Source organism: Aquarana catesbeiana, linkage group LG02 (genome assembly GCF_042186555.1).
Source record: "Aquarana catesbeiana isolate 2022-GZ linkage group LG02, ASM4218655v1, whole genome shotgun sequence".
NCBI lineage: Eukaryota > Metazoa > Chordata > Amphibia > Anura > Ranidae > Aquarana > Aquarana catesbeiana.
The window spans coordinates 337,978,203-338,108,989 of NC_133325.1; the positions used below are offsets into that span (position 1 = coordinate 337,978,203).

Genomic DNA, 130,787 nt, shown 5'->3' on the forward strand with positions numbered 1-130,787 from the left:
TATACAGATAATTAAATATTATTGTATTCCGGGTGAGAACAGGCAACTACAAGGACACAACATTGCTTATGGAAGAAATATAAATGAAAACACTAACAGAACACAGTGTACACCTAGAATTGTTCACATGATCAGTCGAAATGTATTTTAATCCATTCCACTCAGTAGTGAGTGTCAAAAGTGTTCAATTTCTGGTATACAATACATCGCTGGTATCTGCATTGTCAGAGGATTGCAATGGTGATTTGACCACTTTAATACTGGGCACTTCAATACCAGGCACTTTCACCCCTTTCCTGCCCAGGCCAATTTTCAACTTTCAGCGCTGTCGCATTTTGAATGACTATTGCGTGGTCATGTTACACAGTCCCAATATGAAATTTGTATTTTTTTTTCACATAAATAGAGCTTTCTTTTGGTGGTATTTAATCACCACTGGGTTTTTAATGTGTTGCTCAATAAATTAAAATACACCGAAAAGTTTGAAAAAAAAAAGTTGTTTCTGTTATAAAGAAATAAACTCTCTTCATAAATTTAGGCTAAAATGTATATTGCTACATTTCTTTGGTGAAAATAACCCAAATCAGTGTATATTTTTTAGTCTGTAGGAAAGTTATAGAGTACATAAACTATGGTATATGCAATATATTTGAAAATCAATCAGTCCTGATGTGCTGATGGCCTATCTCATGTCTTGAGGCCCAAAAATGCCAGCAGATTACAAATACCCCCCAAATGATCCAGTTTTTGGAAAGTAGTAAGGTAAGTGCAAGGTATTTAGTAAGAGGCATGGCACATTTTTTGAAGTTGTAATTTTTTTGTCACAATTTCTGGGAAAATTAAGAAATAAAAAAGAAAAAAGTTTTGCAGTGCAGCGTGATCATATAACTGGTGTGGCAGTGATCGAGAACAATAACTGGTGACAGTATGTAAAAAAAAAAGCAACCATTTTTTCTGAATGAAATCTATTCATTCAATGTTTACTATTGTGATTGGCACCAGATTGGCCGTGTCTGTACCATGTGATCACTGTGACCAATCACAGAGATCAACATAATAGTACACAATGAATGGCATGAATAGAAGTCATCCTATATGCACAATTGTCATGTGATTTGCTGTGATTGGTCACAGTGATCACATGGTGCCAGCAGCAGGCCGGTACACTGATCTGTCATCCGCTGTGTCCGTTGGACACAGCGGGTGACAGATTGTGCCGCATTGCTGCCCATGGATGACGATGTATGACATCCACCCACAATGATGATTGTCCCACCCGGCCGTCATTTTACTATAGGTAGGGCGGGAAGGTGTTAAATATGAAACGAAAGATCTGACTGGTTATTGTGAGCAACACAAATACACATGTACATGTGTCCCTAGATAGCACCATGTTTAGTCATTAAAGTAATTGTAAAGGAAACCTTTTTATTTAAAAAAGATAACAAACATGCCATACTTACCTGCTCTGTGAAGTGGTTTTGTACAGAGCAGCCCCGTTCCTCCTCTTCTCCGGGCCCTTCCCCCTTGCCTAGTGCCCCCATAGCAAGCCAGTTGCTGTGGGGGCACTCGTGCGTGCTTGCTCCTGGCTCGGCTCTCTGCGTCCATAAGACACAGATAACGTGGCTCAGCTCCACCCTTCCTCACTGGCAGTGATTGAAAGCAGCGGGAGCCAATGGCTGCATTTCATCCAATCAGGAGGGAAAGACCCGGGAGAGTCTCGGGTCTCATGTACTTCGCTGGGTCAAGATCAGGCTTAGGAAAGTATTAGGGGGGGCTAAGGGGGGAGCTGTACACTGAATGTTTTTTACCTTCATGCATGAAGGTAAAAAACTTTCAGCCTTTACATCAGCTAGGAGGAGAACCCCATACTCATTCACATAGGGTGGGGGACCTGGGATCTGGGGGCCCCCTTGTTAAAGGGGGTTTCCAGATTCCGATATGCCCCGTGCCCGCAGACCCCCACAACCACCACCCAAGGTTTTCAGTAAGAGGCCCTTGTCCCCATCTACATACAACCCTGCCATGTTGAGGACATGTGGCCTGGTATGGTTCAGGAGCGAGGGGGCTGCTCGCTCGTCCCCCCCTTTCCTGTCAGGCTTTTGGGGGGAACCCCACGCCTTTTTTTTAATTTATTTTTTTATTCTGGAGTGGAGGTTCCCCTTAACCACGTCAGCCCCAGAAGAATTTACCCCTTTCCTGACTAGAGCACTTTTTGCGATTCGGCACTGCGTTGCTTTAACTGACAATTGCGGAGTCCTGCAGGACTTGACGTCCTTTTTTTCCCACAAATAGAGCTTTCTGTTGGGGGTATTTGATTGCTTTTGTGGTTTTTATTTTTTGCGCTATAAACAAAAAAAGAGCGACAATTTTGAAAGAAAAGCATTTTTTTTTACTTTTTGCTATAATAAATATCCCCCCAAAATATATATAAAAAAATAATTTTTTTCCTCAGTTTAGGCCGATATGTATTCTTCTACATATTTTTGGTAAAAAATCGCAATAAGCATATATTGATTGGTTTGCGCAAATATTATAGCGTCTACAAAATAGGGGATAGATTTATAGCATTTTTATTATTTTTTTTTACTAGTAATGGCAGCGATCTGTGAATTTTATCGTGACTGCGACATTATGGCGAACACATCGGACAATTTTGACACATTTTGGGACCATTGGCATTAATACAGTGATCAATGCTATAAAATTGCATTGGTTACTATAAAAATGTCACTGGCAGTGAAGGGGTTAACACTAGGGACGCTCGAGGGTTTAACTGTGTTCCCTGGGAGGTGATTCTAACTGAAGGGGGAGGGGACTGACTGGAGGAAGTGACGGATCGTGGTTCCTAGCTAATACGAACAACGATCTGTCACTCCTGTCAGAACAGAACAGGGAAGTGTGTGTTTACACACACTCGTCCCTGTCTTGTCTCTCCTGCTCACGATCGCTCGTGGCCGGCGGTCATCGCGACCATCGGCCACAAGCACCGGCACCCCCGCTGTGCAGCAGGCACGCGCGTGCCTGCTATCCTGACCCCGCGAACGTATAGCTACAATGGCTCGCGCAGGGAAGCCAACCTGCCGCAGTATAATTGCGGCAGGTGGTCAGGAAGCGGTTAAAATCTATACCAGACCAAAGGGTCTGGTATTATCTTGGGGTGGGAGGCCCCACAACATTTTTTTTTTTTAAATTTTGGTGTGGGGTTTCCCCTTTGAGATCCTCAGAGGACAAGTCGCATGCCACAAGTCAGGTCAGTTAAGATGATGATCTGACTTGGATGCGACTTACATTCCAATGAATAGGCTGAAATTGTGCCCAAGTCCTACCAAAGTAGCACAGGAACCTTTTTCAAAGTCAGACCGTCTTGTGTCGAAACAGTTAAGACATCTCTCATAGGGAACCATTGAATTATACATGTCATGCAACATGTACTCCCAAAGTCGGAGACATTATGGGGTTGATTTAGGCTTGGTTCACAATGGTACGGGCCGTGTGGCCACATTTGCTGGAGCACTCATTCATTTTGATGGGCCGCTGTGACCGCGTTTCCCCAATGCAGCTTTTTAAAAACATGGCCGCAGGGAAACCGCATGGTCTTTTTGACCATGCGATTTCCTTGCAGTTTCCGAACCCGCAAACACGCTGTGGGTTGACATCCGTGGGGGTGCCATTTAGAATGAATGGCCATGTCCCGCGTCTCATAAGAGCAGCGAGATTTGGCCGCGGGTATGGGAACAGGTGCGATTTCTGCAGCTGCACCCAGCCCGCACACTGCGGGCAAGCGTGAACAGAGCCTAAAGCCTCATACACACTATTAGATTTTCTGCAGATTTTGGTCTTCAGATTTACCAAAACCATGTAGTGCAAGGGCCTGCCTGATTTCATACAAATTGAAACTCTTAAGGTCTGACCTCATATTATATGGTTTTGGTAAATCTGAAGACAAAAATCTGCAGAAAATATAATAGTGTGTATGGGGTCTTACTTACTACAGACACAGAGGGGTTGACTATGGTCAGGACTATGTAATGTAAAACATAATATTTAGAGTGCAGGGGTCAGGAGTAAGTAACATGCAAAACAACATATTCTAAAACTGGAGAGAGCAAAATCGGGTGCAGCTCTGCATAAAAACCAATCAACTGCCAGGTTTTATTGTCAAAACTTAAATGAATTAGCTGAAGTTAGAAGCTGATTGGCTACCATGCTCAGCTGCACCAGATTTTGCACTCTCCAGTTTTAGTAAATCAACCCCTCTGTGTCTGTAATATTCTGGGGTGAAGAGAAAATGTGACTGGAAAATAGAGAAGGTTCTTGTCACTATTACTAAATCTACTTGTGCAGCTAGGGCTGGAATATCTGAGGTCCATCTTGTGTTCTCTATGCCTGATGGCAGTTTAGAGGGACTATGTTATGAAAGGCCTGTGGCAGAGCGGAAGCATTAAGTCTGTCTCTGTGTGTAAGAGGGAACTATGGAGATCAACCTATGTACTGTGGAGGATGTTTGGGGGAACTGAGCTCACTTTTGGAGCCATTTAAAGAATGTTGAGAAGTTGCAATAAATGAGCCATGAAACTTGGGTTCTGGGTCTTTGACCCCTCACATGACTCTAACTTCCTGGAAACCCCCTGCAGGTTCTGTAGGAGAGCCAGTTGGTAGAGAAGGTTATAAGTGGCTGTATTATTTTCAGCCTTAGAACTGTATTCTTCACAAATAACCGTGTGGAAGACCATACACTCTTGACACAAGTCTCCTCTTGATATACTGCCCCCAATCTTATAGGGTGGGGGGGGGACTATACGTTTCTATACTTTACAGCCAAGGAAGCTGCCATCTTGCTTGATCTGCAGTTGTCATGATGCTGCATGTGTGATCAGGTATATCCCCAGCCATTTCATGGCTTTACAGCTCAGTTGATAGCACAAGCATCTGTGATGGTTATCATTCACTGCATGTCTTGATTGTAAGAGTTTTGAGAAACAGATCAAATTGGTGGGCTTAGTTCTGCTTTACTAACAAAAACATATAATCCAATTTCAACAAGATTTGTTTCTGGCATTTTTGTCAGTTATGGTTTATACAGTATTTAAACAGAAGAAAAATATGTTTACCTTCTATGTGCAGTCTACCTAAAAAAAGAGAACTAGCTCAGTTTACCATAAATTGTATGTATTTTACTCATTTTCATTGAAAGAGATGTTTAAATAGTCACATCAAAAGAAGGATGCTTAATATGAATAAGCAATACTGCACAAAGCTTTGCATTGTGCTTTCAACTGTAGCTGAGCTGCAGGGATTTGGAATGCAACAGATTGGGCTTTGCAATATGACAATGTGCTCTGCAGATTACAATTTAAATCATTATGAGTACACACAGCTAGGTAGCATGATGAGATTTATTGCTGAAAAGCTAGTTGGTGTGTACATACCTAAGAATTACAGCATATACTACAAATAATATTCAGTTCACATATGAAAACCCAACACTAAAAAAGAAAATCTGTGCCTCAAACAGATTGGCATCCACTATGCACATTAGTATGTATACTATTATATCATTATTACTTTGGGTTGCATTACAGGATGACTAGATTTCTTGGATGGATATGTTATTTCGGGAGAGGTTGAATGCAGAAGTGGACAAGGAAGGTCAACAACAACACAATTTTTATTATTTTGAATGGGCAGAACAACAACAGCAAGCCAACAATCTGGTCACCAGCACTTGGCTTTAACTTTATGGCACTTTAAGCGGAGCTCCAGGCTCCTTCAGAAAAAAATAAAAGTCAGCAGCTACAAATACTGTAGCTGCTGACTTTTAATATTTGGACACTTAGAATGCTAATTTGTAGTCCTGTGAGCCTCCAGGTAATTGACCAAATCTGGTCTCCAAAATAGTATATCTTTGCAAATGATCAGCTGCTAACGTTACGCATGTCTCATAACCATGCAAAATAGTTAAACCAAATTGAACACACGCTGCGCTTATCAAAATAAAAAATAAGAAATTTCCACTAAAATATTAATAGAGTGATATTGTGCTTAACATATACAAAATCTATTAATAACTATTAATACTATACTATACTTTAATCTTCAATAAATTTCAATTAATTAATAAATAGGTAAAAGTGCTCCAATAAGCCTGTGTATTACAAATATTCCACAAAGCTTGTGCAATTTTCAAACATTAATAGATAATTCAACACAAACATCCATGCGATTTAGTGTTGCATCCAAGCATATCAGTACTGCATCTATGCAATATGGTGTTAGTGCAATGTTCGAACAATAAAAAGTTAAAAGATACAAAAAAACGCATCCCTGCGATTTGGTGCTACATCCATGTGATTCTATTCAATTCAGTGCTGTGTTGCTGTGCAATGATTAAATTAACAGTCCGATTTAGTGTTGCATGCATGCATTTCAGTGCTGCATCTATGCAATATGGTGTTAGTGCAATGTTCAAACAATAAAAAGTTAAAAAATACAAAAAACCGCATCCATGCGATTTGGTGTTGCATCCATGTGATTCTATGCAATTCAGTGCTGTGTTCCTGTGCAATGATCAAATTAACAGTCCACAGATCTTCCACAATCCATTCATGTGTTATGGTGAACACAAACTAAAGTGCTGTGCGCTCATACAAGTGCTCCCCCCAGGTGATAGCCCCTCACCTTAGGGCGTGCAACCTTGCAATTAAGCTTGGTCAGAATGCGCCTTAGAACCTCTCTGGGTTCGATGTTATATGCAGGGTCCTGGATAGATTTGCACTGGTGCCTCTGTTCCTCACAGCAGTCCCGTTTGTACAGTAACAAGGCGCTTAAGGGCGCCACACTAAAACAGCAGAGACGAACGGGCAACAGCGGCCGGTATGGGGTGGCGTGCTAATCTGTCCCAACAGGTTGTATGTATAACGTTCCATCCTGTCCCCTTCCCCTAAGCGTGTTCGATACAAGGGGTATTTCGTATCTTCATCAGGGGGTGATTTCAACCTGTTGGGACAGATTAGCATTCCACCTTATACCGGCCACTGTTGCCCGTTCGTCTCTGCTGTTTTAGTGTGGCGCTCTTAAGCGCCTTGTTACTGTACAAACGGGACTGCTGTGAGGAACAGAGGCACCAGTGCAAATCTATCCAGGACCCTGCATATAACATCGAACCCAGAGAGGTTCTAAGGCGCATTCTGACCAAGCTTAATTGCAAGGTCGCACGCCCTAAGGTGAGGGGCTATCACCTGGGGGGAGCACTTGTATGAGCGCACAGCACTTTAGTTTGTGTTCACCATAACACATGAATGGATTGTGGAAGATCTGTGGACTGTTAATTTGATCATTGCACAGGAACACAGCACTGAATTGCATAGAATCACATGGATGCAACACCAAATCGCATGGATGCGGTTTTTTGTAATATTTGGACACTTACCTGTCCTGGAATCCAGCAGTGTCTTCACCCTAGCTGATTTTTCAATCGGCTCTCAGGTGCTGCCTTGCAGCTTCACAGCTGGCTTCCTACTGCACATTTGCGAAGCAAACTGCGCTTTGTGAATGGCCCAGTGGCGGAGAAGGAGAGGGGCCGACCAGTCCCCTGGAAGTGGGAGCGGGTACCTGTCATAAACACCCCCCTCCCCCCGAAAGGTGCCAAATGTGGCAGCGGAGGGGGGGAGGAAGCAAACAAGCGGAGGTTCCCCTTTTGGGTGGAGCTCAACTTTAATCAGAATCAACATGAAAATGTTATAAAATTTCAAATGGCTCTTTGAAACTTTTTTAACTGCTCCTGTGATGAGGTCACAGAATGTAAAATTACATCACTATAAAGAAATAAATGATTAAATTAAATTATTGTACTTAACCACTTGCTGCCCGTCATATGACGACGGGACGGTGCAGCTGTTGTTCTGGGCCGCCGTCATATGACGGCGCAGCCTTCCAGGCAGCCCCGAGGGCTCGCGCACCGCCGGCAGCGTGCTCGCGCGCCCGCCACATCGCTCAGGTCCGCGCGTTCCCGGCAGCCGCGATGTCCGCCGGGCACCCGTGATTGCCCGGTAACCGAGCAGGACCGTGGATCTGTGTGTGTAAACACACAGATCCACGTCCTGTCAGATGGGAGGAGACCGATGGTGTGTTCCTTGTACAGAGGAACACCGATCGGTCTCCTCCCCTTGTGAGTCCCCTCCCCCTACAGTTAGAATCACTCCCTAGCAACATATTTAACCCTACAGCGCCCCCTCCTGGTTAACCCCTTCATTGCCAGTCACATTTATACAGTAATCAATGCATTTTTATAGCACGGATCGCTGTATAAATGTGAATGGTCCCAAAATGTGTCAAAATTGTCCGATGTGTCTGCCGCAATATCGCAGTCACGATAAAAATCGCAGATCACCGCCATTACTAGTAAAAAAAAAGAATAATAAAATGCTATAGATCTGTCCCCTTATTTTGTAGACGCTATAACTTTTGCGCAAACCAATAAATATATGCTTATTGTGATATTTTTTACCAAAAATATGTAGAAGAATACGTATTGGCCTAAATTGAGGAAAAAATTTGTTTAAAAAAAAAAAATTGGATATTTATTATAGCAAAAAGTAAAAAATATTGTGTTTTTTTCAAACTTGTCACTTTTGTTTTGTTTATAGCACAAGAAATAAAAACCGCAGGGGTGATCAAATACCACAAAAAGAAAGCTCTATTAGTGGGAAAAAAATGATAAAAATTTCATTTGGGTACAGTGTTGCATGACCGCGCAATTGTTATTCAAAGTGCGACAGCGCTGAAAGCTGAAAATTGGCTTGGGCAGGAAGGGGGTGAAAATGCCCTGTATGGAAGTGGTTAAAGAGGAACTGCATTCTGCTCACATAATTTGTAAGAAAAAAAAATTGCCATTCTGAAGCTTCCCACCAACCCCTTTGCATATTATTTTATATATACTGTGATTCTGTACTTGCCAAATATGCTGCAGAAATCTCTCTCCACTGAGTCTGGCTGCAGAGTGAGAGAGAACGCTGTGCATGATATTATACGCCTAGGCTTTTTACCAGACAAGAAATAGGAAGTGGGCTATATAAGGTATTTACTGGCAGAAAAACTTTTTTAAACTATCCAAAGTTAAAACAACAGGGGCAGAAGATTAAATAGTCAAAAAGTTGAAAAAATGACTGAAGGTCCGCTTTAAAGTGATTGTAAGGCTACTTTTTTACTGAGGCAGTTTTCAGGTCGTTTTAGCGCTAAAAATAGTGCCTGTAAAGCACCTGAAAACTACTTCTCATGCCTCCCCAGTGTGAAAGCACAAGTGCTTTCACACTGGGGCGGTGCGCTTACGGGAAGGAAAAAAAAGTCGTGCAAGCAGCATCTTTGGGGCGGTGTAGGAGCGCTGTATACTCTGTATGCTCCTACACCACCCCTGCCCATTGGAATGAATGGGAAACCTGAAAAGTGCTTCCAAAGTGCCACAACACGGGAGGTTTTAACCCTTTCTTCGGCCGCTAGCAGGGGTTAAAAGCGCCCCAATAGCGGTCGAAAAGCGACGCTAAAATGACAGTAAAGCACTGCTAAAACTAACAGCGCCTTACCACCAACGCGGCCGCGGCTGCAGTGTGAAAGCAGCCTAAAGGTAATTAAAAAAAAAAAAAAAACATGTCTATACTTACCTTCTCTGTACAATTCCATTGCACAGAGCGGCCACAAACCTCCTCTTTTCAGGTACCTCGCCAGGGCTCCTGGCCCCTCCCCTCTGTCCAGTGCCCCCGTGGGAAGCTGCTGTATGCCCCTATGTGTCCATTGACACAGACAGCGGGACTTGGCCCCACCCCCGCCCCCCTTGTCACTGGCTTTAATTGACAGCACTGGGAGCCAATGGCTCCCAGTGCCCCAGCAAAGTCAGTGAGACCCGGGAGTGAGGGGAGAGAAGAGCTGCAGACGAGAACAGTGCTGTATCCAATGAGGGATCAGGTAAGTAAAAGGGGGGGGTAAGGGGCAATGCTGACACCTAGACATGTTTTACCTTAATGCAAAGGAATGCATTAAAGTAATTGTAAGGCTTAATTTTTTTTTTTTTAAATAACAAACATGTCATACTTACCTCAATAGTGCAGTTCGTTTTGCACAGATTGGCCCCCGATCCTCGACTTCTGGGGGCGTTGGTAGCTCCTCCCCACATCGTATAACCCCCTAGGAGAAGCACTCCTGCGAGCGAACTCCCGAGTTCAGCATTTGTGTCCATAGACACAGAATGCTGGACTCGGCCCCGCCCCTACTCCCGCGTCATTTGATTAACAGCAGCGGGAGCCAATGGCTGCGCTGCTATCAATCTATCCAATCAAGAGCCGAGACAATGGGCAGAGGGGAAGAGCGCGTCTCCGGTGTGGGAATTACAGGACTCAGGTGAGTGACAGAAGTTTTTTCACCTTAATGCATAGGATGCATTAAGGTGAAAAAACATGAGGGTTTACAACCCCTTTAAGACAAACAGAGATACCCCCTTAATAGGACTTTAAAGGACCACCAACTCTAAGGTATAAAAAAATATCTTTAATTGAATATAAATCTAGACAATATGGTCTTGGATAAAAAGACGTATAACGTCTACACACTACTTAAATATATCGAACGAAAAACAAGACACCAATACAATGAATTAAATACAAATTGACATATGTACTCTCCGAAGGGTGGTATACCCTGATACCCGACGCGTTTCCAGTGTTTTTGACACCTTCATCAGGGTTTGAGAGTTGAGTATATTTACATATGTTTTAATCCTAAAAATACAAAGAGACATATCAGAAAAGACATCAATCTAAAACGTGAATTGTATTTGTATGCTTAAACAAAAAGAATATATATATATAACAGCAGAAAAAAAAATAATAAATGAGAGTTCTTGACCCCACACACCAATTGGAATAGTTCCATGTTCAAAGAACAAGAGAGGCAATTAATCCGAAGGAAGTGTCAGATGGACGCCAGACCGGGATGATAGAAGGCTTGAAATGCAATGCGTTTCCAAAATCTGTATAGCAGAAAATGTGCTTGGCAGCGATAAGGCTCCACCAACAGACTGGCAAAAATAGAAAAAGGTACACGCATGGTAAGCACGGACACGGATGGGAAGGGTCCCCCCATTATCCCTACACCCGTATGTATATATCCCAACGGGAAAGCTAAGAAGTAGCAGTGACCCAGACAGGAAAAGCAGTAGGCGCCTACCCACAAGGGAGGGGGGAAGGAAAAAGGGGGAACCACGGTCATGCCCAACCCTCAGCAATAGTGTTCAGAGCAGATAAAATCCCTGGATGAATGTGTTCAACCAGGGGGTGCAAGCGCAAAAAATATATATTCCAACTACTATATTTACCAGTAAATGCTTATGAGGGGTACTTGAGACAGAGTATCGCTAGAGCTTTAAATGTAGGCTGCATAGCGGGCGGATAATATCCAAAAGTCCCTGGGTCAATGTGTCCTGTGATATAACAATATAATAAATTAATACTCAGACAGAATTAGGGGGGCTACATATTGCCCATGTAAATACACTGATGTCCAAAAAATAAAGAACTTGCCTGTGGATATAGGGGTCCTGTGTATAGCGTCCCTCCTCCAGGTCAGTGCCTGCATTCACCCTGATTTCCCCATACATTTATATGATGGCGCCGAAGGCCGGAGCATGCGCCACGGGGTATATCCTAGTGCGCCTGTGCAGAGTGAAAAAACCCATGTAAACATGCGCACGTGCAAGCACTCCCACCGACGTTAGTGTCAGTGGAGCTTAGCGCCTGTGCGATACTAGGAGCCAGCTGAGATGGGGTGGAACTCGGGAGGGCAGCAATGGCCCGTCTCCTCCCACACTGCACTTACCGCTTGTCACCCAGATGCTGACATAGAAGTCAGCATACTGAATAGTCACACTGAAAAAAAACAACCATTATTGTGAATGGGCGGAAGCACAGGAAAACAAAATACCAAAAAACTAACCCGGTGGTCTGGCGCCATCTTGTGGATGTAGAACAATAAAGCAATCAGTTGCATCTCTCATGGAATAACTCCAAATATATATGCACCCATTGAGATATATACCTACTGGAACCATAAGGCATTTTGGAATTGATTTCTACCTTGCTGACTCTAAGTTCCTGAACAGATGTTCAGACAGTGTGCAATGAGTCAGCAGCGACATTTAAAATCCGGTTTTTAGGCATAAATCACAGGGTGCACTTATAGTGTATGATGAATCAATGTTAACAAAATTGAGTAGAACAAGACCTCCCAAATGAAAACATGAATGTAGTTCAGAGCCTACATCATTATGGGATGTGTGAAAAGGGTAACAGTAATGGATGAATGCACACTGGGGTACTGTATAAAACATGCCCAGACAGGGAAGCAGAAAAAAGATCAAAAAAGAGAGCAGAGAGAAGGGGACATCCTGTACTTGTACTTAGGAGTACCCTTCCACATACAATTCAACCTAAGCCTTCCCATGTGCCAGATATGAAGCCTTCTAGAAAAGGTTGATAACTGATGCAGTTATGTGCTTGTAATACCACTATCCACCTGGTCTCTTTTTGCAAAAAAATTTGTCCCAGTGACCCCCCCACCCCATTTTTGGGGTGTACTAGGTCCAGTACCAAGAATTTAATTTTAATTGCCCTTATGTATGTCTCGGGCGTGTCTGCCCAATGATAGGTCAGGGTTACAAGTGCGCATGCTGTGTATATGCCTGCTCATCGTTTTATGCAGTTCCAGTTTCGTTTTCCCTACATAGAAACAGCCGCATGGGCATGTCAACAAATAGACTACCCCAAATGTGCAGCAGTTTGCAAAGTGGGAAGGTTTGTATCTCAGTCCATTGGGTAATATGACATTTTTGTCAATATTCATAAATTGACACTTGGAGCATCCCCCCGCAAGTAAAGGTGCCCCAATGTTTGCGAGGGTCCCCCCTGAATTCACCAGTGTATTCATTGGTCACTAATTTGTCCCCTAAGGATCTAGTATGTTTAAACGTAATTAGAGGGTCCTTCGATATGAATTGATTCAATATCAGGTCGATCAGAAGGATGTGCCAGTGTTTTTGTAGAATTTTTCTGAGGGCTTTATGTTGCTTACTTAAGGTGGTAATAATCCTTGTTTGTGTCTGTTGTTGGCTGGTATTAGAAACTTTCTTGGGGTTGTCAAAAAGTAGGCTATATGTAGTTTTCTCTTTTGCCCTTCTATAAGCTTTCTTGAGGCCCGTGGGGGAGTATCCCCGTTGGAGCAATCTCGTTTGTAATTTTTTAGCTTCGATGAGAAACATGTTCCCATCAGAGCAATTTCTATGGATGCGGAGGTACTGTGTGTAGGGAATGGACATGATAAGTGGTGCCGGATGGAAACTGGTTGCATGCAAGGTAGTATTTCCGGCTGTTTCTTTGCGATATAGCGTGCCGGACAGATGACCGTCTGGGTTTTTAAAAATGGTGACATCCAGAAATGTAATTTTCTGGACGTCACATACCATGGTGAATTTAAGGTTGAATTTGTTTATACCCATGACTGTCACACAGCCATTGAGGTCATCAAATGACCCATTCCATACAAGAAAGATGTCATCTATAAATCTCTACCAGACTAATATCTGGTTTGCAAAAGGGGCATCTGGGGACAGGAAGAAGTTCTCCCATTCCCCCAGATACAGGTTGGCGTAAGATGGGGCACAACATGTCCCCATAACCACCCCCTGTATCTGGAGGAAATGGGAGCCATTAAACGCAAATGCGTTGTGCAGCAGGATGAGATCCAACGCACACAAAATAAATTGGTGCAGTGGCTTATCTTTATGTGACGGAGAGATAAAACGTCCTACAACTTCAACTCCCTTTTTATGTGGGATGGAGCCTCCACGTCCACTGTAACCAGGATCGAATCTGGTGGAACACAGAGGTCTTCCAGGTTTTGTAGCAACTGGGACGTATCCCTAATGTAGGAGGGTAGGTTGGTGACCAAAGGGCGTAGTTGTTTGTCGATGTATTTGCTCAAGTTTTTGATGATGCTACCCCTCTCGGATTATAGTTTGTCTGAGGATGAGATTACCATACCAAGTAAGGGCCTTACCTTTTGTCCATCTTCTAATATGGATACTTTTGAAACAATAAAAGACCTGCACTTTTTTGCACGCAAACTAATCTTAAAGAGTTTATATGCTAAACCCATACAGGACAACGAACCGTTGAAAAAAGAAAGGAAAGCACTTGATGACCTGGTCTCCCTGTTGGAGGATCAGGAACAAAAAGACTTAATTGATAGTATAGACATAGAATCACTATTAGCCATGCACACCACACCACCGCAGGGGGCATTCAGGGGAAGTCTTCGCTTAAGAAAAAATCCAACAAATTTGCATCTTTGAATTTAAATTCAAATTTAAAAGTCTTTATAGCAATGACAACAAAGGAGATTAAAAATTTAAAGAAGAATCAATCACCAGACAACTTAACCGATAATGAAAGAAAGGCACTGGAATTATTGAGTAGTCATCACCAATTAACAATAAAACCCTCTGACAAAGGGGGGAACATTGTGATCATGAACAACTCTCAATACCTGTCAATGTGCAATAGAGTACTATGTAATAAAGAATGGTATCAACCGATATCAAAAGTAACAATAGAGAAATTTGACAGGGAATTTTACATCTGTGGATCAGGCTTACCTTCACAACACCATTACCCAGAAAACATGAGAGTATATACGCACAAGCCATTCAAAAATTCCAACATTTTACAGCCTCCCGAAAGTTCATAAGGACCTGAACAACTCCCGGGGTAGACCTATTGTCTCCGGGAGGGGTAGCATCACCGAAAACCTGAGCAAATACATTGACGAACAACTACGCCCTTTGTTCATCAACCTACCCTCCTACGTTATGGATACTTCCCACTTGCTACAAAACCTGGAAGACCTATGTGTTCCACTAGATTCGATCCTGGTTACAGTGGACGTGAAGGCACTCTATTGCTCCATCCCACATAAAAAGGGAGTTGAAGTTGTAGGACGTCTTATCTCTCAGTCACATAAAGATGATAAGCCACTGCACCAATTATTTTGTTATTTTTATTTTGCGTTGGATTTCATCCTGCTGCACAACGCATTTGCGTTTAATGGCTCCCATTTCCTCCAGATACGGGGGGGTGATGGGGACATGTTGTGCCCCATCTTACGCCAACCTGTATCTGGGGGAATGGGAGAACGTCTTCCTGTCCCCAGATGCCCCTTTTTGCAGACCAGATATTAGTCTGGTACAGATTTATAGATGACACCTTTCTTGTATGGAATGGGTCATTGGATGACCTCAATGGCTGTGTGACAGTCATGGGTATAAACGACTTCAACCTTAAATTCACCATGGTATGTGACGTCCAGAAAATTATATTTCTGAATGTCACCATTTTTAAAACCCAGACGGTCATCTGTCCAGCACGCTATATCGCAAAGAAACAGCTGGAAAAACCATCTTGCATACAACCAGTTTCCATCCGGCACACTTATCAAGTCCATTCCCTACACACACAGTACCTCCGCATCCGTACAAATTGCTCTGATGAGAACATGTTTCTCATCGAAGCAAAAAAATTACAAACAATATTTCTCCAATGGGGATACTCCCCCACGGGCCTCAAGAAAGCTTATAGAAGGGTAAAAGAGAAAACTAGATATAGCCTACATTTTGACAACCCCAAGAAAGTTTCTAATACCACCCAACAACAGATGCAAACAAGGATTATTACCACCTTCAGTAAGCAACATAAAGCCCTCAGAAAAATTCTACAATTTATGAATATTGGCAAAAATGTCATATTACCCAATGGACTGAGATACAAACCTTCCCACTTTGCAAACTGCTGCACATTTGGGGTAGTCTATTTGTTGACATGCCCATGCGGCTGTTTCTATGTAGGGAAAATGAAACTGGAACTGCATAAAAGGATGAGCAGGCGTATACACAGCATGCGCACTTGTAACCCTGACCTACCATTGGGCAGACACACCCGAGACATACATAAGGGCAATTTCCCAAAAATCTAATTCTTGGTACTGGACCTAGTACACCCCAATAACAGGGATGTTACAGGGACCAAATTTTGTTGCAAAAAGAGACCAGGTGAATAGTGGCATTACAAGCCACCTCACCACCTAGCCTCAATGACTGCATTAGTTATCGGCCTTTTCTAGAAGGCTTCACATCTGGCACATGGGAACACTTAGGTTGAATTGTATGTTGAAGGTTACTCCTAAGTACAAGTATAGGATGTCACCTTCTCTCTACTCTCTTTTTTGCTCTTTTTTTTGCTTCCCTGTTTATGTTATACAGTACCCCAGGGTGCATTCACCCATCACTGTTAGCCTTTTCAAACATCCCATAATGATTTGGGCTCTGAACTACATTCATTTTTTCATTTGAGGGGTCTTGTTCTACTCGATTTTGTTAACATTGATTCATCATACACTATAGGTGCACCCTGTGATTTATGCCTAAAAACCGGATTGTAAATGTCGCTGCTGACTTATTGCACACTGTCTGAACATCTGTTCAGGAACTTAGAGTCAGCAAGGTAGAGATTAATTCCAAAATGCCTTATGGTTCCAGTAGGTATATATCTCAATGGGTGCATATATATTTGGAGTGATTCCATGAGAGATGCAACTGATTGCTTTATTGTTCTAGATCCACAAGATGGTGCCAGACCACCGGGTTAGTTTTTTGGTATTTTGTTTTCCTTTGTTTTCCTGTGCTTCCGCCCATTCATATTAGTGGTTGTTTTTTTCAGTGTGACTATTCAGTATGCTGACTGCTATGTCAGCATTTGGGCGATGAGCGGTAAGTCCAGTGTGGGAGGAGATGGGCCATTGCTGCCCTCCCGAGTTCCACCCCATCTCAGCTAGCTCCTAGTGTCACGCAGACACTGTGCTCCACTGACACTAACGTTGGTGGGAGTGCTTGCGCGTGCGCATGTTTACATGGGTTTTTTCACTCTGCACAGGCGCACTAGGATATACTCCATGGCGCATGCGCCAGCGTTCAGTGCCATCATATAAATGTATGGGGAAATCAGGGTGAATGCAGGCACTGATACGAAGGAGGGACGCTATACACAGGACCCTTATATACACAGGCAAGTTCTTTATTTTTTGGACATCAGTGTATTTACATGGGCGATATGTAGCCCCCCTAATTCTGTCTGAGTACTCATTTATTATATTGTTATATCACAGGACATATTGACCAGGGGACTTTTGGATATTATCCGCCTGCTATGCAGCCTAAATTTAAAGCTCTAGCGATACTTTGTCCCAAGTACCCCTCATAAGCATTTACTGGTAAATATAGTAGTTGGAATATATATTTTTTGCGCTTGCACCCCCTGATTGAACACATTCATCCAGGGATTTTATCTGCTCTGAACACTATTGCTGGGGGTTGGGCATGACCGTGGCTCCCCCTTTTTCCTTTCCATCCCCTCTTGTGGGTAGGCGCCTACTGCTTTTCCTGTCGGAGTCACCGCTACTTCTTAGCTTTCCCTTTGGGATATATACACACTGGTGTAGGGATAATGGGGGGACCCTTCCCGTCCGTGTCAGTGCTTACCATGCGTGTACCTTTTTCTATTTTTGCCAGTCTATTGGTGGAGCCTTATCACTGCCAAGCACATTTTCTGATATACAGACTTTGGAAACGCATTGCATTTGAAGCCTTCTACCATCCCGGTCTGGCGTCCATCTGACACTGGAAACGCGTTGGGTATCAGGATACACCACCCTTTGGAGAGTACATATGTCAATTTGTATTTCTATAATTAATATTTTATTAAGTTTTTATCACATTCTAATCTTAAATACATTACAAAGCCTTTCATCCTGCTTACATAATATATAAACACACATTCTGTTGGTTATTTCCTCCCCCCCCCCCAAAAAAAAAAAAAAAATAATAATATTGGATGCATACATACATAATTAAATATACATACGCTTTTCCCTTAATCCTCCCCTCTCCCCCCCCCCCCCATCCTCTCATCACCTCCACCCAAAACATTCACCCCCTTGAGTTATCTACATTCCAAATCAATGTGTTCACGTATTTCACTTTTACCAGATCGCCTAGTGTTCTACAAGTGGAAAAAAAAAAAAAAAAATCACCCCACATCAAATTTTCCAGTGTCAACCAAAATTACACTCCCCACTACCATTGCTCATAGCCTTTAAAGCCCACTCCATCTTTAGTTACCCCTGTGATTCTGTTTTCATTCCTTTTCCTTGTGTTCACACTATTTCAACATCCCAAATTTTCCTTTTCTTTCCCCCATTCCCAATGTGTCGATTCCCTCCTTCCCTCCCAAACTCCCCCCCCCACCTCAACCAATAATCCGACCCCACTCAAAATTATATTCCTCCCTACCTTCCCATTCAAATTCTTACTCCCCCCTTGTGGCCACAAATTACAACTGTTACAAGTGTTCACCCCCATCCTTTTATGTGAATATCATACTCAAACTCGGGCTTAGCCCTAAAAAAAAAAAAAAAAAAAAAAAAAAAAGGACAAGAAGGAGAGAGTACCAAGAAAGCGGGGCAAAGAGAAAAAAAAAAAAACAAACAACCCCAACTCAAACCCCTCCCCTCCCCCTACTCTTCTCCAGTCTCCGATATATGGGCAAGTCCATGCCTTGCCTCAATCTCCCTTCCCCATTCTCATCCCGGGCATCCCCCACTAATATCTTTGTTCCCTTTTCTCACTTTTTAATCAGAGCGACCCTGTTCTCTCCAGTTACTTTCTTCCGGTTTATACTATCTCAGCTGATTGTTGTTTCCAAATTTTCCATATCTCCTCAAATTCCTCTTATCTATCCTGAATCCTATACACCCACTCTTCCGCCTCCATTATTTTATCTACTTCTTTTTTCCATTCTAATATTGTTGGGCATCTAATATTTTTCCAGTACCTTGGCACCAGTGCCTTTGCCGCATTCAACAAATGGGGGGTGATACTCTTTTTGTATATTTTGTTCGGCGATGGCATCCCATGGAACAGGAAGTGCAATACTGAAAATTCTATATGTTTTACCGTCATCTTCTTGATCCAAGGGGCCACCGCCTCCCAAAATTTTTTAATTTTCGGGCACGTCCACCATATGTGGAGATATGTGCCTCTCTCCTCGCATCCCCTCCAACAGCGTGCTTCTCCCATTGGGAGCATTTGTGCTATGCGAGCAGGGGTACGGTACCATCTGGCCAAGAATTTATATGCCATCTCCTGAGTATGTGAGCTTATTGAGGCGCTATGAGTTGTTTTAAACAGTCTCTGTAAAGTTGAGAACCTCCCTCCTATTTCTCTCTCCCACTCCTTAATAAAATAGGGAATTGTAGTACTATTGATGTTAAGTATTAATGTATACATCCTAGACAATAGATGTTTAGCTTCTGGAATTTTCAAGTTCCAGGATTCAAAAACTGTGAGAGTATTCAGAGGTCTAATCAGAGACTTCCTTTTATTATAAAAATCTGTAATTTGGAAATATCTCCACATAGACATCGGAACATCCCCCCAATCCTCTACCAGGTCCTTAAAGGGGATCAATTTGCCCGATGGCACTATCCTCGCACAGGTTACCCCTCCTTCTCTTCCCCACCCTTCTAAGTTTTTCTTATCCTCCCCTGGTTGAAACCAAGGGAATCCCTCAAGTGGAGCCAGTGGGGAAATCATAGGTGCAATTTTACCTTGGGCGTTTACCCTATCCCATACTGATAATGTTGTTTTGGTTATAGGCGCAGTCCATTCCGACAGTCCCCTATTCGCAGTTGGAATCCAGGGTGCCCCTTCTAGATCTCTACCAGCTATTGTTTTTTCCAGATTCACCCATATCTTATTTGCAGAATCATGGCACCAGTTCAAAATTCGCACTAGCGCCATAGCTTTATAATACAAATTTAAGTCTGGTAATCCTAACCCTCCCTCCTCTTAATGTCTCCTAAGTATATCATATGATATTCTTGGATGTTTATCCCCCCATACAAATTTCGTAAGGGCCCTTCTTATCTGCCTAAAAAAAGCTTGTGGAAGTGTTATAGGGATGGTGTATAGTATATAAATAATTCTCGGTAGGACATTCATTTTTATTGCATTCACTCTTCCAAACCAAGTCATCAAGTGACCTTTCCAACTTTTCAGATCTCTCTGTATATTTACTAACAGTGTGCCATAGTTGAGCTCATATAACTTCTTTAAGTTCGCTGTTATATTTATCCCAAAATATCTCAGAGAGTCCGTGTTCCAAATAAAAGGAAAGCCATCTTGTATGGCCTTCCTAATCTTGGGAGGGACATGGCTTGGCATCAGAATTGATTTTTCAGGGTTTATCTTAAAATTAGATAGGGCTCCAAACCTCTCTATTTCCCCCATCAATTCCTTTAAAGATTCCTGTGGTTTAGATAAATAAAATAAAATGTCGTCCGCATAGGCCGATACCTTATGCTCAACTGCCCCGATACGGATCCCATTAATCCCTCCATTCCTCCTTATTTTGCATAAGAAGGGTTCAAGGATCAAGGCAAATAACAGGGGTGATAATGGACACCCCTGTCTAGTCCCATTCCAGATCTCAAAACTCTCCGATAACCCTCCATTTACCTTGACCCTTGCTCTGGGATTATTATATAATGCAAGGACCCATCCCATCATACGTTCTCCCAGGCCCACCTCCCTCAGAACCTCCGACAAGAAGACCCAATCAACCCTATCAAATGCTTTTTCAGCATCCATAGAAATCAGTACCCTTGGGATTCGCTCTGGTCCATTTTGAGCCCAGTGCAATATCTGTAAGGCACGAATTGTATTATCTCTGGTTTCCCGTCCTTTTATAAATCCCATTTGATCTAGTTGTATTATTTTTGCTATATGATCTTGCATCCTAAGAGCCAGGATTTTGGATAGGATCTTCATGTCCGAGTTCAGGAGGGAGATGGGCCTATAATTAGCGCACACCCGAGGGTCCTTCCCCTCCTTCGGGAGGACCGTCACATGTGCCATCAATGCCTCTGATGACAATGGGCTAGAAGTTTTTATAGAGTTGAGGTAGTCGCAGAAGGGCTGGGCCAGCTCCGGGAGAAACTTTTTATAATATATGTTCATAAAACCGTCAGGGCCCGGGCTTTTCCCCAATGATAGTCCTCCCACCACTTTTCCCAACTCCTCCACTGTAATTGGTTGTTCCATTTCCTCCAGTGCTGCAGTTGGAATTACTGGTAGTTCTGATGTCCTTAGGTATTCCCTGATCTCCTGCCTCACTCCTCCCCCCTCTTGTCCTCTTTTGTCCCCCTCTATATTATATGGGGATCTGTAATACCTTTGGAATTCTGCTGCTATTTTATGGGAATCAATAACCTGTTTGTTACCTACTATTAATTTATGAACATGCCTTGATTCCTGTTGTTTTTTTAACTGTCTCGCTAGCAGTTTTCCCCCCTTACTACCTTGTTCATAAAAACGATGCGCAAAGTATCTTTGCTTGTTTTTAACTTTTAGATCTAAACACTTAGTTAACTTAAGCCTCAGCTCCACCAGCTTATTGTCATCCTCCGAGTCCCGACTGTTTTTATATTTTATCTCATTTCTATTTATCTCCTCTAAGATATCCGTGATTTCCTTTTGTTTTTCTTTCTTAAGGCGAGACCCCTGCGCAATCATCTCCCCCCTAATAACCACTTTATGTGCTTCCCACACTACCTGAATGGACACCTCATCTGTTCTATTGATCTCAAAATACGATATCAGTCCCCCCTTCAGGGTTTCAAAGGCCCTTTTATCATCCAAAATAGATTCATTTAGTCGCCAGTTCCTTTCTTTTTTGCCTACACCACCCATTCGTAAGCTCAAAGCAACTGGCGCATGATCTGATATCGTAATTGAGCCAATTACCGAAGATTTCACAAGATGTAAATCAAATTGATCAACCAATATTAGATCAATCCGTGAATAGGTATTATGTATTCTTGAATAGTAACTATAATCCCTTTCACGGCTATGCAAAATCCTCCAGCTATCTGCCAAATGTAGCGCTCTAAGACTCTTTTTTAAGTGTCTCTGAGCTCTAAAAGATAGTACTGTCTTACCGGATGAGGTGTCCAATTCAGGGTCTAGAGTAAGATTAAAATCCCCTCCCAATATCAGTATACCTTCCCTCAACTTTTCCAGTTTTTTCATTGTTTTTGATATAAACTCTACTGTACCGTTATTAGGGGCATAAATTGATGCAAACGTGTAGCATTGATTCTGTATTCTTCCTTTTACACACAAAAAACGCCCTTCCAGATCCCTCTCCACTTCTACAAGTAGGAAAGGAGTCATTCTATTAATTGCTATTGTAACACCTCTAGCTCCGTGAATAGGTGAGGTCGAGTGAAACCATTGATTAAATGGAAAGCATGGCAATCTGGGGGTCGACCCTGCTGTGAAGTGCGTCTCCTGGAGGAATATAACATCTGCTTTCTGGCTGCGCAGTTCACACCAGAGGTGCCCCCTCTTACTCGGTGCTCCTAGGCCCCTTACATTATACGATACTATCTTCAATTCTGCCATTTAATCTATCCATATACACCCCCCTGTACCTGTTTCCATGATGCTCCAGGAGGTTCCCTTTCTTCTTCGTATATATCCCCACTCTGAAAGTAAGAAAATGTATGATGCCCGGGTTGGATGAAACAAAATGCGGAAACTGAAAAAGAGCGGGAGAGGGAGAAAAAAAAAAAAAAAGGGGGACAAACCCCCCAACCCCCCCCCCCCCAACAGACACACATACACACATTATATTTCCTATCATCTCCCCTATTTGGTGGATCAATCTCCCTATAGGTATACCTCCCATCCCTGAGATTATCCTCCCTTCTGCCAAACTGCAGAAAAATTAGTCCCCCTTTTGGGACTTTCCTATCGGGGCAAAGATGTCTCACGGTATGGATTAAGGGAATCCGGTTTCTCCCTGGGCCCCAAGAACAGGAGGAGCCGTTTACACCATAGATAATATTAATTCTAAAGACAAGAGACAGACATATAACTGGGACTCTGCTTGCAAGTCGGAAAGGTTATCCCAGCCCAGGGGTCCAGAGACAAGATGGAGAAAGGGGGGGAGGGGGGGGAGAGAAAGACCAGACAGGGGAAACCCCCCAATCCCCCCGTCCATCCCCCCCTCCTCCCCTGCCCACCCAGCCACCCAACACCCCTCCTTTATTTATAGTCCTATAATCATATCTGTCTGTCTCTATTATTTTTCCTTCCTCTGCTTCTACTTGGGACTTGGTTCCACTGTTCTGGCCATGGCAAAGGAGCTCTGGAGCTATTCAATCTCCAATCTGGGAAATCGATCAGCGGTAATCCCAAAACGTCTGTGAATTTTTTTTAATCGTCCTTAGTTCTCAGAACTGCAGATTTTCCCTCTTGGGAAGCCTTTACACAAAAGGGGAATCCCCATCTATATTTCACTTCCGCTGCTCGCATAGCTTCTAATAGAGGTCTAACTGTGCGGCGTTGCATTAATGTCCAATATGATAAATCCGCATACAGAGAGATCTGGTGCCCTTCATATACTATCCTTGGGTTTTTGCGTGCTGCATTCATAATTGCCTCTTTCAAAGTAAATTTATGCAGTTTACATATAATATCTCGGGGTCTGTCCATACTCTGATTAGTGAGAGACGTTGTACGGTGAACTCTGTCTATTTCGATAACCTCTGGGGATTGTGCCCCCAGTATTTGATGGAACAACTCTGTCACCAATTGTGCTAGATCTGCAGCCCCATTTCTCTCGTTTAAGCCTCTTATATGGATATTCTGCCTGCGTGTTCTATTTTCTTGATCATCTAATAGTGAGTTTAGTTTTTCCTCATATTCCTTTACTACTTCTTGAGTGTCCACCACCGCTTGCTTAAGATCATCCTGGGTCATCTCAATTTCCTCCACTCTGCGTCCCAAAGCTATTGTATCCTCCCTGACCTCTTCAACCATTTGTTTGCAGGACGATTCCACCATAGAGATAAGTAGTTGTATGTCATTTTTAGTGGGGAGAGATCTCAAGTGCTCTCTAAATTCCTTGTCCAGGTTTATCCTCACTATTTCAGGCTGGTATGTTTCTTGCTCTGTATTGGGGGATTGAGTCATGGGGGTTGTAGGGGTCCATTGCTGTTTCTGTGCTACTATGCTACTATTAGCAGCTTCCGTTTCTCCTCCATGCAGCTCATTCTAACCTCCACCCTCCCCAGCCTTCTCCCCCAACACAGTTCTGGGTTCCAATCCCCCATTTCCCCTTGTATCTTGTCCCCCCCGTCCTCCTTCCAACTCTTGGCCATCTCTGTGGTTTTCATTATAACTCAGTCCCACCACTTCATGGTTGCCTTGCTCATAGCATACCCCACTTTCAACCCCCTCAGCTCCCCCCTCAGCCAGGTCTCCCATCCTCCTTAGGCTCCGCTGAACCTTCAATGGCATCTCCTCACCTTGTTTCTGGCTGTTTCGGGCGTCTGACACCACAGACCTCGCCCCTCCATGTCCTGACCCCCTCTGTTCAGCCTTACTTTGTTCCATGCTCTGCGGTGACAGGTAGGCTTTCATACTGCCAGACTGTGCCTTCCCCTTTCCACAGGGAGGTAATGCATTGCGTCTTCGAGCCGACATCTCTTGGCTGAGCGGGGAAGTATCGTGGAGGGGAGGGGTATGCTCTTCAATGCCGATGCTCTCCACTTCCCGTCCCTCCGTGCCGGCGTCTCTGACTGCTCTCTCCCGGCTCTTCTCTCCTTTAAAGGTAGCTAACAAAGGGGATAGAGAAGCTACCACCAGGACATCTCTGTTTCCGCTGTCCCTGTGCCGGCGTCTCCGGTGGCTCTTCCCCCGGCTGCAAGGGTAAAACTATGGGCAGAGAGGACGGAGCTATCGTTAGAGCTCACCGCTCCTCGTGTCTCTCAGAGCCCGGGAATTTCCGCACGCTCACGCAGCGCGCCCTCTCTCCATACCACGCCCCTTCGTCAATTTGTATTTTATTCATTGTATTGGTGTTTTGTTTTTCGTTCGATATATTTATGTAGTGTGTAGACATTATGCCCCATACACACTATCAGATTTTCTGCTGATTTTTTCCTTCAGGTTTACCAAAACCATGTAGTGCAAGGGCCTGCTTGATTGCATACAAATTGAAACTCCTAAGCTTTGACCTCATATTATATGGTTTTGGTAAATCTGAAGGAAAAACTCAGCAGAAAAACTGATAGTGTGTATGGGGCTTTATACGTCTTTTTATCCAAGACCATATTGTCCAGATTTATATTCAATTAAAGATATTTTTTTATACCTTAGAGTTGGTGGTCCTTTAAAGTCCCATTCAGGGGGTATTTCTTTTTGTCTTATTGCACCAGGGATGGGACCACCATACTCTATATCTGACATGGTGGAGGTCTCCCTTCTTTCTACAACCCCTTTAAGGTAAAAAATGTTTAGGGTTACAACCACTTTAAAATCCAGTATTATTTATTCTAATTCTCTTGAAATTTAATTTTAAGATATTGGATAAATAAGTATAGTCACTGCATGAAAAAGTTAGACCTATATAATTTGCAAGGTACTCTATTGTCTATTTAGATTCATATTTATGACAGCATCGCCATATCTGTGTTTAACATAGAGCAATTGGCGTGGGGTCCCCCCCAAAATCCATACTAGACCCTTATCCGAGCATGCAGTCTGGTGGACCATACCAGGCCCCATGCCCTCAACATGGGGAGGGTTTTTTGGGGTCCCCTCCAAAGCACCTTGTCCCCATGTTGATGAGGACAAGGACCTCTTCCCAACAACCCTGGCCATTGGTTGTGGGGGTCTGTGGGTGGGGGGCTTATCAGAATCTGGAAGCCCCCTTTAACAAGGGGGCCCCCAGATTCCGGTCCCCTCCCTATGTGAATAGGTATTGGGTACATTGTACCCCTACCCATTCACCAAAAAAAGTGTCAAAAATAAAAACCACAATAGACAGTTTCTGACAATTCCTTTATTAAAAAAGAAAAAAAAAGTGTTCCGCACTGTCAATCCATCTTCAATCACGCCGCCCGATGGACCCAAAAAATAGTAAAAAGAAATGAAAAAACTCTGTCACCTTGGGAGGCCTCCTGGCGACTGTTGTCTCTTGGCTGTGACAGCTGTTATATAGGCAAGGGCATGACCACCCGCTGACGTAAGTGGATGACCCCGCCCCCTCTGATGTCACATGACATCAGAAGGGGCAGGGTCACTCGGCTTCTCACCGGGTGGCCCTGCCCTTGCCTATATAACAGCTGTCACAGCCAAGAGACAGCAGTCGCCAGGAGGCCTCTCATCATTCTATTTTTGGGTCCATCGGGTGGCGTGATTAAAGATGGATGGACATCGCGGGACACTTTTTTTTATATATATACAGTATCTCACAAAAGTGAGTACACCCCTCACATTTTTGTAAATATTTTATTATATCTTTTCATGTGACAACACTGAAGAAATGACACTTTGCTACAGTGTAAAGTAGTGAGTGCACAGCTTGTATAACAGTGTAAATTTGCTGTCCCCTCAAAATAACTCAACACACATTCAAACAGCTGGCAACAAACGTGAGTACACCCGTAACTGAAAATGTCCAAATTGGGCCCAAAGTGTCAATATTTTGTGTGGCCACCATTATTTTCCATGTCTAATGCCCCGTACACACGGTCGGATTTTCAGACGGAAAATGTGTGATAGGACCTTGTTGTCGGAAATTCCGACCGTGTGTAGGCTCCATCACACATTTTCCATCGGATTTTCTGACCCACAAAGCTTGAGAGCAGGATATAAAATTTTCCGACAACAAAATCCATTGTCGGAAATTCCGATCGTGTGTACACATATCCGACGGACAAAGTGCCACGCATGCTCAGAATAAATAAAGGGATGAAAGCTATTGGCCACTGCCCCGTTTATAGTTCCGACGTACGTGTTTTACGTCACCGCGTTTAGAGTGATCGGATTTTCCGACAACTTTGTGTGACCGTGTGTATGCAAGACAAGTTTGAGCCAACATCCGTCGGAAAAAATCCTAGGATTTTGTTGTCGGAATGTCCGAACAAAGTCCGACCGTGTGTACGGGGCATAACGGTTACTCCATGCCCAAGGGGACTCCATGCCCAAGGGTTACTCTTGGGCATGGAGTTGAGCAGAGCTTCACAGGTTGCCACTGGAGTCCTCTTCCACTCCTCCATGACGACATCACAGAGCTGATGGATGTTAGAGACCTTGAGCTCCTCCACCTTCCGTTTGAGGATGCCCCACAGATGCTCAATAGGGTTTAGGTCTGGAGACATGCTTGGCCAGTCTATCACCTTTACCCTCAGCTTCTTTAGCAAGGCAATGGTTGTCTTGGAGGTGTGTTTGGGGTTGTTATCATGTTGGAATACTGCCCTGAGGCCCAGTCTCCGAAGGGAGGGGATCATGCTCTGCTTCAGTATGTCACAGTACATGTTGGCATTCATGGTTCCCTTAATGAACTGTAGCTCCCCAGTGTCGGCAGCACTCATGCAGCCCCAGACCATGACACTCCCACCACCATGCTTGACTGTAGGCAAGACACACTTGTCTTTGTACTCCTCACCTGGTTGCCACCACACATGCTTGACACCATCTGAACCAAATAAGTTTGTCTTGGTCTCATAAGACCACAGGACATGGTTCCAGTAATCCATGTCCTTAGTCTGCTTGTCTTTAGCAAACTGTTTGCGGGCTTTCTTGTGCATCATCTTTAGAAGAGGCTTCCTTCTGGGACGACAGCAATGCAGACAAATTTGATGCAACGTGCGGCGTATGGTCTGAGCACTGACAGGCTGACTCCCCACCCCTTCAACCTCTGCAGCAATGCTGGCAGCACTCATACGTCTATTTCCCAAAGACAACCTCTGGATATGACGCAGAGCACGTGCACTCAACTTCTTTGGTCAACCATGACGAGGCCTGTTCTGAGAGGAACCTGTCCTGTTAAACCGCTGTTTGGTCTTGGCCACCGTGCTGCAGCTCAGTTTCAGGGTCTTGGCAATCTTCTTAGAGCCTAGGCCATCTTTATGTAGAGCAACAATTCTTTTTTTTTCAGATCCTCAGAGAGTTCTTTGCCATGTTTAACTTCCAGTGACCTGTATGAGAGAGTGAGAGCGATAACACCAAATTTAACACACCTGCTCCCCATTCACACTGAGACCTTGTAACACTAATGTGTCACATGACACCGGGGAGGGAAAATGGCTAATTGGGCCCATTTTGGACATTTTCACTTAGGGGTGTAGTCACTTTTATTGCCAGCGGTTTAGACATTAATGGCTGTGTGTTGAATTATTTTGAGGGGACAGCAAATATACACTGTTATACAAGCTGTACACTCTACTTTACATTGTAGCAAAGTGTAATTTCTTCAGTGTTGTCACATGAAAAGATAGAATAAAATATTTACAAAAATGTGAGAGGTGTACTAATTTTTCTGAGATACTATATATATATATATATATATATATATATATATTTTACACAGTATATATATATATATATATATATATATATATATATATATATATATATATATATATATATATATATATATATATATATATATCCTACACTGACTGCACTGTATATATACTAAACTGCCTGCACACCACTAACTAACCTGCCTAATCTAGCTCAAGTTCTCCTCTCCACATTATCACACTATATACGGCTGCCGTGTAAGCAGCCTAATATAGTGTTGGGCGTGGACTTAGCTCCGAGTCATGATTGCCTTTGGCCAATCATGGCTCTCACAGCAGATCGCACTGTGATCGGCCAAAGCATGCAGGTCAGGTGCATGCTTTGGCCAATCAGCAGCCCCCAATGCACTGTGATTTCACAGTGCATTATGGGGCGCTCCGCGGCGCTCGAATTTGCTGCGAACGTCCCATATATTCGTTTGTTCTGCAAAAAAACCAACACCTGATGTTCGAGTCGAACTTACGCTTGACTCGAACATCGGAACCATTCCAAGTGAGAGTATATAGGCAATAAACAGGAAATTGTGACAATATGCAAGCAACAATAGAGTAATCATATATATGTGTAGCATTCAGTTTGTTATGTTTTGAATTATGTAAATTGATTGTTTCTCTGTATATTTTTCTTTTTTATGTTTAGAGCAGTTATTTTTACCTTCTTTTTTCAGCTCCTGAAGAAGTGGATTATAATCCAAGAAACACGTTGAACTATGTAATCGTTTGTTGGCGTGTTTATTGGGAACATCAATTATAGATGTTATTTTTCCACCAAACAATCTTTATACAAAGTGATTTGTGATAATGAACAAAATTTGACAAGTGGGGATATTTTTTACTGGATTGTTTTAATGAATTATCTGGATAAATTTTAATTGGTGCAAACATATAATAAAAGTTTTTATATTTTATACTGGAATGTTGTGTAAAAAAAATCCTGCCAAGAAATTTCTATTGATGTTGAAGCTAATATGTGAGGGGTGTAGCACATTTCTTTAAGCCAATATAATATAGCTTTTACTGTTTTTAAAGTGGTTGTTAACGCTCAAAAAATACCTGCAAGACAAAGGCATAATGAGCTAGTATGCATCGCATACTAGCTCATTATAAAATACTTACCTTAGATCAAAGCTGTTGCATGCGCGCAGGAGCCGCCGGTCACGCCACAGCTACTATAGAGACGGCACGAGTGAGCCGTTTCGTCAGTGCGCATGTGCTGATGACATTGGCACACGCAGATACAGTGAATATCTCCTAAGGTTTAGGAGATATTCACGGTACCTACAGGTAAGACTTATTATAGATTCACCAGTAGGTAAAAGTGGTAGTACAGGGTATACAACCACTAGACTACACAGTATACAGAATGTACTGGTGGAAAATATACCTCACTGGATTTTCCACCAGTAAATCTCTGTATACTGCGTGGTCTAGTTGAAAAATACATGAAAAAATACATAAATTGAAATCTTCCAGAAAAAGGTATCATGTGGATATATTGCTTACTTTCTCCCCTTCCCCCACTCCCAGTTTCTTCTTGGGGATAGTAATTGTGTTTTTCCTTGATCCAATGACTATTATAAATAAATGTAATTATCTTTTTAGATATTCTGTAAATCATACTCATATATATATTTCTTTCTTAGAACCTATTTTTGTGATCATGTGCATTTAAGACGTCCTGAGGAAGCAGGTATTTCTGCGAAAAGTGTCAACCCTAGTTCCTCATCCCAACCAACAGTCATACATGTTTGTAGTGGACAATGATTTGTTGGTATCAATATGCAAGCTATGACAATTTGATAAGTGCTTTTAAATATTTTATTATAAAAAAAAATATTTTGTACATATTTTTTCTTACATAAGTGTACTTGTGTGATCACTGGAGGGGTATTTAAAATCCTACTTTCTACCTTTTGTTGCAATATATAAACAAGCAGAGTAATTTTCATATCACTACAAGTCTATATGAACAGATATAATCAGTCTTGTGCTCTCCTCCTTATACATTTCCATCACATATGCTTTTCTGCTCACAGAAAGTGATCACTTTGTTTTTCTGAGCCTACCTTTAAGAAGAATTTCATTAAAACCAGCAACTGTTGGGATAATGACACTTTGGTCAGTACTATGTAATGTAAAACATAATATTTAGAGTGCAGGGGTCAGGAGTAAGTAACAGGCAAAACAACATATACTAAAACTGGAGAGTGCAAAATCTGGTGCAGCTCTGCATAAAAAACAATCAGCTGCCAGGTTTTATTGTCAAAGCTTAAATGAATTAGCTGAAGTTAGAAGCTGATTGGCTACCATACACAGATGCACCAGATTTTGCACTCTCCAGTTTTAGTAAATCAACCCCATAGTGTTCAAAATTCAGGATGAGCCTGTTCACATCAGATTCCCCGTTACATCTTCAATTCCCACCAGAGTATTCCCTTTACATTAGATTCCCGCCCCCCACACACACACACACACACACACATTAGAGTCTATCAGGGTCCCAAGAATCACCTCTCACCCCAACATCAGAGTCCCCAGAGTCACCCCCCTTATCTCAGGGTCCCCAGAGTTGGTCCCCTCCCCTCACATCAGGGTTCTCAGAGCCACCTCCTTTACATCAGGGTTCCCAGAGTCACTCACTTTTACATCAGGATCCCCAGAGTCTCCATCTTTTACATCAGGGTCCCCAGAGCAACCCCCACCTTACATCATGGTCCTGCCCTCCTTACATCAGGGTCCTCAGAGTCTCAGTCCCTTACAATTGGATGCCCAGGGTTCCTCCCCTTAAATTAGAGTCCTCAGAGCCGCACTTCCCCTCTACCTGATATTAAATTCATTCATCAAAAACAAAACAATCTTGAGGCCTCTTTCACACCACACGTGCATTAAAGCTAATGAAAAACTATGCAGATTTTACTTGCAGAGACACAAGTTTACATTAGTTCATGCACGTTTCAGTGAATATTAACCGATTCCCGACCAGCCGCCGCAGTTATACTGCGGCAGGTTGGCTCCCCTGCGCGAAACCACGTTGGCTCGCAGGGTTGGGATAGGAGGCACGCGCGCCTGTTGCGGGGTGCCGATGCTCGTTGTCGACGGTCGCGATGACCGCCGGCCACGAGTGATCGTGAGCAGGAGACACAGAACAGGAACGAGTGTGCGTGAACACACACTTCCCTGTTCTGTTCTGACAGCAGTGACAGATCGTGTGTTCTTATTAGTTAGGAAACACGATCTGTCACTTCCTCTAGTTAGTCCCCTCCCCCTTCAGTTAGAATCACCTCCCAGGGAATACAGTTAACCCCTAGATCACCCCCTAGTGTTAACCCCTTCACTGCCAGTGACATTTTTACAGTAATCAATGCATTTTTATCTCATTGATCGCTGTATTAATGCCAATGGTCCCAAAAATGTGTCCAGATTGTCCGATGTGTCCGCCATAATGTCGCAGTCTAGATAAAAATCGCTGCCATTACTAGTAAAAAAAAATTAATAATAAAAATGCTATAAATCTATCCCCTATTTTGTAGACGCTATAACTTTTGTCCAAACCAATCAACATACGCTTATTGTGATTTTTTATACCAAAAATATGTAGAAGAATACATATTGGCCTAAACTGAGGAAAAAAAATATTTTTTTAATATATTTTTTTCGGATATTTATTATAGCAAAAATTTAAAAATATTGCTTGTTTTTCAAAATTGTTGCTTTTTTTTGTTTATAGCGCAAAAAATAAAAACCGCAGAGTTGATCAAATACCACCAAAACAAAAGCTCTATTTGTGGGAAAAAAAGAACATCAATTTTGTCTGGGTGCAACATCGCACGACTGCACAATTGTCATTTAAAGCGATGCAGTGCCGTATCGCAAAAAGCGCTCTGGTCAGGAAGGGGGTAAATCCTTCCGGGGCTGAAGTGAGTCATCAGCTGTCAGCAGGGTTCCCCGCTGAAAACGGAATGTAAAAAAAAAAAAAATTTGTGAAAAAAACAGAGTGGGGTTTCCCCCAGGTTCATACCAGGCCCTTAAGGTCTAGTATGGATTTGGAGGGGACCCCCACGCACATTTTTTTTAAAAATGGCATGGGGTCCCCCCCAAAATCCATACCAGACCCTTATCCGAGCATGCCACCAGGCAGGTCAGGAAAGGGAGGGGAAGAGCGAGTGCACCCCCCCTCCTGAACCATACCCGGCAGCATGACCTCAACATGGGGGGGTGGGTGCTCTGCGCGCCCCACCCCAAAGCCCCTTGCCCCCATGTTGATGAGGACAAGGGCCTCTTCCTGACAACCCTAGCCTGTGATTGTCGGGGTCTGTGGGTGGGGGGGCATATCAGAATCTTAAAGCCCCCCTTTAAGAAGGGGGCCCCCAGATCCGCTCCCCCCCATGTGAATGGGTATCGGGTACATCGTACCCCTACCCATTCACCAAAAAAGCAGTGAAATGTAATAAAAACACAAGAGCTGGTTTTTGACCATTTCTTTATTAATAGCGCTGTCTTCTCTAGCCGTCTCTTCCTGCTGTCTTCTCCTCAAACTGTCTCTTCCCGCTGCCGTTGTCTCTTCCCACTGCTGTTTTCTTCCTCAGCGCCGGTTACCCGCTTACATTTTTTTAAAAGCCGCTCTTGTTCTGTTGATGTCTTTGTTGTCGCCTGCTCTCTGCCGACTCTTATATAGCCATGGGGCGTGGCCATCCTTTGACATCACCCAGAGAGCCCGTCCCTTGTGACAAGAGGGCGGGCAACAACAAAACAGATGAAGACATCAACAGAACAAAAGCGGCTTTTAAAAATAATTTTAGCGGGTAACCGGCGGCGAGGAAGAGACGGTGGTGCAGGAAGAGACAGCTCAAGGAGAAGATGGCAGGAAGAGACAGCTCAAGGAGAAGACAGTGGGAAGAGACGATCGGAAGGAGAAGACAGTGGGAAGAGACAGCTCGAGGAGAAGACAGCGGGAAGAGACAGCTTGAGGAGAAGACAGTGGGAAGAGACGACGGGAAGGAGAAGACAGCGGGAAGAGATGACGGGAAGGAGAAGACAGCGGAAAGAGACGACGGGAAGGAGAAGACAGTGGGAAGAGACAGCTAGAGGAGAAGACAGCGGGAAGAGACAGCTCGAGGAGAAGACAGTGGGAAGAGACGACGGGAAGGAGAAGACAGCGGGAAGAGATGTCGGGAAAGAGAAGACAGCAGGAAGAGACGACGGGAAGGAGAAGACAGCGGGAAGAGACGACGGGAAGGAGAAGACAGTGGGAAGAGACAGCTCGAGGAGAAGACAGTGGGAAGAGACGACGGGAAGGAGAAGACAGCGGTAAGAGATGACGGGAAGGGGTAGACAGCGGGAAGAGATGACGGGAAGGAGAAGACAGTGGGAAGAGACAGCTCGAGGAGCAGACAGTGGGAAGAGACGACGGGAAGGAGAAGACAGCGGGAAGAGACGACGGGAAGGAGAAGACAGTGGGAAGAGACAGCTCGAGGAGAAGACAGTGGGAAGAGACGACGGGAAGGAGAAGACAGCAGGAAGAGATGACGGGAAGGTGTAGACAGCGGGAAGAGACGACGGGAAGGAGAACACAGTGGGAAGAGACAGCTCGAGGAGAAGACAGCGGTACGAGACAGCTCGAGGAGAAGACAGTGGGAAGAGACGATGGGAAGGAGAAGACAGCGGGAAGAGACGACGGGAAGGAGAAGGCAGTGGGAAGAGACAGCTAGAGGAGAAGACAGCGGGAAGAGACAGCTCGAGGAGAAGACAGTGGGAAGAGACGACGGGAAGGAGAAGACAGCGGGAAGAGATGACGGGAAGGAGAAGACAGCGGGAAGAGATGACGGGAAGGAGAAGACAGCGGGAAGAGACAGCTCGAGGAGAAGACAGCGGGAAGTAACAACAGGAAAGAGAAGACAGCGGTAAGAGACAGCTAGAGGAAGAGACAACACGAAGAGACGGATAGAAGGAGAAGACGGTGGGAAGAGACGGCTAGAGAAGACAGAGCTATTAACAAAGGAATTGTCAATTGTGGGAGGAGACAGCTCGAGGAGAAGACAGCGGGAAGAGACAGCTCGAGGAGAAGACAGTGGGAAGAGACGACGGGAAGGAGAAGACAGCGGGAAGAGACGACGGGAAGGAGAAGACAGTGGGAAGAGACAGCTTGAGGAAAAGACAGTGCGAAGAGACGACGGGAAGGAGAAGACAGCGGAGACAGAGGAGAAGACAGCGGGAAGAGACAGCTCGAGGAGAAGACAGCAGGTAGAGACAGCTCGAGGAGAAGACAGCGGGAAGAGACAATAGGAAAGAGAAGACAGCGGTAAGAGACAGCTCGAGGAGGAGACAATGCAAAGAGAAGGATAGAAGCAGAAGACAGTGGGAAGAGACGGCTAGAGAAGACAGAGCTATTAACAAAGGAATTGTCAATTGTGGGAGGAGACAGCTCGAGGAGAAGACAGAGGGAAGAGACAGCTCGAGGAGAAGACAGTGGGAAGAGACGACGGGAAGGAGAAGACAGCGGGAAGAGACGACAGGAAGGAGAAGACAGTGGGAAGAGACAGCTCGAGGAGAAGACAGTGGGAAGAGACGACGGGAAGGAGAAGACAGCGGGAAGAGATGACGGGAAGGAGAAGACAGCGGGAAGAGACGACGGGAAGGAGAAGACAGTGGGAAGAGACAGCTCGAGTAGAAGACAGCGGGAAGAGACAGCTCGAGTAGAAGACAGTGGGAAGAGACAGCTCGAGTAGAAGACAGTGGGAAGAGACGACGGGAAGGAGAAGACAGCGGGAAGAGACGATGGGAAGGAGAAGACAGTGGAAAGAGACAGCTCGAGGAGAAGACAGTGGGAAGAGACAGCTCGAGGAGAAGACAGTGGGAGGAGATGACGGGAAGGAGAAGACAGAGGGAAGAGACGACGGGAAGGAGAAGACAGTGGGAAGAGACAGCTCGAGGAGAAGACAGTGGCAAGAGACGACGGGAAGGAGAAGACAGCGGAAAGAGACGACGGGAAGGAGAAGACGGTGGGAAGAGACAGCTCGAGGAGAAGACAGTGGGAAGAGACGACGGGAAGGAGAAGACAGCGGGAAGAGATTACGGGAAGGAGAAGACAGCGGGAAGAGACGACGGGAAGGAGAAGACAGTGGGAAGAGACAGCTCGAGGAGAAGACAGCGGGAAGAGACAGCTCGAGGAGAAGACAGTGGGAAGAGACAACAGGAAAGAGAAGACAGCGGTAAGAGACAGCTCGAGGAGGAGACAACGCGAAGAGACAGATAGAAGCAGAAGAGGGTGGGAAGAGATGGCTAGAGAAGACAGAGCTATTAACAAAGGAATTGTCAATTGTGGGAGGAGACAGCTCGAGGAGAAGACAGCGGGAAGAGACAGCTCGAGGAGAAGACAGCAGGAAGAGACAGCTCGAGGAGAAGACAGTGGGAAGAGACGACGGGAAGGAGAAGACAGCGGGAAGAGACGACGGGAAGGAGAAGATAGTGGGAAGAGACAGCTCGAGGAGAAGACAGTGGGAAGAGACGACGGGAAGGAGAAGACAGCGGGAAGAGATGACGGGAAGGAGAAGACAGCGGGAAGAGACGACGGGAAGGAAAAGACAGCGGGAAGAGACAGCCCGAGGAGAAGACAGCGGGAAGAGAGAGCTCGAGGAGAAGACAGTGGGAAGAGACGACGGGAAGGAGAAGACAGCGGGAAGAGACGACGGGAAGGAGAAGATAGTGGGAAGAGGCAGCTCGAGGAGAAGACAGCGGGAAGAGACAGCTCGAGGAGAAGACAGTGGGAAGAGACGACGGGAAGGAGAAGACAGCGGGAAGAGACGACGGGAAGGAGAAGACAGTGGGAAGAGACAGCTCGAGGAGAAGACAGTGGGAAGAGACGACGGGAAGGAGAAGACAGCGGGAAGAGATGACGGGAAGGAGAAGACAGCGGGAAGAGACGACAGGAAGGAGAAGACAGTGGGAAGAGACGATGGGAAGGAGAAGACAGCGGGAAGAGACAGCTCGAGTAGAAGACAGCGGTAAGAGACAGCTCGAGGAGAAGACAGTGGGAAGAGACAGCTAGAGGAAGAGACAACACGAAGAGACGGATAGAAGGAGAAGACGGTGGGAAGAGACGGCTAGAGAAGACAGAGCTATTAACAAAGGAATTGTCAATTGTGGGAGGAGACAGCTCGAGGAGAAGACAGCGGGAAGAGACAGCTCGAGGAGAAGACAGTGGGAAGAGACGACGGGAAGGAGAAGACAGCGGGAAGAGACGACGGGAAGGAGAAGACAGTGGGAAGAGACAGCTCGAGGAGAAGACAGTGCGAAGAGACGACGGGAAGGAGAAGACAGCGGAGACAGAGGAGAAGACAGCGGGAAGAGACAGCTCGAGGAGAAGACAGCAGGAAGAGACAGCTCGAGGAGAAGACAGCGGGAAGAGACAATAGGAAAGAGAAGACAGCGGTAAGAGACAGCTCGAGGAGGAGACAATGCAAAGAGAAGGATAGAAGCAGAAGACAGTGGGAAGAGACGGCTAGAGAAGACAGAGCTATTAACAAAGGAATTGTCAATTGTGGGAGGAGACAGCTCGAGGAGAAGACAGAGGGAAGAGACAGCTCGAGGAGAAGACAGTGGGAAGAGACGACGGGAAGGAGAAGACAGCGGGAAGAGACGACAGGAAGGAGAAGACAGTGGGAAGAGACAGCTCGAGGAGAAGACAGTGGGAAGAGACGACGGGAAGGAGAAGACAGCGGGAAGAGATGACGGGAAGGAGAAGACAGCGGGAAGAGACGACGGGAAGGAGAAGACAGTGGGAAGAGACAGCTCGAGTAGAAGACAGCGGGAAGAGACAGCTCGAGTAGAAGACAGTGGGAAGAGACAGCTCGAGTAGAAGACAGTGGGAAGAGACGACGGGAAGGAGAAGACAGCGGGAAGAGACGATGGGAAGGAGAAGACAGTGGGAAGAGACAGCTCGAGGAGAAGACAGTGGGAAGAGACAGCTCGAGGAGAAGACAGTGGGAGGAGATGACGGGAAGGAGAAGACAGAGGGAAGAGACGACGGGAAGGAGAAGACAGTGGGAAGAGACAGCTCGAGGAGAAGACAGTGGCAAGAGACGACGGGAAGGAGAAGACAGCGGAAAGAGACGACGGGAAGGAGAAGACGGTGGGAAGAGACAGCTCAAGGAGAAGACAGTGGGAAGAGACGACGGGAAGGAGAAGACAGCGGGAAGAGATTACGGGAAGGAGAAGACAGCGGGAAGAGACGACAGGAAGGAGAAGACAGTGGGAAGAGACAGCTCGAGGAGAAGACAGCGGGAAGAGACAGCTCGAGGAGAAGACAGTGGGAAGAGACAACAGGAAAGAGAAGACAGCGGTAAGAGACAGCTCGAGGAGGAGACAACGCGAAGAGACAGATAGAAGCAGAAGAGGGTGGGAAGAGATGGCTAGAGAAGACAGCGCTATTAACAAAGGAATTGTCAATTGTGGGAGGAGACAGCTCGAGGAGAAGACAGCGGGAAGAGACAGCTCGAGGAGAAGACAGCAGGAAGAGACAGCTCGAGGAGAAGACAGTGGGAAGAGACGACGGGAAGGAGAAGACAGCGGGAAGAGACAACGGGAAGGAGAAGATAGTGGGAAGAGACAGCTCGAGGAGAAGACAGTGGGAAGAGACAACGGGAAGGAGAAGACAGCGGGAAGAGATGACGGGAAGGAGAAGACAGCGGGAAGAGACGACGGGAAGGAGAAGACAGCGGGAAGAGACAGCCCGAGGAGAAGACAGCGGGAAGAGAGAGCTCGAGGAGAAGACAGTGGGAAGAGACGACGGGAAGGAGAAGACAGCGGGAAGAGACGACGGGAAGGAGAAGATAGTGGGAAGAGGCAGCTCGAGGAGAAGACAGCGGGAAGAGACAGCTCAAGGAGAAGACAGTGGGAAGAGACGACGGGAAGGAGAAGACAGCGGGAAGAGACGACGGGAAGGAGAAGACAGTGGGAAGAGACAGCTCGAGGAGAAGACAGTGGGAAGAGACGACGGGAAGGAGAAGACAGCGGGAAGAGATGACGGGAAGGAGAAGACAGCGGGAAGAGACGACAGGAAGGAGAAGACAGTGGGAAGAGACGATGGGAAGGAGAAGACAGCGGGAAGAGACAGCTCGAGTAGAAGACAGCGGTAAGAGACAGCTCGAGGAGAAGACAGTGGGAAGAGACGATGGGATGGAGAAGACAGCGGGAAGAGACGACGGGAAGGAGAAGACAGCGGGAAGAGACAGCTGGAGGAGAATACAGTGGGAAGAGACGACTAGAAGGAGAAGACAGCGGGAAGGGATGACTGGAAAGAGAAGACAGCGGGAAGAGACAGCTCGAGGAGAAGACAGCGGGAAGAGACAACAGGAAAGAGAAGACAGCGGTAAGAGACAGCTAGAGGAGGAGACAACGCGAAGAGACGGATAGAAGGAGAAGACGGTGGGAAGAGACGGCTAGGGAAGACAGAGCTATTAACAAAGGAATTGTCAAAAACCGGCTCTTGTGTTTTTATTACATTTCACTGCTTTTTTGGTGAATGGGTAGGGGCACCTGATTCCCATTCACATGGGGGAGGGCTTCCAGATTCCGATAAGCCCCCTGCCTGAAGACCCCGACAACCACCGGCTAGGGTTGTTGGGAAGAGGCCCTTGTCCTCATCAAAATGGGGGCAAGGTGCTTTGGGGTAGAGCACCCCCCCCCCCATGTTGAGGGCATGTGGTCTGGTATGGTTCAGTAGGAGGGGGGTGCTCGCTTGTCCCCCCCCCCCTTTCCTGACCAGCTGGTGCTCGGATAAGGGTCTGATATTGATTTCAATTTTTTATTTAAATTTTGGCGTGGGGGTCCCTGGGGACCTGAAGGGCCTGGTATGGACTTCGTATGGACTTTCTTTTACATTTAGCTTTCAGCGCGGGGCCCCGCTGACAGCTAATGACTCATCGGTTGCTAAGGATGCAGTGGCCGGCTTCCCGGTCCCCTCCTTAGCAACCAGCTATATACAGTGCGTTTAAAAAAAAAAAAAAGGTAAAACGCAGATTGCATGAAAACTGCATGCAAAAACGCATTAAGCGCAGCTGCATAGATATGAACCTAAACTGATGTGAAAGTGTTAAAAATAATGTCCTGCGTTTCTGCAAAAAGCATGAAAAAACACATTGGTGTGTGAATGGAGCCTGAATGCAGTTCTATCCAGTCATCCATCATTGTACACTTGGAAGAACTGGTATTGTAACATCCCTACTACGTGCAGTACCTCCCCTAACAAGTTGTCACATCCTGAAGTGTAATCAACAATCTCTAGCGCACAAATCATACACTTGTATACCATCACATTTTATATAATTGTATGATGATAATAATCAGGGAGCACAAAGCAGCGATGAGTACCCCCGAGCCGTGTAGGTAGGTAGGTAGGTAGGTAGGTAGGTAGGTAGGTAGGTAAAGGTATAAGCACACAGCATGGCTCACACAGCAGCTGAGCGCTGGACTAGACAAGACAAACAGCGGAGGGGCGTGGTCTGTACGGCGTAGGGGCGTGGTCTCGGCGGCTGACCCGCACACACTGTGCCATCACTTCCTTTCCCAGCTCCCTCCTCCTTCTCCCGCTGATACCTCCACACAGCAGCCACATGACTCGGAGCCGTGCACCGTGCTAGCAGAAGGGAAGAAAGCCTCTCACCGGCCAGCGCTCTTCTATTCAGCAGGCTCCCTCTTTCTTCCCTTCTGCTCCCGGTCCCTCTTCTTCCCTTCTCTCTCCGGTTTGTGCTTGTGCCAGGCGCCATGCCCAATATCGTGCTGTTCAGCGGCAGCTCTCACCAGGACCTCTCCCAGAAAGTGGCGGAGCGGCTCGGACTGGAGCTGGGCAAGGTGGTCACCAAGAAGTTCAGCAACCAGGAGACCAGGTGGGTGAGCGCTCATTGCATCATCATGTGTGACACGGGCAGAGTGGGTCCTGACTCCTTTCATTCATTGCTGGGCACATCCGGTGACTGGTGACCCCCTTCATGTTGTATTTCTGGATGAGCTGATCTATTGTTGTCTGTGTGATCTCTTCGGCCATGACCATAATTCCTGCATCATTACTGATCAGCCTGTGTTCCTGATTCATCATGTGCTCTCATGCTGCCTCCATCAGGCTTAATTCTATTAGGATCACTTGTCTTTGGAAAGCCGAGCACTGCTTGCTTCCTGATTAGAGCTGGCCATTGCTGGAATTCACCCCCAGGCATGGAACAGTCTACTGTGTTGGTTCTTCTCTAGTATTCTAGTAACCTGCCCAGCAGGGTGGACATTCATCTAATCCTTGGTGCTTACTGTGTGCTATTCAAGGGCTGGCTCACATCCAAGCGTACACGTTCCTGTGCGATTCCCACACATTGCATGCACTACTTTTTCAAAACACACTGTACTGAACCACATGATACTATACGATTTGGTGCCCGCAAACGCACTTTGTGATCTGTGTTTGGGGTGCCGTTAATACATTGGCACCCACATGCAAGATCAAAAGGGAAGCACGTTTACTTGCAATGCAGAAAACGCATACCAAACGCACATTTCCAGCGCTGCGTTTTGGCATGAACTCTGTCTCAGTGCACGCTAATGCGATGCAGGAAAGGCACAAGATTTGCTGCGTTTTTCTGCATCGCACTCTAATGGCCGTACACACAATGTGAAAATCGCATGACAGATCTTCCCTTTTTTTTTTTTTTTTTCTTGCATTCTAGTCGCATATCGAAAATAGAGAATTTACTAAAGTGACAAATTCTCAAGATAAAAAATCGGATGCAATGTCATATGTTGTATTGTCGCACGACAACTGCCAATTAATCAAAAATCATACAAGAAAAAAATAGTTTTTATCCAATCGCATAAGCTGTCGTGATCGGCTCCCAAAAGCTCAGTACTAACGACCCGATTATCGTACGATCGCTTTGAAAGCAGTGTTTTTCAACCGCTTTTCGGATCGTGTGTACGGGTCATAAGCGATCGCACAGCGTCCATGCCGATCTGCTGCAGGTGTCAATGTTATCTTAACTCCCCGGCGGCACAGTGGTGTAGTGGGTAGCACTCTCGTCTTGCTGTAAGAAGGGTCACTGGTTCGAATCCCAACCATGACACTACCTGCCTGGAGTTTGCATGTTCTCCCTGTGCCTGCGTGGGTTTCCTCTGGGTACTCCGGTTTCCTCCCACACTCCAAAGTCATGCTGGTAGGTTAATTGGATCCTGTCTAAATTGTCCCTAGTATATATGAATGTGAGTTAGGGACCTTAGATTGTAAGCTCCTTGAGGGTAGGGACTGATGTGAATGTACACTATATATGTAAAGCGCTGCGTAAATTGATGGCGCTATATAAGTACCTGAAATAAATAAACTCCCCAAAAGAGATAGCAAAATTTAAGTGCAGTTGCCAGAATTGCAACACATGGGTGTGATCACCCGTGCAATGCGATTCAGGTGTGGGAGAAAAAAAAAGGGTCCCGTGCCATTTTGATGCGATTTCAGCCATACAAAATGTGTGGCTGAAATCGCACCCCACAGACATCGCATGTGATGTGCACAGGAATTCAATTCCTGTGTAATTCATATGCAGTGTTTTTCCATTCACCAGTGTGAACCTAGCCTGAAAACGGACCTCCAGGAATCGCAGCCCTTTTCAAATTCTGCTGGCCAAGAAGGGGTTAAAGGATAACCTAACCTTTAACCACCTCAGCTCCGGAAGGTTTTACCCCCTTCACGAGCAGGTCATTTTTTTGTTTAGCACTGCGCTACTTTAACTGGTAATTATGCGGTCATGTGGCACTGTACACAAATTAAATGTATATCATTTTTTTTTTTTTTATACATTTTTCTTTCTTTTGGTGGTATTTGATCACCACTGGGTTTTTTTTTTTTGTTTTTTTTTGTTTTTTTTTTATTAAAAAAAGGCCCACAATTAAGCAAAAAAACCCAAAATTTTCTTTTTTTTTTTTTTTGCACTAAAACCTATCCAATAAAATCACATTTCTTCATAAATATAGGCCATAATGTATTCTACTACATGTCTTTGGTAAGCTAAATCCCAGCAAGTGTATATTAATTGGTTTGTGTGAAAGTTATAGTGTCTACAAACTATGGTATTTACCAGGGACTTCTAAACAACGGGCCAGTATACTGTCCTTTGGGCTTAAGGGAGCCAGACTGTGGCCAGTGGGAGTAAAAAAGGTCCCAACATCAGTGGGAATAAACTATACCAGGTTGATGGGGTCAGTGGGAGGAATTGTGCCCCATTGGCGTAATTTGGGGGTATTATGCCCCGTTGGTATCGGTGAATGAAAATGGTGCCCCAAGGGGCAAATAAATGCAAGCACAGGGCCGCATCTGGCCACCACTGGTATATACACTGGCATTTTTACTTATTTTTAAAATGTATTAATAATTTTTGTTTTCTACTAGTGGTGTTGATCTGTGACTTTTATAGTGGGACTGTGATAGTGTGGCAGGCAATCTGACACTGAGTGGGGACTGATTGCCAGTGGTACTAATATAGTGATCTGTGCTAATACTATGCACTGTCTCTGTATTAATGACACTGGCTGGGAAGGGGTTAACACCTAGTGGAATGTGCCTAACTAATGTTTGTGTAATGTGTGCTGCTTTTTCCTAAATATCTTTTTCTTCTCCCTTCATTACATGGAGAAGAAACAGAGAGAGAATTCCCTCTGTACAGAGCCCTGTGTTGATTGTCGTGAATCATTTGTCAGGACCTGTTGGGGAAAACTCCCGCTGTGTACAATCACGTCAGGTGTCGGGGGGAGTGACAGGCACGCATCCTAAACCCAGAAACAGGGGCAGAGATGTACCAGTAGATCACTGTGTCTGTACGGGTCACCAGTCCACCACACATTGCGGGACAGTTTGGAAGCTGTTAGGGGAAAAATAATAAATGCACATACTGTAACTTTGCAGAAAAAAAAACTATGCATTTATTTTCCCACAGGAGCCTGCAAAGCATCGGACCTGCGATCGGATTGTAGGTGTAATGTCAGGCTCTTTCTTGCACACTCTCCCTCCAGCTTTCTGCCCAATCTTCCATACACACTTTCATTTAGAAAGCTGGAGGTGGAGTGAATGGACTGAGTGCGGTGATCAGAGCACTTGTGAACTTCAAGCCAGCAGTGGTGGCAGATGGGAATTGCAGTTCATTCATTCACAGATCACTGTGAAGGAATGATGCAGCTGTGAGGGCGGAGACTTTGTTAAATGTGACAACGTCTGCACTGGAGAGGAACCCACATCCGCTGTTTACTTAAATACAGGTGCAATATGTAATGTTCTAAAAGTTGAACTTGGCCTTTAAAAGAGAACTAAACTCCACAAAACACTCGCCTCCACCTTCCAGTGATGTGCCGGTTACATCCCGTGGCGCCCACTGTCATCATCTCCCTGGGCTACTTCCAGGTGCTGGGTTTGCGGTCTCTTGATTGGCCTGGTAGGAAATGATTTAACCCCATGCATGTACACGGAATTTAATTACACCTGCATGGAGTGTGTCAGAAATGCATGATGAGCTGCACAGAAGACTACAGACAGCCAGGTAAGTGTGTAATTGTAGTTGACATAGCATGTCTCTTCTGCAATAAAGAGCCACCTGCTCACAATTTTATTTTTATTTTTTTGGTTAATGCCTCTTTAAAGAGGAGTTCCGCTGACTTACTGCACCTGCTGACTTTTAATATATGGACACTTAACCTGTCCAGAGAGCCCGCAATGTCGGCACCCCAGCCGATTTTCGAATTGGCTGTCCGGTGCTGCCACCACCATTCACGGTAAAGAACACTGGCGGTGAAGCCTTTTGGCTTGACCGCCAGTTCCCTATTGTTCAGTGTGCAAAGCACACTGTGCTTTCTAAACGGCCCATTACTGCAGCTGCAGAATTGCTTGCAGCAGTTTTGCTCGCTCCTCTTGCCCAACCATAAGTCTTTAATTTTATGTGAACTCATTTACAAAATACAAAGTATTGTGTGGGCAGACCGTCTGTTGTCAGAGCACCAGGAGCAAAGCAATAGCTATACTCTTAAGCAGTCAGTAAAAATGGAAATAGAAAAATAAAGGAGATAAATCCACAAGGTGGCATACGCCTTAGGGGCCAGCAGATATTTAAAAGTACAGTATTTCCTTGAGTTATGCTTTAATATGAAAACTTTGAATTTCTTTATTTATTTTAGGGAAACCAGTGGAAATATTTTTAAAAGTAAAGGTCCCCTCCTACCTTCAGCATTTCTCGAGCAGGGTTCCATTGAACCGTAGCGTTCCTCCAGAGGTTACTAGGGGTTCCTTGAGTAAAGATCAATTTTTGCCTCTCGGCTAAGTACCGTATTGGCGTATAAAATGCACTTTTTTACCCTGAAAACAGAGCCTGCGTGTTATACGCCGATATCTGTTTTTTTAACCAGGGGGGCGGGGATCGGGGGGTCCATCCGCCTCTCCTGGCCCTGGGACAGCGCTGCCAGGACAACTCTAGATAACAATACTGCAAGCCCCCTCCCACACACCGCTCCCCCCATGCCATTGTATGGCAATTCAAACCCCTCCACCAACGCCGCTCTCCTCCTCCCGCTCCGCTCCCTTCCTCGAGTGTAGCTTGAGGAAGGGGGAGAGCATACATGTGACTGTCAATGATTCAGAGCAGAGATATGTCACATGACCGGGTCCACGGCGCCAATGGAGGTATTCAAAAGATCCACAAGTGACACAGGAGGAGCGGCGCACGAGAAGGGGCAAATGCAGGTATTCAATAGCTCCGATCCAGAGCATGCTGGCAATGCTGTCCCAGGAGACTGGGGGTCTCCTAGGAGTGCGGGGGGGGGGGGGGGGGCTTTTTAATGAAAGGGCTCTGTGTACCATGCAGGGGGCTCAGGGGTCTGTGGAAAGGTTTTTTTTTTCCTGAAACTTCCCACTTAAAGTCAAGGTGCTGTTATACATCGGTGCATGTTATACGCCGATTAAATACGGTAACCACTAATGGCAAATATCTTTTTTAGCTATCTATGAGATTCTTCTCACTGACCGCCAATGTATGGGCATTCCTCCCACTGGCATTCATGGTAATATATTGTGGGCTGTAGGTGTAGTCATTATTAGTAGGTTTTCCCTGAGACTGAATTATTTCAAGGGTTCCATGTTAAAAATTACTGTATTAGATGCCTTACCATTTGGTGAATGGCTTTTGGCACCATGTAGACATGTTCCCATCTTCCCATGGGAACACAATTGATGGGACGCTATATTGGCATGTGTGCATGGCTTGGCCAAGCTAACAAATAGCTTTTATAGTGGTGGAGGGGTGCAGGGAGCAGGATCATAGAGGGGATTGTCACTGAATTTTCAGAAAGGGATCTGTCACTATCAGAACAGTCACTGTTTCCAGAACAGGGGATGCCGACCAACTTGAAGGCCATCCAGAGAGATGAGATTGTCACTGCATGTATCAACTTGAGTGACTCATCTAATGCCTTTTATACCCAAAAGCTAACCTTTTGACCTATAGACATAGGAAGACAGTTGGACATGCAGATATACAGTTGTACTCATAAGTTTACATACCCTGGCAGAATTTGATTTCTTGGCCATTTTTCAGAGAATATGAATAACGCACAACATTTTTCACTCATGGTTAGGGTTTGGCTGAAGCCATTTATTATCAATCAACTGTGTTTACTCCTTTTTTAAATCATAATAAAAACAAACTACCCAAATGACCCTGGTCAAAAGTTTACATACCCTGGTGATTTTGGCCTGATAACATATACAAAGGGTTTTGAATGGCTATTAAAGGTAACCATCCTCAACTGTGATCTGTTTGATTGTAATTAGTGTGTGTGTGTGTGTGTGTGTGTGTCTGTCTAAAAGATCAATGAGTTTCTGGACTTCTGACAGACCCTTGTATTTTTCATCGAGTGCTACACTGACGTTTCTGGATTCAGAGTAATGGGGGAAGCAAAATAATTGTCAAAGGATCTGCGGGAAAATATAGTTGAACTGTATAAAACAGGAAAGGGATATAAAAAAAAATATCCAAGGAATTGAGAATGCCAATCAGCAGTGTTCAAACTCTAATCAAGAATTGAAAAATAAGGGGTTCTGTTGAAACCAAACCATGGTCAGGTAGACCAACTTAAATGTCAGCAACAACTGCCAGGAAAATTGTTTGGGATGCAAAGAAAAACTCACAAATAAGTTCAGGTGAAATACAGGACTCTCTGAAAACATGTGGTCTGGCTGTTTCAAGATGCACAATAAGGTGGCACTTGAAGAAAGATGGGCTGCATGGTCAAGTCACCAGAAGAAAGCCATTACTACACAAATGCCACAAAGTATCCCGCTTACAATACGCCAAACAGCACATAGACAAACCTCAAACCTTCTGGCACAAAGTCATTATGATGAGATCAAAATTGAGCTTTTTGGCCACAACCATAAATGTTACATTTGGAGAGGAGTCAATAAGGCCTATGATGAACGGTACAGAGGTGGATCACTGATGTTTTGTGTATGTGTGAGCTACAAAGGCACAGAAAATTTGGTCAAAATTGTTGGCAAGATGAATGCAGAATGTTGTCAAAAAATACTGGAGGCAAATTTTGCATTCATCAGCCAGGAAGCTGCGCATGGGACGTACTTGGACATTCCAACATGACAATGATCCAAAACACAAGGCCAAGTCAACCTGTCATTGGCTACAGCAGAATAAAATGAAGGTTCTGGAGTGGCCATCTCAGTCTCCTGACCTCAATATCATTGAGCCACTCTGGGGAGATCTCAAACGTGTAGCTCATGCAAGACAGTCCAAGAATTTCCAGGAACTGGAGGCTTGATTTTAAAGGGGGCAATACACAGTATTAAGAACTGGGGTATGTAAACTTTTGATCAGGGTCATTTAGGTAGTTTATGTTGTCATTATGATTTAAAAAGAGTAAACACAGTTAATAATAAATGGCTTTAGCCAAGCACCAACCACAAGTGAGAGAAGGTTTTGTTATCATTCATATTCTCTGAAAAATGGCCAAGAAATCATAAATTCTTGGCCATTCTGTGTAAACTTATGAGCAAAACTTTATTCTGACTGCTCTGTGGAATGAGGCTTGCCCTTTTCTATGGAGCAACTGTCATCCTATGATTATTGATCCCTTATTATCGGTATAAGATGATGACAGAGATGTGGCATTAACTGATCCTAAACTAGATTTTGTTTAAACAGTCTGTACATTAATAAACATGCATGTTCATGTGAGTGTGCAAATAGCCCTAATAATTAAAGGTTAAAAACTTTAACAGAATGGATCCGTTGTTTGTTCTGCACACCTATTAGTAAGAAACAAGGGAAGCTTGTAAAACTGTCTTCTTCCAAGCAGTGCAATAACATAGTATGACCTCCAAGGGTGTCGCTGCTTACGTGGATCAGGGCTGGTATTGGTATTGTTTTTAGATGATTATGTTATGTCTATGGTTATTTGTACTCCATTAATACAATTTAGTCTTCAGCATAATGTAAATGTTTATATAAGAAGTCCTGAAAACATTCCATCTAGCACAAAGCTATCAGTAAGTTAATTATTACTCTCAATGGTGTTGGGTTCAACATTTTTCTTGACCAGTTATAGCCCAGCAGACCTTTCCTAATGGAAAATCCAAACCATAACTAAAACGTTAGAGTCATATGACTTGATCTCAAGACCTTTAGGGATTTCAGCTACTACTAGCCAAGTTAATTGATTCAAATGGTCACATTTATCAATGCAAATGTTGTTGTGTTTGTGGGAGTTGTCACTATAAGCATGATTTCATGGTAATATCCTGTGCCCAGGAAGTACAGCTGTGTGTGCTTCCTCACCAGAATGACTGGATACCTGAATTTTTAGCTGTCTGTGCATTATATGCAAGCATGTGCGTTCAGTGGTATAGCAAAAGTATGAGCTGCTGCTGGCTGACAATGTTCAACCATGTGTAGTCAACAGCACTGGTCCATTGATTACACATTGATATTGATGCCACCTCTTGTCCTTGGTTGCTGGAACGCAGGCAGCTCCTACTGCCTGGCATCCTTGATTGTTGGGCCGCAGGCAGCTTCTGCTGCTTGGTGTCTTAGGTTTCTAAGATGTAGGTGGCTCCTGCCGCTTGCATTCTTAGTTGCTAGAATGTAGGCTGCTTCTGGCAGTTAGCGCCCTTGGTTGGTATGGCACAATTCAGCCCCGGACACATTATTGTGCCAATGGTTTCCGCAGGGCTTTATAGCACCCTTGGTTGCTAGGATGCAGGTAGCTTCTGTTGCCCAGCGTCTTAGGTTGCTAGGATGCATGTGGCCGTTCAAGGCTGACATACAAAAATTAATAATGCATAGTCAGCAGCAGCAGTACTGCTGACTACACATTGATGACATTTAGGCTGAATCCCCACTGACTTGCGATATAATGCAGGGAACATGGACGGATGTACATTTCCATCCATTTTATGCACATTGACTTGCGTTGGTGCACGTTTTGCCGTGCATTGACGCCCATTTAATGTTAACCACTTGCCAACCAGCAATGTACCCGTATGTCGCTGGACTTCGTGGTTATACCTGGATGATTCCTGCAGCTGCAGCCATCATGTTGGTACTGCTTTTTAGGACTGGTGGTCATGTCTTTTACACAGCTTTCTTGGGCTCTCCTGTCCCACCGGATCGGCTATGGTAATCCAGAAGCTGACATCTCTTCTAGTTTACCCGGATGTCACTTGCGCCATTTTCAAAAATCAAAAGCATTTGGAAACACTGACTTTGGTGTAATCGAATGCCTTTAAGGGCAAAGGAAGGATTTAGGGTCTTGTAGATCCCAGATCCCTCCATAAAGAGTGCCTGTCACATGCCTATTGCTGTCAAAAGGATGTTTACTTTTCTTGTGATTGATTAAAAAATAAACAATTTTAAAGCAGCGATGTAAGAATAAAAAATAAAATAACTGTAATTTAAAAAAATATAAACTGCTCCCGTCCCCCTGTGCTCAATGCACTCACTGGTCTCACACGCACACAAACAACGATCATCCCACAGGTGAGGTATCACCACTGTCAGTTCATGGGCAGTAATTCTAGTACTAGACCACCTCTGTAAATCTAATGTGGTAACCTGAAAAGGCTTTTAAAGCTTTGCCTATAGTAAAATTTTCGCTTTTCGCTATTGGGTTATGTATTGTGTTTTTCTGCATTAACATTCAAAAAAGTGTATTTTTTTTTTTTTTTCCCAGGGGGAAAAAAAATGCTTTTAAAAAAACTGCTGCGCAAATACCATGCAGCATAAAAAAAAAAATAGCAAAACCCACCGATTTTTATTCAAGGCCTATGCTTTAAGAAATTATATAATGTGTTCTCAGTAATTTTCCAGCAAAAACTGTTGCATGTAAAAAAAAAAAAAAAAAAAAAAAAAAAAGTGCCAGAGAAGGCCTAGCCAAGTGGCTAAAATGAATTGCATTTTGCAGGATCTCCTGCGACCTTACATCCTGTGGGTCACAAAATCACCAAACTTTTTTTTTTTTTTTTTTTTTTCCTTTACCCGTATTGGATTGTGCTGTGACCTGCATTTAACACGAGTTGACCTGCGTTGTGTTAAAATGCATACATGTTGCATTTTGGCACAATGCAACACAGGTCAATGCAGCTTTGACGTGTGAACAGGACACATACATTTTTTTTATTTTTTTTTTTTGGGTCCTTGTGTTGACGTGTTTTTACAGCTGTGCTAAAATGCTAATAAATGCACTAGTGGGAATTGCCTCCTATAATAGGCTGCATTAACGTTACATCATGTGCACAGCATAAATAATGCTGAAATGTATGGCTCTGGATATGTATCCTATGATTTTTATTTTTTTTAAACATTGAACACACCGCAACATTATGACCTCAGACCCAGCTTTATGAATGGACCAATAGACCTATACTCCTGTGAACAGGTGCAGACAAAACTACACTGTACATATCTGTATGCAGCATTTAAAGCCCATGGAATGAACACTAGTTGAGAATTGGGGGGGGGGGGGGGGGGATAATTTGCCTGTTCTTGCTTTGATGCTATCTTTTTTTTTTTTTTTTTTTTTTTTTTTTTTCCCTACCTTGGGCAATGACCTGGTTGGATAGTGAACATGTGGTGCAAAGTCTACAGCAGCACATTATTTGTTATCCCTCTTCTTTCAGTGCATCCTGTTTTAAGGATAAAATGTTATCATTGGCCTGTGAAGCCACTCAAAGTTATTTACTCAGCATTACAGCCTAATCTTTAAACACTCTTCTAACTACACAATCAGACTTATTGCTCACTACTTTATCTTTTCCTCTTATGCTTGTCTACAGGATTATAGTTCTTTTCTAGAATACTTTGCCTTGGTCATTGGACTTTTTTTGTAGGCAGTCTATAATGCCTGCAGATGAATGACAGATGCCCAAGAAGACATAACCAGTCACCATTGTACAACAGTGGTGCCAGAAGATACCTTGCCGGCCGTTCTTGAATGAAGTTTGGATATAAACGTTACTTAAATTGCTGTTTGTCTGAGATAAGATGGCACTGGAGGTTACATAGTTTGATTGAAAAAAGACACACGTCTATCTAGTTCAACCAATAAAAGGGCGGAAAAAAGATACAATCCTATAGATATCTTCTTAAAAGTTTTAAATGTGTGCTTGGGCAGCCGAAATATACCTGTTTATGTACAGAGAAGGCCAGAAAAACCTACCTCTTAAAGCGGTATTAAACCCAAAACCAAAAATGTAATTTATTGCAGTTTACCAATCCTAAGATGTGGTGGCTGCCTTAGTGTTCTTTTTTTGGATTTTTTCCTCTGTTTACCCATGGTAATCTGGCCAGTAACACACCACCTGTATTAGAATGTCCTCCCTCTGGATAAAATAGCACAGGGACATCTTTGGACAGCAGCATCATCAGTCTGGCAGGAAGAGAAGTGTTAGTGTATCTAAAGCTGCTAATACATTTATCAAATTTCAGCCAAACTCCAGCTCACACTGCAGTTACAGCAACAGTTTTTTTTTTTTTGTTTTTTTCTTTTGAGATAAGAATAAATAAAATCTAAACTTTTTGTAAATACCCCTGTCAGTGATCAATGTTTTGTTTCATGCCTGCTACATCAACTTGGAGACAGGGGGCTCCTCCCATTTGTGAATGAGGGACTGTGATGCACATATATCCCAGGAGGCAAAGGGAACACAGTGCACGTCATTCACCCAAGCGAATGCTGAGCATTAAGGGCAGAATCAAAGACTCTTCATTTAACATGCGGACTGCCCATCCGCAATGTACCGGATGGACAGCCCTAACAGCCAAAGCGACTTATCTGTGTGTCGCTGCCTGCTTCCGGGTTTAAGATGCACACCCCCCTGCTGACACCCGCTGTCAGCAAGTCCTGGCCAATGATTCATGTCTGGGACCTGCGGATCGGCTGTGTCAAATCACAGCATGGAGCCCTTTGTTTAGGTCGCTGTACAGAGGGAAGATCGAAACCGAGATCTGTAGTAAAAAGGAGCACACGTTGTTAGGCACACAACCCCTTAAAGGGATAAGTTCACCTTTTTAGTAACATGTTACACCTGTATTTGGGATGTAACATGTTCGTATGGATCTGTCCCCGACCACCCATCCCCCCCCCCGTATGGTACAGCACTTCTTCTTTTTTTTTTTTTTTTTTTTCCCAATGACACCCCAGTGCATCTGCATTAGAGTATCACAACTCGTGCTATTTTACTACTGTACCTTGTGTGCTGTGTCAAGAATAATAGTCCAGGTGCAGTTATTTGTACATTCTGGTGCATTGGTAGAAAATGTATATTTTATTGCCCAACATAATGTGTTTACGCAGCACATAGATGTGAATGGGGCCTTTATGGTTTTTTTTCATTACATGTTATCAATTACTGTTCCTATTTTACTGTATATAAAGAGCGTTCGAAAAATAACCAGAAACATCGAGTAGGCCACTGCTATAATAAAAAAAAAAAAAAAAAAGCCAATGTCGGTCTATCATTTTTCTTGCGACCTCCATCTTCCTACAGCTAGTGTTTTTCAATATTTTCACAACTTTTCAAGTAACAGGATTAAAAAAGAACCAACATAAACATAATCAGTTGAAATTTTCTAGCAAGATGGAGAATGTTGGTGCGTGATAAGAGCTTCCGTTGCATGTTGCAAAGCCCTTGATAGTCTTGAATAACCTTTTTTTTTTTTTTATGGGGCATATCACTTGTAAAGCTTTTGTACTTTTGATGCATGTTAATTCTGTCCAAAAAATGTCTTTAGAAAAACTGCTTTCACTTTCCAAGTCAAATATGTTTTTCTAGATAAGTGTTCCTCTATACAAAAATTGATAAAATGGTACCTTTTAAAAGTACATCCAAATATTTAGACTGGGTTCACACTGTTGCGAATTGGATGCGGGTTTCCTCTATGGAGTGGGTTCACACATCTCCGCAGCGGCTCCGGTGTGAATTGCACAGGAGTCCTGTGTCTTTTGGCTCGTTTCAGGTCTGAGTTCAGCCAAAAATTTGGGCTGAAAGCGGACCTGAAATGGTGAATTGGGACACACCGGACTGCTGTGAGCTGGAGTGTGCTGCAGTGTGAACCTAGTCTAAATGCCTGTGGGCAGCCTAAAGAGGTCCCTTCTCCAGACCATATTCCTATTTGACTATATGTGCATTCAATATATTTAAAGTAGAAGTTCATCCTAAAATTAACAAACTCTAAATGTACTGGCAGCCACATTCTAAGACTATTTCTCTAACCCTGTAAAGCAAAAATCACCATACCTACCTTTTCTGCAGCCGATCCAGTCTCCAGTGGTGGATGCTGAGTGGAAGTGACGTCACCCATAGACTTGCTATGGGGCTTCCATTGTCGGCTGTCTCTAGTGCACATGCCTACACAGAGAAGCCACAGCTGAGCGTAGGATCCGACCGGATCGGCTGCAGAAAAGATATGTATAGCTTTTTTTTTCTTTACAGGGTTAGATCGATTCATCTTTAGAATGTGGCTGCCAGTAGATCTAGAGTTAGTTTTAGGTTCAACTTCTACTATAAAGCTCCATTCACACCTGGGCATCTTGGGATCGTGGCAGAATCGGTGCGATTTTTGCCCGTGATCTCATAACGCACTACAATCTCAAAATGCAGACTTGGGTACTATTTTATTGGCACCTAAAACCAATGCTGTTTTTACACGATTGTAGAGTGTTTTATCGCACGGAAAATCGCATTGTGTGAAGCTTCTCATTTAAAAGCTCCTGCTCCTTTTGTGGGCAACAAGCTTCATGTTTTTAGATGCCGGTTTCTAGCTGTCAAGTTTAAATCCTTCAGGAGAGGTTGAACAATGTTCTGTGTACATGAAGCCTAACCCTGGAAATTACATAGCATGTAGGTCATATACCCATTTAGTTTCTCTATGTAGAACTCTTTGATCAAAGTTGCCCCCTCGTAGATCCTCATATATCCTATCGAGGGTGGCAAATTTGAACACGTGGGGATCATACCTGTGTTTGAAGGCCACATGGTGGCCTATAGTGGTATTCAAAATGCCACTGGACATTCCAACATGACAATGATCCAAAACAGAATAAAGGCAGAATAAAGTGAAGGTTCTGGAGTGGCCATCTCAGTCTCCTGACCTCTGGGGAGATCTCAAATGTGCAGTTCAAGACAGCCCTAAAACTTACAGGAACTGGAGGCTTTTTGCCAAGAGGAATGGGCAGCTTTACCATATTTGCGCAACAATTTTTCAAACGCATTAGATTTAAAAAAAAAAAAAAAATTCATGAATTAAAAAATATCAAAACAGTAAAGCTAGCCCAATTTTTTTTGTATAATGTGAAAGATGTTAGGTATCCATTTACACGGCATAACATGTCACACTTCAAAATTGCACACACACTCTTGGAATGGCACCAAACTTTGGTACTTAAAAGGTGATGCTTTAAACATTTTTACAAGTTACCAGTTTAGAGTTATAGAGGAGTCTAGTGCTAAAATTGCTGCTCGCCCTCTAACACACTCAGCGATACCTCACTTGTGTGGTTTGAACGGCATTTACAAATGTTGGCGTGACTTGCGTGTGCGTCCGCTTATGAGCGCTACCTACCAGGGGCATTTTTTTTTTTTTTTTTAGCACTTTTATTCCCATTACAAGGAATGTAAACATCCCTTGTAATAGGAATGGTGCGTGACAGGTCCTCTTTATGGAGAGATGCGGGGTCAATAAGACCCCACATTTCTCCCACAGGCTGGAAAGCATGAGATTAAAAAAAAAAAAATTACAATCGTGGCCCGGAAGTGACGTAACGCTGCACCGGGGCCTCCAACGGTCATAGAGATGACTGGTGACCATCTGGTCACTGGAAGTCTCTATGGTCGTCATCCGGCGGCGGCCGATTCTTTCTCCGGGTCCCTGATGGCACGGGAGAAGCACTGGATGGTGGGGGAGATGTCCCCTCCTGTTGCCTGTAAGAATGATCAAGCAACGAAACTGATTGTCCCTTATGGTGCACAGAATCGTTGGCTGAAAACAAGGATATCTGAATAATGCCTGTAGCTGCAGGCATCATTCAGATATTCCCACTGGAAGTCAAGGACGTCATATGACGGCCTTGGGCTGGAAGTGGTTATATATAGATATAGATAGAGTTTAAATCTTGATTTCTCTAAAAACAAAATTACCTGGAACCCATTATTTTTGTGTCCCGACTATACATCTAGAAATTCATTGTATGTTCTAGCAGTGGTAAGCTATCCTATTTGACACCAATTTTCTGTTACAGTGATCTTCGCTAAGAACATGATTTTTTTTTTTTTTTGTTTTTTACATTTTTTTTCAGTAGTACATTGTAATAAATGATTAAGATGGCTATGGTATACTATATACAGAAGCTGTGGCTCCTGTTCTCTATAAATTGCAGCAGTACTTTAATCCATTGGATCACGCTTCTTCCCGTAGTATAAACACTGGGCTAATCCACTCGGATGGTGGAACCGTTTTAAGAATGTTTTTTGCGTATAAGCATTTCCTTTTCATTGGGGAATTAGAACATTACGATGGCGTTGAATGAATTGATGGAATGCTGGCTGCGGCTCATGCACAAGTAACATTTGCCTTGTTGCTTGTTGTACCAACCTCCGAATGTGGTGTTTGGCAGGCACAGCAGAGCATGTCAATGAGAAATAATGTTTCCTTTAAACCACCTCGTGACCCAGTGCGAGTCTGCTCACTTCAAAAATGAACCTCAAAATAATAAGGGGTCTAAACAGGCACTTTGATATGTTAAGTACGGCAGACACTCCACTTCTCAACCTGTAATGGAAAATCCTGATCATACGCAACCTCTCATGAGTTAAGGATTGCTCAATGTTACATGGCACAGTTCTCCTCAAAGTAATAGTAAAGCCACATCTAATTGGTCTATACTTTTTAAAAGATTTTATTATATGTAAAAAAAAAAAAAAAAGTTTCTATTCACATATATGTAATTTACAATTTGCATAAGAGAACATATACTTCCCCACACATCGTACACAGACAGCTGGATGTGATGATATCACTCTAACTCCGCCCTTACGTGTTGGGCCCTGTAGGAGGGGACTTTCATAAAGAGGAACAGCAGGCAAGCCGATTACACTTTATAGGCTCACCTTGGTGTTCCTCACCAGCTCTACTCCTCCTCTTTCCTTTTTTTTTTTTTTTTTACACCTGGCTGGTTCCTGTACTGGCAGCAGTGGGGACTCTGCCCCTGGGGGGTTGTGTTGTCCCAGTACTTTTATCTTTCTTTCCTTCCTCTGAGATGCCCCTATGTCCGCCCCTCTGATCCATTATGTCCTTTCTCCACATCTGAAGTCAATCAGCACGCACCCAATCAATCCTGAAGAGGCAAGTCTATCTTGCGAAACGCATTGACGCTAAACCATGGAACAACATTGGGCCACGTTTTTAGTGATCCACACTAACACTATATTGTTGGATTTCAACTTGCTTTATGATACATTGTGGCTCACAATTTCCATATTATAGGATTGGGTATCTGTTGACTCCTTGAATACAGAGGGAGTTTTTTTTTTTATCTCTTTTCATGTTTGTTATATTTTAATGTATTCTAAATACATTTTGTTGTTGTGTTGCTGTTTGTAGAACTGGGACTTTAGGCTTTGCCTGCTGGCTTCTAGATGGAATTGACTGGTCCTTGTATTGTAGATTCACTTTACACCCTGCTATAAAGAAGTTGGCATCTTTAATATTGGGGTTGCACCGATAGTAGTATCCGTATTGGTGCCGATACCGAGCATTTGCAGGAGTACTTGTACTCCAAATGCTCCTGATACCTGAAAACTCAGGGACCATCGGTGTGGCACAGTCAGTGATCACTGACTCTGTCCATTCATGACTGTGCATCATAAAGTGTATTTATTATGTCTCAGTTTATGAATGGAGAGGAGCTGCTGTCTCCTGTCCAATCATCTTCAGTGCGGCTGCAGAGAAGGGCTGTGGAACCTCTAACCTCAGTCCCTTTCCATGTCTTAAAAGGGAGATGTCAGTGGTCTGTTTAGACCCCTGGCATTTCACCAAAGCCCCCCTAACCCCCAACAGGGTTGAATTTAAAAAAAAAAAAAAGTATCGGCGAGCACTTGGGGAAAAAAGTATCGGTACTTGTACTCGGTCTTTAAAAAAGTGCTATCGGTGCAACCCTATTTAATATGACTGGTTAGAATGTTTTGGCTTCTGTGTCGTGTTGGTAACTTGCTTGGTACCTCTTTGTCTGACTTGATCAACAGGTTGAACCAGAGCAAAATGGAGTTCTGTTGTGTTCACCTTTTGTACGCTTTTCCAGACATTGTTAGAATCTGGGTTGCCAAGTTTCAATTTGGCATTGTGTACTAAATGTGGCTCAAATAATGCTCTCCAAGATTATATAGAGGTTTTTTTTCTGTATGTAAGAGAGATCAGCTTGATGTAAGTAATGCCATCAGTGTATGTAAATTCAGCTATGAACTGTTTTTTTTTTTTTTTGCCATCTTTTACAGCATGTGATCACTACACCTTGGCACAGCGTTCATTTTTATGTGCCCTTGTGCATTAGCTCAATAGATATGTTGTGAAAGAGCCCAGAATCAGTTAAAATAGTTTTGTTATATCAGTTTACTAAGTGCCAAAAAGTACCTGTTGATCCTGCCAGAAATCTATTGAGCTCCTAAAGCAAGAGGTGTGTGTGTGTGTGTGTGTGTGTGTGTGTTTGTGTTTTTTTTTTTTTTTTTTTTTCCCCTCATATCCAACCAGTGGGTTGAATAAAAACATCTGACTCGATTCTCCCATCCACACACTTGATGTAAATGGGGGAATCCTCTCTGCCTTGTCTGTATTCTGACAGCAGTGAGACTTCTCCGCCATCAGAATATACTGATCAGTGCTGCAGGCTATAACTTGTATCGCTGATGGAGCAGGGAAAAACAGAGTGGTTGTATAGAAGTCGGACGGTAGAGCAACTTCTGCATAACCTCTGTTCATAAATTGATCAAAATTCGATCAGTTCCCAGTGAACTAGGCAAATTTTGATCCATGTATGGCTGGCCGCCTTACTTTTTTGTGTTCCCTGTCCACGCCTCTGCTTATCTGGGCCATTAGTGATCAGCCCAGGCTAATTTACCTCTGTGGCCTATAGAACAACTCCCACTATATAAGCTCCCATTCATACTACTATAGCACATCAAATGTCATGCATATGCACCTTTGGTAGGTTGGGCAGCCCGTTCACTTCACTGCTCTACATGCGACAAATGTGTTGAAGTTTGTGCACTCCTTTGAGCTTCATGCTTTTGTGTTTTTCCACATTTTACCACTCGTTCAATAACACACTTGTTTGGTGTGCCAATAAAAACTGGCATGACAATTTTTGCGCATTTGGAAAATGAAAACAAACACACTCTATTGTGTGATTTTTTGCATGCGTTCACATGCTACACTAGTGTGAACGTGGCCTTATGAAAAAGATTAGGGGGGAGAGATGTTCTGTAGCCCTAACACACTTTCTGTACTGGGGTGACAACACTGCTGCTCTGTAACAGTACAGCAAGTAAGTGTTGTTAACTTAGAAGTGTATTACTTGCAGACTCATCAGATTATCACTTTTAGGCCCCTTTCACACGGGTGCCTGCGCTAAGTGGAATACGTTTACTCAGCGGGGGATCTCTGCTGATCCCCACTGAGCAGGTGGATGACAGGTCTGTGTCCGGTCCGCTATGCGGAGTGAACGATAACACTTTCCCGCTCTCCTCTATGGGGCAATTGGATGGTAAAGGACAGGCGGTCAGTTTTTTTATCCGATTACATCCGATCCGCCAGACAGATGGGGAATAGAACCACCATCTGACTGTTTTTGGCAGATCGGGTGGCGGGGAGTGTCAGCGGACAGGTCTACTGATATCCACCGCTCCATAGAAGAGACTAGAGGGTCTGATTAGGTTTGTCTGAAAAACTGACAGGTGGACTTGATCAGACAGCCCATGTGAAAGGGGCCTTACTGAAAAGCTGATCACCAGGTGAAAAAAACAGTACTATACAGCTGTGATCATGTTTTAACCACTTGCTGACCACACACTGTGGTTTTACTGCTACAGTGCGAGCCAGCTGCGCAGAATCGCGTATGTATGTGTGTATAGATGCAGTATCTCACAAAAGTGAGTACACCCCTCACATTTTTGTAAATATTTTATTATATCTTTTCACACAACCGTTTAATGTCTAAACCGCTGGCAACAAAAGTGAATACACCCTTAAGTGAAAATGTCCAAATTGAACCCGATTAGCCATTTTCCCTCCCCCGTGTCATGTGACTTGTTTAGTGTTACAAGGTCTCAGGTGTGAATGGGGAGCAGGTGTGTTAAATTTGGTGTTATCGCTCTCACTCTCTCATACTGGTCACTGGAAGTTCAATATGGCACCTCATGGCAAAAAACTCTCAGAGGATCTGAAAAGAAAATTGTTACTCTACATAAAGATGGCCTAGGCTATAAGAAGATTGCCAATACCCTGAAACTGAGCTGCAGCATGGTGGCCAAGACCATACAGTGGCTTAACAGGACAGGTTCCACTCAGAACACCTTTTTGTTATTGGTTAGGGTTTTTTAATATGTCTGTATGTCCATTGTCTAAGTACCTCACTCAATCCCAGCAGTGTGGGACTTAACAAACCATAACCAGTGAAGATATTGATTCTTAGCAATTTGAGCAATGTTTTTATTCTTGAATAAACCTTGAATAAAGGTTTGTACATTTTTACCAGACTCTAGTATTGGCCTTTGCCATGTAGACCAATTTGATGCAGTGTGCAGCATATGGTCTGAGCACTGACAGGCTGACCCCCCCACTCCTTCATACTCTGCAGCAATGCTGGCAGCACTTCTACTTTGTTATTTGTTTAGTTATTTTTTTTTTTTTTTTTTGAACGGGTGGGCGGTCAGCCTGTCAATGCTCAGACCATACGCTGCACACTGCATCGAATTGGTCTGCATGGCTGTCGTCCCAGAAAGAAGCCTCTTCTAAAGATGATTCACAAGAAAGTCCACAAACAGTTTGCTGAAGACAAGCAGACGAAGAGCGTGGATTATTGGAACCATGTCCTGTAGTCTGATGAGACCAAGATAAACTTATTTGGTTCAGATTGTGTCAAGCACGTGTGGCGGCAACCAGGTGAGGAGTACAAAGAAAAGTGTGTCTTGCCTACAGTCAAGCATGGTCTGGGGAGCTACTGTACAGTTCATTGAGGAAACCATAAATGCCAACCTGTACTGTGACATACTGAAGAAGAACATGATCTCCTCCCTTCGAAGACTGGGCTGCAGGGCAGTATTCCAACATAACGACCCCAAACACACCTCAAAGGCGTGAACTGCCTTGCTAAAAGAAGCTGAGGGTAAAGGTGATAGACTGGCCAAGCATGTCTTCAGACCTAAACCCTATTGAGCATCTGTGGGGAATCCTCAAACAGAAGGTGGAGGGGTGCAACGTTACATTGTAGCAAAGTGTCATTTCTTCAGTGTTGTCACATGAAAAAATATAATAAAATATTTACAAAAATGTGGGGGGTGTACTCACTTTTGTGAGAGACACACACGTGTGTGATTCTGCATTTCCGGGGTAGGGAGCGCGTGTACGTGCCAGCTTTGCTGTCACTGGCTCCAGCACATGGCGATCAGTGGTTCCCAGCCAATGATTTCTGACCGGAACCCGCCAATCATCGAACCAATCTGAGAACGCAAAGCTCTTTTCTGGTAATAAAATCCGGCACTTGCTTAGTAAAACTGGCACACGTTACATATGGTGAACATTGTTAGGGCTCATGTACACTGCAGCTGCTAAACTCCCGTTTAGGAGCAGCTGGGTGTTTGTTTTCTTTTTTTTTTTTTGTTTGTTTTTTCAGCAGCCCCTGAATTCTCCTCAATGTTCTCTTATTAGTCATTAAGAGCCCTTGCACACTGGGGCGGGGGGCGGCGTCGGCGGTAAAACGCCGCTATTATTAGCGGCGTTTTACCGTCGGTATGCGGCCGCTAGCGGGGCGGTTTTACCCCCCGCTAGTGGCCGAGAAAGGGTTAAATACCACCGCAAAGCGCCTCTGCAGAGGCGCTTTGCCGGCAGTATAGCCGCGCCGTCCCATTGATTTCAATAGGCAGGAGCGGTATACACACCGCTCCGAAGATGCTGCTAGCAGGACTTTTTTTACCGCCCTGCCAGCGCATCGCTCCAGTATGCAAGCCCTCGGGGCTTGCACACTGGAATGAAAGCAGCGGCACTTTCGGGGCGGTTTGCAGGCGCTATTATTAGCGCAATAGCGCCTGCAAACTGCCCCAGTGTGCAAGGGCTCTTATAGTAGTTTAGAGGCAGTTGAGGTTACAGGCTTTTTTTTTTTTTTTTTTTAGAAAGCAGAAAAATCGCATCTAGGGCTGTTGTTTATTGTCATTTCCAACGCCAAATGCTTGTAACTGCGGCAAACTGGCTCCTACTGTTGTCAGTCAAGTCATGTGAGTGGGGGGGGGGCAGCTTGACACATACACGCACGCAGCCCAACTTGGGGAACGAGTCTCCCATAGCAAGTGGCCTGGAGAAGAGGAGGAACCCAGATCGCCAGGGACCTGGGAAAAGTTTTGGGGCTGCTTTGTTCAAGAGTATAGCACAGAGCAGATCGTTATAACACGTTTATTTGTAATTAAAAAGAAATACATTTTACAACCACTTTGACCCTGTCCATCACTGCCACCCTTCTGTGTAAACCACAGGGCCCCCCTCCAGAGATGTTCACTGTGTGTGTCCCTGCCTTGTATTGGAAAGCCTTTGCCTGATGACCTATTTATCATTTTACAGGATTTATATAGCACCAACAGTTTTAAGCAGTGCTTTACAATATAATTACATGTGTATCTTTTATGCAGAAAAACTTGTGCATTTTATGAAAATGCATTTTAAGTAGAAATCTCATTATTTTCTTAGGATCTGGTTGACATCTATGCACTGCAGTTAAGTGAGATAGGGAAACTATATAGGCCTATTTGTTTCCATGCATGCTGCAACACACACAAAACAGTGTGAATCCTGCCTGAAGAGTCCTGGCCACATCCTGCTCCTGTTTTCTGCCTTATTCCTGAGACTGGTTCATAATACTGATGCTTCCACCTATTTGGAGAGCTACGCCCTCAGCCATTATGAATGCGGCAGAGGTGTACATGTGTAGTCGGAGCAGGGATTGGCCAGGACTTAGTTTAAGCAAAGGCTGTATAGTTAAGATCTCCTAAAGCTGAGCTGCAAATATTCGCCTCCGTAGATTTCAATAAGGCCTCATGCACACGGGATGTTAAAATAACGTTATGAAAACGCCAGTATCTTTGCAGTGATTTTTTTTAACCTTTTTCAGCTTTTTGCAATAGCGTTTTTTGAGCGTTTTTCCGCGTTAGCGTTTTTTTTTTTTTTTTTCAATGGCTCAAAAACGTTAAATGTTGGTGAACAACGTTTTTGAGCGTTTATCAGCGTTAGAGCGTTTTTACAGCTGAAAAACGTCTCTCAGAACCCACTGGTCCTGGGTTTTTTTTTTTTTTTTTTTTTTTACAGCTTAAAAACGCCTATGCCATTTGCAGCTCAAAAACGCCTAGGTGGGCATGAAGCCATAGACTAACATAAACAGGCCTTTTTAAGCTGCAAAAAAACGCTCAAAAAAGCGGCTGTAAAAACGTCCGTGTGCATAAGGCCTTAGAAGGGAAGGAAGGGCTGTAAAAGTGAAATTGTCCTTTTAATGCTGTGTGTGTTGTGTTTTTTTTTTTTTTTTTTTTTTTTCCCCCTGTGTATAGTTTATTGCAATACCTATTGTATACCTATTCTATTTGCCTTAGTACACATTCATGCTCAGCTTCCTGCTTTGTAGTGCCACACAATGGTGGTGGTGTACAGCTCCTTCTCACAGTGTAAGGGGCCATTCACATTGATGTTCCATTGTAGTGCATTAATGCACGTGTTAACCTGTGTCATGACACTTGCGTTGTAGTAAGGCAGACGACTCATTGTGAATTGGCTGCCAATGCGGTACAATGGATGAAACCCATCCATAACCTATTTCTTGAAATGCAGCCCACCGTAACGCACGGTTTATGCACAGTGAATGCCATTGCATTGCACCTTAAGCTTAGCAGCAACACATGTTAAAAATGTGTGGTTTTTAGTACACGTTCTCACAATGCACAAGTGTGAATGGGTCTTTAGTCTATCAGTTAGCTGACTGATATATATTGCACTTGCTGTCTGGCTGATGAGCAAAATGATTGCTCGCTCTAGTGTCTAATCTACAAATTTATATTTTATTCCAGAACTGTAAAATAAAAGAGCAAGCATATTATAATGTAGAAGCCACATTAAAAAAAAAAAAAAAACTTTCCAAATACTTAAACAATAACCAACAACCTCTAGCATTCCAGTCTCAGTTTTGGCACCTAAAAGTCCCATGTCTGTTTTGTCTATATAAGCTGGAATGTGGTGCTGCGTGATCATCAATGCTTGATGTATTTATTTAAAAAAAAAAAAAAAAAATCCAGCACACAACAAATACAAACCTATCTACCCATTTCTTAAGCTGTATTAAACATTTATAACTGGCAATTTATACCTGCCAAATGTAATCCCTTTGAAAAGTTTTTAATGCCTGGGGGCAGAACGGATCGTCAATCATGTGACCACTGTGATTGACTGTCACAGTGGTTACATGATTGGGAGCCAGTCCTACTGGCTGCTGACAGTCCAGACAGAGCGGTCTTTGGCAGCTCAGTCTCTGTACTGGGAGCGCGTATTGAGAGTGCTCTTGGCACACAGACATTGGCCACCCAGTGACATATGTGTTACTCAATCGCGTTTTATTTTAGAATTGAAAAAATTTGCATTTTATGGTCAAAATTGAAATAAGCAGTATTCCTGGGAATTCACCTCAGCTTTTATTTTTGCTTTGAAGTGACCTTGTAATGAAAATGTGATTTCCCAAAAGCTGTCCCTGCAAACTAGTAAATGCTCATCTTCTGCTGTCTGCACCCCTTACTGCACATGGCACTGTGGCTGCTCTGTACTTAGGAGTATGGCCCCAACCATAGAAATAATTGAGGCCACAGTGTGTGTAGATGCTTGGATGTTCTCCTGCCAAAGGCTTTGCACATCTCTGGAACAGGGCTTAGCACAGCATGAGATTTTAGAGGATGACTTCCCTTCAATGGAGTCGCAGCAACCTTTTGGGCAAATTGTTATCTTGACCCAATAAAAAATTACTTTGATAGAGGGGAAACATGCTACGTGGAAATGGACAACCTTATGTTACTTCTGGTATGTCAGTTTTAGTTCAATATTAGAACTTTAAAAAGCAGCTGAGACCTTCAAAGTTTGTAGGCTTTATACAGCTTAAAGTAGAACCAAAGGCAAAACTTTATTTTTTACATAGTGTGAAGAGGGATTAGAACACCTGTCAAGTTGTGTTTTTTTTTTTTTTTTTTAATTTCTGCCTGTGCCCCCATTGGGTAGAGTCACCCTCTCAATTTGTCCTGTGTACCATAATCGGCCTGGGTTCACACTGATGTGGTGCGGGACACCCAATGTAATTCTCACAGGAATCGCAGCACATTTCTGTGCAAATTGCATGCCATGTCTCTGGGGTGCGATTTTTAGCCATGGATTTGTATGGCTCAAATCGCACCGCATTTCCACCAAACTTGTGCAGGACCCTTTTTTTTTCCGCACCAGAATCTGAACACGTGGGTGTTCATACCCATGTGATTAGATTCTGCAAATCTCACTGTGTCAGACTTGGGGTGTCGTTAATTTAACATACACTGCAATTGGTTCACATGAACGGATTGCGAATTCTAGTGTTAACTGAGGCTCATTGAAAGTGAAAATAATTTTGTGTTGTCCCCAGAAAAGTAAAAAGTGGAAGTCTTCCAATGAGGACACTAGTTCTGGTGACCTGGGGATCCCCAAGAAATTCCCTTTTAATTTGTAGGACTCTATCCAAAATGGGGGGGGGGTTGCCTATAGTTTTACTTTTAGGCTTCAGCCTATTGGAAACAGCTGGACAACTCAGAATTCTTGTTTCAGCATACTCTAAGGCCCGGTTCACACTAGTGTGATGCCAGACATCGCATGTGATTCGCACCACTTTGCTGTTCAGATCACATGTGCGATGCGATTTTCATCCATACAAACTGGCTGAAATCGCATCACATTCACACCAAAATGGTGCAGGACCCTTTTTGTTTGGTCCGCATGAATCGGATCGCATGGGTGTTCACACTTTTATGCAATTTGATTCCTGCACCATTTCACAGTTCGCGATGCGATCTGCTGACCAATCTGGGGAAGTCGTTAACTTTACATTGACACCTGCAGTGGTTCGCAGATCTCAATGTGAACCACTGTGCGATGCGAGAACCCGCACTGGATTCACAGGGTTCTCACATTGCACCAGTGTGAACCGGCACTGAATCTACTGACTTTTTTAGTTTTGGGAGGCAACATTTACTGCTTGGTTTATTAGCCAAACAGAAATTTCCTGATTCCTAATTTTTATGAGCAGTCTACTGACTGGAATGGTACCAGCTGATTGGAGAAAAGTCAATGTAGCACCAATATTTAAAAAAGGGCCAAGATATATCCCTGGAAATTATAAACCAGTTCGCCTAACATCAAAATAATGCAAGCTCTTGGAAGGGATAAGGAACTATATAGAAGATTTTAGTAATATAAACTGTATTAATAGCAGTAATCAGCATGGATTCATGATGAATCATTCTTGCCAAACCAATCTATTAATCTTCTATGAGGTGAGTTGTCATCTAGATAAAGGAAGGCCTGTAGACGTGGTGTATCTGGATTTTGCAAAAGCTTTTGATACAGTTCCCTATAAACGTTTACTGTACAAAATAAGGTCTGTCGGCATAGACCATAGGTTAAGTACATTGAAAACTGGTTACGGGTGCAAGTTCAGAGGGTAGTCATAAATGGTGAGTACTCGGAATGGTCTGGTGTAGAAAGCCAGGTTCCCCAGGGTTCTGTGCTGGGACCAATCCTATTTAATTTGTTCATAAATGACCTGCAGGATGGGATAAACAGTTCAATCTCTGTATTTGCAGACAATACTAAGCTAAGCAGGGCAATAACCTCCCCCTGCATGATGTGCAAACCTTGCAATAAGATCTAAACAAATTAATGGGGTGCAAAATGAGGTTTAATGTAGAAAATGTAAAATAATGCTTTTGGGTGTGAAAAATATGAATGCAATCTACTCACGGGGGGGGGGGTGGGTGAACCTCTGGGGGGAATCTAGGATGGAAAGGTCCTGGGGCGACTTAGTAGATCACAGGCTCAGCAATGGCAAGCAAAGCCAACAGAATATTGGCATGCATTAAAAGGGGGTTTCTCCCACTTTACAAGACTCTGGTCCGGCCGTACCTGGTGTATGCCGTCCAGCTCTGGGCACCAGTCCTCAGGAGGGATGTGCTGGAGAGGGTTCGGAGAAGGGTAACAAAGCTAATAAAGGGACTGAAGGATCTCGGCTACGAGGAAAGACTGCAAGCACTGAACTTGTTCTCTCTGGAGAAGAGACGCTTGAGAAGGGATATGGTTTTAATGTACAAATACCGTACTGGTGACCCCACAATAGGGATATAACTTTTCCGCAAAAGGGAATTTAACCACTTCCGGACCGCCGCACAGCGATATAGGTTGGCTGTTTGAAGAGGGATATGTTTGTTATGGCAACAGATAGCTGCCATAACCCCGGTATCCACTTCTTCAGCGGGCGGTCCAGTCTCTACGGCGGATTCGACGCAAGATCACTTTTATCAGCGACAGGAGAGGGCCGCCCCCCATCCCGCAGCTCTCCGGTGCCGCGGTGGAGGCGATGGGGTCCTCCTTCCTTGCAGGGCGGAAGCAACGTCAAAACGTCACTTCCGCCCATAGCTCTTAAAGGGCCTTTTTTTTTTTTTTTTTCCTTGCATTTTAGTGTAAATATGAGATCTGAGGTCTTTTTTGACCCCAGATCTCATATTTAAGAGGTCCTGTCATGCTTTTTTCTATTACAAGGGATGTTTACATTCTTTGTAATAGGTATAAAAGTGACAGAATTTTTTTTAGAACCGTGTAAAAATAAAAGGTAAAATAAATAAGAAAAAAACAAAAATGTAAACGCGCCCCGTCCCGCCGAGCTCGTGTGCAGAAGCGAACGCATACGTGAGTAGCGCCCGCATATGAAAACTGTGTTCAAACCTTTGGCACCAATTACAGCCTCAAGTCTTTTGGAGTGCTGCAGAGATGATTGTTCTTCTGGAAGGTTCTCCTTTTCCCACAGAGAAATGCTGGAGCTCTGTCAGAGTGACCTGACGGCCCGCTCTAGGAAGAGTCCTGGTGGTTCCAAACTTCCATGTACGGATGATGGAGGCCACTGTCCTCATTAGGACCTTCAATGCTGCAGAAATGTTTCTGTAGCCTTCCCCCAGATCTGTGCCTTGATACAATCCTGTCTCGGGGCTCTACAGACAATTCCTTGGACTTCATTGCTTGGTTTGCTCTGATATACACTGTTATGCTGGCCAGACACTATACGAAAAATCGGCCAAAATTCGGTCATCTAGACAGTTCGCTTGTTTTTTGGCCAGTTAATGGGCACAAAATCAATAATCTTTGGGACGTTTTTGAGCTGCAAAAAATGAAGGACAAGTTTGGAAATTTTCGAACGAACGATAAATGAAAAGGTTCGTGTGTTTCTTGTCCGAAAAAAAAAATGGGTTCAACCAGTTTCTCGTATAGTGTATGACCAGCATTAACTGTGGGACCTTATATAGACAGGTGTGTGCCTTTCCAAATCGTGTCCAATCAACTGAATTTACTACAGGTGGACTTCAAGTTTTAGGCCTACACTGCTGCTGGTAAACGGACATTCAGAGGCAGTTGGATGCTTTTTTCAGCTGCCCCTGAACTTATCCAATGTTATCTTATGTGTACATGTACACAGGTTCGTTGATTGTTTTTAGTCAGTTGAGTTTAGAGGCCTTGGAAAGCAAAAAAATGAGTTCAGACGCTGAGTTTAGAGGCATTTCAAACGCCAAATACTTCTAAACGTGGTAACTCACGTTTAGCCGCGTTTCGTTTACAGGTGTTTTTCATTTTCGCCTATTTTGAAAAAAAAAGAAAAAATATTTTATAATGCTTCTAAATGCAAACGCGGTAAAACGGACCAGTTAAATCATTCGGGAAAGGTTGTAAAAATGTCCCATGTACATTAAGCCTTATGGCCCATACACATGATCCGAATATCGTCTGTCGTATGAGAATTTTCGTGACTTTATTAGCTATCCAATTTCTACTTGCGACTATTTAAGCAAGATCGGTCGTACGATATTCAAAACGTGTGATTCGGAACGTGTGTACGAGGCATTAGAAGGATCTCAAGGATGATCAGTGGAAACAGGATGCACCTGAGCTCAATTTTGAGTGTCATGGCAAAGGATGTAAATACTTATGTGATATAGATAGATATTTTTTTTTCTTTTTATGTAATGCTTGCAAAGATTTCAAACAAACTTCTTTCATGTTGCCATTATGGGTTATTGTTTGTAGAATTTTGAGGAAAATAATGAATTTAATCCATTTTGGAATAAGGCTGTAACATAACAAAATGTGGAAAAACTGAAGCGATGTGAATACTTTTCGGATGCACTTTATGTGTTGGTGGACAGCAGGAGTCCAAAGTCACTAATCGGATGATGGGAATTTTTGATCTGATTTGTTTGTTTTTTTTTTTTTTTTTTTTTTCTTCTAATAGACCAACAACGAATAGATATGTGTTCATGTAATCGGGAGATGCACGGTGTGCATTCAATAGTAAATGGCCATGTAAAGAAAGCTGGCCCGAAGATCCTTTTCAGTTACTGAATGTTCAGGTTTACCTGTCTGTGGCCAGCATTAGTGAGTTGATGGCTTTAGTATACTGTATGCTGTAATTTCCAGACCAGTCCAGTCAAACCAGTAGAGCATTTGCCTATTCTGGTTTCTTTAACAGATTAAAACTGGAAAGAAAATTATGCATGCAAATCTTTTCAAACATTCCAATGCAAAGCTGTGTCGATTTAGTTTTTACTGCCACAGGTTTGTGACCAATGTCCTGAGAGCTCTCTGACTTCTCTAAACAATGCAGTGTACATGAGCATGAACAAATGACAGAACCAACAGTAAGCAAAGGCTTCCTGTGCTATTCTGATAATCGGAACAAAACTTTCCAAAACCAAAATTTGTTATGGCTATGAAAATGAATCTTTGAACATTTCTAGACAATAATAACAAAAACATGGTTAGCGTGGAGGAACTCTTAAACTCACATTTTACACGTGGGTTACTATCTGTCAAGTTAAATCGTTCAGGAGAGGTTATAAAAACGTCCTGTGTACTTAATTAAGCCTTAGACTCCATGCACACTAGTGTGTTTTTTAGCTTTAAAAAAAAAAACTCTGGAAAAATCACTAGATAAACTTTGGTAATAGCTTTCTTGTAATGGCGTTTTAACAGCATTACAATTGGCATTTTTGTAGTAAAAAGGGAAAAAAAAATTAAACGCTATTAGGAGCGTTTCTTTTGAGAAAACGCTCCAGAAAATTCTACAAAAAATGTTTTGTTTTTTTTTCCTGCTCCTAGACGCTGAAGCTCAAACGCTAATAGCCTAAAGTAGTGTGCATGGACGCAAAGAAACACTAGCTTCTAGGAGCAGAAAAAAAATGCTAATAGCTTCTAGAAGCTTAAGAGACTTCCAGCCTAAGCTAATTTTGGGTGACGGGGAGTGTAGTTCATTTTGCACTCCTGTGACCTGTTTTCAGCAGAGAGCGGACAGAAGTCACAAATCAGTCCAGGCACCGCGTCATCCTGACAATGGGAGTCGGAATCTGCCAGGTGTCTGGACTGACACCCCATCTCAGCCTCTCAGCAAGCCGCTAAGAGCCAGAGACGGCCACTCCCAACCCCTTTCCACTGCTCAGCGCTCCAGTGAGCGAGGAGGAGCAGAGCAGAGACATGCTGATTGACAGCTCTCGGTTCTCACAGCTCAATTAGCAATCGGCGGTATTCAATCGCTCGGTTCTTTTTAAAAAAATGCTAGCGTGCATGGAGCCTTACTAAATGGTACTATTTATTTTATTCTTGTAGGATAGTATTTAGACTTCACACGGGCTTTCTGATCTGTTCCGCCTGTCAGTTTTTCAGGCAGACCTGATTGGACCTTGCGTTGTCCTCTGTTGAGCTGCGGATGTCAGTGGATACATGTCTGCTGACACTCGCCGCCATCCGATCCTGCCTGCAAAATCCAGACGGATGGTGGTCGATCGGATCAGATGAAAACAGTCAGACGCTTCCTTTCCACCTGATTTCCCCATAGAGGAGAGCGGAACTGTGTCCATCTCTGCTCCGCATAGCGGAGTGGACACGGACCTGTCATTCGCCTGCTCATCGGGCCAATGACAGAGCAAGACTACATATGCTCCGAAACAAAAGAATGCATACAAAACCATTCAAAAACTGTTGAACACATGACGTCACTTCTGACGTTGTATTCTGTCCTACAAAAATTTTCGCATTGTGAGTAACCTCTTCACTTTCGAAATGAGACTAGTGTGCTGCAAAAATTGACGTTTGGTTGTCCGAAAATCTAAGCGTGTGCAAGAGGCTTTAGTGTGGTGTTTTTTTTTTTTTTTTTTTTTTCAAATCCCTTTTAATGGACCAAGCTGTGCAGACAAAGTAGCAGTTAGAGACAAACCATTTAACCCTGACGAGTGCTTACAATGCTCGGCTTTTATTCATTTATGTAAAACCTTTACCCCGTAAGGGAAAAAACTGTTACTATAACTGCTTATAAAGTATTAGATAGACTTGACTAACAAATTGAAACTGAACTTTGGCCAATTCTGCTAGTTGAACTCTACTCTTCCCCCAGACTGACAATGCTGCTGTCCAAAGGTGTCTGTTATGTCGTGTATACACGAGTGGACTTTACAGCAGACTTTGTCCTGTGGACTTTTCGACGGACTTTCCGAATGAACGGACTTGCCTACACACGATCAACCAAAGTCCAACGGATTCGTACGTGATGACGTACGACCGGACTAAAACAAGGAAGTTCATAGCCAGTAGCTGCCCTAGTGTCAGTTTTTGTCCGTCAGACTAGCATACAGACGAGCGGACTTTTCAACCGGGAGTCCGTCGGACAGATTGGAAACATGTTTCATTTCTAGGTCCGTCAAACTTTTGAGAAAAAAAGTTCGCTGGAGCCCACACACGATCGAATTATCCGATGGACTCAGGTTCGCCGGACCAAGTATGCCGTAAAGTCCGCTCGTGTGTACACGGCATAACTCTTCCCTCCAGAGTGGAGACACCCTAAGATAGAAAGTGTGTTCTTTGGAGGATCCTCAGGTAAAAATGCATAAAAATAAAATAAAAAAAACCCTTAATGTGGTGGCTGCATTTAGTTTTCTTCTTTTTCTTTAAATATTGGTAAGCTGCAATTTATTAAAACCAAACATATATTTTATTGCAGCTTACCGATCATCTAATGTGATGGCTGTATCCGTTTTTTCTTTTCCTTGGCTTTTTTTCCTCTGTTTTCAATTATTAATTTGGCTAGTAACACACCACCTGTATTAGCGAGATACAACGCTGGATGAATGAGCTTAGGAGGCACAGCAGACTGAACACTAGCATCCCCCAGACTGACAATGATGCTGTTTGTTACTGTATCCAAATCTACTAATACATTTAAGTCAAACTGCAGCTCACTTTTAGTTACAGTAAACATTTTTTTTTTCCTTATGGGACATCGCATTCAAAGGTATTCATTATTTTCAGTGGGACCAGGAGGGAAGGCAGATATTGGGTGCACATGCTGATGTAGTGTACAGCACCTCAGAAGATAAGTGTGTTGTAATCTGTTTTTACTTCATAAAAAAGGTTTCAAACTATGGCAGTGGTGGTCAACTTGAAAACTATAGGGTTGTTTCAAGTGAGGCAGCCAACACTATTAGAGGGCTGAACAATAGCAGTGCCTTGGGCTGCATTCTCAATGCCCAGAATTCAGTTCTGTTGCTTTTTTTTCAGTGTATCGCAGTACAAACTGGAGGAGTTGAAGTACAGTAATCCCCAGCATTTGTATCTGTGGCAATAATCAGAACAATGTTCTCAGTGGATGTGGTAATAACCCCCAATGTTGGTGATTGCAGTAATAACCCCCAGCGTTTGTCCGTGGATGCAATAATACATTGGTGTTTGTGGATTCAGTAATAACCCCAAACATTGGTGTCAGTGGGCGTAATAATAATACCCAATGTTGGGGTCAGTGAGCGTAATAATAATTTAATCCTCATTGTTTGGGGTCAGTGGGCGAAATAATGATCCCCAATGTTGGGGTCACTGGGCGTAATAATCCCCAATGTTGGGGTCAGTGAGGGCAGTAATAATGCACAGAATTAATGTCGGTGCAATAACCCCCAACGTTGGTGTCAGTGGGCATAATAGCTCCCAAAGTTTGTCAGTGCATGCAATAATAACCCCATGCATTGGTTTTTGTGGATGCAAGAATAACCCCTAGCATTGATGTCAGAGGACATAACCCCCAAAATTAGCATCAGTGGATGCTAATAACCCCCAACATTGGGGTCCAGTATTACACAGGAGCTGCATATTGGGCACTATGGTATATATTCCTTTCTTTTTGTTATGTGGAGAAATAACTGCCCATAGGTCCAAGTTTTGGAAAGCATGGTTTGACCTAATTATATAAAGATGAATATAATCTGATGAGTTTATCCAATGAGGGGGTCACTCATATCAAAGCATGTGGCTAGTGATGAGAGTTGCATGTATTGACTCGACATTGGATACTACGGCTACTATTGGTTGCCATGCATAATCATTTTCACCCTTTTGGACTGCATTGAGTGCACTTTGTCAATATGAGAGTCACATTGATGTTTAATTTTATATCACACATTGGGTATTATCATTGTACTGGCTAATAACTATGGACATCGTTTTACACATCTTTATTTGTTGGGTTTTATGCAGGCACTTTCACAACTATTATGCAAAATTATTAAGACACATTCATTTAATAAAATAGGTTTTTTTATTGTCATATTTTATTATAGCACATTTTAATTAGCTATTTAATTACAGACGTTTTATGTTTTAGAAACACTTAATTGATATCTGTTTTGGATATTGTAAATCCGCTGTGGGCTAGAAAGATTTGAGCGTAGAACGTGTTTATTTGTAAATTTAAATTGACCTCATTACTACAGGGTCAAAAGTGAAATCGGCACACCCCGTAAGGGGCAGGTACATTTGTGTGTTGCATTTTAGGCACATTACTATAGAACTCTATATAATGTGCATTTTCATAAAAGCGCATGAAAGATGCAGGAGTCTCTTTAATGCAACACACATAAAACGCACAGGTGTGAACAGGGCCTTAAAAGAGGCTATGTTCTTACCTTTCCAGTGGTACATGTTGGTAGGAACAGTTATGCCCCGTACACACGGTCGGATTTTCCGACGGAAAATGTGTGATAGGACCTTGTTGTCGGAAATTCCGACCGTGTGTAGGCTCCATCACACATTTTCCATAGGAATTTCCGACACACAAAGTTTGAGAGCAGGATATAAAATTTTCCGACAACAAAATCCGTTGTTGGAAATTCCGATCGTGTGTACACAAATCCGACGGACAAAGTGCCACGCATGCTCAGAATAAATAAAGAGATGAAAGCTATTGGCCACTGCCCCGTTTATAGTCCCGACGTACGTGTTTTACGTCACCGCGTTTAGAACGATCGGATTTTCCGACAACTTTGTGTGACCGTGTGTATGCAAGACAAGTTTGAGCCAACATGCGTCGGAAAAAAAAAAATCCTAGGATTTTGTTGTCGGAATGTCCGAACAAAGTCCGACCGTGTGTACAGGGCATAAGAGTAACCACTGCAATGGCAAAGGGAGTAGGTTTTTGACCTGATTAAAATGTTGAATACCTGCAGTAACCGGGGAGCTGTAAGAGCTGTTGGAAAAGTGACTATATATATATATATATATATATATATATATATATATATATATATATATATATATATATATATATATATATATATATAATTATAGAGTAGGGTTAGGCAACCTACTTGAACAACAATGAAGAAGTCAAAGCTCACCGGGCACAGTGTCCTGTTAGGGCCAGTTCACACCAGAACATGATGCCAGAAATGCATGTTCCACCTGTGTTTCCTGCATAGTGTTCAAAACGCACTGCCTTTGTGATCTAATGTGGGTGATGATACATGGTTAACCCCAAAAAAGAGCCCAAACGCAATGGACACAAAAAAAAAAGTATTACAAGAATGCAGGGATCAGGAGTGTGTTAAGCTTAGAATGCAGGGATCAGGAGTGTGTTACGCTCAGAATGCAGGGATTGGAGGGTGATGTGAAGTGTGGTAGAGGCCACTGCTATGGGTGTGACAAACACTCACTCTCCTCCTCCCCTTCCCTCCCATAGCATCCTACCTGTGCATACAGGAGACCAAGAAGCAGCACAGTTCTGTACAGGGGGCAGGAGCTGGCAGCGTGACTTTTAATATTAGCAAGCTGGTGATTGGTTGCTTTGAAAAGTTAACTTGGCAAGCTCCTCCTCTGCCCCTGGGCTGTATGTTGCCTCTCGCTTTTCACTGTTCACAGCGACGGAGGGGAGGGAGAGAGAAGTACCAAAGGCACAGAGGAGGAGGCTGGGGGTGGAAGGAGAAGGACCAGCAGTAGCGGAGTTGGCGGCACAGAACTGTTCCCAGTCTACCTGTCGCCTACCCGAGGTCAACAGGTAGCCGGCGATCCATGGGTTGCTGACCCTGGGTATAGAGCAACAAAGATTGACTGGATGAGATCAAGACATCTGTGTCCAGAATGACATAGTCCTAAAATCCAATGAAGAGAGTAAAAATCCAGCACCAGTTGGCAAAATTGATATCTTTATTTAATCCATCAAACCATAAAAGGAATCCATTCCTAAAAATTGACGTGTTTCAGCCTTCTACATAGAGCTTAGTCATTATGAACGGGGTGTACGGATTAAATTTTTGATCCCATAGTAACAAGATTGCTTTAAAGTGGAGTTACAGCCAAAAATGGAACTTCCACTTTTTGGATTCCCCCCCCCCCCCCGGTGTCATGTTTGGAACCTTTCAGGGGGGAGGAGGGAGCAGATACCTGTCTAATACAGGTATTTGCTCCCACTTCCTGGCATAGATCACCGCGGCGCTTGCGGTGACCTACGCCACTTCCGGCGCCTACACTCTCCTCTCTCCAGGGACCAGAGAGGACGCGCAGCGCGACTCGCGCTTGCGCAGTAGGGAACGAGGAAGTGAAGCTGCACGGCTTCACTTCCTTATTCCCTTACCGAGGATGGCGGCGGCAGCAGCCGAGAGCTGAAGGACGGATCGGCTTCGGCTGCCGACATCGCGGGCTCCCTGGACAGGTAAGTGTCCATATATTAAAAGTTAGCAGCTGCAGTATTTGTAGCTGCTGGCTTTTAATTTTTTTTTTTTCAGCGAACCTCCGCTTTAAATATTTTATCTTTTCAGTATTCGGTATTCATGTTAAGACGAGAGCATTAAGCAGAGCAAAACAGCTTGATTGGCTTGTAATCTGGAATTCTATGAACCAACCACATTCTAGTATGAATTATCTGTGAGCTAATAGAGATGCATTGCTTTGCAATCTCTAACAATCTCCACTAGCTTTGATTTATTTGGTTAGGATTTCACCATAGTCCTCTTGCTCTGCCGGTTTCCTACTTGCATCACCATTTTCTCTGTCCGACCTTCCCAGACTGGTTTTAGGCTACTGACCTTTGACTTTACTGACCTTTAACCCAGGTCCAAGTTTTACTCAGTCCATTTACGGAGAAATTACCTAAGCTATGTAGTGTCCTAGGTTCTTTCCAGAATGTACAGTTTCTGCTGATCACCTGCAGTGTTCATAGTTTTGTTTATCAGCGTGTGAAATTGTAGATTACAAACATCTGGCTCCTGTTGGGCAACATTTGTGTAACTTTTTTTTTTTTTTTTTCTTAGGCATTTTGTTATTCATAAACAGTTCTGTTTAAGAGCCGGTTCAGACCACATGCAGTCCAGTGTGTGTGTTTGTTTTTTTGTTTTTTCTGCATCAAAAATGCATGGGTAGTAGGTTATGTGGCACAGTTCACGCCAGTGTGGTCAGTTAGTGCGTTCCAGTAAAAAAAAAAGTAGAACATGCTGCATTTTACTGCACTGAACTGGAACGTTGGAAAAGTGCATCAAAAACACCAGAATGCATAGATTAAGGTGAGGGGAAAAAAAGGGGTAAAAGCACCAAGATGCATCTAAAATGCACCTGAATGCATCAAAAACATGCAACTGGACTGTAATTCTATGGTGTGAACTGGCCCTAAGACAATCTTTTAAGACAAAAAACAAAAATGAATTGCTGTATACGTATAAGCACAGTAAATTGCATTGTCATTAAAACAAAAAACATCTTTGTTCTTCATTCTTGTTTATGGTTCTACAATGGCTTTCCTGGCTAGGTGCATTTATACTAATGTTTGTTCCTGGTTGTGGCTTTTGTGATTGAGCCGTAGCTCTGCGTGACTTGTTCTGTTAGTGGGGTAGGTGACTGGCCCCTATTAATATGTTTAGGGGATGCCACTTTCTGAGCCACTCTCCACACTGTGCACGCTTTTACATTTCATTCATAAATGGCGGATCCTTGTGTGGAGTCTGTGATGCCTCTGGCTAAATCATAGGTGCTCAACATTTGGCCCTTCAGCTGTTGCGGAACTACAAGTCCCATCATGGTTCTACCCTTTGGTTGTCATGCTTGTAACTGTCAGCCTTGCAATGCCACATGGGACCTGTAGTTCTGCAACAGCTGAAGGGCCACAGGTTGAGCACCCATGGCCTAAGGCTTCAAAGCACTGAAAGGAGAGCCTGTCAAAGCTGTCCTGAAGCAAGCACCTGTGCCTTTTATAAATATGCCATTTTTAAGCTGTAGAAATGGGCCCCGTGTATTGCGAATAAATCAGGACTGTATTTTGATCCACGTTCATTAAATGAAAAGTAGGACAACGTTCCAATGCTCGTCTTCAGGTAGTAGTGTCTGTGACTTACTAGCAGATTCACAGTGACCAGGTATATTTGTAATCCATTCAGTATTGCACTGTTCCCTTGAATTGTTGTTGTCTTTACAAATACTGCATAAAGTGGTGGCTTGCCTTCCTGTTTGCACCAATATTAGTTACATAAATACATTTTAACAGCTACATGTTTTAGTATACAATGGGTTGAATAAACTAGAGGACTAATTTTATAAAGCTAATTGCAGACAGATGTCAGCACTAAGGAAAAATGAAATCCTATAGTGCAGGTCTGAAAGGATACCTTTTTTTTGTGTGTGTGTGTGTGTGTGTGTATATATATATATATCTCTCTCTCTCTCTATCTCTCTCTCTCTCTCTCTATCTCTCTCTCTATCTCTCTCTATCTCTCTCTATCTCTCTCTATCTCTATCTCTCTCTATCTCTCTCTATCTCTCTCTCTCTATCTCTCTCTATCTCTCTCTCTCTCTCTCTCTCTATCTCTCTCTATCTCTCTCTCTCTCTATCTCTCTCTCTCTCTATCTCTCTCTCTCTCTATCTATCTCTGCAAATGTTTTGCAACAAACATTCCTTTATTTAGAAGGTCATTTTTGATGAAAGGGATCATTTCAATTACTGTTTATGAAACCACTGTCTGATTGCTCATAGTTTTTCTTGTCCCTGTTATACCCAGTTTTTGCTGGTTATGAATAAGGGAGGTTAATTGATGATCTGAGCCTTCTACAGATTTACGGATTGTACAGGACAGAAATACAGGAGCTGCCACTGCTGACTTCTTTTTGAAAGTATATCTGGAAGAAGCATGTGTGTAGAAGCTGTCTTGACATACTGACAGTTTCATTCTAAGATACCCACTGTCCACTGTCATTACACTGCAATAGAAACCCTATCAACACCTAGTTCATGTTTACATTTTAAATAGTGTACCTGTTTCTTTTTTTAGAAGAAGAGACACGGGATGGTTTTGCCAGAAAAAGCTTCAGTGCATGCGCAGTGCAGTATACCCTACAATCTCATTCTCAGCAATTGTAAGATCCCAAAAATTGAGCCAGGTATCAATAAGATGTAACAGTAGCACTCATGTGCAGGAGTCGCTTGTTTGCTCAGTAGCAGAGTTGGAAGATGCTGGACCATGAAGTAGATAAGCATTGGCAATGGATTGATGAGATAGTCGAATCGCTGGAGGAAGACACCAGGAGGTATGTGTCATAATGCTGTGCATACTTGTGCATTATGACAAGAACCCACTCTAAAAGCTTTATGGTACAATATTTTGAGATTTTTGAGTGAAAACTATAATATAAAGTTACATGCATACTTATTGAATGTACTGTATAATGGAAATGGTATAAGATACAAGTATAAACCAAATGCAGGATATTACAAAATAGAAAACAAGGACCCCCCCCCCCCCCCCCAAAAAAAAAAAAAAAAAAAAAAAAGCTTTAAAGTTCCACTTTAATATGCATAGACTGAATATATACCACAGTTATGTGTGTTGCAAGGGTTAACAGTAGGGGTGAAAATTCAGAAGCTGTTTAATCAAGTCAAATTAAAGTGTAAATCCCAATTTAAACTCCTGGCATAAAACTTCTAAATGCATCCCAGGTGCATCAAAACAAAAGATGTCCAAAGTCTTATAGTTTTCAGAAATACGCGACAGCATGAGTAAAAAAGCCAATCTCCTTCCAGCATGCCGCCTAGGGGGGCCCTTGATTTCTGTAGGGAAGCAACAGTCTCTCTGCAAAGGTCCATTATGCCCCCCGCTGAGTCAAAGTTGTCGCGCTGCAGTCAGTGAAGCTCATGGTGCATGCTGATTGGAGAGCTCTAAATGTGTCCATCTACGCTGTGGCTGAATAAAGCAAACGGTAAGAGCCTATTCTTGCTCATTGCAGGTTACAAGTGACCACATGCTATGGTGTGCTGTGTTTTTTGGCATTGTTATAGTAGTGTCAAGGTCGGTCACCTTTATGAATTAATTATTTTGACCAACATCTGACTAGGTTATCTACACCAACATTTTATTGTCATTTTAAAGTTCTTTATTTGCTATAAAATTTTCTTCTCCTGTTTTCAAGCAGTTATGATGCATCTCGCCAATAAGCATTATGTTTACAGTACATTTCTATTTCCCCCTTTTTTATTATAGTGTTGAGATTGGCGAGAGCGTGAGGGGGGAAGATGTTTACATCGTACAGAGTGGTTGTGGTGAGATCAATGACAACCTAATGGAACTCCTCATCATGATAAATGCCTGCAAGATTGCTTCTTCCTCTCGGGTCACGGCAGTCATTCCATGTTTTCCATATGCTCGCCAAGACAAAAAAGACAAGGTAAGTTAAGCCACCTCTGCTTATTATACTGGTTCCTCTATAACTCCATGCAGTCTTTCATAAATGGGCCACTGCTCTTAGAGTAACAGACATTTTAACCTCTTGGTGGTGATTTGGACCTAATGGATGCTTGCTTTACATTTTGCCATCACAATAAACTTTAGCCTTGGGCAGCCTGATTTTTAAACAGGCCTCACAATTCATACTGATGGAAAGATGTTTTGTTTGGATGTTACTATCCTTTTGCTTTGCTTACTATGTTTTTATTTTGCTAGCATGTGTGCCAAGAAAATCGAATTTTGATGAGGGGGAGCTTTCAAAATTGTGTGAATCATGGGTCAGCTGCCAGAGAACATAGTGTAGTGGGGCTAGCTGATAAAGAACATAGTGCAAACACTTGAGCAAGGTTGTTGGAAACATATTGCAAGGTTTGGGTAAAAGCTGCCAAAGATTCAAGCTGCCAAAAATTCTACTGCAGATTTTGTTGAGGATGATAACATGTTAGTGAAGACTGTGTCTAGTTGGTACATAGGAACTGGAGATAAAAGAATGTCTCTACTAGGGTGTGGGACCAGTCATCAGTGCAATGCAGAAGTACAGGAAGGTTGAAAGGAGACATACAGTATGTTATTTTTGAAACACTTTTCTTGAAATGTAAAGATAGTCATTTTATACCACACAGGGATTAGTATTGCAAGTTCTCTGCCCTGTGAGCAGCTGGTCAGGGCTGAGGATCAAGTGTTGTAAGCAACCAGTCAGGAGGGGCTGTTCATTTAGATCAGGTTTCTGCTCACAGGAAAAAGGGAAATAATCTCCAGAAAATCAACAAGGATGTGTAGGTTTATTTTTAATAGAAAAAGAAAAAAAAAAAAAAAAAAATATATATATATATATATATATATATATATATATATATATATATATATATATATATATATATATATATATATATATATACAGCAAGTAAAATAAGTATTGAACACGTCACTATCTTTCTAGGTAAATATATCTGTAAAGGTGGTGGTGTTATGAAATTTTCACCACATCTTGGTAACAATCCATACATACAAAGAAACCAAAACAAATGGTGACTTGTTATTTTACCTGCTATGTGTGTATGTATGTGTGTGTGTGTATGTGTATATATATATATATATATATATATATATATATATATATTATTCTGCACACTGCTATGCACAGTCAATCAAAAATAAAAAGCGGACCTATTGGGAAACTAGTCTCAGTTCCCCAGGAGGCTCCAAATATGTAAAAGAAAAAGAACACAGCAAAGGCGCCTCTTAGCAAGATCGTAAAATATAATGATACAATTCCATTAAAAACACTCACATATAAAGACTTGGTAGTCCGGCGTAGGTATGTTCACTCTCGGATGGAAAACAGCCTGGTTTCTCTGCGCTGCCAGCTTGTGACTTCCGGGATTCAATCATAGTCCAGGACGAGGATTGGGAATCCGCCGGGCCAAGCTTAACGGCAGTACAGTGCCTCCATCGAATCTGCGTTCCAGCCCTCCATTCGACTGCCCGGCGGATTCCCAAGCCTCGTCCTGGACTACGATTGAATCCCGGAAGTCCGGGAATACACAAGCCGGCAGCGCAGAGGAACCAGGCTCTTTTCCATCTGAGAGCGCAGAAACTGCGTATGGCCTTTACTGAACATACCTACGCCGGACTACCAAGTCTTTATATGTGAGTGTTTTTAATGGCATTGTATCATTAAATTTTATGATCTTACTAAGAGGCGCCTTTGCTGTGTTCTTTTTCTTTTACATATTTGGAGTGGCTTCACCTCCCCTGATAAGGCTGCCCTGCTAACAGACTGTATATATCTCATGAAGAGCTTTCAGTGCTCAAAGGACTTTTTTTTTAAACGTGCATTGAGGCTTATTGTTTACATTGAAACCTGCGCTGCTTCTTGTTTTATTCCCCAGGAGGCTCCGCCTACCCAGTGACAAGTCATTGCCCATATTTGGGTAATGCCATCACCTGTAATCCCATTTACAGCTAGCTTTCAGGCTGAGGATTCTCCTGGCTGACAGCTGGATTGGGGTGGAAATACAGCATTATGTAGGAAGCTGTCGCATTTATGTTACACCTCTGTACGCCAGCTTAGAGTTGGTCTTAATTCCTGCCATTTTTCTAATCTGAGAAAAGGTGGTAATTCTTTTAAGAATCGGTCACTGCCACAGTGACCGATTCTTAAAATGGCGTTAGTAAGAACTACCTGAATTTGCTGCACGAGTTGGTAATGTTACCAACACTGATGTAAATGTTTGCCTGACCTTGGGTCCAGGTCGTACTTGGGAGAACTACTGCCAGAAAAGTGCCATTAGGGCTATATTGATTTCCCCTGCATGTGTTTATGTATTTCTTGTACAGTTGCTCCAACAATTCTCACTATTCTCTATTACGGTTTATCTGTTGCTCATGTACAGTGTATGGTTTTACCACTGGACTGAAGTTATCAGGAGATCAAACCTACATTGACTTTTTTACTTTTGATTACAGTGCTCAGTTGCTGGCTCTAGCCCAAAACCTAACCCACTTGGAAGACATGACATATATATGACAGTGTGGGCGGCACAGTGGTGTAGTGGGTAGCACTCTCACCTAGCAGTAAAAAGGGTCGCTGGTTCGAATCCCAACCATGACACTACGAGCCTGCAGTTTGTACGTTCTCCCTGTGCCTGTGTGGGTTTCCTCCGGGTACTCCGGTTTCCTCCCACACTCCAAAGACATGCTGGTAGGCTAATTGGCTTCTGTCCAAAATTGGCCCTAGTATATGAATGTGAGTTAGGATAATTGTGGACACGCACCCACACTTACTCAGGTTGAACTGGATGGACTGGTGTCTTTATTCAAGCTTACTAACAATGTAAGTGTACATGATTAATACAAATTTATGTGTTCATTACTGTAGTGTGCACCATGCAGCCTGATCTTATTGTGTATTGTGACAACTCGAATAAGAGTCAGTCACTATATGCAGAAAAAGCACAGACACTTGGGTTAGGGGAATGCCCTGGTTAGGAATTTCAATAACCAGTCAGATTCAGGTAAAAATGATTGGTAGCTGTGAGAAATCTTTTTGTAAGGATATCTTGTTGCCTCTGACTATGTCTGTAAGAGACTACAGTAAATCTGTTTGGAAATCTCCTATGCAAAAAATATCCCCAGATTACTACCAACGTGACTGGGCTATACTGCTGCACTGAAACTATGCCTAAATGGGGGAAAAAATGCTCTGAACATGTTGGCTGTGCTTCCTGTATTTTTATCCTTTAAAGTGATTGATTTAAAACCTCAGACATGAAATGTGAACAAAACATGTCTTTCTATAGTGTGTACTTGTCTTATTTTAAGAGCACTGAGTGTCAATTCTGTCTGCTGCCTTGTTCCTCTAGCAGTATGAATCACTTCTGACAGGTTTTCTTGACACCAAGAGTGACAGGGGAGGGAGCTCCAGCTGATTGACAGCCTCAGCTCTGTTCCTGTGTGCTGTCCAATCCTTCGATCGGCTCTCAGAGCTTTCATCCATGAACTCCGCAGAGTAACTTCAGCTCCCTGCCCCTCGTTTCTGAAAGCTCAGACAAGCTTTGTAAATTCTGCACTTTGGCAGTAGAGAAGACACCTGATAAAAGGATACAACTTATGTAGGAGGATTTGTTTAGTCTCTATGTATCATCTGAGACCAGTCACTGCCCTGGGTATATGTAAAGTCTTTCCACAACTTTAATTATTGATTTTGATCAATTGTACTTAGGATAATAACGTAGATATTATTCATATGGAGGGTTCTAAATATAAACTGGGCCCTTTTTATGTTGTAGTGTTTCAGGTTTTGTCTTCTGGATATTTTTCATAAAAAATAAAAAAAAAATGCTTTGAGCAACCACCTTAATGTCTAATAAGCGTAATAACTCAATTAATCATTAACTCAGTTTTCGTCCAAATATAGAGCGTTCCTCTAGGGATGCTGACAACAAATGCTTCATTTAGAAACTTAGTCTTCGTATACTGACATTATGTGCTATCCCTGGGTACACAGTGTTTTCTTAATAGTTCAGTTATTCACTGTGTCTAATGAATAACACTTTTTTTTTTTTTTGTTTTTTTTTGTTTTTTTTTTTAGAAAGCTCTACTGCTTCGCTATTCTATAGTTTTGATTATCATTTCCAAAAAATGGCTTATATACCACTTGCTGAGCGTGTGTTTTTATATTTTCTTGTTAACAAGTTTAAAGGACCAGTCCGCCCAAAACTTATCCTTCAGGGTTTGACAGCAGAGAATTAAAGCTAAACTATAGGTTGATTGCAAGACCCATATTAACCGCTCGCCGACCAGCCGCCATCATTTTACTGCGGTTGGCAGGGCTGCACGAATCGCCGTAGGTGTACGTCGCCCTCTTTAAGAGCTCTAGGGGGTGCGAGCTGCTGAAGCCGATGCCACGATCGATCCTTAAGAGAGCCAGAACGGGGATCTGTCAATGTAAACAGACAGATCCCCATTCTGACAGGGGAGTAGAGAGAGATCTGTTGTTCCTAGTGATCTGGAACAGAGATCTCTCTCCTCCTCCAGTCACAACTCCACTTCCCAGTTAATCACCTCCCTATGGAACACTTAACCCCTTGATTGCCCCTTGTGTTAACCCATTCCCTGCCAGTGACATTTATACAGTAATCGGTGTACACATGTCAATGGTCCAAAAAGAGTGTTCGATCTGTCTGCCACAATGTCGCAGTCCCGCTAAAAATCGATCATCACCGCCATTACTAGTAAAAAAAAAAAAAAAAAACTAAGAATAAAAATGCCATAAATCTATCCCCTATTTTGCAGACACTATAACTTTTGCACAAACCAATCAATATACACTTATTGCAATTTTTTTTTTTTTTTTTCGTGGAAGAATACATATTTGCCTGATGAGAAAATATATTTTTTTCTTTTTGCATATTATAGCAAAAAGTAAAAAATATTTATTTTTTTTTGTTTATAGTGCAAAAAATAAAAACCGCAGAGGTGATCAAATACCACCAAAAGAAAGCTATATTTGTGGGGAAAAAGATCTAAATTTTGTTTTTGTACAACGTTGCATGCCGTGCGATTGTCAGTTAAACAACGCAGTGCCGTATCGCAAAAAATGGCCTGGTCATTAAGGAGCAAATCCTTCCACTCCTTAAGTGGTTAATGAAGTTCTTTGTAATTATGCATAATTAAAGTGAAACTAAACCCTCCTATCCTTTTCAGCTAAGGAGGTTGCCATCTTGGCCTCGGTCTGATCTGCAACAGCCATAGTGTTGCACACGTGATCAGTTATGAAACCAGCCAATGATGGTTTGACAGTTTGATTGAAAGCACAAGCAAATGTTACAGCATTCAGGGGATGCTGGGAATTTCCACAACTTGCTTTCTGCTTCACGCCACCATGTGGATTCATGTGTCGTCCCCTACACCTCTGAGAACTCACCAGAACGATTGGACCCTTTTATATGGAAAGTTGGTCTAATATTGCTTTTTCTCCATGGTATGTCTGCTCCAATTTTACCGATTTACTCAATGAGCCTCCTTACAACCAAGCCTTATATCAGACAAGTTATTGCGTGAAAAGGAAGAAAGTCCTACATCACATTAAGCCATTCTATTTAACATATGCATAAAAACAAGTGCAAACTCGCATTCAAGAGTGCATTAGCCTTGCACCAAGAACAAACACGCTTACTCCTTTTGCTGGTTACCATCTCCACTTACTCACAGTGCAAGCCTGATCCCGTATTGGATGTGTCACTTCCGAGTGTACCACGTGTCACTTCCAGCTGTGCAGGATGAAGTCAGTTCCTGCGTGTCCATCCCTACGTATGTTGTTGAATGACGCCTTTAGGGAGCAATACAGGAACAAATCATTCCACACGTCTTACACGCTACTTAACCCTTTATTACCCTGATATACTTTAGTGTTTTTTTTTTCTCCTTTATTACTCTATACTAGTACATGCACGATTCTGGAAAAAAATGAGAATCACAATTTTATTTATTTTGCTTAGAATAAAGCTAACGATTCTTGGCGTAACATCTACAAATTATCCAATAAAAAAAAAGGACTAACTTTAGAGCCGAAACAACTAATCGATTATGAAAATAGTTGTCAACTGTAAAAAAAAAAAAAATCACTTTAAAGACTCTGTGCAGGGAAGTTCAGCATGTGAACCCAGAGAAACTGGAGGTAATAGAAGGCTTTACAATTACATTTAAAGTAAACTTTTACCAGTATTGTGCATTATATTTTAAACTGATCATATCCATGAAAAAAAAGTCTCAGCTTTTAGTTTGAGGAAGTGGTGTGACATCCATGTTATGTCAGTAAGTTAGTAATGCAAGAGGAGACTGAATGAGTGAGGTGAGGATTAGACAGATAGATTTGTGTGTCATCAGCATAGAGGTGGTACTGGAAGCCATGGGAGTTTATTAGACCAAGGGAGGAAATGTAAATGGAGAAGAGACTATATACCGTATTTATCGGCGTATAACAAGCACCTTAATTTTAAGAGGGAAGTTTCAGGAAAAAACTTACATTTTAAATAAAGAATTTTGAAGCAAAATAAGGGTCAGTGCCCATCAATGCAGACTTATTAGTTCCCATCTGGAGCCTCGCCATTGCCCATCATTGCAGCCTGATCAATGCCCATCATTGCAGCATGATGATCAGTGCCCATCTGCAGTCTTGCCCCTCTTTGCAGCCTGATCAGTGCGCATCTGCAGCCTTATTATTGCCAAAATAAACAGAGCCGGATCTCCTGTGTACTCGGCTCCCAGTAACACCGGTCCAATGGCGGACATCAATACTAGGAGGCGGGACTGGGCGTGACTGCAAGCAGAGTCGAGTACCCGTGAGATTCAGCTCTGTCTATTTCGGTGCCGCTCGTTCCCTCCTCCCCCTCCGAGGCAGCCGTTCGGCGTAAAACACGCACACACGATTGTCCCCTGATTTTAAGGGGGAAAAACTGTGTTATACGCCGATAAATATGGTACAGTATAAATCAGATATGCAATTAGCGAACCGCCAGCTGTTGCAGAACTACAAGTCCTATGAGGCATAGCAAGACTCTGACAGCCAGAAGCATGACACCCAGAGGCAGATGCATGATGGGACTTGTAGTTTTGCAACAGCTGGATGTCCACTAATTGCATATCCCTGGTATAAATGAACCCCTTATAGTAGCGATTATCTGCTTTTTAATTTTTTTTTTTTTTTTTTTTTTTTTTACGCCATTATGACAGGCGATACAAAAAAGCATGCTGCTGCTACTAAACATCTTAGGCCTGGTTCACACCTGGTTTGTGCTTTTTTGCAGGAACGCACTATAGTTCATTTAGCATGGTTTCCTATGGGACACGTTCACATCTACGTTTTTTTTTTTTTTTTTTTCAGCCGCTGCGTATTTGGGAAGGGTCAAGGACTTTTTTCCCAATGCAAAACAGTGCTTTTTTACTTTTTTGATCCTATAGACTAAAATGGAGAAGCTGCAGAAAAGCATGTAGTGCGTTTTTGCCGCGATTTGCAGATTTTTAATCTGCCCAACAACAAATTGGGCAAAAAAAACATTAAAAAATGCAAATTGCAGCAAAATCACGTGTGCAAAAAGCACAGCAAGAAGGAAACTGATAAAAAGCAAACTGCATAGGTGTGAACCGAGTCTTTTGCTGGCCATACACATATCAATTTTCGGATGAGAATATTCATATGAAAAATCTTTGTACATTTGCTGAATGAAAGAAGGTCGTTTGAAAATTTCGCTTGCTTTTAACATTCAGTTTAAAAGAATTTAATTTCTGAACGAAAAATCACATACACTGTCTGAAAATTGCAGTGACCAAGAAGTTTTCTATTCTGCTCCTTTGAATTTTCCCGTCACTGTGGTCGAAAATGAACATCGATTTGATCCCACTAACTATTGGAAACTCAAACGAACGTTCTTTAAAATTAGATTTTTTTTTTTTTTTTTTTTTTTTGAAGGAAGGCATTGTTTTAGTATGGCCAGCATAAGTAACAGCAGGCACACGTAGCTTTTATCATCCACCTGCCTATGACAAGGGAGTCTGTCGTACATAATATAATAGTTCTGTCTGAAAATCCACAAATCAGTCTTTAATTATTTTTTTTGTTTGTTTCCTTTAACCACTTCAGCCCCGGAAGGATTTACCCCCTTCCTGACCAGAGCGTTTTTTGCGATTCGGCACTGTGTGCGCGGTCGTGCGACCTTGTACCAAAACAAAATTGACTTCCTTTTTTTTTTCCACAAATAGAGCTTTCTTTTGGTGGTATCCCCATTTTTTAAAAAAACTAATTTTTTCTTAGTTTAGGTCGATATGTGTTCTACATATTTTTGGTAAAAAAAAATCGCAACAAGCGTACATTGGTTTGCGCAAAAGTTATAGCATCTACAAAATAGGGGATAGATTTATAGCATTATTATTATTTATTTTTACTAGTAATGGTGGTGATCTGCGTGTTTGTTTTTTTTTTTTTTTTTTTTTTTTTTTTCCTTATCGTGACTGCGACATTATGGCAGACACATTGGACAATTTTGACACATTTTTGGAACCACTGGCATTAATACAGCGATCAATGCGATTAAAAATGCATTGATTACTGTAAAAATGTCACTGACAGTGAAGGGGTTAACTGTGTTCCCTGCAAGATGATTCTAATTGAAGGGCGAGGGGACTTTTTTTTTTTTTTTTTTTTTTTGTAAACGTGTTTACTCTCAAGCCTGGTTATTCTGCCCACATAAGGTCACAAAGGTGACCAGTACATAGGTGACACAGGTGCTGTTGCACGAGATGAAGTATCTTATCTTCTGTAACTCCTAAGTACAATTAGAAGAAAAATGTGTAAGCTTTCTGACTTTATCCCTACTAGTTATGTATGCAATACACCACCTACGTTTGTAGAATGTCACTTTTTTTTTTTCTTGGATTTATCGCATTCTTGACTTTTCAACCTCTCAATGATGTTGTCTTTCTGTAAATAAACTATGGTGTTTTTGGTAGGATGTTGGCCAATATTTTGTCCATTCATTAAACGGCCAATGCTGCTTTTTAATGTTTCTACCTCCCTGTGTTCCCTACTGAATTCTGATGTAAAGGCATTCTCCATATCTTTATTTTTGTTCTTCCTCCCTCTGATTGCCAAACTGGTTACAGTTTATTCTTTTTCGGTGTTCTACCCTCCCTCCCTTGGGGGTAGCGGATTTATTGATGGTCTCCCCTGGGGGCCTCTATGGGAACTTTCTGCTGAAAAAATCTGCCCATGGAAAATGGTGCCTAGGTTCTCAAATCTATTTTCTGTTCTGCCTGTAGTATGTTCACTGTCCATTGTGTGCAGTGTTATTTCCCTCTTCTATGATTTTTCTTTCTACCCATTTCCTTGCCGGGGAAACCTTGTGTCTGCTTCCCTCCTCAACTAGAAAAATAAACGGATAAACTGCACTCATACAATCAAATCATCAATTGAACAGCTGCACAACTAACATCCAATATTATCACAAGATATAAATGTATACAAAAATTGTGTTGCGCCTGAATAGAGTAAGTAAAACTATGTAAAATTCAGCGAGTCCATGGGTCACTATCGTGACACTAATGATGTATAAGTGTACAGGTGTCTTAAACGTTACAATCACCAACAGAAACCTCCACCTTGTGAATACACCACCACCAAACAATGCATGTGCTATTACCAGAGAGCATTGACCACCTATTACGGGGTAGAGGGGGGTCGTCAAAGAAGGCTCATGTATCTCAAACTCTATCACGGTTCAATACCCAGCAATACAGAAGACAAAGTACAGTTCCATGTAGCCAATGGGTAATCGACACCCTTCTTGTCTCAAACCATGGTACCGGATGGCATGCCCCAACAAAGAGATGAGATGCCAAATGGCTTAAAATCTTTACAATTGGGCTTTATTAAAAGTAATGCACTTACTAGCAGAAAAAAATCAGCATATATTGCTATAGGGCACAGTGACAATTGTGTTCTCTCATCCAAACACGATGACGGGAATCAACACCTCCGACCGGTTTCGTCACCTCAAGGACTACTTCCAGGGCATGGACATCTTCCCCTGGCATCACTTTTATATACTCCTCGTATCTGTCTGAGCCTCGTTCTCACTTCCTACCCTATGCGATTCACCACACTAGCCAAGCCTCCCTCTGACTCTATACGCCGCTCTGATGTTATTCAGAGTCCAGCCCCACTCTGCGTGCCTCACTATGGAGTCACTCTGAGTCGTTACACTGACTCTCAGCCTAACGCACCGGAAGCCGACAATACAATGGTGGCACCTAGGTTTTCTCAGTCTATTTCTCTTCTGCCTGTAGTATGTTCACTGTCCATTGTATGCAGTGTTATTTTCTCCTTCTATGATCTTAAACTCATTTCCTAGCCAGGGAAATTGTATCTACTCTTATTGTGTCTTCTTCCCTCCTCAGCTAGTTTTGGCCATTCCCTTATAGAGAATTAGATTACATATTATTCCCCATATTTTTTACTGTGTCCTCTTACCATTTTTGTAAACTTGTCCATTTTTGTAATCCCATTATGTTACTGGTCAGTGTGTGTTTGTGTTTTTTTTTTTTTTTTTTTTTTTTTTGTGTCCAAATCCAACCTCTTTACAAACTCGCATCATTTTCTGAATCTCTCCTTGTACTCCTCACTAGGGTGATGTCATTCCTTATAGCATCATATCTAATGTAGCTCTTTATCCAACCATAAAAAAAAAAAAATCCCACTTTTGTTGACTTCTTTCTTTATATTGTATCTTTAGTGCCTCACTCCGCTGAGGTTAAGGTGGGAGATCACTCCCAATGATGGCTTTAGTGACAAGGAACATACTGAATGTTATGAATCCTTTGTAATTGCTGTGAGAGGGAACTATTAGAGATAAAAGAGATGAGAAAAAAAAAACTCTTAAAAGATCAAGAAGTATAAAGAAAAGCTGAGGAGTTTTGTGACGAGGTAGAGCAGTGGAATAATGGCAGATGGAGAACACTGGCATGGGGCACTTTATGATTGTTAAAGCACTGGGCACTATAAGAATGCAAATTACTGAGCACCTTGTTAAGATTGACTTATTGATACATGTGTGTCTAGTTTCTCCTTGGCACATCATTGCTGGCAAGACTTGCAGATATATAGAACCTGGCTACCCTTAAGTGACCTCCTGTAAATGTGTGGTGCTTTTCTTCAATCACTAGATGATGCTGTGCATGTATCATGTTCTTCAGCACTAATGGAAAAGACTTAGCAGAGACGCAGACAACGAAGATCTTCCCCCTCCTTTCACTCTAGACATGAGCCATTACTTTTTTTTTTTTTTTTTGTCTTTTCTTTCTTCTAAATTTTTTTTTGGCTGGATCTGGAGTTCTTTAAGGTATTGGTAGACATTGAATATTCATGTAGGACTTTGATGGTAGTTTTGATCTTCTTTCTTCATGTTTTCAGAATATACCTTTTGGTTGATAGATCTCAAAAATAGAAGTTTGTTGGCTGGGTTGGATTTCCCTAGCCAATAGTATGTTAAAATGGTATTCAACCCAAAACCAAAAATATAATTTTGCTGCTCAATAGTTTATATGTGGCTAATACTTTTATTAGCAGTTACAGCAAACATCCTTTTGGGATAAAGGTTTTGCATAAATAAATACTGATCATTGTAAGCAACCCTGTCCATAGTAAATGGTTTGTCTCATCCCTGTAAACTGATATATTTGCAGGCGAGCTTGTTCTTTTGAAAAGCAACAGACTTACTGGCTGGACCACGAAATGAAAATAGAAGAAAGAGTGAGCCTAAAAAATAAAACTAATCCTGATCTCACATGTAAGAATTGGTAAGCTGCAATATAATACTGTATATGTTTGCTTTTGGGTTTAATACTGCTTTAAACACACACAGATAGCTGTGAGCATGCACTTCCATGCTGTAATCTGTTTTATGGCTGACCACCCAGCAGCTGTTCATACAAAACAAGTGATATTGATCTGATATTTAGGTAAGCGTTTGAGGCACTATCTGTATGGACATTTTTTTTTATTACGTTTTTTTTTTTGGTTTGTTTCTGGTTTTCAAGGTTTCCACAATCACTTGGAAAGCAAACTTCAGGTTATGTGAACAAAAGTGTCCTTTGTGTCTGTTACTTTTACTATTTCTCATGATGTACATGCTTTAGACTGCTTTGCAATATCTTAATGTGAACCTGAAGCATCTTTGCCATTGTTCTAACTTACAGGGGGTCCCCGTGTTACAAACAAGTTAGGGACTGTAGGTTTGTTCTTAAGTTGAATCTGTAAGTCAGAACTGGTATATTTTTTAAGTGTAGCTCCAGCCAAAAAAACTATTTTTAAGCTTTTTGGATAGCATAGGGAAGGGTCATCACCCCTGTAACATTTGTTTTGCTGTGTGTGCCCTTGTCCAGAAGATTTCACCTCGCTTTCTGTCCCAATAACAATTGGATTTTGAAAATTTTGGGTTGTAGTGGAAACAAGCCTTGGTGATAAAGCATCAGTGAAGGTACCTTTTCCCCATAATAGCTCTTACAGGAGTGAATTTCCCTTCCTAGGGGCAGATTTCCTCTCACTTCCTGTTGTCTCCCTCCGTTTATAAGTCGGATGTTTATAACTAGGGGACCCCCTGTGTATAGTTTCCACTGTGTGCTTTTTTGCACATATTTACAGCATGGTTGTACAGTTGTATATTGCCTTATTTTGCTGAGTCTGCATATTTTTTGATGAATCCATTGACAGATGGAGAAGTAAAATTGGGTAATGCACTTAAAATACACAAATGCACTGTACCATTGTTTTCTACATTTTTATGTGGCATGTGTTTACACATTGCCCTGCACATGCAAAGGACAGGTTAATGCCACCCACCAGCATAGCTTTTGTTCCCTTCAAATCCTCCACCACTTAGGGTGTGAGAAGCATGTGAACCCTCCCACAATAGGCAGTGTTGGGTCCCTAATGGCTCATGAATAGCATGGTCATATAGGGACAGGTAAAAAGTCCTTACTCATAGGAGAGCTCTTAGCAAGGTAATCTGAACTCTACAGGGCTTCTTTCTTTGTTTTGCTGGCAAACAGAACAATGGAGAATTGAAAGTAAGGTGAGTATAAGTAACTTGAGAACAAGACAACAGCCCCGGTTCACACTGATGGCACTGCATAGCAATCGCGCACTGTGTTCATGCAATCTACTGCGGGTGTGAATTAAAAGCAGCTTGCAAAATGCGGTGCGTTTGCCTGAACCGGATAACATAGGCATGAACACTTGTGCAATCCGCTTCCAGTGTGAACAAATAAAGCTGCCCGCACCTTTTTCATGTGGATGCAGTGCCATTTGAGCTATGCAAAGTGCATGGCTCGGATTGCACTGCACAGAATCACATGTGATTTGCACAGGGATGTGTGTGCAGTTCCTGTGCGAATGACATGCAGTGTGTACTGGAGCTTAGAGCTTAGAGTTTAGTTTAGCTTAGAGTGTGTCCATGGTGTTCCATGAGGCAGATACACTTTTTTTTTTTTTTTTTTTTTTTGGCTTCCTTTCTCAAACACAACAGGAAGCTAGAGGAAATCTCTTCAAAGTAAGTTAATCCTCTCTTTAACAGTAGTTACTGGCACAAGTATTCCCTTTTGGAAGACTTCCTTTCTATTTCAGATTCAGCCCCAGTTTTTTCCTTATTTTCACTCCTGATGACAAAGGTCACCAGAAGAAATATAGCGAGTGAGAATCCCCAGTGGATTCAGACAGCAGTACACACCCCTGACTATCCTAAATGCAAAAATAATTTGGCTTTAAATGCAATTTTTGACAGCAACATTGTGAGTATATATTTTCTATTGTACCATATTTGTTCTAGTGATTAATTTACAGAAGGTCCAAAGCACGCTGCTTCAGGAACCAAAAGCCATTTATACCTGCTTACTGAAAAATCAAATATTTTACTATGTGAATTGATGTGGTTTAAGGAAACAAGATAACCAATCCCAAGGTCTTTCCTTCAAGAGTAACCTTTACTCTAGGACAATAATAATGTTTAACCTTTAGCTAGGGGGAGAGAAATTGCTGCCAGTTTACTTTCCAAACTTGGAGAATTGTGTAATAATTTTCTTTTTGCATCCTGTGAAAAGCAAACCTGCACAAACATTTGGCAGTTTACAGTTCTAGCCTTGCTATGAAAATTGTAGGGAGAGCAGATCTGTAGCCAAAGTACATCATATTCTCAGAGAGGCCAGGTGTCTCATGGCACGCTTATGTCAATATTTCCAAGCAGTGATGTCATGTGCACTGTTCTTTCCTAGGTATGCCTTTTCATATTTTGTATGTTTATCAGTTCGTGGTATTTGATTAGGGAAGGTCAATAGGGAAAAAATAGTTTATGAAAGAAAAGATATTACTGCGTAATATTAATTGGAAAAATGTATTGCAATACAGATGGCTATGCAGGGAGTTTGTATTTTCCTCCTATATTGGGACAGTTTTATAAATGATTATCACACTGGTTATTACTTCTAAAATAACACTAACTTGTTTCTGACGTCCTTTAGACCTTGTTAATGCAATGCATTCCATCCTACATCTGCAGGATCAGTCTGCTGTTCAGTTTCACAACCTTTTTTGGCACTTTTTAGAGACCAATACAGTGATCAGTAATAAAAAAAAAATGCACCGATCAATGTATAAATTACACTGGCAGGGAAGGGGTTAATTGAGAAATCAAAAGGTTAAATTTGTTCCCTCAGCATGTGTTCTAACTGGGGGGGGGGGGGTGGGTTCACTGGGACAACACCGAGATCACTGTTCCCGATTTAGTAGGAAGAGCAGATCTCAGTGTTGTCCCATCAGAACATGGATCCACCTTGTTTAAATCGGCAGATCCCTGCTCCGCCTCTGTAAGGCCCCTTTCACACTGGGGCGGTGGGGGCGTCGGCGGTACAACAGCGCTATTTTTAGCGCTGCTGTACCGTCGTCCTTGCAGCGGTATTCGGCCGCTAGCGGTGCGGTTTTAACCCCCGCTGGCGGCCGAAAAAGGGTTAAAATCCCTCGTACAGCGCGGCTTGCAGGCGGTATTTTTAGCGCAATACCGCCTGCAAACCGCCCCAATGTGAAAGGGGTCTTAAGCAATTGCAGGCATCCACAGTATCTCATGCACAAGAGATGTACAGGTACAATGTTTTGTGCAATAGAGCCGCCCTGCCACAGTGTATGTGCAGCGGGCGGTCAGGAAGTGGTTAATCCATTATCGTTCAGAGATCTCATGACATTTTCCAGGTCTTTCTTGTCCCCAGAGAGGGAGGAGTTTCTAGGACTTTGCTGATTGTACGAATCTGCACAGCTTTGATTAGTGCTTTGCTGGTCACATGACAAAAAAAGGCTGTCAGAATAGAGAATAAATGGCAACAAAGTAGTCTAAGGCTTCATTCAAATCTATATTTTAAAGCAAATGTTTTTTTGTTTTGTTTTTTGCAGTAACATGGCGTAGATGGAGTTTAAGCTAACTGACTATAGCTTTTACTTTGTTCACACCTGTAAAGAGATCTGGAGGAGATTCTGCCAATCACAGGCTGTATCATACCCCTCCAGCCTGTGTCTATGGTGTTCTATGGACTGGGACAAACTGGGAGGTGAAGCCTCCATTATTCACCATCCTGTATCCCACCCCATAGTGTTTAGCAATATGAGGACATGGAGGAGGGGAGGTAGAGAGTCCTTTTTATCACCTTGTAAATGCCCACATGGGTTGCAGGAAAGAAGTTTCAAGGATTCCCCCATTAACACAGACAGTGTTGACAGAGGAATCGGCAATTGTCTTCTGGCTGGGGGTGGGCCCGGGAGAAGACAGTGAATATTGCTAGCGGCTATAGCAGCTACTAGTGATAATTTTGGAAGAGAATCCGGCAGGCTGGTTGTACCCAGGTTGATGGATCGGCAGGAACCGGCTGAAATTCGAACCGTGTATGGCCGGCCTTAGTATGTGTGTATCTATATGGGAGTTAGGATTGTAAGCTTCTTGATGATGACTGATGTGAATGCATACTATGTAAATAAATAAATATTCCTGTATTGATTTTTATTCATATGTGTGGAATCAAGCGTTGATTTTAGGACTGGGAATAAAACCAACTCCTAAATTGCCATCATGGCTGCCAAGAGGATATGCAAGGACAAATGCCATAGTCCCAGATAATTTGGGACAATACAAGACTGCTTCAGAGGTCCCACTGTCTTTGTCCACTAAAAATGTAGTTTAGTTTTGTGCAATATGGAACATTTATTGAAATTCCTATTAAATATAAACAATGTTACTAAAGGCGCTTATAACCTTTAACCCCTTCCCACCTGGCCCAACGTTCCTTTCTGAATATGCAAGGGACAGGGAGGATCCGTTATAATTTAAATACTGTGATTGACTGTCAGTGGTCATCTGATCAGGGGCCTGTCCCGCTAGCTACCAATCTTTTGTGAGGGCTGAGAGCTGTCTGTCAGCTTGGTCTCTGTGCTGGTAGCGTACTGTCGCCAGAAACGTTAGCCACACAGTGACACATTTGTGCAGCGTGTACACGTTAAAGCCCATGCTTTTGCTGCCACGCGTGTGTTACACGGATGGCAACAGGTTAACATGTTAATGTGATTTCAAAAGACCTCTTAATTATTTTTTTTTTTAATATGCAGATTTCAATAAAGTACCACCCGGTGATCTTGTCATTAAAGTCCTTGTCTGGCACATCACGTTATGGGGTGACAGCACTGTGTCCCTGTCTCCCAATTGTTCTCCATCGTTGTAACCTTGTCACCCACTCCCCCCTAGTGACCATGCCATTTTTTTTTTTTTTTTTTTTAATATATTGGGGGGGGGGGGGGGGGGGTCAAGAAACATGGAAATGTATTTATTATACAAACCATATGTCCGCAGGGTTCACAGCTACTTTAATCTCGGCTTAGAAACCGTGAAAAGAATTGCTATGAAAATGGATTTTTGTGTGGTACTTCATAGCAACCACTGATTGCTGTTGCTGCAGGATAAAGAGAAGCTATAGAAGATTTCTAAAATAACCTAGCATTTAACCTGTTTCATGATTTCAGATTAAGGCACATAATTGTCGTTCTGTAAGCATTTATAATCAATCTTCCATAAGTTGATGACAATTATGAACTTTCCTAAATACTAGAGCTGCACAATTCTGGCCAAAATGAGAATCACGATTGCTTAGGATAAAAAGATCACGATTCTCACAACGCAAAATCTTTCACATTATACAAAAAAAATTGGGCTAATTTTACTGGTTAGGTTTTTTTTTTGTTTTTTTTAATTCATAAAAGTAATTTTTCCCAAAAAATTGCATTTTAAAAGACCACTGCGCAAATACAGTGTGACATAAAATATTGCAACAACCACTATTTTATTCTCTAGGGTCGTTACTAAAAATATATATATGTTTGGGGCTTCTAAGTAATTTTCTAGCAAAAAAAAAAGATTTGAACTTGAAACCAACAAATGTCAGGTTTAGTGTTTAAGTGGTTGTAAACCCATTACAACCACTTTAACCTACAGGTAAGCCTAGATTAAGGCTTACCTGTAGGCGCAAGAAATATCTCCCAAACCTAAAGGGTTTGGGAGATATTTGCAGCGCATGCGCCGTAGACATCGGGTGCAGGCGCACCGAGCATGCTGTTTCTAACGGCGATCATGCCATTATTGGCGGCACCAGTGCGCATGCGTGGGGGTGACGTCATCACAGCCCCAGCCAGTCAGTGCCGGCGCCGTGATACCTGGAAGTCACTCCGGGACAGATGGCGTCGGAGGAGGCGAACGAGGGCTGATGCGGGGGCTTCGATCTCCGGTAAATCATGAGCTAGTATGCTATGCATACTAGCTCATTATGCCTTTGTCTTGCAGGGTGTATTTTTTTTTCCCAGAGGCTTTACTTCCTTTTTAAACTTTCTTCATCTACACACGAAGTCTATTCCATTGACAAATTGTTACAATCTTTATACTTGGTTCCACTGCTAAAGAATGTTGTGATTCTTGGCAGACTGCCTGGATATTCTCTTCCTTTCTTTTGACTGTGGCTTCAGAAGAGCAGAGAGAATTCTTTGCATAGACAGAATCGTGAAACACTTTTGTCAAGATCGTAATGGGGAAAAAAATCGCGATAACTATTGACGATTAATCGTGCAGCTCTACTAAATACCCAACCTAAGTCATGTTTCCTACATTTGGGTCTTGCTAATGGCTTTTTCAGTATGTTGACACATTAGAATAACAGCAGAATAATTTGGGTGTAGAATGTGGAAACAAATTAGCTGTAATTTTTAGGTGTTGATTTCTGCATTTCCTTACAGGTGGTCCCCGACTTACGAACATCCGAGTTGCGAACAACTCCTACTTACGAACGGGGCCCGAATGACGTCACTGCTGGCCGAATCTTCCTCTCCTTGATGGAGTGAGCCTTTCCTTCATTTCTGGCTTGGCTGTGGGCCCCCTTCGTCATCCTGCCTGCCCATCCACAGGCCTGGTACGGTCCGGTGGCCTGCCAGGCTGCCAAAACTACCCGTCGTGGCCGAGGCCTTAGTGCATAGTGTGGCCTAACGAAGCCTCCAGGATCCCCGGTCTTTCCTGCGCCGCTGCCCCGCGAAGGCGCGGCCGGCCTGCCTGGCCTCTGATGGCTGCTTTCACCATCCATCTCCCTGCTGTGCCATACAGTGTACTCCTCTCTGCTGTCTCCTGTCGCTGCCACCATGAAAATGGGGAGAGGGGAGAGCTGTGCTCCTGGACTCCTGTTTTGGAGGTGACAGGGTCAATAAAGAGAACCTGTCACCTCCAATTGCTACCACACAGGGAATTGTTTCCTCCTGTGTGATAGCAATAAAGTTAAGTGAAAAAAAAATAAAATAAAAATAAGAAATACAGTAATAATTAAATTAATAAAATAAAAAAAGTAATTAAAAAAAGTAAAGAATAAGAAAATTATATTAAAAATAAGAAAATTATACAAAAATAAAAAAAAGTTAACGACAAGCTACAAATAAATAAAAATAAAAAAAGTGTTAAAGTAAAAAAAATAAAAGAAACAAAACATATTTGAACTAACCATGCCGCCCCTGCCATCCGGTTGCCTTTCTCTGTTGATTTGGGTTTACATCCTGTCTCTGAGACTAGATTTGCACTTAAAAAAGGTACTGTTCCGACTTACAAACAAATTCGACTTAAGAACAAACCTACAGTCCCTATCTTGTTCGTAACCCGGGGACCCCCTGTAGTTGGTACCAAGGGGCCTTTAAAGTGGTGGTAAACCTTTTAAACATGATAAAATATGAACAAATCATTTTCCTCTATAGTGTGTACCTGTCTCAACCCAGAGCACCAAGTTTAATTTGCTGCCTCTATCCTCTGCATGAGTCGCTTCTGACAAGTTTTCCTGACCTCAAGCGGTAAAGTGACAGGCTGTGTGCTGGAGCTCACTCCCCTGTCATTGACAGCCTTAGCTCTCTTTCAGTGTGAAGGATGGTGTGTCCCTTCCCTCTCTTCAGCTCTTGCTGAGCTCTGCAGGCTAACTTAAGCTCCCCACCCCCTGATATCTGAAAGCTCAGACAAGCTGTATAAACTCTGCACTATGGCTGCAGATAAACATGTACAACTTATGTACAATTATTTGTTTCATCTCTGTATCACCTGAGGCTAGTCACGGTTAACAAACTTATTGAATCTCAAAATTGATACACATGTCAAAACAGAACACTAGGCTGTACATAAATGTCTCATTTTACATTTTTGTTTAAAGCCCATGCTTTAGCATTTTCATTTACATGCATTCTGTGTGTATACACATTATGACCTAATATTGAGTTGGTCCCCCTTTTTCCACCAAAACAGGTTTTTTTTTTTTTTTTTTTTTTTTTTTTTTTTGCGTGGGTGCATGTGATCAGCACAGGGCCAATCAGCATTTTCCAGACAGAGGGTCAGGAGTCATGCAGCCTCATAGGACAGTCAGAGGAGAAGAAAACTCCTCCTACAAGCTTTTAACCGGTGCTCGGGGGACACTGATAAAAATCACAAGACTGCTATATACTGCTGAGAAAAGGTTTTTAGCAGTTTAGATTTACTAAAATTGCAATTCCATGTCCTGTGGGAGACCGGATATAGTGAATGCAGGTTCTGGGTTTAGTAACACGTTTTAAGTGTTGGCAGGACCCAAAGTTTCACAGCAGAACATTGCCCAAAGCATCACACTACCTCCAATGGCTTGGCTTTTTCCCTTTAACCACTTGCCGACCGCCTAACGTATATATACGTCGGCAGAATGGCACGGGCAGGCAGAATCACGTACCTGTGCGTGATCTGCCTCCCGCGGGCGGGGGGTCCGATCGGACCCCCCCCGGTGCCAGCGGCGGTCGGCATTTGACTGGGAGCGTCGGGAGGCGAGGGGGAGACCATCCGATCGTGGCCCCCCCCTCGCGATCGCTCCCAGCCAATCGGAATCCTCCCCTGCCTGTGTGTAGTTTCACACAGGCAGAGGATGTGATGTCATCTCTCCTCGGCTCGGCAGTTTCCGTTCCAGCGCCGAGGGGAGATGACATGTAAGTGCACACAACACAAACACACACAGTAGAACATGCCAGGCATACTTTACACCCCCGATCGCCCCCCGATCCCCCCCCAATCACCCCCCCCCCCCCCCGTCACAAACTGACAGCAAGCAGTATTTTTTTTTTTTTTTTTTCTGATTACTGCATTGGTGTCAGTTTGTGACAGTTAGTGTTAGGGCAGTGAATATTACCCCCCTTTAGGTCTAGGGTACCCCCCTAACCCCCCCTAATAAAGTTTTAACCCCTTGATCACCCCCTGTCACCAGTGTCACTAAGCGATCATTTTTCTGATCGCTGTATTAGTGTCGCTGGTGACGCTAGTTAGGAACGTAAATATTTACGTTCGCCGTCAGCGTTTTATAGTGACAGGGACCCCCATATACTACCTAATAAATGTTTTAACCCCTTGATTGCCCCCTAGTTAACCCTTTCACCACTGATCACCGTATAACTGTTACGGGTGACGCTGGTTAGTTCGTTTATTTTTTATAGTGTCAGGGGACCCGCCGTTTATTACCTAATAAAGGTTTAGCCCCCTGATCGCCCGGCGGTGATATGCGTCGCCCCAGGCAGCGTCAGATTAGCGCCAGTACCGCTAACACCCACGCACGCAGCATACGCCTCCCTTAGTGGTATAGTATCTGTACGGATCAATATCTGATCCGATCAGATCTATACTAGTGTCCCCAGCAGTTTAGGGTTCCCAAAAACGCAGTGTTAGCGGGATCAGCCCAGATACCTGCTAGCACCTGCGTTTTGCCCCTCTGCCCAGCCCAGCCCAGCCCACCCAAGTGCAGTATCGATCGATCACTGACACTTACAAAACACTAAACGCATAACTGCAGCGTTCGCAGAGTCAGGCCTGATCCCTGCGATCGCTAACAGTTTTTTTGGTAGCGTTTTGGTGAACTGGCAAGCGCCAGCCCCAGGCAGCATCAGGTTAGCGCCAGTACCGCTAACACCCACGCACACACCGTACACCTCCCTTAGTGGTATAGTATCTGAACGGATCAATATCTGATCTGATCAGATCTATACTAGCGTCCCCAGCAGTTTAGGGTTCCCACAAACGCAGTGTTAGCGGGATCAGCCCAGATACCTGCTAGCACCTGCGTTTTGCCCCTCTGCCCGGCCCAGCCCAGCCCAGCCCACCCAAGTGCAGTATCGATCGATCACTGACACTTACAAAACACTAAACGCATAACTGCAGCGTTCGCAGAGTCAGGCCTGATCCCTGCAATCTCTAACAGTTTTTTTGGTAGTGTTTTGGTGAACTGGCAAGCACCAGCGCCCTAGTACACCCCGGTCGTAGTCAAACCAGCACTGCAGTAACACTTGGTGACATGGCGAGTCCCATAAATGCAGTTCAAGCTGGTGAGGTGGCAAGCACAAGTAATGTCCCGCTGCCACCAAGAAGACAAACACAGGCCCGTCGTGTCCATAGTGCCCTTCCTGCTGCATTCGCCAATCCTAATTGGGAACCCACCACTTCTGCAGCGCCCGTACTTCCCCCATTCACATCCCCAACCAAATGCAGTCGGCTGCATGAGAGGCATTTTCTTTATGTCCTCCCGAGTACCCCTACCCAACGCCCCCCAAAAAAGATGTCGTGTCTGCAGCAAACGCGGATATAGGCGTGACACCCGCTATTATTGTCCCTCCTGTCCTGACAATCCTGGTCTTTGCATTGGTGAATGTTTTGAACGCTACCATTCACTAGTTGAGTATTAGCGTAGGGTACAGCATTGCACAGACTAGGCACACTTTCACAGGGTCTCCCAAGATGCCATCGCATTTTGAGAGACCCGAACCTGGAACCGGTTACAGTTATAAAAGTTAGTTACAAAAAAAAGTGTAAAAAAAAAAAAACACAAACAAAAATATAAAATAAAAAAAAAATAGTTGTCGTTTTATTCTCTCTCTCTATTCTCTCTCTATTGTTCTGCTCTTTTTTACTGTATTCTATTCTGCAATGTTTTATTGTTGTTATGTTTTATCATGTTTGCTTTTCAGATATGCAATTTTTTATACCTTACCGTTTACTGTGCTTTATTGTTAACCATTTTTTTGTCTTCAGGTACGCCATTCACGACTTTGAGTGGTTATACCAGAATGATGCCTGCAGGTTTAAGTATCATCTTGGTATCATTCTTTTCAGCCAGCGATTGGCTTTCATGTAAAAGCAATCCTAGCAGCTAATTAGCCTCTAGACTGCTTTTACAAGCAGTGGGAGGGAATGCCCCCCCCAACGTCTTCCGTGTTTTTCTCTGGCTCTCCTGTCTCAACAGGGAACCTGAGAATGCAGCCGGTGATTCAGCCAGCTGACCATAGAGCTGATCAGAGACCAGAGTGGCTCCAAACATCTCTATGGCCTAAGAAACCGGAAGCTACGAGCATTTTATGACTTAGATTTCGCCGGATGTAAACGGCGCCATTGGGAAATTGGGAAAGCATTTTATCACACCGATCTTGGTGTGGTCAGATGCTTTGAGGGCAGAGGAGAAATCTAGGGTCTAATAGACCCCAATTTTTGCAAAAAAGAGTACCTGTCACTACCTATTGCTATGATAGGGGATATTTACATTCCCTGAGATAACAATAAAAATGATTTAAAAAAAAAAAAAATGAAAGGAACAGTTTAAAAATAAGATAAAAAAATAATAATAATAAAGAAAAAAAAAAAAAAAAAAAAGCACCCCTGTCCCCCCTGCTCTCGCGCTAAGGCGAACGCAAGCGTCGGTCTGGCGTCAAATGTAAACAGCAATTGCACCATGCATGTGAGGTATCACCGCGAATGTCAGATCGAGGGCAGTAATTTTAGCAGTAGACCTCCTCTGTAAATCTAAAGTGGTAACCTGTAAAGGCTTTTAAAGGCTTTTAAAAATGTATTTAGTTTGTCGCCACTGCACGTTTGTGCGCAATTTTAAAGCATGTCATGTTTGGTATCCATGTACTCGGCCTAAGATCATCTTTTTTATTTCATCAAACATTTGGGCAATATAGTGTGTTTTAGTGCATTAAAATTTAAAGTGTGTTTTTTCCCCAAAAAATGCGTTTGAAAAATCGCTGCGCAAATACTGTGTGAAAAAAAAAAAATGAAACACCCACCATTTTAATCTGTAGGGCATTTGCTTTAAAAAAAATATATAATGTTTGGGGGTTCAAAGTAATTTTCTTGCAAAAAAAAATTATTTTTTTATGTAATCAAAAAGTGTCAGAAAGGGCTTTGTCTTCAAGTGGTTAGAAGAGTGGGTGATGTGTGACATAAGCTTCTAGATGTTGTGCATAAAATGCCAGGACAGTTCAAAACCCCCCCAAATGACCCCATTTTGGAAAGTAGACACCCCAAGCTATTTGCTGAGAGGCATGTCAAGTCCATGGAATATTTTATATTGTGACACAAGTTGCGGGAAAGAGACAATTTTTTATTTTTTTTATTTTTTTTTGCGCAAAGTTGTCACTAAATGATATATTGCTCAAACATGCCATGGGAATATGTGAAATTACACCCCAAAATACATTCTGTTGCTTCTCCTGAGTACGGGGATACCACATGTGTGAGACTTTTTGGGAGCCTAGCCGCGTACGGGACCCCGAAAACCAAGCACCGCCTTCAGGCTTTCTAAGGCCGTAAATTTTTGATTTCACTCTTCACTGCCTATCACAGTCTCGGAGGCCATGGAATGCCCAGGTGGCAAAACCCCCCCCCCAAATGACCCCATTTTGGAAAGTAGACACCCCAAGCTATTTGATGAGAGGTATAGTGAGTATTTTGCAGACCTCACTTTTTGTCACAAAGTTTTGAAAATTGAAAAAAAGAAAAAAAAAATTTTTTTTTCTCGTCTTTCTTTATTTTCAAAAACAAATGAGAGCTGCAAAATACTCACCATGCCTCTCAGCAAATAGCTTGGGATGTCTACTTTCCAAAATGGGGTCATTTGGGGGGGGGGTTGTGCCACCTGGGCATTCCATGGCCTCCGAAACTGTGATAGGTAGTGAGGAGTAAAATCAAAAATGTACGCCCTTAGAAATCCTGAAGGCACTGATTGGTTTTCGGGGCCCCGTACGCGGCTAGGCTCCCAAAAAGTCCCACACATGTGGTATCCCCGTACTCAGGAGAAGCAGCTAAATGTATTTTGGGGTGCAATTCCACATATGCCCATGGCCTGTGTGAGCAATATATCATTTAGTGACAACTTTGTGCAAAAAAAAAAAAAAAAAATTTGTCACTTTCCCGCAACTTGTGTCAAAATATAAAACATTCCATGGACTCAACATGCCTCAAAGCAAATAGCTTGGGGTGTCTACTTTCCAAAATGGGGTTATTTGGGGGGGTTTTATGCCATCTGGGCATTTTATGGCCTTCAAAACTGTGATAGGTAGTGAGGAGTAAAATAAAAAATGTACGCCCTTAGAAATCCTGAAGGCAGTGATTGGTTTTCGGGGGCCCCGTACGCGGCTAGGCTCCCAAAAAGTCCCACACATGTGGTATCCCCATACTCAGGAGAAGCAGCTAATTGTATTTTGGGGTGCAATTCCACATATGCCCATGGCCTGTGTGAGCAATATATCATTTAGTGACAACTTTTTGTAATTTTTTTTTTTTTTTTTTTTTGTCATTATTCAATCACTTGGGACAAAAAAAATGAATATTCAATGGGCTCAACATGCCTCTCAGCAAATTCCTTGGGGTGTCTACTTTCCAAAATGGGGTCATTTGTGGGGGTTTTGTACTGCCCTGCAATTTTAGCACCTCAAGAAACGACATAGGCAGTCATAAATTAAAGGCTGTGTAAATTCCAGAAAATGTACCCTAGTTTGTAGGCGCTATAACTTTTGCGCAAACCAATAAATATACACTTATTGACATTTTTTCTACCAAAGACATGTGGCCGAATACATTTTGGCCTAAATGTATGACTAAAATTGAGTTTATTGGATTTTTTTTAGAACAAAAAGTAGAAAATATCATTTTTTTTCAAAATTTTCGGTCTTTTTCCGTGTATAGCGCAAAAAATAAAAACGGCAGAGGTGATCAAATACCATCAAAAGAAAGCTCTATTTGTGGGAAGAAAAGGACGCCAATTTCGTTTGGGTACAGCATTGCATGACCGCGCAATTAGCAGTTAAAGCGACGCAGTGCCGAATTGTAAAAAGTGCTCTGGTCAGGAAGGGGGTAAAACCTTCCGGGGCTGAAGTGGTTAAAGGAGAAGTCCAGTCTGAGCTCGTTTGGCTGGGCTTCTCCTTTGGGTCACAGGAGTGCAATCAGTTTTGCACTCCTGTGACCCGTTTTCAGCAGAGATCGGTCTGAAGTCCGCTCTCTGCTGACGTTGCAGGAATCAGTCCAGGCACCACGTCATTCTGAGACACTCTGGATCCGTCAGGTGCCTGGACTAATACCCGTCCCAGCCTCTCAGCGAGCCGCTAAGAGCCTGAGGCGGCTGCTCCCCGACCCTCCACAGTACAGCGCTCCAGTGAGTGTGGAGGAGCAGAGTAGGAGAGCTGCTGACTGACAGTAGCAGCTCTCCTCTCGAGGATCTGTGAGAACTGAGCCATCGGCAGCGTTTGATCGCTCGGTTCTTGGTGTAGAGATGACAGGGGACAGATGCAGCATCGGTCCCATGCTGCAGCCACCTAGGTAAGTATAAGAGGAGGAAAAAACCCATACTTCCCTTTTAATGCATCCTGGTGCCATCTTTTTCTCAGGAAAGTGACACATGCACCATCCACATGATTTAAAAGAAAACATGATCAGAACAGACACCTTCCATTGCTCCGTGTCCAGTTGGGATGCTCATGTGCCCATTGTATGTGCTTTTGGCTCTGTGGTCTTGGGTCTCTAGCCATTAAAGTTTGGCCCTGGTCAAAGCTGTTCAAATCCTTACACTTGCACATTTGTTTTTTACTTGTAACACACAGCTTTAGGGACAATATGTTCACTTGCTGTTTAATATCCTGACCGACTGTAAGGTGCTATTGTAAATGAGGAAAGGCTGGAAGATTGGGTTAGTGTTAAAATAAAGAGCACTGTCTTGATTGTTCTCCAAATCACGATGAACCTTGGCTGGAGCTTTTCTTTTCATGTTCCCATTTAGATCACTTCTGCATCAATTGCATTTAAGCTGGTCATTCCAGCAAAAGCAGAGCAAGCCATGTACTGCTGCATGCATAAACTGGCAGTGACCTGCAGATGTACTTTGTTCAGCATTTCGAAGAATTGTTATCTGTGTTTCAGTGTAAGACATTTGTGACACATACTTGCATTGGTGCTAGGCCAACTGCGACAGGCATGTCACTTATTTGTTTTAGAACAAAGACGACCTATTTTCATTCCATTTTTCCGTTTAATTGCATGAGATGCACTTGATGAAATGCCTACTTGTTTTCCCCCTTTCTATGGACATTGCTAAAAATGCATTAAGAGTTCGAAAAGCTTTTGAAGACTAGGATGTTTCTATTAGTCACCACAAGATGGCAGTATGTATTAATGCATTTCCACAGCAGTGACTGCGTATTCTGTAAATACATTTTCTTAAAGCCAAACTCCAGGAAAAAATCACTTTGTAGATTGGTCCAGCTTATTTAAAAGCTCTAATGCAGTATATACACTACATCCAGATTGCTCCTGGAGATGCTAAAAATCTTGTATTCATGGCAGATTTACTGTTGGGTTCGCTTTTACGGGGGCTGCTTCTGTGCGTTACCATTTCCTACAGTCATTGATAAAACACCTTGTATACTATTCACAGAATGCAAGGTATTCTGTAATTGGACAAGGGAAACAAGGGTGGATGAACAGGACCATCTTGTCCAATTACAAAATGCCTTGGACTCAGCAGATCTCCCATTACATGTTACCTGCAATATACTACAGGAGGGGGGGATACAAGACCAGTCACCCTTCACAAGCAAAGAGCCGCATTGACTGGTCTGTATTACAGGAAACTTCTGCACAGAGAGGAAAATACAAGAGCCACTTCATCATGCTGGTTTACTGTACAGATATGGACTTTACATTCTCCACCTGTCAACAGCTCTTAATGGTCTATTTAACACAAGTTCCTTAAAGGTTCACGCAAAAGTAGAAGCAGAAGATAACAGCTGCTTGGTTCTGCATTGGGGTGCCTTTGTTGTTTGGGGCTTACTTTACCAATTCCAACAGAAATTTTAAATATTAAGCTACTAGTTTTTCTAGCACTTTTTCTAAAGCAGGCAATCTTCATCTGTATGCAAGAAAACCCAGCCTTCATATCAGCTGGTCAGGGTTGGTAAAATTTGTGCCTGTCGTACATTTCTGTGTGCTCGGGCAGGTGTTTGATTCCGATCGATGCTTTGTTTCACTGGGTGCTGCAAAACTCCAAAATGAATGCAGACTTTGGCATCTAGTGATTGTGTTTCTACAGCAGCCACTCACTTCATCTCCTTTGCAGAATGTTGAGAACTGGACCAACACGGAAATGTACTGTATAAGTGTATAGCAGTGTACGACTGTCATAGATGCCATGGACTGTGCGCTGATATGCTCGGATATAGCCTGGTACTATTGCAAACACTAGTATAGTCAGTGTATGGGTGTTTGTTAAAAGAAAAATAAAGATGCTGGCATTTATGAACAGGCTCAGCCACTTATGTGCTAGAGTCCTAACTGCTATGTAGGAGTGGTGATGGGTAAGTTCCAAATTAAAGTAATGCTAATTTATAGCAAACATATTCTTCAAACATTATCTTAGACTTGGACCTTTCACATGTGACACACACTGGTATTTTTGCACAGCACTATGTCCAGAAACACAGGTGTTGAATACCTCAAGGCAAGTCCATAGTCAAGCACCTCACTTTTTTATTATTATTGTTTAGGGATGCAAACCACTGCATATGTTAGAGGGACCCAAGTCTTAGCCAGTGCACCACTTGACACTTGCATTTTATTAAGGCTTTAAGTCATCTGTTTCTGATAGTGAGTACCCTTTTATATTTTACTTGAAGGTGTATTAAATGTCTGTGTGATTCCTCTCTGCGTGGTTTATTCATTTTGTTTTCATATCTCATTGGTAATACTTTTATTTATACAGAGTCGGGCTCCTATATCTGCCAAGCTAGTTGCAAACATGCTGTCTGTAGCTGGAGCTGATCACATTATCACCATGGATCTCCATGCTTCCCAGATACAGGTATGATTCTTTCTCAATAAACACATACACATGGAGTTTTTTTGTTTTTTTTTTTTGTTTTTTTTTGTTTTTTTTTTCTCAAGTCATTTGTTCTGTTTAAACTATTGTTTAGTTCACATACATTTCTATATCGGCTGAGCTTTTATGTAACTGTATTTTGAAGAAGTCATGGGAGCAGCCAGGTGCCAAACTTAATTTACAAAATTCCATTGAGAGGGCTAACAAATCTTGATCAACTTTTGTTTCAAGCACAATTGGCCAGGTGGTCTTCTACAAGCTACAAAAAATGGGTCACTGCCCCCACCTACAACTGGTCTTCACAGCAAGGAGCACTGGAAGGGCAGATGCATGTCAAATAAAACCAAAGAATTTCCATGCTCAACTTGTCAACCAGCCTGCGACCAACCGAATTAACCTGTCTAACAGTATGCGTTATAAACAGGTTTAGTTGCACACATACCCACACATATTTTTATGGATATTCTAATGGATAGATGAAGGGCAGATGACTGGAGGGAGCCCAACCCTCCTTAAAGGTGCAGGAACTCACTGAACACCCAGCACATTGCACAATGGCAGCAAAGGTGTCAGTGCGTTGCCTGACCAGTATGTCAACAATACAAAAAAGGTCACTGCCCCCACCTATAACTGGTCTTCATGTGTCTGCCCTTCCAGTGCTTCTTGCTGTGAAGACCAGTTATAGGTGGGGGTTGGGCTCCCTCCAGTCATCTGCCCTTCATCTATCCATTAGAATACATGTGCTCCCACTGTGGAGATTCTTCAAAGGTAGAGTTAGGGTCTGCAGGATACAGGGGTGCCTTGTCGTGGCCTGCAGCTTATGCATGTATTTGCAAATGTGTGCAACTAAACCCCTGTTTTTTAACACATACTGTTAGGTTAATTTGGTTGGTCGCAGGCTGGTTGGTAAGTTGAGCTTGGAAATTCTTTGGTCTTCTACAAGCTATTTTTTTTTTTTTTTAAATAAAAAGTATACAAGCCAGTGAGACACAAAATGCAAAATGTCATTTTATTGTGAATCTAAAAAAGTCAGATTCCTCAGTACTCAGTGTTTTCAGGTACATCTTGGGAGATTGGTGTCCTCGGGCTTCCTTCTCCTTAGCGTCTCAAGAAACCTACGAAACTCTGCACTCTTATGCTCCCTGTAGTCCATTTTTTTTGTGATGTATACACAACTGTATAATATATGTAATCTAGAAGAGAGGTGTTTAAATGGTGGTACTAATGCTAAATAGGAACCATGATTGATTGTATTTTTTTATAGTTGTCTCTTCTGTTCTTGGTCTCATTTCATACACTAATACTGGCTAGGAAAGGGCCTTTTTGTTTTTTGGCCTGCCAAAGTGTGTGAATTGTGAAGCTGGAAATCTACTGTGTTTTGCAATAAATGAGAAAAAGGGAAATGTACAGAGCTTAAGCTTTATAGAAATGTGATAGATTTTTTTGATCCAACTGTAGATATTTTTTTTTTACATTTTCACATTTTTACTAGGAGTTTGACTTTGGGACCTTTTATGAGTCCTTCCTAACGTTTCTTCTCTTGTCCAATGAGACTGCTACAGTCACCAAATTGGAAAGGAAACTGTTATTGGATGAGATGCAGGTGTATCTCAGAAGTCAAGACCCTCGTTAGAGTAGTGCCAAATTTTGCATTTTACTTCCAAATGTTTAAAACAGTTGACAGGTGCCTCGCGAAGGTGTCCTGAGGTCTACCATATACATTTCCGACACTGACAGGTTCATTTGTTAGTCTCCCACAGGGTGGATTTGATTAAAATCAAGTCGTATTTAAATCACTAGTAAAAAGGCTTAATTCAAATCTCAATTTAAATTATAATTTTTAAAGAGCAACTGTCATCTCTGTCCTGCTCTTCCTCTGACCCGCTGTTGACTCACCAACAGTCCCATTCACTTTAATGGGACAGCTGGTGATGCGGCAGTGACACGAGAAGGTGGAGAACATGGCGGCAGCAAGTGAGTGGAAGCCGCCTAAGGGGCGCTGCCATGATGGATATGAAATGACAGTTGCTCTTTAAATGTAAGGACTTATTGTTGCTGGTAGTTGGATCATTTAATATTTGCAAATAAAATTTAAGGTTTTCGATTTAGACTAATAAGCTGTCGGGTTACTAAAACAGCGATATCAGAACCAATTCAATCATACAGTTTGTAGTGTACATAGTTTTGCAAAACAATGGGATAAAGGAATATTCCTGAACTTTGTTTTATCTCATGATTACTGTGAATTTGTGTGAATGCATCAATGCAGTGCATGTTCTGAGCTTGCAGAGCTTGGATTAATTAAATGAGTTTACCAAAAATGTAAATATTGCAGAATATACTGCCTCATGCTACATGACTAAGCTCCATTTTATGCTGAATAAAAATTATTAATGCATCTTAAATAGAAAATTCTCTCTTAGATACATTTTTACTCCAAAAGCATTTTATTAAAATTTGATAAGAATCAAGAAAATCTGATTTAAATCAAACTTTTTTTTTTTTTTTTTTTTTTTTCATTATCGATTTTTTTATCCACCCTGGTCTCCCAGGTTAAACTTTAGGTGGTAAAAGGGCTAGTATAATGTACATGCCTCTACAATGACTATGTGACTGGCAGTGCCAGATGATATGAACAGTTGTTTTTGTTTGTCATTTCCATGACAGATTAGGCAGGAGTCTGTGTATATCTTATGGTTGGCAGATGAGATCTAACAACCTAACTTTGCCTATAGAGGTTTGCGTTCTTCAGCTAGACAGCAGTGAACAGATTTGAAGTGTGTGTGTGTGTGTGTATGTGTGTATGTATGTATGTGTGTGTGTGTGTATGTGTGTATATGTATATATATATATATATATATATATATATATATATATATATATATATATATATATATATATATATATATATATATATATATATATATATATATATATATATATAAATTTCTTGAGAGTTTAGATGTAGGACTTTTAACCAACATTCACTGGTGGTAAACCAATCACTGTCTGATTTCACCTACATTGGATGTTTGTTAAATGTCAGAATAACCACTTTATAAAAACTGCCCTTATGTGTTAAAGCTTAGGTCTGATTGTTTGCTGTATGTCCATTGTTCTATTTTGGCTTTGAATAAACTTGCTGCTGTTTTTGTTTCAGCTGTCTTGTTATGTAAATGTGTGGTGTAGTATTTCATTTTGTGTTTTTCAGGGTTTCTTTGACATTCCTGTAGATAATCTGTATGCTGAACCAGCAGTACTGCAGTGGATTAGGGAGAACATCCCTGAATGGAAGAACTGCATCATTGTATCTCCTGATGCCGGTGGTGCCAAAAGGTACTAGCATTATTCTAGGATTAGAGACATACTGACCCACAATGGAGTTATCTGGAACTAATACAATTAAAGTGGAACTAAACCAATAAAATCAAAAATATACATTTTAAATTCTTCTTTATTATCGAACAACATCTATGACTAGTGATATTTAGATTAACATGGTAAACACATATGATCACCATGTGAATTTTAACACAGTATATTTGATCCCAAATGTGAATTGCAGGCATGTAGAGGTTTTTTTTTACATACGTTTGATCATCTTTTAGGGGGCCTTGGAAATGAGATATTCTGAGAGATACAGTGAATGTGATTTAGGGACCTTAGCTTGTAAGCTCCTCGAGGGTGGGGACCGATGTGAATGTACAATGTATATGTAAAACGCTGCGTAAAATTGACAGTGCTATAGAAGTACCTTAAATAATAAAAATAATACATTATATAATGTGTGTGCTAGGTTTTATTGTCAAAGCATAATTGAACAAGCTGAAGTTAGAAGCTGATCGGTTACAATGCATCAGTTTTATTAAATCTGCCCCACCGTTTATACAGCACTGACAGAGCACATGTAATAGTGAAGCTTGGTCCCTACCCCCCTCCCCCATAGGGTAATGTTATAATGTGCTAGTATTGCATTGCTTAGAAAAATTAAAACTTATCCCAGCTGCACGCACGCAGTCACCGCAATCAGGGAATCCATCTTCACCTGGTCTTCTGTCCAGTTTTGAGGGCTTCTGGGCATTTAAACAGCTGAGCCACAATGACGCCACTCCTGCAGCACAGCTCTCAATGGATAGCATGCTGCCCATTGAGAGTGCAGTGCGCATATGCTAGTGATATCACCGGCTTTTACACATGTAAATATCTCCTAAACTGTGCACATTTAGGAGATATTTTGTGTACCTACAGGTAAATATTGTTTTCAGTTGAGCAAGAGCATGACTGTTTCCATTTTGTAGAGTTGAACAATTATTCTTGTAAAATGCACTATACGTTCGCTTTGCATGAACTTTGGTTAATAAAAGGTAACTGCACTATGAGCCTGTGCGCTTGCTTTTATTTTACTAAACAATCAAAGACAAAGTAAAAATTTGCACTCACAAATGGAGGCTTATATCAGGCATGACATACAAAGTGGTTACTTTGTATCCCCCAGTATGGTGTCTGAGCTGAAAGCTCTCTGATTCCTCAGAACACTGCAGGTGTTAAGTACCGAATGGTGGTTTTTGAAAGTGGCAAGGTTCTTGGATTTCAGTTACCCGGTTTAAACTATTTTAAAAGTTTTTTCTTTTTCACTATGGACTTGCAGTGACGTTAGGCGTTGGCACAATCACTAGTTGGTTTTTTAGCATTAACTTAAGTGCATTTGGCATTGCCCAAGCACTAAGATATCCTTTATACTGGAAAATGCCAGGTTAAAACACACCCCTAGACTCACATTCCTCTCTTATTTTGGCATTGCTGCAGAATTGTGTGCACTTGTGGTTTATATATAGTACACATATTTTATCCATTTTTATTTTACATACCCCTGAGTAGATGCACAATTAAATCCAATTTTGACCACTAGAGGTCTCCACATGCTGCCTGATGCATATCTTGATCTGTGTGTGTTAATGTCAGAAACCGATGCTACTATAGTTCTCCCACGAGAATTTATACTTTTATGCATCATACCCATAAAATTACTTGTAGCAGTATATCTAGAACTTGATATATGAATATTTGATACGTTAACACCATATGGTACATTTTTTGTTTATTTTATTTATTTTTAACATTAATCCTGCTGTCTTTCACAGGGTGACATCCATTGCCGATCGACTGAATGTTGAATTTGCCTTAATCCACAAGGAAAGGAAAAAAGCCAATGAGGTGGACAGGATGGTATTAGTTGGAGATGTGAAAGATCGGGTTGCAATTCTTGTTGATGACATGGCTGACACATGTGGTACAATATGCCATGCTGCTGACAAGTAAGTAATGGCTTATCTTAAATAAACACCCATACTGATGTGCTGGAATGTTAAAGGTTCCTGTTGAAGTAAAGTCTGGAGTCATTGGGCAGTTTTGTCTTAAGCATCTGATTATCCTTGTAAATGGCCTTTTCAAATTATTCAATTTATATTTTTGAGGTTGTCTGACTGGGTGTGTTTATTTTAGTTTTTAAATGAAAAATAAGGTGCTATTGAAACTTGGAGCCAGACAAGTTTAAAGGACAGGACAGGATTCCGTTTCATGGTACTAAACAATCCCTGAGGAACAGGGTGACTGTTTTAAGACAGCTTTTCTAAAGGCAAATAGACTGTGCACTTTGCAAAGTGCAGTTGCTCCAGAGCTTAGTAAATGAGCAGAAGCATTCAATCATATGCAAGCAAAAATGCAATTTTTTTTTTTTTTTTTTCCCCCTTGCACGTGATTGGGTATGCTTTGCAAAGCGAAGCGCTACCTCATTTACTAAGCTCTGGTGCAACTGCACTTGCAGAGTGCACAGTCTATTTGCCTTTAGTAAATAATCCCCTTTGATTTGATGGACTAAATATGTTTAGCAGTGTTGTGGTACCTAATTTCTAACTGTGCACTTTGCATTGTTTTAGCAAAGGTCTTTTATTTTTTTAATTTTCAGTGTTATTTCTCTTGAAGTAATGTTAAATCTGCATGTAAAAGAAAAATGTTAATGCTTTATCATTTAAAGTGTATGGTCACTTTCATTAACATTGCTCATTTGCACTTCTTCCTGCAGTCTAGGAAAAATGCCAATATGATGGGTGTCCTTTTCTAAAGATCATGATTCCAGCAGCATGGCTTGGCTCTGTGTTTGCATCTAGCTTTGCTGTAACCAAGCTATTCCTGACCACCACTAGAGGGTGCTGTGTGCTATCGGGATATCTGCTCTACTTTTGAGCTAAATAAGCAGTCCATCTTCCAGAAGCACTTTTTTTTTTTTTTTTTGTTTCAGAGCCAGGATGCTTCAGGCCACTTGGCTTGAAACTTCAGAGAAAGTAACCCATAAAATTCAAATTTTCCAGAGGATGCTGGGAAAAGTAACAAATGTAATTTTTAAACAAAAGTGGCAGTACTTTTACTCATTTTACAAATTGATAAAAAAAAAAAAAAGTTGGGAAGAGACACATGAAAGACCTGATCTTTCTGTACTTTGTGGACCACCACTTGTAATCCTCAAACTTAAATGCTGCTCTGCTTCCACCCTGAAGCAAGTAGGGTAATAAAACAGGAGGATTAGCCATGAAAACTGCCATTTGCAGGTGAGAGCTAAGCAGTAGCCTACATGCTGTAATTTTAATACACACCAGTTTTTTGCCTTCTATGAAACGTGAACTATCATGTATTTTTCAAGCCTATCCCACACCCACCTAACAACCCCATCAAATCATTCCCCGCATCTATTACCTTTTGTACAACCACCCCCTCCCTTTAGAATGTAAGCTCTACGAGCAGGGCCCTCCTGTCGCTCACGTTTGAGAGTTCGCTCCTGTGATGGTGGGGATGAACCGTACCAGCTGTGAGTGTCATGGAAATGTCCTGTAAATTATCCAGTCGGGCTTCATGAGGCACCTAAATGGCCTACACCTATGAGGGCATTTTTTTTTTTTTTTTTTAACTACAGATGACCTTTTATCAGCTTAGGCAGTTTTTTGGTAAAAGAGAACCAACCTGTTAAAGAAATCCTTTGAGAATAGAAATATGAGGGCTGCCTTTCCTGACTTGTAAGTGCAAGCTCCTTGGCTTTTTCATGCTCCTGACTTCACTAACCAAAGAACAAGTATGCAGGAGAGCAGTTCAGACTTCACTGACTACATACTTGTTCTGGTCCAGTGAGAGCCAAGATCAGAATGACAGCTGTAGAACCAGCATCTTCAGAACCAAGTCAGCAAATGTGGTGTTTTTTTTTTTTTTTCTCTCCTTGCTGTTTCCCTTTAAAAGTATAATCACAGCCTGTATAGTATATTGTTTTAACGCCCGACCATTTTTGGTTCTAGGTTGCTTTCTGCTGGAGCGACAAAAGTTTATGCAATTTTAACACACGGCATTTTCTCTGGACCTGCCATTTCTCGGATCAATAATGCAGCGTTTGAGGCTGTTGTGGTTACCAACACGATACCCCAGGAAGATAAAATGAAGCATTGCTCAAAGATCCAGGTACTAACCTGTTCAATATAGATGAGTTTTATTTCCCTTTGTGTTCACTGGAATGATATTTCTGCAACTGCTTTCTTCTTGGGTTATTACAGTAAGATGCATCTTTACGTGAAAAATGTTTTTAGACAGGGATGCCTGTCTTGGTGGCAACTGTTGATCAATTACCTTGGGTGCATTTAGCCTGCCCGTACATGTTTTTAATCTCGGCTGGTTCCTGCTGAACTGGCCAAGATCGGAACTGTCTGTGACCGGCTTAAGAGAATTCTTATTTTTTGGAGTTTTCACTGCTTTTCTGTTTGTATTCCAATGGAGAGATTTCACTGCACTTGTCCCAGAGACAGACATCAAAAATAAACTGTTGGATTTTATTCCTTTCTAATTTTATCCAAACCTGAACCAAAATTAAGTTTTTGCTATTCAGTTTACAGCCAGATACTTGCACTTTAGAGAGCTTTTTTACAGCAAGCCTGTACAATCAGACCATAAAGAGATAGTCTTTTTATGTGAACTTGTGCTTTTCCTATACAGGGCAAAGCAACAGGATTACTTGCATCTGAGTGAGCTCCAGTTTACTTTAGTCAGAGCTTACTAAGGACACACTTCCCCCAACATGACTGTGCCATCGTTTAGCTATCGAATAATCAGGCACCCAGCACTGCATTTTAGGCAAACAGGAAATATAAGTGTCAAAGGTGTGAATTGAATGTGATAAAGGAGATATCATTTTGCAGGCTGATTTTAGTGAACGTTTTTTAGTTTTAGCCTCGTTTAGTTTTTAATATGTTTGTCTGCGCTTGAGTCTCAGTGGTCACTTTATGTATGTACGTTTTCACCTGCCTGTTAGAGGCCAGTGGAGAAGACAGCAATTGCCAGACTTTAGGTGACCTCTGATTTGTCCCAACAGATCCTGTATGTTTTTTTCCTGACAGGTTCAGGCGCTGGGATCAGTCTGTAAAGAACAGTAAAGATTTCCTTTAAATACTAACTTGTGTTTCTAGACTGTTCTTGCTTAAATCTTCGTAACCGTTTAATGCTATTCATCTTTGTGGGTCAAATGCATAACAATACTACCATTATTTCAATTAAATAGAGCACATCATCAAAAAAGATTTATTTGAAAGGGGCCCATCCACGTTCACATTTTAAAAACCGCACTCTTAGTCCACTGATTTTGTCCTCTGGCTTTCAAACAGAAAACTCGTACAGAGGTACAAGCTGAAAGCCAGAGGATATGTCTACAGGAGCCCATATTGCACCCATGATCTAATGTTTGCCTCTGGCACTGGACCCCTTTGGGGGTAGGCCCACTATGACGTGCGTAGGCTGGACTTTTATCGTAGGGCTAGCATCATGGACAGGTAAGGCAGGGTCACCCTGTATCTCTGACCATTACTCTGAAAACCAGGTTATGTTTGAAACATATTGGCACCAAAATGTACTACTTAGAGCTGAGTCGTAAGTGGATGATCAGGTGTTGTATCACACCATGAGACACACTCTTTACCACCATCCCACCTTACAGCCCTTTTAAAGCATTCAGGCACTTCTCTCTTCTCTTGGCATAGGATGATGGTCTACAACTGGGTTTTTGCATTATCCTTCTGCACACACTTACCTTGTATACAGCATTCTGCTTCACGAGTACTCCACAGGGAAATACCCTCAGTTGTAGCAAATGACAAACTAGGTGAAAGAGAGCCACTGCAAAAGCTCAGGCCCACAGTCTCTCTGCCAAGAACACACATAAAACTCAACCTCCGTGTGGAGTCTTCATTAACATTGAAGAAGAACAACACCGATCTCAGCATTTGATGTTAGCTATATCCCTGTCATACAGCAAGGTAACTAGCTGACTAAGGCAGAGTTTTCTGAATCTGTCACTCAGAACCCTTTCCAATAAAACATTTCCTTTTCCTCAAGGCCACCTTCTGCCTTTGATTCACAGTCTCTGGCATTAACAGCATGTATGTTAACACTCTGATTTAAATCTGTGGAATCCAAAAACTATCGCTTCTTCCTGCAGGCGGTTCCACCTTTTCTACTTCCATCAGGGTTTATTTCTAGGTGTGTTAAAAAAAAAAAAAAGGCTTTTCTCTCCTGTCCTACCCTCAGAATTTCGTTAGTGGCATCCTGCCATTATCTTCACCAATTAATAAATGGAATTGCTTACAAGGGCCTACTTCCCTTTCACTAATGCTTGTTAGGCGTTATTGCAGGCTTTTTTCACACGTTCATTGGAAAATTCTGGGGCAGTCTGATCATGCCCACCATTCTTCTTGTTCTACTACTAGGGATGAGCCAAACACCCCCTGGTTCGTTTCGCAGCAGAACATGCAAAAAATTTGTGCGAACACCGTTAGTCTATGGGACACAAACATGAATAATCAAAAGTGCTCATTTTTAAGGCTTATATGCACGTGAGTGTCATAAAAAGTGTTTGGGGACCTGGGTCCTGCCCCAGGGGACATGTATCAATGCAAAAAAAAGACGAAAATTCATTAATAGCCGTAAGTACTTTTAAATGACTTTTTCCCTTTAGAAATGTCATTTTGTGCAGGGACTGTTCTAAACACAGGAAAAATGCGCCACTTTACAGGCATACTATAGACACTCCCCCAGGTATGAAATTTAAAGGAATATTTCACTTTTATTGTTTCACTTTAAGCATTATTAAAATCACTGCTCCCGAAAAAATAGCATTTTTTTTTTAAACTTTTTTTTTTGGATTGATACATGTCCCCTGGGGCAGGCGACCCAGGTCCCCAAACACTTTTTATGACAATACCAAGCATATAAGCCTTTAAAATGAGCACTTTTGATTTCTCCCATAGACTTTTAAAGGGTGTTCCGCGGCTTTCGAGTTTGCCACGAACACCCCAAATTGTTCGCTATTCGGTGAAAAGGCGAACACCCAATGTTTGACTCGAACTTACGTTCGACTCTAACATCGGGCTCATCCCTATCCACCACCTGGTCTACTAATTATGTCTGAGTCTTACCAGGTATATGTTCAATTCTTGTCACTTGTAGCTCCAGCTATGTTGCTTGCAGCAGCACTGTGAAGCTGGGTTGGTTAACCCTTATAATTGGGGGCCTGTTGGTATAGTCCTGTTGTTTTTGCCCCATTCTCATTCAATGCTTTGGAACATCCAAAGATGTATAAATGGTTAAGACCAGAGGAATATTGCTTTACCTGTAAATGCCATATATTGGCGTACAGAACACAGGCCCTCCCTTTTTTCTGTGCCTTGGTTACTCTGCATTGCTTGCTACGTAACCGAGGACTCAAATAGTGGGGAAGGGTTATAGAATTCTAGATTGTAAGCTCTAACAAGCAGGGCCCTCTGATCCCTCCTGTATTGATTTGTATTGTAAGTGTACTGTCTGCCCTCATTTTGTAAAGCGCTGCGCAAAAAAATAATAATGATAATAGAAGGGGCACCCCAAGGGGATGTGTCCTTTATTAGTTTTGCCAGTGTCCAATCACCTAAAGGTAAAAGCATAGAACCCAGGCTCTATGAATACCAAGCCTGTGTCCTGTACTGTACTCCAAGATGTGGAATTTACAGGCAAGTCAAAATTCCTCTTATTTTTAATGTTTTGCCTACGGTTTTGCTTTAAGTACTTTAATCTATTATTAGTCATTTATTGTTACTTGTATGATCAACATTAGGGCCAGATATGTACAGTGTGTAGCAAGGATAGGTACTGATTACCCACAGCAAACCAGTAAGTTTGCACCAGCCCTTGCTTGTTTTGACAATTATTCTGGTTGGGTGCTAAAGGCCACAAGAAGTTTTCATGTTACACTTTTTATATTTGTGTCATATGAAAAACATTACTGAAATCAAGAAAACTAATTATGTCTTTTTTTTTTTTTTCTCTACAAGGTAATCGACATATCTATGATCTTGGCAGAAGCAATTAGGAGGACTCATAATGGCGAATCTGTGTCATATCTCTTCAGCCATGTCCCATTATAGACTGTTTTCTCCCCGCATGCAGCAGCCCTCTTGATTTTTCTTTTTTTTTTTAAAGCAACGTTAACCAAAAGCCAGATAATAAAAATGCCTGTTAGCAGTTTCAGATACTGTACCCTTCTCTCCTATCCTTGGAAGAGTGCAGCGTAGTGAGAAGATTTTTTGAATGCTTTCTGTTGATGGCCATGCTGAAAGCAACCTTGGGTTCTAGCTAATCTTACCTTTGTATTTAATAAAACCTCTGTGTATGTTTTGGATACATTACAGCTGTATACTTGCACAAGATTTATTGGTGAATGCCACCAGTTTGTTCTGACACTTTGAATGTTACCTTTTACAGTGAAAGGCTTTGGGAGGCTTGGGTTGTTTGGGAAGGGTAGGGAATGATATAAAGCAATCCTATTTTGTACTGTATGCAGTTGAAATATTAATCTTAGCAGATGTTTCATATTTCGTATGTTCTTTCTAGACTGTAGGCTATTTTGTAGTGGACAACTCAACATTAGTAAAGCTGGCATATCGGTGTACTACTTTTATGTTGCACTGTCTAGTTTCTTCCCCAATGCTGTTACAAGTTGTGTTAAGGTCCGTTTTTATGTTCTATATTTTTCGTGTTTCTGTCTTCTCTACCCATGACATTTAATAAACATCAAAAGTGCAGGTGAAAGTAAGAATTGGCAGAACTTCAAATCTACCTAAAACATAAGAGGTCTTCGCTACATGCCCTTGGAAAGGCTAGAGTGGCTCATTGAGCTTTATAGATAAAAGTAAACATGATGCAGATTTTTATTAGCAGGTCACCATAGACTTCAGCACACAAGCCCCGCTGGGTATTGAGCAAGGGCCTCTGGTGAAAAAGATACCAGGACAGAGACATGCTATGCATGTTCTATATTTTGTCACCCAGTTGACATCTTTTGTTGACTAGGGGCTATGGCAATAGTTGGGAAGTTGTTCCATAGAGATTAATAAGCTCTTCACGAGAATTATTTTCTAGTAACCTCCATTTCTGAATAACAATCCACGTAAAAGCGCTGGACATCTAAGTTGTTTGGGTATAACAAAAGTATTCAGAGGAGCGCTGAATTTCCATGGAACACATGGACTATGCATACATCAGGAAATATGTTACCCATTGCTCCTCACTGATAATGTAATGTGCTCAGTTCAGTGTATTGCTTGTTATGATGCAAAAGATGCAAATCTACTGTATGTGTTAAGATGGCAATCTATGAATACAAAGGTGCATTGTCACAAATGCTAACTGAACTGTTGGAACATGAATAAACTAACACGAGATCGTGTTGTACCAAAGCTGACACAAGACCGAGCTGCACAATGCATCATCTCTTGTTTTTATATGTTTTGTTTCTTCCAGATTGGTCTCTTGCAATTCATTTGACAAAAAATGACTTTTTTTGCTTAAACAATAAATTTAAGAGTTCTCCGTGGACCAATTTACCTTGTTGTTCAGTGTGTTTTTTTGGGGGAACAATAGCTTTCCATATAATAGTGACACTTTCTGAGTTTATCTGTTGATCTTTTTTTTTTTTTTCCTTATCTTCATGTCGGCATTGTTAAAGGAAAATTCTTCAGTGGTAGATCTATGGGAGTTTCTATATGATACTTTGTACGTTTTATGATTGCAAAAGTCCTGGAACTTTAGATATTTTATCATTTAGTGTATATTGTTTTCTACATTATTTGTGAGCTGCTCTTATTTTCCCTAGAGAATTGAGCATTGTGTGTAAAAAGATGAATTCCCTTGACATATTTTAAGAGAACAGACTTTGCTCCACTGAACTCTCGTTTTTTGGTAAACTGAAACTGTCAGCTGTACCTTCCTTCTATAAATTCAGCTGTTTCTTTAGTGTGCTTCTAACACGATCAATCTGATTGTCATTTAAAACTTGCTTTTAAACTTTTAGTAGAGATTGGGGCCTCCAGTTATATTTGGTGAATCCTGCCAAGTTGCATGCATTACTTGAGCTTTGTACTCCATCTATGACAGGTTTGTGACAAATGTTTTATCCAATTACACTGTCCTCCCCTACATCACAGGCATGTATTAACTAAGCAGTGTTCATGCTAATACCACACATGGTACTCGCATATTAGTGTCCACACCACACATAATCTTTTCATAAGTGTCCACATCATTATGCACATTGCCTCTTCAGCCACCAGCCCAATGCCTCTGATCCCTTCCTCCTCTCTTCCAGTGGCCATGCACATTAAAGCGGTTGTAAAGGCAGAAGGTTTTTTATTGTTTTTTTGTTCCTTAATTTTATTTTATTGTTTTAATTTAAAAATTAACATTTACAATCACTTTAAGGCCCCTTTCACACTGCCGCAACTTGAAATTTTGCTGCGATTTTAGGGAGTGTCTGTGTAAATTTGAAGTCTATGGACCTCAGCTCACCTCGAAGTCGGACCAAAGTAGTACAGGGACTATGAAGTCGCACAGATATGAATGGTAGTCATTGTAAATCATGGGGTATGACTTGTAATGCGACTTTGCAGCCCCAAGTTGCACAAGTGTAAAAGGGGCCTTAGGCTGATCAAGACTTTCCTAGGACCTTGCTGACAGCCCAGTAGTTCTGGAGGGGGTAGCCAATACAATTAGAGTGTTTACAGAGATCTGGAAGTTGTGTGCAGCTGCACTACTTCAAGGGTTGGCTGGTGTCATCTGAATGTAGATTGTGCTAAGCAGGGTGTGCACAGACCAGGACAAAGAATGGAAAAAGAGGGACACTATGAGTGAAGGGCAGTATTGGTCCCTGCCTGTTTGTCTAGTGAGTGAAAGATGTCATACTGCTGCTGTATGGATGTTGTCTTTGTACCTTTATACCAAGTCATACCTCAGAGCTTTTATGCCCTGCATTTTAGAACCTGCTGTTTTGTGTGTGTTTTCATTCATTAAAACAGATTAAAGTAACAATGTTTCTCAGATTGTGTAAATTGGGTTTTTACAGCATATAGTTTTCTCTTACTGGAGGGGGTGGTGAATGTGGCACACTCACAGCCATACCTCCCTGTCCCTCAGTGCTAAAAGTATAGAGGTGGGGCCTTCGCATAGCTAAAATGCAGCAACCTGGGGAGGAAGGATGACGACAAACCAGTCACCAGCATGGAGGGAGTCAGCATCAACTGGAATATTGCTTGGCAAAATTTAGGGAACCAGATCTCCCTTACGATACATAGTAAAGTAGAACTGTAGCTGCAAAAAAATATCTCTGGATGGCTAAAGCCAGGGCTATTTGTAACACACCAAAGACAGGAAGTTTCAGATCTCTGAAAAATCCTGTGGGAAAGTGTGTGACAACTTGTGCTCCAACCAGGCCACACCCTCAGCACATTTTGCTCCACCCCCGGAGCTTAGTCTAGCTGGGATGAGCTCTGTCCTTGTCTGCACCCCAAGCGGTTGCTATACAAGAGGACCCAGGGGAGCCTTGAGCGGCACCTGCCATTTAAGTTTAGGTCACACCATAGGCAAGGGTGTACAACTATTCTGAGCAAGTCCCAAACCTCTCTTCCTCCTCCAGTCTGGAGCCCCATCAGCTCCAGAAGAAGGGCAAACGCACTCATATATGTTTAACAGAAGACAAACCAAACAGAACTGCTTGTGTACTCAGTCCACTGGTGATGAACCCTAAGCTGCAGCAGCTAGGCTACATTCATGCTTTCTGTAAAATGTGCAGGTAGGGCACATTTATCAAACTAGTAGTTGTCAAATCTGTACTTGTGGAGGTACAAGAAGTCAAACTTAGATTTGTATGCCTTGGAAATGTGAATGTTGTGGCTAATGCTACAGACACTTCCTCTTTTTATAAAGCGGAAATAAAAATGTGTTCTTTGCTTTTCAGCTCATAGCCACATGCTTTACTCAGTTGTTGTAGTCAATGGTAAAAAGCCAGTGCCAAAGATGTATACATTTGCATATTATATATACATGCCTCACATCATTATAGGGGTAGTTTTATTGTTCATATATTATATTCATATGTTCTGTATGCTCACCCCCCCCCCCCTCCTCTCAAGCAGTGCTGACAACAATGCCTAAGATTTCATTGCAGCAAGATCATTGTGTTTTCAGCTGACACTAGATCACCGCAGCAAATTCTAAGCTTAAAGTGGTACCCCCCCATACTTACCCTAGTCCTATCTCAATCCAGAGTTTTATCTGTCTGTGGCGGCTCTCTCCTCTCTCAGAAGCAGCAGTGGGAGCTATTGGCTCCTGCTGCCGTCAATCAAACCCCGTAAGAGGTGGGCGGCAGAGCCGAACTGCTTGTGCCAGTAGATGCGCACAGCCCAGCTCGGGATCATACTCATTGCTTCCTATGGTGACGCACTAAGAAGAGTAATGTCAGATCCATGTGGGTGCCATCGGGGGACCCCAAAAGAGGAGGTTTGAGGCTGCTCTGTGCAACACCACTGCACAGAGCAGATAAGTATAAAATGTTTGTTCTTGAAGAAAAAAAAAAAAAAGCCTTTACAAAATGCTTCAATTAACAAAACAATTACCAGGCTACTGGCCTTTGTGCCTCTTCACACCATAACATGCATCTGAGTGCACTAATTTTTTTGTGCAGTCATTTCAATGGTCCGCCTTCTGTGTGTAAATAGTGCAAACACAGTTTTTTAAATCGCACCATACCAAACCACATGGAACTGCGGTACCATGCAATTTGATGACTGTGAACATATGCATTTGCCAGATGCGTAGGGGTGTCATTAAGAATTAATGGCACTTGTGTGTCTGCAGAAGGCAGCATGTTTTCATGCAGTGTGAGGGGTGGGGGAGCATGATGTTTCACACATTCCTGCCCTACACTTGGAGTGAACAAAGCTCTAATTCTCTACTGCACAGGTAACCTTTTTCAGGATAACAGGAGAAAATTCTAAGGTGAATGAACAAGAAACCTTTAACTCCCCAAAATGTATTTTAATCTAATATCCAGCCTCCTAGTTCTGCACCTGGGCTTTAAAAAAACTTTCCTAACTTCAACCAAAGTATTTCTTACCGAAAGAGCGGGCAGGGTTAGAAGCTAGGTTTTCCCCTCTAGGGAGATTGCCGCTTTGGAGATGATACTTTGGCTTACTGTGATGCTGGGATAGGCTGTAGAGAGAGCTCACAAATAAGACCACAAACAGCAATACAAAGTTGATAGAGATTCTAGCTCTTATTGGGTCTTTTAAGAAAAGTGCTTTTATTGCTGCCTCCATTGGAGATTTCCTTTTTGGTTTCTGTCCCAATGTTAGGAAGTCAAGGAAAGTCTTGCCAACAGGAATTTAAAAGCATGAAAATTAAAAAAAAAATTGACCAAATTATTCATTTGGATGAAACCTTATTGTATGTCCAGTGGTGAGGTTCTCCCAGGATTCTGAAGACTACAAAAGGCATACCAAAGGCAAAGACTGCAGCACTGAATCAATGGTCTCATCTCCCAGAAGTCATGCCAGTTAGAGGCACAAATGGTCAACTCAAGTGAGTAAAATACAGCTTTACAAGCATTTAAAAATAATATAATCCATAAATGGAGTGTGGGGAAGGGTTTCATTATTTTTTGTTTCTGCATAGGGTTTTGTTAACCTCTGTACTCTACACCTGGGTTCACTTCCCAGTCCACTAAATGAACATCAGTATTGACCTTTCACAAAAATTTTGCATTGGAAAAATGTCCTTCGTAACTAAAAAATATTACTTGTAGGTTAAAGTATGTTAAACCACTTAATCTCTGGAGCAATTTTTTCATTTTTCACACTGTTTTTGGCTATACAATTACTTTTACCTGTCACAGATTATATATTTTTGAAAGTAGAGGCCCTTAAAAATTTTTTTTTTTTTTTTTTTTAGAGAACACTATGAATTTTAGCACACAAGCATAATTTAATCCTCAATTTTGTGTACAAAATAAGATGGGGTTGTGTCAAGATTTGTGTATGTGGCGTTAAATTGCTTTTTTATTTTGATATATTTTAACACTTTTTATTTATTACATTTGACTTTGCTACTTTGCAAAGCCCCCTGTTTGATAGTGTTTGGTAGAGACATCGGGGATCAATTAGACACCTACTGTATTCCCTGCCCTCTGCTTTAAGCAGATCATACCGGACTATATTTGATCTGTTGGTTTATCCAGCTTTTCAGCTAATATGTTGACAACAGCCTGGGAATTCTTAACACTTTTGAGTTTACACTCAGCAGAGATCAAGGAACGGATGTTCCCTTGATCTCCTCCAGCGCGACATCCTGACAGCATTTGTTGTGATCCCAGGAGGTGCGGGAGAGTCTGGGAACCACTGAGGAAAGGAGGCGGTGTCACCAAACGAGGCATATATACAGTAAGTGATTGGACAGCTTTACAGCCGCCTAGTTTTTTTTTTTTTTTTTTTACAGGAAAGACTAGTGCCTGGCTGGTAAAAACTGAAGCAAGCTCAGCGGCTGCTAGTGTAGCTTGTTTTAACCTCTTCAAATGCTGGACGTACCAGGCAAGTCCAAAACTTACAAAGTTAAACCCCAGAACAAAAATGTAATATATTGCAGCTTACCAGTCTTTAGATGTGGAGGATGTATTAGTTTTAGGGACTGGCTTAAACTATAGTTGGCCCAAAAAAAGAAAATTGCCTGTTCCCAGTCTTTGGATGGTTGGAGTCCTCATTTTACTAAGCACTTAAAGTGGTAGTAAACCTATCCTGTCCACTTTCCACCATATAAAGCAATTCATAAGTACTTAACTGATTGCTTTGTGTGAAATCCTTTGTTTGTAATTCATCCTGGTTTTTTTTTGTTTTGTTTTTTATTACATCAGCGCATGTACATTTCGGCTGCTAGAAGAGTGGTCTGTAAGCCTTTTAATGACAGGCTGGGGCTCCGTCATTTCCTGTGTCAACGGCACACCTTAGAGATCCCACAAGACTTCATTACCATTCACAAGCTTTGGCTAAACCCCATGTGGAAACTAGGCTTGGCTGAATAATTACTGTGCATGCGTGAGATTACTGTGTGAAGAAGGGGTGGAAGTCCAGAGCACATCGGACGTGGACGACAATAGTTAGGATGGCGGGAGCTGCACCCAGAAAGGAGGAAATTAAAAAGTAAGAAACATGCAATGGGGCTTCAATTTACTGCGCACTTGTTTAACCACTTCCCGCTAGTAGGACATCATATGACATACTGGACTTGGAAGTGGGGATATCTGGATGATGCCTGCAGCTACAAATATCATCCAGATATATTTCTTTTTAGCCGGTTATTTCCTCTACCGTAAAAGTCATCCTAGTGGCTAACCACTGGATTGCTTTTAGAAGCAGTGGAAATGGGGGGTCCCCTCCTGCTGCCGGTAAAAGCACTCCTTCCACACATCTCTGGGCTCTCCCGTGTGATCGGAGAGCTCGAGATCTGATCTGGCAGTGGCGTTGAGTTACCACAGAGCTGGCCAAAGACCAGATGGTCTCTGACCATCTCTATGATCCTGGGAGGCCATGATGTCACTTCAGGCTCTGGCAGATGTAAACACTGCCATTTTTACCCTAGCGTCTTTCAGGACAGCCACCATGAGAGACTCTGGCTCCTCCCTTCCACAGGAAACACTGCGTCAGCCAACTTTAAAATTTCCTATTCCCCTGCTGGCCCTTCAGTATTGGTGTTTCCTCTGGTGGGAGACACTGCAAGGAACTGAGGCCGGATAGCTGGGAGGCTGAGGCAGTGTGGGTCCTGTATGGGACCAGCGGCGGGTAGTATACCGACTGCAATCTACTTACAAGCCACCCCATCTCCCCCGAGAGAGGACTGAGGATCTGAGGGCCCGCTAACAGATCCACAGTGGTGGTGCAGAGGGAAGTGTCTCCTCTCCCCTTGCACATAGTGTGGCTGCAATGGAGCTCGAACAGGCCGAGTGATGTAATTTCTGGGGGGGGGGACACTTCCTCTCGGTCTGCGGCTTCCGGCTCTGGAAATATGCTAGGCAGAGGCTGGAGTGAGCCGAGATTCCATACAGACAGCGATAGGCTCCAGTGCACCACATTGCGCCATGTCTGAGGCAGAGCCAGCCCAGACTGGTCACCGCAACGCCAGCTCCAGCCTTCAAACGGTAAGGGAACCCTGGGGAGGGATTTCCCCTTACCTTTGCTTCTCCCCACTGGATAGCTCCTATGGTGAGGGGCTCCCTCTGGGTGGTCAGAGGAGAGGAGGGAGGCCTGAGGAGTCCCTGGGTGTGTTCCCCACAATAGCTGGTGGAGGGGTCAGGTGACACAGCTGCCGTTAGCAAGCCAACTTTTTTTATGTTTTTCAGGCTAAAGCTACAGAGAGGTCCAAATCTTAACATAACTCAACGGGCCCTTCATCTTTCCCAGCTCCTCTGCCAGCACAGCAGGGTTCAGCACCAAAACTGCCGGTCATCCCTTCCAGAGAGGAAGGGACCCCAGCTGTCTTCAGGGAGGAGACAGGGGAGCAGCTGGACAGTGCAGCTTCAGGTTCTCAAGCAGAGCCTGAGGGAGAAGGGCTGGATGGGGGGTCCACTAAGCCCTTGAGGTACAACCTCACCCTAGAGGAGGTAGGGAACCTCCTAGGGGCTATCCACACCACTCTATGAATTCAGGAAGACAAAAAGCTGTTGACACTACACAATCAGATGTATCAGGGCATAGGTGAAAAGAAGGGTTTTCCTTGTCCATGACGTTCTGGTGGGTGCAGTCAACAAAGAGTGGCTTGATCCGGAAAGGAAACTGGTTTTTCTCCAGAGCGCTGAAGAGAAGGTTGCCCTTCGCTGAAGAGCCTGCGTCCGTGTGGAACAAGGATCCTAAACTGGACACAGCCTTTTCCCAGGTGTCCAGGCACACTGATCTGGCCTTTGAGGACATGGAGCGCTATTGGATGCTATGGCTAAAAGGATGGTCTCACTGTTGAGAAAAACTTGGGAATCATCCATGGAGAACCTGATGCCCGCTATGGCTGTCAGTGGTAGCCCAAAACCTGGAACACTGGCTTACCCAGATACAGGCATACGTGGAAGCAGGGACCGCTAAGGAAACAATACTATCCTTCTTTCCCATGCTACTTAAAGGAGTGGCCTACATAGCGGATGCATCGGTAGAGTCCGTCCGCATGTCTGCCAATTCGGCCAGAAGGGCCTTATGGCTTAAGACTTGGCAGGGGGATAGCGCCTCCAAAGTCAAGTTATGTGGCATCCCACTGACGGGGGATTTACTTTTCGGACCTGGTCTAGAAGCAGTGCTAGATCGCACAGCGCACAGTGGATAAAAAGGCGTTTCCAATTAAACGAAAAACCCGGCTCAGTCAAAGGGGTTTCGCCTTCAAAGGTGCGCAGGGGTCCCTAACCCTGAGGGTCAGAAACCGTGGGAGCAAAGGGGTAAGGGCAAAGGAGGAGCAATATTTCGCCCTCCTGAACAGCCCCGCAAAACTCAATGGCAATCTGGTCACGGTGGGGGGAAGATTGGAGGGCCTTCCACCTAGAGTGGGAGGCGGTCTCCTCCAGCCAGTTTATTCTGGGGATTGTAAGGAGGGGATACCCCCTAGAGTTCTTAAGATCTCCGCCACGCAGGTTTCTAGCCACAGAGCTTCCCAGGTGTTTGTAAAAATGTGTCGCCGTATTGGAGTCACTTAGAGAATTGGAAAGCCAGAATGTAGTACTGTGGATGAATTGGGAGAAGGATTTTACTCCCACGTCGTATGGAAACCCTCAGGGAAGAACAGGCTTATCCTAAACCTCTAAAGCCCTTGAACCAATCGGTGGTTTACTAAAGAATCTGTATAGATTCTATATTTTTGGTCAGAGCACTGCTAACCCCAAGCTGTTACATGGCATCTATAGACCTCAGAGATGCCTATCTGCATATCCCCATTGCAGAGGCATCTTAGAAGTTTCTGTGGTTATCAGTAAGGGTGGGAAAAGAAACAGTCCAACTACAATTTCAGGCTCTTCCATTCGGCCTATCCTCCTCGCCCGCATTTTTATGAAGGTCATAGCAGAGGCCATGGCCTTTCTACGTCTCAGAGGCATGATAATCGCCTACCTGGATGACTTGCTCCTCTTTGCGGCCTCGGCAGAACAATTAACTCATGATCTGGAATTCACAAAGGACTTTCTGAGGAGCCTGGGGTGGCTCTTGAACCTCAAAGTCCAATCTGGTGCCCTCCCAGCGCATTACGTGCCTGAGATATTTGTTGGACTCCAAACCATCAGAGAATATTTCTGCCACAAGAAAAAGTACAGAAAATTAAATGGAGCAATGAGTCTGCTGCAAAGCAACCAGCCAGTGACAATAAGGAGGACAATGTTGGCGCTGGGGCTGTTAAATTCAGCTATCCCAGCAGTACAGTGGGTGGGGCTGCATTTTCGCCCCCTGCAGCGCTTCATACTGAAGGTATGGGACCACAGTCAGGCATCATTAGACGCCCAAGTGAGTGTACCACCTCAGGTAAAGAGATCTCGCTGGTGGTGTAGGGCGAAAGGTGAACCTGTCACAGGGTCGTCTGTGGGTCAGTCTGGTTACAAAAATCGTGACCACAGATGCAGGGGTTGGGGTGCACACCTGGGGCCACTTATAACACAAGGGGCCTGGAAGGGAGAGGAACTCCAACGGTCGTCGAACTGGAAGGAATTGAGGGCGGTGTCCTTCAATACGTTAGGGAAACAAGACCGATCAGGAAGACTGATTCCTTGTTTATTTTAGTCTCAGGGGCAAGGAAAGGTTATAAGGCCTCCAGATGTACGATTGCTAGGTGGCTTAACCATTGGCCAAGCATA

At 42.7% G+C, this 130,787-nt stretch overlaps 1 protein-coding gene across 2 annotated transcripts; it reads left to right on the forward strand.

Moving 5' to 3' along the window:
• Window positions 1–40,133: 40,133 nt before the first annotated feature.
• On the forward strand, window positions 40,134–121,479 carry PRPS2 (phosphoribosyl pyrophosphate synthetase 2). Of its 2 annotated transcripts, XM_073614855.1 has the most exons (7): window positions 40,134–40,472; window positions 79,499–79,682; window positions 108,422–108,520; window positions 111,750–111,874; window positions 113,680–113,853; window positions 115,879–116,038; window positions 119,929–121,479. In XM_073614855.1, the coding sequence occupies exons 1-7, from the start codon at window positions 40,351–40,353 to the stop codon at window positions 120,019–120,021; spliced, it is 957 nt and encodes a 318-aa protein (XP_073470956.1). In that variant the 5' UTR covers window positions 40,134–40,350; the 3' UTR covers window positions 120,022–121,479. The 2 variants fall into 2 exon arrangements, with proteins under 2 accessions (XP_073470956.1, XP_073470957.1); XM_073614856.1 differs by lacking the exons at window positions 40,134–40,472; window positions 79,499–79,682 and adding an exon at window positions 91,576–91,594.
• Window positions 121,480–130,787: the final 9,308 nt, after the last annotated feature.

What these genes read in the sequence shown, in the direction of transcription:
- PRPS2 (XM_073614855.1), top strand. Translation starts at nt 40,351, where the DNA reads ATGCCCAATATCGTGCTGTTCAGCGGCAGCTCTCACCAGGACCTCTCC. An exon ending in TCCATGCTTCCCAGATACAG is followed by an intron (nt 108,521 to 111,749) that starts GTATGATTCTTT and finishes TGTGTTTTTCAG; the next exon opens with GGTTTCTTTGACATTCCTGT. An exon ending in ATATGCCATGCTGCTGACAA is followed by an intron (nt 113,854 to 115,878) that starts GTAAGTAATGGC and finishes TTTTGGTTCTAG; the next exon opens with GTTGCTTTCTGCTGGAGCGA.